Source organism: Adiantum capillus-veneris, chromosome 10 (genome assembly GCF_014529385.1).
Source record: "Adiantum capillus-veneris isolate H3 chromosome 10, ASM1452938v2, whole genome shotgun sequence".
Taxonomy (NCBI): domain Eukaryota; kingdom Viridiplantae; phylum Streptophyta; class Polypodiopsida; order Polypodiales; family Pteridaceae; genus Adiantum; species Adiantum capillus-veneris.
The window spans coordinates 134,712,416-134,827,589 of NC_140940.1; the positions used below are offsets into that span (position 1 = coordinate 134,712,416).

At 41.6% G+C, this 115,174-nt stretch overlaps 1 protein-coding gene and 1 long non-coding RNA gene across 2 annotated transcripts; both read right to left on the bottom strand.

Annotated features, from left to right (window-relative positions):
* Positions 1 to 24,399: 24,399 nt before the first annotated feature.
* Positions 24,400 to 26,544, bottom strand: LOC147449703 (uncharacterized). Its single transcript, XR_015189555.1, has 2 exons — positions 24,862 to 26,544; positions 24,400 to 24,786 (listed from the first exon to the last, which is right to left on the bottom strand). It is a non-coding gene; the product is annotated as an uncharacterized LOC147449703 (long non-coding RNA).
* Positions 26,545 to 27,432: 888 nt separating this feature from the next.
* On the bottom strand, positions 27,433 to 98,655 carry LOC147449704 (uncharacterized). Its single transcript, XM_086521621.1, is given in 9 exon segments — positions 27,433 to 27,519; positions 27,572 to 27,624; positions 27,711 to 28,099; positions 28,155 to 28,295; positions 28,393 to 28,452; positions 93,112 to 93,236; positions 95,049 to 95,175; positions 95,259 to 95,339; positions 98,537 to 98,655. Coding segments are annotated over 9 exon segments (1,182 nt in total).
* Positions 98,656 to 115,174: the final 16,519 nt, after the last annotated feature.

A 115,174-nucleotide genomic window follows, 5' to 3' on the forward strand; every position in this document is an offset into this window, starting at 1 on the left:
AGATATTAAAGTCTATTAATTGAAAGCAAATATGTGCAAGCAAGCAACTCAGCAATTGGTAATCTACCATATCGGTCTCAATCACAAATGAGCTGTGAGTCATAAGAGAACATAAAACTACCAAAAAACTACACAAAAATCTACCATAAAATGGTAACAACAAGATCATAAACAAGAAAAATCCTCAAGAGTACATAAGAGTGCCAAAAAAACGCACCAAATAGCCATTAGCATGCTCAAGTTGTTAGAAACTGGATTTCCTTTGACTCAAGGCATTAAGAGCGCATAGAATGGTTCAGATTTTCCAAAAACTAGCATAAATTGGATAAAGCATTAAAATCTACTTATATCCAATGCAAAACTGTCATCAAGAGAAGAGTGCATCAAATCTTAAAATGATGCTTGCATAACCATATGTAGATGAAGCAACCTTATGCAACTCAACATCAATATCTCAAAACCAAAATCAAGAGATCGAAGATCACATCAAAACCATAAAATTGGCCCAAATTCAATGAGCCGTAGATGCCTCAAATTACTGCATAAGAGTGTGTAAGATGATGTCAGGCTACACTTGGCATTAATAGAGCCACAAGTTTTTGACACTATAATCAATGCACGAGAGGGAATAACATCCCTTACATAAAGCTATGCACTTTTTATGAGTGGAAAAATTAAATCCAAAGGGAGTGCTTAAGAGCTCATTTGAAAGCTATTGCAATGGGCTATGGTTTGATGTGTGTGTAGACGCTAAAGTTCATGCACAATATGCAAGCATTAAAATGTAATCAAGCAATTCCAATTTTGTTTTAGCACACGACCCAATGCTCAATTCAATTATTGGGTAAGAGTAGTGGTCGTAGAGACATGCCAAAGACTAATGCTAAAGATAATTTGAATTGAGTAGCAATTAGCTTAAACTCTAAAGATTTATGAACTAAAATAGTGCTTCAAGAGAGCACAAAGTCTAGCATAGGGATCTAGCCAATGTAGTTAGGATATACTAATTATGTGTTAGCTATGGTGATCAGTATGTTTAGTTCTTAGGTTAATCCACCATGGATGCAATCCTCATTAGTGTCCATAGTTGCCAACAATTGGTCTTAGAGCCATACATTGATTAGCATGTCCTTATCTGCTTAGTACCTATGCTAGGAAATTAGGGCGTGTCATTACGATCCTAATGTTCATCAATAAGCTCTTTTAGTATGTCGCCAAATTTTATTTTTGGTCTACAAAAATGATTTTCTTTCTTTAAAATTGGTCACTCTAGTGAAAGAAAATAAAAAACTGTGAAAGGGCAGTAAAAAGAATGTGTTTATGTAAAAATAGACCTTTGATCGTACTAGAAACGACAAGATGAACAACTATCATGCTCATTGTTTTTTTATTTGAGGACAACAAAAGGGATTTTCTTTTCATTTTTATGTGAGATGGTGTTGGAGAGAGCAAGGGTACTTCTGTCTTCCTAGCTCTTGAAGCTCCATGCAATCCTCAATCTAAGAAAATTCTCTATGCTCTTCTCAAGGCTCATCATCCTCTCTCTCTCTCTCTCTCTCTCTCTCTCTCTCTCTCTCTCTCTCTCTCTCTCTCTCTCCACACACACACACACACACACACACACACGAGTCTCCATGCCTAGTTATACTAAATATGCTAATTAACAAGAGAACACGCGATAACTTCTTAATGTTTATGTATTTCTCTTTTCCAACCTGAGTTCTTATCGAATATTCATAGATATTATCATCCACGAGGTGTTAAGGCCTTGAGATTGAGTCCTATAAGTTAATCCCAAATAAAGTCTATTTACAAGATGATGTTGAATTCTAGAGTCTCCATCTCTCTAATGCGATTAGCAATAAGTGTGATTAGCATTGTAAGTAAATAAATGTTCTTTGAATAAAGAGAATTATTAATGCAAATCCTTATAAAGGGGGTCGGTTCCAAAAAGTTTAGCCCTTAATTGATGTCAAATTCTCTCTCTCGAATTGTGTTTCAATTCATGTGTGTATGTGATTCCATTTTTTTCTATTATATTACCGATACTTTGACATTGGGATTAAGAAAAATTGAGGTTATTCTTTCTTTTTGAAGAATGGACGATTCTTGGATTGAGCATGAATGGTTGGGCTTGTTAATTAGCCATCATAAAAGAGAAAAGGATCTATTAACTTGTACATTGTGGATGCTAAAGCATCCCGTGAGTTGTAGTCTTAATAGTGGACCCTACGGAGCTATCGTAGGTTCTATCGCTATTGAGTTATTAGGAAGTCTAGAAGGATTTCACTCACAAAAAAAGGGCAATGTGATGAGCTACCTCTCTATTCTGATTAATCAAAGAGTTTAAACCAAGGGTGTGTGAAATTCATAAGAGAATTCTCCTTGATTTTCAAGGAAAAAATAGCTAGAAAATTTACACTAATTAATCACTCTTTACAAATGAATTCTTGATTCACAAAGCACCATCACCATGGGTGAAATTCCACATGTAGAAGTGTTAGAAATTTATTTCACTAGTCTTGACTTTAAATAACAATGCTACTTTTAATGAAGTATAGGCACTTGAGTATTTTGCTCATAGGTTGCAAGAAGCTATGTCTAATCCTAATTTGGTGCAAACATAGCTTCAACCGTATAATTTGATTGCTATCACTTCCAAAGAAAATTTTCCTACAAAGTCTTTCAAAGAGACTTCCAAAGGAGGAACTTCTACTGAGGAAAAGCAACATTCAACTGAAAGAAGAGAAAGCATCCCTCAAAGTGACACAGAGAGAAGGAAGAAGACCAAGGTTACATGAGAGAAATCTCATGTAAACAATATGAATACTCATGTGTGTCATATGAAGAAGATGTTCAGCCAAGGAGATGCCATCCTAGAAGATCACCTTCTCCTTCCCCTTCTAGCATGAGATCCTTAAGCTCCAACTCCTCTCTTCCTTCAGAGGAGAGTGAAAACAAATCTGAGAAGAAGACAAGAAAGAAAAAATCATCAACCTCTCCTTCATCATCATCAAGCTTGTCTGAATCCGAAAAAAGTTCTTCCAATTCAAATAGTAGCTATTCCAAAAAGTCCCAGCAAAGAGGTCATCTACGTTCTCAGTAGCCCAAAAGAGAGATAGCCACTAGCAAAAGCTCAAGGAAGGAGGCAAAAGCATTATCTTCTTTTGAGAAAACTTTTGGAAATATTAACAAAGTGTTGAGCTTCATCTAACAATTTGATGAATCTATTGGAGATGAGAATTTCTTGGTGTCTTCCAAACTCTAACATGCTACTATGCACTTTCAAAAATTAACGCGCCAATGGTGGAGAGGCTCCAAAAACTTGGAAGACAAGCCAAGTTGCTATCATGAAGCAATTCCTATCAGGTGGGGCTTTGGATCAAGTCCTAACAACAAGGAGAAGTCCGTTGAAGCATTTGTAGATTTTTTCTTCGATGAGCAAATAAGAACTACCACACCAATATTCATTTGAACTTTTGGATGATGATTGGGATAGGAAACATCCACAGGACACGATCTATCTTTTGCAAAAGAAGTCCATAATTTGCAAGTACATTGAAAGCTCTCAAAATTTTGTAGTGTCATTTTACTATTTCAAATGTCATCTTCTTGGTGGCCAGCTTATCCCAATCGACCAAGATATAGAGTTTAACTTTGAGAACAAACCTTTAGCAATGGATATCTACTTTCAAGAGAGCCTGCTTACTAGAAAATTATTTTGTTCGATCAATGGCAAAGAAGAAACCTGCATGAATGTGGTGAATGATGAACGATGGTGGGTAAAACATCTTTGAGGATTCACGAGTGATCATATGCGAGTACCATTTTTACATTAATGATGATCTCTCCCACAATGCATAGTTTGTGCATCAATGTTTTCAGCAACATGATCTTTTTCTTTGTGAGCATCACATCTCATATTTGTATCGCTATATCTGGCCGGATGGTTGTGGTGCATGATTCAAAAGTTCACGTCAATTCTTTTGGTTGTACATATGGCACCATAGCAGTAGCAAAACTTGCATTTGGAGCTTCTTTGAGTTGGGGCATACAAAGGGAGAGCACGATAGTGTAGGCACTTGTGTGAAGCACGCTTGGAAGTGTCCTGTCCAACACCCAAATCATCCATAAGGCGTCTAAGCCATACACACTCAACAACTTGCGTGTCACAACTGGAAGTGGCCACAATAGATTGCTTCTTTCTCAACCATGATATATATGAATTTTTGAGCATGAAACAAAGATCACTCATGGACACTCATGTCTCATAACAACAAGCCCAGTCTGAGTCCAAAAAAGCATGTAAATCTGGCAACAATGATCCCCCCTTGGGATAAAACAAGCCAAGATGTAAAGTGCCACTCAAGTAGCAACAAATCCTCTTGATAGCTTGCCAATGTTTAGACCTTGGGCTATGCATAAATTTGATGACCTGGGAGACTGCAAATTGAATATCTGGCCTCATATTGCATACATAAATAAGGTATCTAGCAATAATTTGGTAAAGAGTGACATCGCTAGGATCACTAGCATTATGAAGAATTAATTTCAAACATGTTTCCCTGAGAGTAACAATAGGTTTGCAATCCTTAAGTCCAAAATTACATAGCAATGTCTCTATGTAGCTTGATTGGCACAAGGCAATACCACCATCACACTAGTTAAATTGTATGCTCAAGTAATACTGCAAAATTCCCAAATCTTCACCTTGAAAGTAGCATTCAGATCAGCCTTAATTTAGCAATATGTGTCTCATTCTGACCAGTCATCAAAAAATCATCCACATATAGAACAACAATGAGAATTACATCACCCTCATGCTTTACATACAAAGTGCTTTGTGTTGGACTATTACAAAAACTTCGTTTAACCAAATGAGTGTTAGTTTTCTCATACCAAGCATGAGGAGAATACTTCAACCCATACAAAGCTTTCTTACATTTGCACAATTTATCCTCTTGTTCTTTTTTGACAAAACCACGAGGCTACATTACATACACTTCCTCAAATATGTCACCATTCAAGAAAGCAGTAACAATGTTTGATTGATGTACATCCCATCCAAAATGAGCTCCCAATGCACATAGAAAATGCACAGTAGTCATTTGACAAGTGTGAACAAAAGTCTCTTAATAAACTATGCCTTCTGTTGTGCATAGACTTTTGCAATAAGTCGAACCTTCTAGCGATAAATCTCACCATCCGGCTTATGCTTCAACTTGTAAACCCACTTCATACCAATGGCCTTTCTACCAGGAGTAAAATCATATGAAGTCCTTGTGTCATTTTCTATAAGTGCATCAGATTCTGATTGCATGGCAGTCATCTAATTTTTTTATTTTTGTGCTTCATCAAAAGACAGAGGCTCCTCTACATCACATAAACTAGAAATAGCCAAAGCATAACAATCCGATGCATAAAATGCATGGCGAGAACCTAAATAGTACGACTAGACAAAGGTGCATCCAATTTACTGTCACACAAAGTATGCACCATGCACTTTGGCATACCTCTAGCCTGCTCATTCTCAGCCCTTTCCACATTAACTACATCATGTTCATCTGCATAAAAAATAGGCTAATCCATAGCATTTTCAGTAACCCCCATAGGTTGTATAATTGCCTCATTGGAATTTACATTTAAGTTTCCACCACTGAAAAGAGGCAACAAACTTTCATAAATTTCCTATGAGCTTACATTATTGTCTCTAGTACATGTCAACAAAGGCAGAATAGAATCTTCCACAAACACATCTCGTGAAACCAAGATACACTTTGTTTGTGGATGGTAAAACCTATAACCTTTGCTTTCAGTATTGTAACCAACAAAAATGCATTTGATAGCCTTGTCATCCAATTTTCTACGCTTCGTTTGTGGCACCAAAGCATAAGCCAAACGACCAAAAATGCGCATGTGATCTATAGATGGCTTCTTATCATGCCATGCTTCATAAGGAGTGGTAGATTGAAAAGCTCTTATAGGACACTTGTTATGTACATAAGTAGCACACAGATGGCCTCGAGCCGAAATGAATGTGGCAAAGCTTGAGTCTTGACCATACATCATGCCATCTCCGTAAGCGACCTATTTTTCGTTAGTATATTTAGAGAGATTTTCAGCCATAGCCAGAAATTGCTTGAAGCACATAAACACTTTGGACTTAGATTTAAGCGGATACACCCATGCCTGTCTGGAGTAATCATCAATGAAAGTCATAAGTACAGGTAATTGCCTAAGAACGGAGTTTGCATAGGCCCACAAACATCACTATGAACAACATGCGACCTGCATGTATCCCTTACTTAACCCTCCTTCAGACACTTCGAACGTTGAATCTTACCCAAAGTACAACCTTCACAAACATGCTTCACAGGTGCTTCAAGAGGTGGCAAAGAAGCAACCATATCAAATTTTTGCAAATGCAGCAAACTGGTGAAATTCAGATGCCCAAAACGTGCATGCCAAAGTTTTGCATCTAAAATAGCCTTTGAATCAACAACTGCATTTACAAAATTATACCCACACTTGTTATACAAAGTGAGCTTATAGAACCCACGACACAAAATACTAGATGCAACAATTTCATCACCAAAACTGTGATCATGAACTGTACATTTGTCGTCCACAAATTTCACAACAAGACCAAGTCTAGCAAGTGTAGATACATACAAAAGGTTTTTCTTGATCCCAGGTACATAAAGTGTATCAACAAGTGTGAAAGAACTTCCATTTATAGAAGTTAACACAATCTTTCCAACTCTCTTGACCAGATAAGAGGCATTGTTAGCACAAGTGACCAAATTACCATGAGGAACAGCCTTGAGAGAGGTAAACAAGTAATGATGAGAGGTGATGTTCTTTGTAGCACCACTATCACCTATGCATCTCTAACATCCCAACGAGATTTCTTAGTCGTAGGAAAAATAGCTCTGGCAGTAGCAACCCTGCCACCAAAACCTGCAACATCCTCAACATTGCTTATATCCTCAGAACCAAGACGTACATCAATTCCTTGCACAAAATTCCAAATACCCTTTGACACAAGAACATGTTGCATCATGTAAGCCCACATTGGGTAATTGTCCCCATCCAATTGATCCTCAACATCAAACATCTTGAACACATCTGTGTTGTTGTCAGACATGACAGGTGCCTTCTGAAAAGAAGAGAAACAAAGCAAGACTAACATGTGCTATATCGCACAACCTAAAGAACATTGTAAGGGAATTGTTATGCAGAAAATGGAACTGACAAAAATTCTATAGAAAAGAACAAAATTGCCTACATAGTATTGGCTAAAAGCATGCATTGGTGGTACAAAAAAGGACCTTTTTTGTTTCTATTTAGTTGGTACTTCTACACATGTCTAGGTTGTTTTGGAAGGAACCTTTTTTTTCCTCTAAATTTAATCACTCTAGAAGGGAATTTATTAAAAATTGAAACACCACTCCTTTGAAATAAAATGTGGGTGGGGAAATCATGGATGGGAGTTGCACGTTTGAATTTATTAAAAATTGAAACACCACTCCTTTGAAATAAAATGTGGGTGGGGAAATCATGGATGGGAGTTGCACGTTTGAATTCGTGTGACTCAGTCTATCACTGTCTGTCCCGCATCAATGAAGTAACACCTGGTATTGTCAAGCAGTGGCTTCACACCTCTCTCACAGATAGCACCTCTTTCAAGCCTTTTTGATCAAAGTCTTTTCACCTCTCTCACAAGCAAAACCTTCTTATTCTGGTGTGCAACTAGCGAGGTCTCAAGATGTGCACCATTGCGACTATGAGGACGACTGCGAGGAATTATACTTCCAAGGCATCACAAGACAAGGGGAAGACACCTAGGAACATGGATACAAGGTCCCCCCTTATAGGTAGCATCAACACTCGAAACATGAGAGTTAGCAAACGGAGCTTCTCTTTGGAGAAATCAGCTAAGTCTGGAGTGGTTTTTGGCGAGGATGAGACTCGATCTTCTACAAAATCAAGAGGTTGGTATTTCTCCTTTGCATGTGTACATTGTATTGTTGTGTCATTGGATTTGAATTTCTTTCATGAAAGGTAGCTATTGTCATTTGAAGGTTTTAATGTTTGAGACCTATCTTTTTCCTTCTTAAATTACATGCATGCGAATGTCTGTCTAATGGTATCTTGAGAGCTCTGCATTTTCTTTTGCATTGCATGCATGCAAGTATATGTGCTATGAGCGGAACACAAATTTAAATCTTTGTAGGGTAGTGAAGGTTAACATATAAAATTAGGCACTTCACGATACCAAATTTGGTAATTTACAGTACCAGTTCAGAATCTTTGCATTGAGTTTTACATTACTGAAATGTTGCCAAAATAAAGGCATATAGGAAACATGCCTAGGTATTTGGTTTGGTAGAATGAGGGCATGTCTAATAAGCTTTGTGTTTCCACATTGCAGAAAAAAACAAAATGGAGGAATACCCTCTTCTGACCAAGTTTTTCTGTAAAGCCGAAGAGCTTCATGAGGAGTATGGTATGAGCATGGAGGGTCTGCTTCCAAAGGATTTTACGAAAGAAGACCTCGCTGATGATGGATGACTATCTTCAAACAACACTACTAGAAGAATGAAAATATTTACTTGAATCATGTGCAACCAAGTCTGGTTGACGATTGCAGGCTCCTGTTCCACAAGGTATACCAACCCCCTCCATCTTGTGGGGAGATTTCAAAGTTTGCGCACTGATTTGCTTTTGAGAAATGCCATGCAACAACAAAGGACCATGTGCACCATAAGGTTGCATGGGCGAGGTTTGGAGAGAGTGTACTCAATATGTGTGCCAGCCGTCCAGAAGGGTTGGAGCGGAAGGTTGGAACTTGGCGAAGGGAAAACAGTGCCTCCCACGAAGGCCACCTATCATCTATTAAGAAGCCTCGCCTTACGCAAAGTAGTAGTAATATTTGTACAGAGGTAGACCCCCCACAATGTCACGTGTGGACACCTAACTATGTTACAGACCTGGAAAGTATTGTTGAGAGAGTTCCTCAGACATGTGCTGATGCATCCAATAGGCTGAAAGATTTGAGAGCAACTCTGCAACAGAATAAGGAAACTTTGTTGAGAGTAGAGGATTCCAATGCTATTGCAAAGCGAATAGAAGATGACATAGAGCACTATGAAGTGCAGCTTGCAAAACTAAAGCATGAAAACCCTTGCAATGATGAAGACATCAAAGAGGTGGAGGTTGATTTGGGAGCCAGTCGATGCATGCTTTGCCGACTTGGAAACATTGAGGACATGAAGAATCTTGAGAAGGAGGTTGATCTACAACAAATCTTGACATCCATGCCTTGAGAAAGCGGTTTTGGTATTTTTGGCAACTTTTGGCAGTGTTAATGACTTCTATTTGTTGCTACCTTAGTAGTTCTAATACATTTGGTGGTTTATGATAGTTTTTGGTACTTCTGTTAATTTTTGTAGTAGTGGTAGATTTTGGTAGGTTTGGCAATTACCAAATATGATACTATAGAACCATCTTTGGTAGTCTACCAAGCATTAAAAATCTAGAGTACCAAAATGTCTTGTTGGATAACCAAAATGATTCATTTCTACCTTCTTTGGTACAATATAGAACCAATACACAACAATACACAACGAAGTGGGTTCTTCTAAGAGCCTTTTGGTACTATACAACCATTGCCCCATGAAACCTAATAGCATTTAAGAGCTAGACACCACTAAAAACAGTCAAATTTGAGACTTTTGGTATTGCTAGCAACAATTGGCATTTAATAACACTACAAGAGGTTGTGTGCTCTTGTGACGCTGTTAGCGACGGAAATACACTAGGTTTTTATAACCCCCGGCGTCGCTAAAACCGTCGCTATGAGCGTCGCTATATGCGTCTCTATATAGCGACCTATATAGCGATGCTCATAGCGACGGTTATAGCGACGTTTACACAGAAGACTATAGCGACGCTCATAGCGACGCTACAGAGCCATAAATAGCGACGCCCGAGAGAATTTTTTTTTGGTGGCAGGGCATTGAATGCCCTGCCACCCATCAACCATATTGTACTTGATTCACTTTTTAAAAAAAGTGCAAGGGTAGATAATAGACCCAAAATAGTCACCCACAAGACGCATTGTTTGCAAAATTGACAATTGTACACATCATAGGCAAAATGAATTGATTGGCAAATGTAATAATGACAATTGTACAACATCATAGGCATAAAGAATTGATTGGCAAAAGGAACTGCGGTGACAAATGTAATAATATACATGGTTCAAAAAGACGTATAAAATCCGTCTCATGATACATAAGCTATGAGAAACCCTAAACTAATGCTATCTAGCTACGGCTAAACTGACGTCGTCTAGTCAGACGTCTCATCGCGTCCAAGCGGCGTATCTGTCGGATTCTGCAAAAAAAGACAATAAGACAGCTTTCAGTAAGTATAAACATATAACGACATTTATAAAACAATACAAAAAATTAAAAAAGAGTAAACCCTAATACTAACCATGCCGCCGCGAGAACTGAGAATGTCCATCAGGGCGTTTAAGCCCTTCCTGCCTGCGTACTCGCGCTCATACGGTGTGGGATCACGTCCTGTCATCGACCACTGTCAAAACATACAAAGATTTCATTATGTTAGAATTAAAAAACTCATAAACCCTAAACTATCGAACATAAAGAGCAATGTGAAAACACTTACAAAATCGGCCTCAAATGATGCCCATCCACCGCTCCCCAAGTGGTGCGAGCTCCCTGCCTCTACTCGCGCTCTGGCTGCATCCTTTTGTTGCTTCCACTTGTCGGGATTCTCGCGCGCTGCTTTCTTCGCATTCTTCCAATCTTCTTTGGCCAGCCAATCTGGCCTGTTCCACCCATTCTTGATTGCTTTTTGCACTTCGGAACGCTTGTGTTTGCAGTATTCGCGCATTCGAATCTTCATCAGGTCTTCATTGAAGCGCTAATCCCGTGTTGGAACGGGAAACTCATCATGAAGTATGTTGATGACTCTGTTTTTTAAATCACTTGGTACTTCACTCCATTTGTTTAGTATGTAGTGTCTAAACAGCTGAGAGCAAAGACCACGCATGCGCGAGATCACCTTCTTGCCGTCATCATCCATGATGATGCCGCCGCTGATGTCGACGGAGTAAGGCAAGCCCTCTGGCCGGTGACGCGTGAACCTGGGTGTCCCGGCAGGGGTCTCTAGCGGCGTGTCGATGGGGGTACGGACGTCAGGTGTCTCCACCGGCGTCTGGGCCCCGAAGCGAGGAGTGTCGAGTGGGGTGGCTCCTGGCGGAGTAGGTAGAGGTGTGTAGCTTCTAGGAACAGTCAGCCGTGCAAAACCTGGCGTAGATGGCGATGCTGTGACTGGTGTGGGGGCGGGCAAAGAAGGGGAGGGTAAAGAGCCTCGTCGAACACGAGGCGGTGTGGAGGCATCGGTGGCGGAATCCCCACAACAACCGCCACCGCCACCACTAGAGCGCCGGTGTCTAGACGAGTGTGAAGCTCGTCTCGTCGACGCCGAAGCTTCGGAGCGCGCCGAATGCTCCGAAAGAGAGGGAGATGCGGATAGAGTAGGAACGCGCGATGATGCGCCAGAGCGATGACGCTCCACGTACCACTGTCTCTGCTGCGGTGACAAAGAAGAAAGAAACTCCTCATCATCCATACCTGCATTAAACACACGAATATTTAAACTTAATATTGAATGAATAGAGTAGACAATGACGCAAAGACCATTAAATACAATGACGTAATGACGCATATAAATACAATGATGCAATGAATTGAGTGATAGAAGAGGCAAGTCGAAAACTCAAAATTTTCAATCAAAAGATGTGAGCGCGAGTAGAAAAGAGCGTTATACACCATGGAAGGTACTTAGAGAGCCAGAGCTTTTACAACACGGAGCAAAATTGTTCAAATACAATATTTGTGGCTTTAAGAGATCTCTCTCTCATCCTCGCATAACTCAGCATAACTTCCTATATCTATATAGAGCTCTCCGTTTAAACACATATCCTCTGTTTCATTTTGTAGCTCCTCTGCATGCACCCCATATAGAGTAGTAGCATCTTGATGCTCGTCTGGCACCACCGCAGCGGCTTCTGATTGAGCATCTTCTCTGATCTCCTCCATTGATGTCGTTGTGATTGGCACATGGTAGCCTTCATACGTCCTTGCACTACGAGGGGCTACCTCTATGACGTACCACCAGTTTGATGTAGACTTTGTAGGATGAAATATTACCTGCCAGAGCCACATAACTTACATGAGAGCTTTCAAGCACATAACTTGTAAAAGGGGGATGTTAACTATTTACATACTTACTGTTCACAATGCTCGGGTAGTACGAAAGTGTCTCTTAGGTCAGTCCATTTCTTAGTAGAATCCACCTCAAGAAAACCAGACTCTCCTCTACGCACAGTAGCGTTGCGACCCTCCATGATTATCTTGAACCATTGCACGTCGAACAAGTCGACAAAAAATCCTCTGTAATCGATCCTCAAAATCTCTTGCAGCGTGCCGAAGTAAGTGAGTTCCGCCACCACAGGATCTGCATCAGAGGAACGTCGTCGACTAGACTGTTCAAATTTTGCCATGATTCCACAATCTTGAGTAAAACGCTTTTTGTCGATTCGTTCCACCCTAAAATGTCGACCTTTACACCATGCTGCTGTGTATGACTTATACTACAACGAACAAAGATTATGAGTGGCCGTTCAAACGTTTATAAATAAAGTCACTTGCTAGTCGTACATTGCAAACTTACCTTGGTCGCGCAACCCCGAGAGTACTCCCACTCTTCTTCAGTCACTTCGTCACCGCATTGTTGTGCGCTTTTCAATTGGTTGTGCAACCATCTTAAGCTCATGAAGGTTGGTAGGCTCTCCAGAACCGTTGGATAGTGCATCGGTGGTCGTCTTCCCCGTCTCCACTCGATTCGTGCCCTTTGTCGCTCTTGCTTTGCATCCTCATATTGTGAAATCCACTTTTGCATCACTGGATTGTGAAGCATGCAAAATCGGTTGATTTTAGCCTCTAGATCTTCCGTCATCTTCTTCTCAACACCGAGATTGCACATGACAATCCCAGATATGCGCTCATCATCTATGGTTCGCCATAGCGTGTCCCGGGATTTATCAAATCCGTCTAGCCACTCTCCAATGTACACTAGGGACTCTGATACCAACCAACCTTCTGCCATGCTACCCTCCGGACGTGCCTTTTGACGCACATATCCCTTAAGCGTTTTCATGAAACGCTCTAAGAAGAACATCCATCTGGAATGAACTGTGCCAGCTATTTCCACCTCATCAACTATGTGAACAAGAAGATGCACCTGAATGGTTAGCATTGTAGTAGGAAAATGTTTCTCAAACATGCACACAAGCTCCGCAGCATTTAGTTTGGCGAATGGTATGGAGTCTACGTTGATCTCCTTTTGTGAGATCCATTGCACCAGCTTTGCAAGTTTGTAGATTGTGTTACGGATGTCGAGAGACAAACATCCCTCAATGGCAACCGGTAAAATAAACTGTAAAGTATGTGCAGCAATGATATTAAAGTCCACATTTTATGCAATGATATTAAAGTCCACTATGAACGTACCTGACACATTTTATGCCAATCGTGTGACTTCAAACCGGTAAGCTTTCCTTCTTTAGTAAAACACGTTCGGAGCGAGTGCATTACGCCAGTGGGGGTCCGCAAAGATCGAATGGTCTCTTTTACTTTGCGTTCTTGGGCTCCTGTGAAAATCCATGGTGCTTTAGGGAGTTTTATCGATCCATCAGACGCTGTTTGCGGCCAATATTGCTCCATACGATCCACATTTCTAAGGTCAACTCTAGCTCCCAAAGTATCTTTCTTGCTGGTCAGATGGTCCCATAGTAGATTACCCACATTCTTGAATATGTGCATTGGATCGAGCAAGTGATTGATCATGAGTCAGGGCCAGTATGGTAACTCGTACCATAGAGATAGTCTCTTCATCCCTGGAGGCAATCCGTCATCGCACATCTCCTTCTGCTCCAACCATGCTTGTGCAGACATCCTTGGTGGCTCTCTTCCCAAAAAGCCGTCGCGTAACACATGATTCTCTGGAAGATATTCTTGATGACCTTCGTAGATTTGCTTCTTCAGTGAGGGTGCCCTACGTGCATTCAGTCTAGGTCCACATGTGACACATGCTCTGTATCCGCTTGTTTGAAGCCCTGCATATATACACATGATAATAGATCAACTATGGGAAAAAACAAGATTTACAATGTCTGAGTGAGGAGTGTCAATAGATCACCTGAGCATTCTGTTAGCTCGGGATAGTCATGCATGGTCCACATTAGAATGCCTCTGATCAAAGCATTCCGTCGTCCTGTGTGTCGGCTCATATCCACCACCTCTATGCCAATCCACAATTGTTGTAACTCTTCCAATAGTGGACGAAGATACACATCCATATTCCCCACTTTATATCGCCCTGGCACAATCAAGCTTAGCCATAGGTGCCCCTTCTTTGTAGTCAACCACGGGGGAATGTTGTAGTTGACGATGACAACGGGCCATACACTGTAAGATGTTGATCTTTGACCAAATGGATTTACGCCATCCATAGCCAGGCCTAAGCGCAAATTTCGAGCTTCCCTGGCAAAATCCGACCATGTTCCATCTATATGTTTCCACGCTACGCAATCTGCAGGAATTCGTAGCACACCATCCGAAGATTTATTCTCCTCATGCCATGATGCTAGGGCGGCCATGGACTTACATTCAAAGAAATGCTTGATGCGAGGAAGCAGAGGGAAATGTCGCAAAACCTTTTGTGGAATTTTTGTCCCGTGGAGATCTACTCGATATCTTTCGGAATCACATTTCGGACACTTCTCCATGTCTATATATTCCCCTCTGAAAAGAATGCAGTCATTAGGACAAGCGTGGATAGAATTGTAATCCATCCCCAAGTTTCGCAAAATCTTTCTTGCTTCATCTCGAGAATCTGGCATCACATTGTCAGCTGGTAGTATGTGCTCTTTCAGCAATCTACACAACATAAAAATATGATACAGTCGTGTAAAAATCTATCAGATCATTATACATTTAGAGTTTTATTAAAGTAAACTAATTGTAATAGATCACCTGAAAAGCGTTGTGACGCTAGTGTCACTCCATCCAAACTTTGCCTGCATGTTGAGAAGAACCAGGAGTGCTTTCAATCTAGACATACGTGCTCCATTATACAATGGTGTATCGGCTTCACTTTTCATATCATCATAGATAAGCCTTTCTGAATCCATGATCGTCTCGATCATTTCATTAATCTCGGGCTCAAACATTGCCTCGTTGGGAATGTGCTCTGCATGATCATCCCCCGAGCTGTCAGAGGCTACATCTTGTGGCCTCACATATGCTGCTTGACCAAAGCGCCTACGAACACGTCTATTGGGTTGCAAGATTGCTGCTTGTTGGCCAGCGTCAGAGTCCGACGAGTTATAATTGGCAACAACTCGATCTATAATAGATGGATCGAACTCGCCAAATTCACGAACGTGCTGTAAAGAAACACGTCTTGTCCGTCGCACAGCATGCTTGCATTGATTACAAGGACATAAGACCCTCGTTGAGAGATAGGTGTTTCGGTTGGACGGTCCCACATCCTCGTCGCTACTCATAATGAGGATAAAAAACTTATAACCTGGACAACAAATTTAATATTCTATTGGCATTCTTCGTCTTATCTCTCTCTCTCTCTCTCTCTCTCTCTCTCTCTCTCTCTCTCTCTCTCTCTCTCTCTCTCTCTCTCTCTCTCTCTCTCTCTCTCTCTCTCTCTTTACCTCACATTCTCTAGTCATGTCCAATCCCCGCACACCTCGGTCTAGAGGTGCACGGAGATCAGAACCACCGGGTTATAATCTCGTCTTTATTGGTCAATACTTATATTTGTGGGTACAAGAAATCTACACACCCACGTCTACATGATACTGCATGTAGTGGACAAAACCCCTTTGCCTCTTCTCTAGCTGTAGCACTTCACAGCATCTTAACATCTTTTCACAGTAGATCTTTTCACTGTTCGTCTAACTCTAAACCCTAAACCGTAAGTAATTCTTGCGTGGACTCGATCTAACGTAAATAAGCGTAAATCTAAATAAACGTAAATCTAACTAAAAATAAACCTAAATCTAATTTAACGTAAGTCTACATCTAACCTAATCTTTAACGTCTTTTGGGATAGTTTCCTACGACGTTAAAACTCTCTTCTTCTTGGTGTGTGTGTGTGTGTGTGTGTGTGTGTGTGGGTAAACCTAAATAAACCTAAGTCTAATCTAATATAACATAAATCTAAATCTAACGTAAATTATGTTATATTAAAAACAAAGAACTAAACTAACAGGGATTATAAGAACCTTAAAACTGATTTAACACATAATTTTTCACATAACTCGGCAAGAGTTGGCATTCTCATCACTAAAGATGTGAGAGTTAACTTCCGGCGGTGACGCTGCCTCATCTCCATCCACATCTGACGACAGCAATTGGCCCTTTAGACCGTTCTTGCTCTTGTTACTAACTTTGAAGTTGCTGTTGAATGACTAGAGGTTGTCTAGATGGTCATTGTGTCGGGGATGTAGTGACTCTTGCCGCCCTGAAGATCCACCTTCTTCCCTATCTTCTGAAGACATTTCACCAGTACTTTTGGATCGACGGAGCCCACCATGAGTGAAGGCAGCAATACCCTATATTCCATTGAGGGCTTTCTTCACCCGCTTCATGCAGGCATCGCAGTCTATGGAGACCTAAATCTAATCTAATATAACGTAAATCTAAATCTAGCGTAAATAAACGTAAATCTAGTTAAAAATAAACCTAAATCTAATTTAATGTAAGTCTACATATAACCTAATCTTTAACGTCTTTTAAGATAGTTTCCTACGACGTTATAACTCTCTTCTTCTTGTGTGTGTGCGCGTGTGTGGATGTGTGTGCCAATAAAAAGAGATAAATGGTATAACCTTTCTATCACCCATGCCAAGTATGATAGATTGATTATGCCATTTCCCTCTTGAATAATAGGTCTTGAGTTCAACTCCTCGTCGGCTAGATCTTTAGTTCTTTTCATTTTAATTAGTTTCCTACGACGTTAAATTAGTTTCTCTCTCTTTCTCTCTCAATGTGTGTGCGTTTTTTTGGATCGTATGCATGTTTTCTCTCTCTTTTCCTCTCTCAATGTGTGCGTTTTTTGTTTATGCATGTTCTCTCTCTCTTTTCCTCTCTCAATGCGTGCGTTTTTTGTTTATGCATGCTCTCTCTGTCTTTTTCTCTCTCAATGTGTGTGTGCATTCTTTGTTTATGTATGTGTGTGCGCGTTTTTGTTTTTGTTTGTACTCTCTCTCTCTCTCTCTCTCTCTCTCTCTCTCTCTCTCTCAAAAACACTATGTGTGTGTGTGAGAGAGAAAGAGAGGGAGAGAGAAAGAGGGGAAGGGAACATGAGAATGAGGAGAGGGAAGGAGCATACCTGGCTCTCCTTCCTCTCCTCGTGTGTGTGTGTGTGTGTGTGTGGAGAAGAAAAAGAGAGAGAGAGAGAGAGAGGGAGAGAGAAAGAGGGGAAGGGAACATGAGAATGAGGAGAGGGAAGGAGCATACTTGGCTCTCCTTCCTCTCCTCGTGTGTGTGTGTGTGTGTGTGGAGAAGAAAAAGAGAGAGAGAGAGAGAGAGAGAGAGAGAGAGAGAGTGAGTGAGGGAGAGCGTTACCTGCTCCTTGCTTGAGGGCGCCGAAAAACTCAGATCTGAGATCTGAGTTTTTGGGCGCGCTCGGTTATTTTTTTAGCCCAGCCGGCGTCGCTATGAGCGTCGCAAATTTCTTTGTAAATTTGCGACGCTCATAGCGACGCCGGGAAATTTTTTTTGAGCGTCGCTGTGTGAGCGTCGCTAATATGAATAGCCTCTTGTAGTGTAAGAGGTTAGAATTCGAAAATGTCTTCAAGAATTTGGTGCTATTTTGAAATCTTGAAATGTAGGAGAGTACCAAATTGGGTAGTTCAAAGATGCTTGGGTAATATTCATGAAACCTTTGGTACTATAACATACTATTCCATATTTGGTACTATCTTTAGGCTTTTGGTACTATGTACGACCATTGGCATGCAAAAGAGTACCAAATTAGGTAGTTCATGGGTACATTCATGCAACCTTTGGTACTATAAGAGACTATTTCCATATTTGGTATTGTCTTTTGGCTTTTGGTACTATGAACAACCATTGGCATGCAGGAGAGTATCAAATTGGATATTTCACAGATGCTTGGGTACTATTCATGCAACAACCTTTGGTACTATAACAGAGTATTTCCATATTTGGTATTGTCTTTAGGCTTTTAGTACTATGTACAACCATTGGCATGCAAGAGGAGAGTACCAAATTGGGTAGTTTTTGGTATTGTCTTTAGGCTTTTGGTACTATGCTCAACCATTGGCATGCAGGAGAGTACCATATTTGGTAGTTTACAAGGGCTTGGGTACTATACAAAGACCTTTGGTAATGTGAAGGACCAATGCCATATAACAAAAAATTCAGATTTGGTACTGTCTGTTTGCTTTTTGACTCATAGTAGAACTGCATGCATAAGAGTACTCTTATGGGTACTTTACAAATGCTTTGGTGATAAACAAGAATTCTTTGGTACTATACATGGAGTAGGTTTGGTACTGCACAAAGACTTTGGTATTACAAAATTAGACTTTGGTAAAATAGAGTAAGGCTTTGGTACTCTATACATTGGCTTTGGTGCCTCCTCTAGGGAAGGAAAAGGCACTATACAGAGGCTTTGGTACTCTATAGATAGGCTTTGGATTTACTAGTATACAATTAAACACCAAATTTGGTAATGCATAGGGGCTTTGGTTCTATGCAGGATAGCTTTGGAACTACATAGGAATACATTGGTATTGTATATAGCCTTCGTAAGGTATTGTACACACCCGTTGCCGATAGAAGTTCAAGTTATCACATGAAGCTACTACTTGATATCTAAGCCATGCCTGTCAGCTACCAAAGAAAATCATCCTCTAGAGTGCAAGCACCTTATGCATAGAACCAATGATATATATAGTGCCCATTGATGCAATCATACACAACAAGAACAAGCAAATTAGCTAGCATCAATTATTATCGAGTAAAAGCCATGGTTAACCATGGTTAACTCTTGCAACATCTTCAAGAGCCATCAATAAACATCACTAGAAGCAAACAAGATCTTACCTTTTTTGAAGTAATCCTACAACTCAAGTGCATGCTAACGCCACCTTAATCTTGCAACTCCAGTCCATGCTAATACCACCTTAATGGAAATCCATCTCTGCGATTATGAAGCAAATACTCGACCAATAAGTGGCAACGATATCCTTGACAAAGTATCCAATGTTTTAGCAAAAGTGTAAAAGTGCTTGGGTGGAATGAATTCCACCCTACTAGCATGTCTCACACACAACTCAACAATAAGATATGGATAAATCCTCGACTATCGTGACAGCCTCATTTGGTTTAAGCCCCTACTCTTAAGTACCTTGCACTGTCCAGAACTAGCATTGATACAACAAAGTTGATCGTGTCATACAAAAGATAGGAAGTTGTATCCCCATGACGCCATTACACCAACCCTTAGTGCCTTGTCATCGATTCCAACTCAACAAACAAGGTTTTGGCATGGGGAAAAAGCCTTGCTTCTTTTCAAAGCACCTCATTGTGCAAGTTATACTAATTTCCAAGTTAAAGATTCAAAACTCATTAAATTTTCTAGCCTTGTTTCCCATTTGGTGCCAATTGTCACAAACTTCACAAGGGCTTGGTTCATGGGGTTCTACTAAACACCGAGCAAAGTTATCCGAGCAAACCCAAAAGCGAGCAAACTTATCCGAGTGAGCCATGCACATTGATAGAGAGAGAGAGTTCTTTGCAACCCAAAGAATAACTATCGAGACCATCTTTAGCAAAAGATCATGCTTTGACGTCAAAGTCTCCACTAAAGAGTTTGACATCGTCATTAGGCTCAATCCAGTACTTTAACTTTTTTTTCCCCGAAAACTTGGCAAACATACATATGAGAAATTGGAGAGGTAAATTGACTAAATGTCAAGACTTTTACACTAAATTTAACTAAATTTTGTAGGTTTTCCACCTTCACATCTAAAATTTAGAGATAGATCCAAAATTTGCAGGTAGGATAGATAACACTAAACCTATGTTTTTTCCGAGCACTACAAGTCACCTCAAAAGTGTATCCAAAAAGAGAAATTGCAGAACACACAATGGACCATGCAATATCGTGTTACAAAGAAACTACTTCAGATATCATATATGCTTTTGTTCACTTGTAATGGCCAAAAGAATTACTTATCTGAAGTTCTCTCTCTCTCTCTCTCTCTCTCTCTCTCTCTCTCTCTCTCTCAACTCTCCTCGTCGGATAGATCTTTAAGGTCTCTCAGGATAGTTTCCTACAACGTTAAAACAATCTTGTTCTTCTTCTTCTTCTCTCTCTCTCTCTCTCTCTCTCTCTCTCTCTCTCACTCACACACACACACACACACACACACACACAGAAAAGAGTCACCAAGATAATATATTAGAAGTTGGCAAAGATCACAACAGACAGATAGATCGTCACTTAATACACTTAAGAGACCCCAGTAGAGCTTGATAATAACAAAACTTGTCCTATAGAAAACTCAAAATTTACCATAGAGTAACAGAAGGTCAATAATTAAAAAAACGTTCCATAGCTACAAACGTAGACAATGACAAAAAACGCTCCTAAGCCATCGTCCCCTTTCTAAATCTTTTACACTCCAGTTATAATGGAAAATTTGCTTTGCAGGGTAGGCACATTGCTGCTGGATGTCGCCTTTCTCCTCACCTTGCAGCTCGCATTTTCTCTCTGCTCTATCATGATAGTAGGTCCTTGTGGCTATATCATGATAGTAATCACCAACTATTCTCTTTCAATGGTTGCATCCACAAGGATGAAGTGGCCAACCTTAGTAGTAAATCATAAGGAGATGGTAAATCCTCTCACTGTGAATATTACATAACCTAGCTTATTTCTCTCTCATATTGGTTACAAGGGCACAGTCTCTTCGTGGGCACTCATTGGCTCTTTTATTGTCATCATGATGATAAGCAACAAAGTTCCCCCCCCCCCCCCCCCCCCCCCCCCCACACACACACACACACACACACAGAGAAAGGATATATATGAAATGATATATTAACGTCTTCAAAAGGCCAAAATGACCTATGAGACCATCACATACAAAGTGGTGAATCTAATACAATGTCTGAAGTACAAGTACAAAAAGTATTGAAAGTAAAAATGAAAACTGAAAATGAAGTGTGAAATGTGAAATGTGAAAATGTAGAATGACACTCTGGGTGTCGTGCTAGGATGCCTTTGATCTTCTGCTGGAGTCTCCGTCGATGTAGTGTGCTCCTGTGTCTCGGTCGTGGTCGTCTCGATCTCCCGAGCTCAATCGCCCTGTCAATGAGGATGCCTCTGGTATGAATGCGGGTACAACCCTGTGTCGGTGGTTGGTCTCTTGGCTCCCTCGATCCAAAGAAGTCTGTGATCTGTCTCTGCGACTGTCGTACTCCATGTCTCCCCAACAAACTGTCTGTATGTCGGTGTAGCTCAAGTAGATATAAGCCAAGGCATCTCTGGTCTTGATACCTCATGACTCTATCTAGGGGTCCAAAACCCTCCCTGAATAAGCAATGGAAGCGCCCTCGTATCTCATAATACACAGTGCAGTGACATATGTAGTGCAGCTCTGTCTCTGGCTCTCTACCGCATAGTTGACATATCCTAGACTCTGGTGGTATCCCTCTGAATCTACCCGTCTCAATCTCCAGCTGGTGTGAGGATGTGCGAATCTGACCAATAGCACATCGCAGATCATGAGATAAATGAGTGTCCATGTAGCTCGGACGAGTCACAAACCCATCCCCTGAAAGTTGGAGAAGGTGCTCTTTGTAGAAAGCCATCTTCGTGCCCAACTCCTGTATCGGCTCTACCCATGTCCTCCTGGTGTCCAACTGTATAAGATCCTGTCGAATGAGTCTAGTGATCTACGTCCGTGTGACTGGCAGGGAGGGTGCATCCAGGGAATACTGAAAGGGAGGCAATCTATCCATGTTGAGACCATGCCTCTGAAACCATGAGGTCATCTGTGCATACCAACATGATGCATCTCCCTGCATCGCTAACTGTCTAGAGGACTCAAGAGCCAGTCTAGTATATCTGCCTCTATGTGTATCCCATAGACTGTGCATAAAGGACACTGATCTGGTAAGAGCCTCAATCTCTATAGGAGGGGTGGCTACCTCCACTCGAATAATCGCATGTGGTACAGAGGCCTTGGCTCTAATCATCCGGGATATCATAAATACCAACGGTCTCTCCATGTTCCTCCAACTGTCATGATTCACAGATGGTCCCCAAACTTGGACCCCATAAAGCATAGCTAAAGCAACCAAAGTATCAAAGAGCCATAGTTTTGTTCGTGGTTCTTGAAACTGAACCTGTGAACACATCCTCTCTAGCCCTCCTAATGCCGCATAGGCTCTGGATAGTCTAGTCTCTGTTGCTCTCCTCAGGGTAAACCTCGATCTCGTGAATACCACCCCCAGATATGTATATTCATCTGTGTACTCCACAGTGTCCTGGCTATATACGAGTGTAGGTGCCGATCTCTTGACCCACTGTGGTGTGGTGTTAAACACCATAACCTTGGTTTTACCAAGGTTCACACACAGTCCACTACCCTCTGCAAAGTTGTGCAATGCATCCAAATGTCTTTGCATGCCCTCTGGTGACTCTGACATTAACACAATATCATCAGCATATAATAATAAAGGGATCCATGTCCCTGCCAGCTGAGCGCCTCTGTCACCCTCTCTGTCAATGTAGTCAGAGACCTCATCGACATACATACCAAAAAGTGTAGGGGACAAAGGACACCCCTGTTTCACTCCAATAGTGGAATGAACAATGCCAGAAATCCCCTCAAGAGTGCGTACCTGGCCAGTCACTGAGCCGTATAAAGCCATGATCCCCCATATGATCTCTGTGGGTACTCCCAACTTCAGTAGCCTGTGCATCAATCTGGCCCTTGGTACTGTGTCAAATGCCTTGCGGAAGTCCACAAAGCAACAATACATCCGTCTCCCATGTGCCCGACCCTCCTCAATAATGGCTCTGAGTGTAAGAATATGGTCCAACGTGGAGAAACCCCTCCTGAATCCAGCCTGTCCTGATGCTCGTATGCCCTCATTTTCTGCCCATTTACTCAGTTGCTGTTCAAGAATGGATGCATACAACCGTGCCAATGTGTGCCCTATCATAATAGTACGGTAGTTCCCAACAATGTTGAGGTGTGCCACAAGGAATGTGAGAGAGATGACTAAGCTCCATATGTATAACTTGTCTGCATCAAGGCAAAATAGAAACATAGAAATGCTCTTTATGTTATTCAAACTCTTTCATTAACGCACATTGATCATAGGTGTACTTACATGTGTGGAGTGCCTTGGTGAAAAAAACAAGGTGAGGTATCACGAGGGCCTGCGTCCAAGTCACATTGTACAGCAGTGTGAATTGACCTCAGGCCTCACGACTCACGAGCCGTCATTGGCATGGCGCCGACAGGGCCTACGTCCAAGTTTGTCAATACGTATGTCAAGAGTGGTGGTAAAGTTCTTACTGCTCAGCGTCTTAGACCAACTTCCTTTCTAAAAGACAGTTTCAAGTCATATATATACTAAGTGCAATGGTCAGAGCCAAGCAAATACCATTATTGCCACCATTTTTATAGCAATTTGCAATAGTTATTTTACATTCAGGATGAAACCATGCACTTCCAATTATTGAACATTATACAGTGCTGAGTCGTAGGCAATTTTGTACCAGTCACTTTGGACGTTAACTGGTATACGCTCTATACCAACATAGTCTTCAACCTCAAACAGATTTCTAGGCTTCAAAAGCGCTATCTATTGTCTTTCATATCTTCTGAATAGATAAGGTACACTTCGCTATGAGAGCAAGAAACATCTGTCAACCGACTATTTGACACGAAATCTTTATCCGTTTCATATAACCTTTCCCAAATGTCTAGAGCAATATCTTGAAATTTGGACGGAACGAAAGTTACATAATGAAAGGAAAAATACTACCTATTCACCAACACTATTTGCATTACAATGATACCACGTGATGTCTATCGCAGGAAATAAAACAACATTCACAGGTCATTTATATTAAATTTACAGAAAAAAAGGAACTATAGGCAGTGAATGGTGGACTTCCCGATTTATGAACTTGACTTAAAAGGATACAAAAACCCTGAAACCGACATGAATGAACCATATAATATTTCCGATCGAAACAACAGCATTACACTCGAGAGTGAGGTTCAAAATGTGTTTTACAAAGCAGAGCAAGCTGCTGCATGGACAGACGATTAAACAAGGTGTTGCTTATTTGCTGGGGGTGAAGTTGGTGGCGTAGGGCCAGGCGTTATTGACGGTGGGGTCAGCCTAGTGGTCGGACAAGTTCTCAATGGGGCCCTTGCCAGTGACAATGGCCTGGACGAAGAAACTGAACATGGAGAACATGGCCAGTTTGTCGTTCTTGAACTCCTTCACCTTCAACTCGGCCAAAGCCTCTGGGTCGTCAGCCAAGCCGAGGGGGTCGAAGGAGCCACCGGGGTAGATGGGGTCCTCAACCTCACGAAGGGGTCCACTTGCAGCCATCCACACAACATCAGAGTACAGCTACGAATCAATATACAGGTTCATACAACATCAACGGACATACCTGCAACACGGTACCCCTCAACAGCACCCCTAGGCAAAATGCTCTGCGCGTGGACAAAGTCAAGGCCTCCATCAGAGCGAAGATCTGAGAGCCAGCCTTGAACCACACAGCCTCAAAATAAACCCACACAGCCTTGGACAACACGACCTTTGGGCTGCAGACGAGTAGTTTGGACTCTGAACGCACGAGTCATGACGACTCGATCACGAGGCTAGTCTAGCCTGCCTACCAGCCTGAAATGAGCTCTCCCCTTTTCTGTCTATCAAACTCCAGAAGGTGGAGTCTTGCGAAATTCTTCTTGGAGCCGTCTCAGGGATGAAGGAGAAGCTTGTAAGCTTGTGTGGCTATGGTGTGGCGAGCACTTGGCAAGTGCAGATCGCATCCATTTTCGCCGCAACATGTTCTTCGGAAGCTCAGTAACTTCTCTTGAGACCTCGCGCTTCTGTTCGTGGGTGAATGCCATTACTCGTGAAAGGACAGGTATACGCAGAGAGGCGCTCTCTCATTGCACAGGTACTCTCTCTCTCTCTCTCTCTCTCTCTCTCTCCTAGTTAAGAGTTAACAACCCATCAAGTATGCTAAGTCCTGAACTGATTAGGTCTTGATTTCAAGACTCGACGGATCTTTAAGTAACATCAGAAAGATGTCACTTACCCCTGCGGCTGATGTGATCACATCTGGAGAGACAGCCTTGCTTCGCACCTACCAAAAATAGCCCAGAGCTCCTTGGCCCTACCCAAGTTGGGCATATCCCACAATCAATGCATTCAAAGAGCCTACATCTCGGACACAAAGCTCCTTGAGTACTTTTTTTGCTTTATGAAGTGCACCACATGTGGCATACATGTCGACCTAGACAGTGCCAAGCACCACGTTTTCTTTCAACAACCACTGAATGACAATACCATCGTGAATTCTTTTTTATTGTAGTAGGTTGCCTCCAGCTGCCCCAGCTAAGACCCCTGCTTTTCGCACTACTTTGGTCGCTTGTTGTTGCTGCATTCACCAATCTTGAGCTTGCAAGCCCTCAACACTCCCACCAACCTTGTACCCCTTCTAGAACACGCTCTACTAATCATTGCATCCATAAAGAACATTCACCTCCCAAGTTCCACCCATGTGGCCTCGAGCCTCCTTTGCATTAGGGTCACAAATAAGCATAATGCAATCCTATTTTCTTACCGGTTGACGTGGACCATTGATCGTCCTAGTCATGTCACATAGTTGACATGGCATCAAAATCTTTGAGAGAGGAAATGCAACGCAACAAAGCTGGCAGCTTTTCCATCGTGGACTCATCACCAGATGAAGGAGAAGCTTGTAAGCTTGTGTGGCTATGGTGTGACGAGCACCTGGCAAGTGCAAATCGCATCCATTTTTGCCGCAACATGTTCTTTGGAAGCTCAGTAACTTCTCTTGAGACCTCGCGCTTCTGTTCGTGGGTGAATGCCATTACTCGTGAAAGGACAGGTATACGCAGAGAGGCGCTCGCTCATTGCACAAGTACTCTCTCTCTCTCTCTCTCTCTCTCTCTCTCTCTCTCTCTCTCTCTCTCTCCTAGTTAAGAGTTAACAACCTATCAAGTATGCAAAGTCCTGAACTGATTAGGTCTTGATTTCAAGACTCGACGAATCTTTACGTAACATCAGAAAGATGTCACTTACCCCTGCGGCTGAAGGCAGCGCAAACTCCTGATTGAACCAATCCAAATACTATTTCTTTCGCAACAACAATCTCAACGACCTTTGATGGCTTCTTCAAGAAATTGAGCTGAAGAATCCAGTTTCCTTTGGGGTTATATGTATCCTCTTCCTGCAAAAAGACCCCAAGCAGACTGAGCACAATGCTAGCATAGTGTTTGGATATACTAAGCTATAGTTGATCTCTCTCTCTCTCTCTCTCTCTCTCTCTCTCTCTCTCTCTCTCTCTCTCTCTCTCTCACAGCATCAACACTTAAATGCCTCAAGAAAATCTGATGTCTCGGTCTCTTAATTTATCACTCAAAGTTTCAATTATACTCCCTACCTGAAGCTGAAAATTGTGAAACTTCTCCTGTGCACTAATCTCTCTCTTCAATAGCTTTCCTGAGGCAGTTGGATGAAGGGTCGTAGGGGTATGAACGCCCACAAACAGTTCATTCCAAGAGACGATTGCAACCATACGTGATTGCATATGGAGATATGCCCTTACTCTCCATCTGCTGAAAACATCCTAGATCTCACCCTGATGCCTTCAAGATGCAAGCATACACCCTCGCTTTGCATCCGTCGAAAACAGCCCAGAGCTTGATGGCCATGCCCAAGATGGCCATATCTCACAATCAATGCATTCACAGAGACGACAAATCAGTAAGAGGACAGTGTCTTGGGTATGCATGCAACAAAGCATGCAACATAAAAGGTGATCAAATGTGAATCCTATGTCTTGGGTACGCATGTGACATTGCATCGGGTACCTCGCAGTCTGGATCAAATAATACGATTGGGTCGATGGCTGGCGAGGAAATGGGGACACAATTTTCTCTTGACATGCTCCCACATAATGTTCACTGTATAACCAACATTAACATACTTACAACGCAAGCCTCACATCACCAATCCAGATTGGCGGGCAAGGCCAGATGCCCAGAGGTCCGACCAAGCTTGACGCAAAAAAAGCCTTTTCAAAAAATTGTGTGCATGTGACAAAAAAGGCAGTAGCTAAACCCTACCTTCCACATCAAGAACCCTGCAGTGGAAGCGGGCTGTCCGAAGAAATGCTGATCTTTGAAGCTTCAGCAGCCTTTACACTACATATCTCACAGTAATAGAGCTCGCTAGGGCTCATCTCTCTCTTCTTCTTCTTCCTACTTTCCTCAAAATGGTGCCCTAGCTCTGCATCACCACCATCGTCATCCTCATTGTTCCACTCCTCATCTTCATATTCGTCCTCTTCTTCCTCTCTAGGCCTCCTTGCAGGCTTCTTCTGCTGATGCGGTTGATGTGCCTGCTGCGGATGAGGTGGGCGCGGGCGCTTCTTCTTGCTCAGCGTGTCTTGAGAGCGGGGTTGTGCATGTCGAGCACGAAGCTCAGAGAGCTTTGCGCCGCCCCATGTTCGGTTACTGTGAGTGCTACGATGAAAGGGGTCGTCACTCTCTTTGCCGTATACCTACCCCTCCTCATACCCAAGTAAGTCTCACACCCAGGATGGGCAGGTAGCAGAGCGCAGAGCCGATGAAGAGTAGGGAGGGTTGTTTTTGCTGCTGTTGCGAGGCCACGACCTGAGCTCTGGTTGGACCTCCTTGATAGCATAACGTGCTGTTGCGAGGCCGTGACTCGAGCTCTGGTTGGACCTCCTCGATAGCATAACGCCATGTGCAGGGGCTCCATCTCCGCTTGGAGGATGATGAAGAAGGGGGGTCAGTAGAAGGCGCCACTGACGTTGCTGCTGCTACACTGCTGGGGTGTGCGCTCGCAGTTGCGGGGCCGTGACCCGAGCTCTGGTTGGACCTCCTCGATAGCATAACGGCATGTGTAGGGGCTCCATCTCCGCTTGGAGGATGATGAAGAAGGGGGGTCAGCAAAAGGCGCCACTGACGTTGCTGTTGCTACACTGCTGGGGTGTGCGCGCGCAACAGAGAGGGACTCTCTCTCTCTCTCTCTCTCTCTCTCTCTCTCTCTCTCTCTTACTGTGTGAGTCGTGACTGCTCTTCAGTGTCACTTGTACACTGTGTCGCATCATGCACATTGGCCTGAGACTTGCCGGATCAACCTTGTGTTGACACGTGTCCGGGGGAGGGGACATAGATGCTTAACGTCGCTTATCGCTTAGCAACACTTTTGTTGCTACTCATACCATTTATCTCCTCAGTGGTTTTTTTAATGAATTGGTATATAGTGATTAACCCCTAACACTTACATTGTGTAACATTTAATAGCCTAAAACTTGTGTGTAGCTGAAATTAGCATGAACATAGTGGGCATTTCATTAGAATAGATTCCTAATGAGATATTACAAGAGTGCTTGGGTGGAGAGAGAGCAACAAAAAACATAACACCTAGTTAGATAGCATGAACAATACTTTCAAAAGAGAGAGAAAGTAAGCTATTGACAACAGTTGAGGACCGGATTTGCATGGAGCCGGTCCCCCCTCCAAAAGGCTTTGTATTATGGTTTCTCCCATCAAGAGAGACATTGTACAATACAATTCTTTGTGTTCCTTCAAGACTAGCTCGTGCAATGAAGATGAAAGCTTCATGCACTAAGCAAAACACTTAGCAAACACAACATCAATTATCCCCGGTCTCAGACCCAAGACCTCACACACCTTCAAAGATGGTGAGAGCTAGCAGGATATGAGAGTAGATTGAGAGGAAGAAGGAGTATTCTTACGAGAAAGATGTACATCTCCTCACATAATCACTCATATTAGCATAGCTTAGCTTAGTAATTAGCATGGTAGAGGAGATGAGCATGCATTGAAGCTTGGCTCTTGGTTGGATTTGCATCACAAAGCCAAGAGTTGTTGGTGTAGGCCTCCCTTCTCACAAGCTTGGAGTAGGTGGTAAGCTTTCCATTAAAGCTTGAGAAGGAGAGAGAGTCTTCTTTACTTCACACATGAGATTGTGTGTGTGTGTGTGTGTGTGTGTGTGTGTGTGTGTGTGTGTGTGTGTGTGTGTGTGTGTGTGTGTGTGTGTGTGATAATGCCTTGCAAAAATCAGCCCCCCCTCTCTCTTGGGCGACCCCTCTTGCTATTTGCTCTTGCTACCCTCTCATTGGACCTCCCTAGGGCTAGCCAATGACAATTAAGCAGCATAAGTGATAGCCTTCTGACATGTGTCCCCCTTTCCCCTTTTGTGAGAGCTTTAGGTAATTTAATAGTTCAACTAAACTCTCATTGGACCCCTTTGCCTCTCGGCCAATAGGAATCAGGCAAGCCATTGGGCTGCTGAATGCTCATTGGACCCCTTGGGAGACTGTCCAATTGTCTTCTAGAGGACTTAATTCTCATTTGTCTTTTGTTAAGTGTTTTTTAAATTAATTAAACTAGATTTACTCTAGCCTAATTCTCATTGGTCCACCTCCACGGCCATCCAATAGGAATTGGGTACACCTTGTGGGCATCTGGGCTAGGGAGCTGACATGTGTCCCTCATTCCCTTTGTGTAAAGGGAGCTTGTGTGTGTGTGTGTGTGTGGCTTTCTCTCTCATCCCCTACAAGCTAGGCTCTCCCCCTCCTATGTAGGGATTTGAAAAGACTTTTGGGACACACACAAAGCATCCAATTCCCCCCATGGTTGACCTTTGGACACAACCTTTGAATTTTGGAACCTTAATTAGCATTTTGGAAGTCTTAATGGGCTGAACCTTAGGGTCTTTTTAGCCCATTGTTGCACATGGCTCTTTTGCAGATGGCCCCCCCTTTGGATCCCTATTTTCCCTCCTTTGGATCCCTACTGTGGCTGGTCTACTAGCTTAACCAATATTCTAGCTTTTTCTCCCCTGACACTTCCCCATATTAAATGATCAGTTTAACATGAGAAAATCATTTAGGAGAATTAGATATTGATTATTATGACATTACCTCTCTCTTGAAATCATAGTCGTCCTCCACTATGGTGTAGAGAAGATAAAGCATATTCATGAGTCCTTTTCTAAGCGGATAGAGGATCCCTATGTTACCCTATGACATCATTCCACAATGGATGACCAATCCATTTGGTGCTTAAGAGCCTGAGGCTTCCGCAAGCATGTCTGCACATTAGTCCTATCAATCTTCCACAGTAGAGTGACAAGCTCTACTTGGTGTTTGGGAAACGTCGTCTCCGCAAACTTGATCTAAGCATGCATACTACTTCATTTTTGTGCACAATAAGAAAAAGAGAGTCTTATAAGACAAAAACTTTGTTCATTTTTAAAATTTTGTACATTTGCTTACTCTTGGGAAGCATTGTAAGCATTGACAAGATTTAGGTTATCCTTTAATTGTATGCGTTGCATCCATCTAGCATCTTCAAAAGGATAATTCTTAAACTTAATAAGATATCGTCGGATAGTCTTACCGCCTCTTAGTACCTTGTCTTCATGTCGGAGAATAGACTCGGGTTGCAGCACCTCCTCTTGGTCCTTGATCTCCGGTGGGTCTTCAATAGTTGGTTCTTGAGGTGGCTCTCCTTTGTAAGGCTTTAATACGCTCACATGGAAAGCATTGTGTATGAGCCAATGATTGGGCAACTTGAGTTAATAGGCCATCTCATTGATTGGCCTAAGAATCTAGAAGGGACCATAGTACCTTTTTGCTAGTTTAGCATAGTACTTTTGGTGTCCCGTAGGATTCTTGCCCGTCGTGTGCCTTAATCGAGCCTTGGGAAACTTTAATAAGACCCAATCATTTTCTTTAAAGGCTTGGGCTCTTATGTGCTTGTCAGCAGCAGCCTTTTGCCTTTGTTGTGAGATAGAGATAGCATCCTTAATCTTTTGAAAAGATTCTTGTAGGTCTCGGCTATACTCATCTGCAGCGAAGATCTTCCCATGTACCTTAAGTAGCAAGGGACTTTTTGATCTTCCCTCAATTACCTCGAAAGGTGCTTTTCCTGTGGAAGTATGTACAGTATTATTGTAAGCATACTCCACTAAGGATAAGTACTTCTCCCATTGGGATCTTTGATCTACTTCCGTTACATAGGCTTTTAATAGATCGAGAATTGTTAGGTTAGCTATTTCACTTTGGCCATCCGTTTGTGGATGATAGGCCGAAGAGAAGTTTAGCCTTGTCCCTAAATTCTAAAGGAGACCCTTCCAGAAATTACTGGTCATTCTAGGATCTCTATTCGACACTATGGACATTGGCAAGCCATGGTATTTGAAAATTTGTCAAATGAAGAGGGTTTCCATTTGATGGGCTTTGATAGTCTTTTTGACAGGTATAAAATGAGCTTGTTTACTAAACCTGTCTACTATCGTCCATATTCCCGTATTCCCATGGATAGACTTAGGCAATCCAAAGATAAAATCCATGGATATGCTCTCCCATGGTGAATTAGGGATTGGCAAGGGTTGAAGCAATCCAAGTTGCTTCTCTCTATCAAATTTTGTCTTTTGGCATACCACACATTTAGAAACATACTCTTGTATGTTCACTTTCATGGTAGGCCAATAGAAATATGTTTCAATTCTCTTTAAGGTAGACTGAATCCCTCTATGCCCCGCATAAGATGGAGCATGAGATTCATACATTACTTTCTCACGTAGTGAGTTAGTAACACATAGTCTATTGCCGTAGAGAAGATAACCATCTTGTAAAGTAAATGGTTCTTGTTTCTTCCCTAATGTAAGGGCTGAAATCACATCTCTAAAATTGGGATCAATAGCATACTCATCTATCATTGAAGATAGGTCATTGTGAGTTTCTATGGAAACCGCATTCACTCTCGGCCGTCTTGAGAGTGCATCAGCTACTTGATTATGCTTGCCAGCAATGTGAGCAATATGAAAATGAAATTGCGAAAGGAAATTTGCCCACCTCATTTGTTTGTCGGAGAGCTTGTTCTGCGTCATGAAGTACTTAAGACTTTGGTGATCCGTTCGTAGAATGAAAGGAGTCCCCAATAAATAGTGCTTCCATGAGTCTAAGGCATGTAGAACTGCAAGGAGTTCCTTTTCATATATGCCTAGTGCTTGCTCAACAGGGTCGAGCCTTCGACTTTCATAGCCTATGGCGTGCCCTTCTTGAATTACCTGGAGGTGTTGCTTGTGTTCGTCTAATGAATTAGAGTAGATGATAATATCATCAAAGAACACTTCAGTGAAGGTTCGATGAGGCTTGAACAGCTTCTCCATCAAGCGGTTGAATGTGGCTGGTGCATTGGTCAAGCCAAAAGGCATGACAATGTATTCGTAAAGACCAAATGTGGTGCGAAATGCGGTCTTTACAATATCTTGATCAACTATCCTTATTTGGTGATAGCCACTTTTTAGGTCAATCCTACTGAAGTAGGTCGATCCTTGTAGCTTATCAAATAGGTCTTCTACTCGTGGAACGGGAAACCTATTCTTGATAGTGATCTTATTTAGTGCTCTATAGTCGACACACATACGATATATGCCGTCTTTCTTTTGCACTAAAAGCACAAGTGAGCAAAATGGAGATGAGCTAGGCCTAACCATGCCCTTCTCAACTAACTCATGCACTTGCCGCATAATCTCCTCTTGTTGAGCTTGAGACACTCTATAAGGAGGTTTGTTAGGCGGTGAACTTCCTGGAAGAAGTTCAATTGCATGGTCATCATTACCTCGTTTAGGAGGTAGCTCACAAGGGATGTCGTCAATAAAAACATCTTGAAACCCCTTTAGAAAATTGGATAACTCTAATTCCTTTTGGTTGCTTTTATTTTCTTTTGCTAAAGCATTAGGTTCATTTTGAGAATCTTTAACAAAAATCATGTACACGGAAATAGAGCTCTTTATTGACTTGTTGAAAGTTGGTGTATGTACAATGGGGATAGTGTTACCCATTTCCTTAGCATCTATATACATGTCTTTTTCACTGAACTTAAAGGAGATTCTCCTTTCAGGGAATTTAACATTGGCAGCCAGGCGATCAGACCATGGTGCCCCTAGGATTACATCCTCATGCTTGAGAGGAGAGATAAAGAAGTCCTCTTTGTCTACATAGCTTTGGACATGAAGCCTCAATTTCCCGATTAAGGGAGTGACTGAAGCTTCTTGCCCCTTGAAAGTATTGTCTGCGGGTAGGATGTTGAGCCAGCAGAGGATCACACCCACATTTTTGCTCACACTCATCATTTTTGTAACCATTGATTGTAATAAATGTCTTTCCGACATTGATTTTGAATTGAGCCATTCATTAAGTAACGGGACTCAATTGAGTTTCCAGCTTGTAATTCCGAAGTAATTTCACTTGCTGATGTAATTAGTTAGAGATGTTCTCACCTCCAAGGCTGAGGTATATAAGCCAAAGTTTTTGTAACCTAAGGGGATTTAGATTATTAATCAAAGTGAGTTTTTGAGCGCCGTGACTATGTATGAGAGAGAGTGAGAGAGAGAGAGAGTCTTATCTACTTGCTACGCGAGCTACGGAGCCGCCATTGGAGAAGCGACACCGCCATTGTGTTAGCAACGGCGAGAGCTATGCACTGATACCAAGAGTGCGCGCTATCGGCTTCTATGTGTGGTAAGTTCCTACGAGCTTCGGTGTGAGTTTTCTTCCAACTCGTGTGTCTGAATAGAGCGTGCAGCATATCTATAGAACCACAACGAGTAGAGCTACGCATTAGTACCATCAGGGTCAAGTTTCAGTCACCTGTATTTTTCGGCCTGTCTTCATACGCGTTTACCGCACGGAGTGATTATAGGTTGATTTTGCAGTTGGTGTTGTTCTTACCTAGTGCATAGACTTCCCCTTGAGTTTGAGATCGATTCAATGATTCTAGATCCTGTTTCATATAGCATTCGTTCGTAGTACGAATTTCAGTCACTTGCGTATTTTAAAACTTAGATTTGATTTCCTAGTAGTGATTGTCATTAGAAGGTCGAGTAGGTGATTTGACACCCACCTAGTTGTTTCCATGCGCCTGCGGGTCAAGCTTCGTCCTCGTCTGACAAATTCTGTTGTTGGTTGAGTTCTCGCTATTTAGCTTCCGCTAGCGGCGTAACCGCCTTAACATTTGGCGCCACTGCCGGGGACGAGAGCCCTAAGTAGGTGACCTTAGACTAATCCTACGAGGTGAGTCGTATAAACTACTTTGTATACTTTAGTTAGAAAAGATCTAGGAGTGGTGGACTCCGAAGATCTCGAGAGATACTAGGAAGTGGGGTATTCTTGGGTCTTCCGTGTTGACAGTATTTTTAGTTTAGCTTAGATTTGTTTGTTGTTTTGTTGGTGTTGAGTAGTTGTTGATAGAAGAAGAATTTGCTAGTCCGTGAGTGACAGTGGATATCTTTAAAATCACAATTACCAAACCCATTTTATGATTTGGAATAGCTTAGGTAGGACTTCATTTGATCCTGATCTAGAGCTAATAATCATTGGAGTATTTGCTTGATATGGTTGATTGCATGTTAGATCACTAAACCGTCGAGTTAGTAGTGAAACTTGCAATAAACAAAAGTCAGAGAAATTTTCTGTGTATCTGGGAGTTGCTGAGCACTTGAGAAAGCTTTAGGAAGGATTCTGTGCCAAAAAACTGGAAATCTGTAACTTTAGACATCATACGCGTATGATGTCTAAATGACCAAACAGAGACCAAAACAGAAATTTTGACTTTACCAGAGTGTTCAAAAGGGGGGTTATACCCTAATTTCAACTTAAAACAAGAGCATTAACACTCAAAGAAACCCGAAAAGACAAGTCGGAGTCCAAGAAACGCAAAGAATAGGAAATTTTGGATTCAGATCTTGTTTTTACATTCAAACCTGACAAAAACACTTGAAACTCAATTATAAACATTGGAGAAGGCTTAAAACCAAAAATAGTCAAAATCTGGGACAAAAGACATCATACGCGTATAATGTCTTTTGGCACATCCACTGCTTATTTTTGATATCTGACCTGACAAGATTGTTACAAGCACTGTTGGAAGCATAAATATCAAGTTTTGACCCAAATTGATGAAAAAGACATCATACGCGTATAATGTCTTTGACCTAATTTTGGACATATTTTGATACTTTGCTAACACAGATCCATTGTAATAGCTGTCTAGAGGTTATATTTCAAGTTTCATCCCATTTGGATCACAATTGACCCAAAAAACAAGTCAAAAGCGGAAAATTGCCAAGAAAAGCCTAAATTAGCCATAACTTGCTCAAACAGAGTTCAAACTAAATTTTGTGAGTGGACAGAGCATAAGGGGGCTACTGAGAGTGAGCATAACCAAAATAGTCTAAATCTGTGAAAAAAGACATCATACGCGTATAATGTCTTTTTCAGCATAACTGCAACAAAATTCTCACTTGATGAAACAGAAGTTGTCCAACTGACAAGATTAAACAATTGACAAAGTATCAATCAGTTTGGATCAATTCTGACCACAAAAACTTGAGGAAAACAAATTGCCGAGACGGAAAAGTTAAAGTCCTTTAGGGGAATTGATGAATTTGAGATCGGGCAGGAACCTCCAGAATAACCAACCAAAACAAGGGGAACCAGCAAGTGTCATATCAACCGAGGGAAGTGTAAACCAAAGTTGGGTGCAACCATTAGAGCCGATCTTTGAAGGAAGTGTCTCTGATACTTCTTCGGAGAGATCTTACGAGATTTTCACCGAACACTTGAACACTTGAACCTGAACAACAGAGAAAATATGGCAGCAGGATCATCAAACCCTTCCGCCACAATGAAGCTATTGTTCATAAAATACCAGTACGACAATGAGCAAGGTGCCAAGATCTACAAGGATGGAATGGACCGCTATTGTGTGAAGATAGAAGATAGACCTAGTGAGTTCAAGGACTTAGTGCCTGTGAGCTATAGCGGAGATAGATATCTAGATGACGAGGGTACCATGTACTTGGTAGTCCTAAACCCTAACATTGTGGACAAGTGGGGATTGATGGGCACCAAAGCCAAAGTAGATGAAGAACTTGAGGAGAAAGCACCAATAATGAACTTCCCTGATGCGAGGTTAAGAAGAGAGAATGAAACTACAAGGATCAACACTGATAACATCTATGTGGGGCTATATAAATATAATAATGGGGAGCAAGATCTCTATTATAGATGTGAAGAACCCTACACTGGAGAGTTGACAGACCAAAAAAGACTTTATGTCTTTACCTACACAGAGGGATCGGAAGTGAAAATTGCCGCTTACGACAAGTATGGGAGGCAATACTCAACAATGGGCAAGAAAGAATTAGAAGGATATACATACTTTGGGGGACCACTACATCAGTATTATGTTACTTCTAGCTCACAAAGACCAGCACCAACAAATGGAGTGCAAAACCTAATGACGATAGGAGGACAAAGAACTCAGGCTGCTGACTCGTTCAGTCAACCTCAGTACTCGAAGCCCGGACCAATGGGATCATTACATTCCAGAGAGTCAATGAATACGAATCGAGGTAGTGCAGTTCCAATCCACACATATACCACTCCAGGTCCAAGGTTCGAAGCGGAACCATCACATTTACCTCCTACTAGTAGATTCAGGGCGGGGGAACCGACAAGGGTAACCCATGAAGTCCATGATGCTAGAGAAAGATTTAGCCGGGACATAGGAGCAATGAGATTGGTAGCAGACCATAGACGTATGAGACCATCTCAAGTAGCGAAGTGTATGCCAAAGAAGTATGGTGGTTCAGGAGATCCGTATGCACATGTGTCACTCTTTAAGCAAGTCTTAAGAGCTGAGCAGATAACAGATTTCCATACACAATACGAGGGATTTGGTCTTACTCTAGAAGGTACGGCATTGACATGGTTTCAACCACTGAACATAGGGGGATTCCATGACATTGACCATTTGCTAAGAGAGTTTGCTGAGGAATTCTCAAAACGAGGGATTAAGCACAATACGGTCTCACAAATATATGCTTTTAAACAAGAGAACACGAAAAAGTGAAGGAAGCTTCACTTCGCTTCAAACAATACATTGAGAGATGTCCAGTACGTGAACGACCACAAGATGACAGGCTATCTATTCTCTTTATTGAGGGATTGAGAAACGACACTCTCAAGAAGGACTTGCACTTGAAAGCTTGTACAAGTTTCGAACAAGTAACGAGAGAAGCATTGTACTTAGTGGATAACTGTACGGTTTATGGAGAGGTGTCAGCGGATACAGATTTTGCATCCAGTAGCTCCTCCTCTGTAGCGAGCGAAACTACCACTAAAAAGAATGTTCAAACAACAACCATGCCAAATGTAGAGCAAATGATAGAAGATGCTCTAAAAAGGATGGCACCATACCAAAAACCATTGCCAAAACCAATGAAATGGTGTGCTATTGAGCAAAAATGGACAAATCATCCAACAGAGGAGTGCTATTACAACAAAGGGTATGTAAGGGAGCGTCAGTATGCACCTCCTGCTCAATTAGCACCACCTCAAGTACATCCAGTACCTCGATACCCAACGGGAAATGTACCAAGACCTATGGGGATCGAAAGACCGCAACCGGTATTGGGACAACAACCACCTTTACCAGGAGCAAGACCAGTAGGCATTAGATATGCACCAACCTTAGAGAATCAGGAAGAACAAGCCCTAGTGCCTGTTCAAGCCTATTATGAAGAATTTGGTGCACACATGTCTCCAACTGTGTATTACCCACCAGAAGAACCCAAACAACCAGAACCATGGGGCATGATTGGGAATGTTGGAATACCAACAATTACAAGTGCTTCTGATGAAGAGAGATACAATTTGGACGCAAGAACATTGATGTTCATAGCTCATGGAGGGTTAACAGGACAAAGACCATCCTATCCACAAAGGAGGAATCAAATGGGACCAAGACCAGCACTACGACCCTGTTACAAGTGTGGAGGTGACCATCTGATGAATGTTTGCCCACATACGGAAATCATTAGAATTAACGCTTATTGCACTGAGTGTGGGGTTACTCACTTCATTGAGGATTGTTCAAAGAATCCAAACAAAGTGCAAAAGACGACATTGAATATGCTAGAAACTATTCCTACCAGCAGTGGGTCTGAAAATGAAACTCTGATACCAACGCAAGTTGTTACTAGAGCTCAAGCTAAGAAAACCACTAGAGAACCTGAGAATGGAAAGTTAGCGACTGAAATGGTTAGTCAAGGACCGCGGAGTCAGAAAAACACATGGAAAGCTAGAAAAGCACGCATGAAGTTGAGAAAAGAACGTGAAGACGCTATTCTAGCTGAGGAACTAAAGCAAACTAAAGATAGATTAGAAAAACTTGAGAGTCAAAACGGGAAACGAGAGATGAGCCCGGAAAGAACGAAACAAAAGAGTATCAAAGAAACAACGAGCTTAAGCTCAGGGGGATCAGTGCTAGTCGACAAAGTACACGAACCATTGGACGCACTGATGAGAGCTTACGAAGCTAGGTTAAAGAACAACCAAACACAAGAACAGAGGTGGATGACATACCCAAACGCGGAATTGGAAAAGCAGAGACTTGAAATGTGCCAGAGAATGATCGAGACTGCACAAGCCTTATTAGAACCACCAAAAGAAACAATGAATTGTGGAACGGAAAACCCAATTCAGCAAGAGACTATTGTTTCACGGGTAGCTGAAAAGACTCCCAGTGCACAAAAGCCTGAAAATACACACAAGGATGACCGCATAGTGTTGAACACAACCGATCAGGAGATAGAGAGTTTTCATCCAGTCATACAGAGGTCTTACGGAAGAGATGAGGATTACAATGAATTTTGGAAACAAGTGAGAGAGGCAAACTTTGCAAACGAGCTAAGTTGCCAAGCTAATCAGACAAATTGGGAAAAGGACATCAGGAATCCTCCCATAGTGGAATTTGAGGCAGGATCTCAAGTGGACTTGGATCTGCAATCTTACTGGGGAGATGGGGGCTCTGTTAGAACAATGGAGAGCAAACCTCACTCACTGAATACCTTACCTTCATACTTAGGAGAGTATGAAGCAAAATCCGAGACTAGAGCACTTCCCTCACGAAGAATCTCATCAGAAAAAGTCATGGACTCGCAAGGATTGATAGAGATCTTGTCAACACCAGTGACATGCACTATCACTCTAGCTGAGCTTTTGAGGCTAAGACCACATATGTGGACCACTGTAGGAAAATGCTTGGAGAAATTTGGGATAAAAGACCCAACATCGAGACTGCAAGAGGGTATACAAGAGCTGAGCAAACCACAAAAGAACGCTAAGCCTGTACCCTTAAACAAGGTCGGAGAGTATTGCGAAGGTGAAGAGGGGAATACAACCTTACCAGTTGAATTCCAAGGAGTAAACACGATGGCAATACTAGACAGCGGAGCTGGGGTAGCCATTGCTACAAAAGAAATCTGGAAAAAATGGGGGAAACCAGCAATAAGGAAGACTAGGTTGAAACTCCAATTAGCAGATGGACACATGGAGAAACCTATGGGGTTATTAGAGAAAGTTGTAGTGACTTCTTGCGGCATTGAATACGAACATACTTTTGCTATTGTCGATTTTGGCAAGGAGAATAACTATGATATCATACTGGGAAGACCATTCATGAGACAGTTGAAAATGGTCCAAGATTGGGCTACGATCACATATACCTGAGAAATATGGAAACCACTACACGTGTGAACCTGAAAGACCATAGCTACAAAGATGTGAACCGAACACCGGTAGAGGAGTTTGATTCAGCTACTTTGGCGGGATCCGAATTTCCAGCTTGGTTAGGTAAGCCCAAGGAGTTATGGATGTGTGGAGCTTCGAAATGTGGAAGTCTGAAACGAGAAGAATGTGTTTTAGAAAGGGCTATCGAAGACGAAACTTATATAGGAGAACCCTTTCCAGAGGACACGCTTGAACCATTAGAATGGACACACATTCTAGCAACCCTAGATGTTTGTGCAATTCCGGATGGTCCCACAACGAAATTTTGCGACAAGGACGGGTACGACGTGGTTCCGTACTTCATGTTGAGAACTGTACTCGAAAAAGAAACTGAAAAGAACGATACACTGGAAAAGGAAGATGAAGAGGAGGTGTTTCACGACATTCCCGATCATCCAGAGTGGGGAAATGAAGCAGACAACGAGTCAACGGACAATTCAAGCGGAAACGAAGAAACTATAACGGATGTCCGATTTTATGATTTTCCGAACCAAACTAAACAACGCCAGAAACGCTATAGAGCAAAGAGAAAAACAAAGGGGGTTAGAACCAATCCGATGCCTAGAATAAGAGGAAAAAATCAATTCCTAATGCTAGTAAAGGCGGAAGATTGTGTTAAGGACAAGATTTCTGGAAGAATGAGAGGCAATGATCAAAAGAGCTTACGAAAAGACAAAAGAGGCTCAAGAAATCAAGTTCAAAGGAATGGAACGAAAACTGAAACAGAAAAATCAGAAAAGAACAAGCGCAACAGAGAACACACGGAGTCCAAGCTAGAACGTAGAAACAAGTACAGAGAGCTCAAGAAAACTCTGAAAGAAGTTTGGACGACAGAAATTGAGAGTGGAGAGGACGAAAACGCCAAAATCAAGGAAAACATGGATGTTCCCTCTCACTATAGGAAATTCACAATAGAGGATAGGAAGGTGGTATTAACCCCACCTATTCGAGAGAGGAAGGAGAACGAATCTTATGACGGACCGGAGGATGCAAAAAAAGTTGATTTAGCAGCTCCAGGTGAGCCACCTAGACCGGTGTACATAGCCACAGATTTGTCTCCAGGCGAGGAAGAGAGACTTTTGAGTCTTCTCAGAGAGTATAGGGATGTGTTTGCATGGTCTTATAAGGACTTAAAGGGAGTTGACCCATCGATATGCCAACACACAATCCCACTGAAACAAGACGCAAAGCCTAGCAGACAGAGACCATACACATATAATGATACTTTTGCTAAGCGAATCAAAGAAGAGATAGATAAGCTAATGGAAGCTGAATTCATATACGAGATTGAACACACCGATTGGGTATCTCCGATTGTGGTAGTACCCAAGAAGAACGGAAAACTCCGAGTGTGTGTCAACTTAAAGAAAGTGAATGCTGCAACAATCAGGGACAATTATCCCCTGCCGATAACTGATCATGTTCTAGAGCGTGTATCAGGGAAAACAACATACTCCTTTCTTGATGGTTTTTCAGGATATAACCAGCTAGCCATAGCACCGGAAGATCAACATAAAACAGCTTTTGCAACGGAGTGGGGAATTTATGCTTATCGGGTTATGCCTTTTGGTCTAACCAATGCTCCCGCAACCTTCCAGAGGCTGATGACGCATGCTTTCAAAGAATACTTAAGGTTGTTTCTAGAAATATACATGGATGACTTATGTGTACATTCTCTTCTGAGAGATGAGCATCTAGAACACCTAAGAAAAGTATTTGAGAAATGTAGGACATATCGCATTTGTCTCAATCCTGAGAAATGTGTGTTTATGGTCCGACAGGGCAGAATTCTGGGACATATTGTCTCACAAAACGGAATATCCACGGATTTAGAGAAGATAAAAGTTATAGTGGATATGCCTAGACCAACCAATGCGAAACAAGTACAGAGCTTTATGGGACATTGCGGATATTATAGACGATTCATTTACATGTACGCTATAATAGGCCAACCACTTTACAGGCTAATAGTGAACTTTGAATGGACAGAGGAGTGTGAGGAATCGTTCAAGAAATTGAAAGAGGCACTCATTACTGCTCCAGTCTTGAAATCACCAGATTGGGAGAAGATATTCCATGTGCATATAGATGCTTCGGCATATGCAATAGGATGCATTCTGGCTCAGCCAGAAGAAGGAAACATGGATTTTCCTATCTGTTACGCCAGTCGACAGCTCAACAATGCAGAGAAGAATTACACCACAACAGAGCGAGAGGGATTAGGAATGATATATGCTGTGAAGAAATTTCGGCATTATCTTCTAGCCAACAAGTTTGTGTTTTTTACGGATCACCAAGCCTTGCTCTACCTAGTGAATAAACCATGCAATACCGGGAGAATAGTGAGATGGTTCATTATCTTACTGGAATTCGACTTCACGGTAGTAGTAAAGAAAGGAAAAACACATCTTAGAGCTGATCATCTTTCGCGATTGACGAATGGAGAAGACCCTATAGGAGTAGATGACGACATGCCAGACGCGTACTTGTTCAACATAGAAATGATACCGAAGTGGTCTCAAAATGTCGTTAACCTATTAACCTATGGAGGAGAGTTCGATAGAAGAGAATACAACCAGAAACATATTGCTATTCAGCAATCCAAGAATCTTCAATTGGTTGCAGGAAGGTTGTATCAATTGGGAAATGATCATGTTTTACGACTATGCATCAATCCTGAGGAATATAATATATATCTGCGCGAAGCACATGTTCAGGAATGTGCATTTCATTGTTCAAGAAGGAACACATATAGGAATTTGTTACAATTGGGAGTCTATTGGCCAGGAATGAAAGAAAGCGTACATGAATATGTCACTGTATGTATTGTATGTTCATCAAAACCGCCAGCAGAGTATTCGACATTATATCAGATAATGATCGCTCCAAATGGAGTCAGTATATTGTTGAATATCTCACAAATAGAACTTTCCCAGAAGGAACGTCAAAAGCTCGTCAGAAATCTGTAGAGACAGAAGCTAGAGATTACGCTTTAATAGGAGATCAACTCTATAAGAGAGGTAAAGACAACCAGCTTAGGATTTGCGCATCAGAGTCTGAGTATGTGATAATCCTAGAGCAAGCTCATGGAGGAGTAGGTGGAGGCCATTTCTCAGGTGATAAGACAGCAAAACTTGTCTTAGCCGCAGGAATATGGTGGCCAACATTACATATGGACGCTGAGGAATACGTTAAACGGTGTGATGACTGTCAGCGGACCAAAGTACCACTTAAAAGAGATGATATGCCGCTTAGACCAATGATGGGGGCAAGAGCTTTTGCAAAATGGGGGATTGATTATGTCGGACCCATTTCACCTCCTGCATATAAGACTCATGCACAATACATCATTGTGGCTACAGACTATCTAACAAAGTGGGTCGAAGCAAAGGCAACTCAAAAAGCAGATGCCAGGACCACGGCACAATTTCTGTATGAATACGTCTTTGTACGATATGGATTGCCAATAGAAATTGTGAGTGATCGAGGCACACATTTTATAAATGAAGTGATAAAGATCCTTCTAGATGAATTCATGGTAATCCATAGGAAATCAGCCCCGTATCATCCACAAGCAAACGGACAAGCTGAAGCAACAAACAAAACCATATGCACGGTCCTTACGAAGATTGTATCTGAGTCGAGAACTGACTGGGACCAGAAGTTGCATTCAACATTATGGGCATATAGGGTAGCATATAAAACATCAATAGGAACGACCCCATATAACATGGTTTTTGGGCTAAATGCTATCTTACCAATAGAATTCTTGATTTCAACCTTAAGGGTGGCTAAGGATCTAGAGTGGACAGGGCACGAGCTTTCTGATAGAATAGATGACCTGGAAAAGCTAGACGAGCTTCGCCTAAAAGCAGTAGCTTCTATCTACGCTCAAAAAAGGCGACAAAAGGAATTTTTTGATAAGCATGTGCGGACTAAAGAGTTTAAGGTTGGGGACTATGTCCTAGTTTACACTCTGAAACAGCATGCTAAGAAGCTTAAAAAGCGAGGGATGGGACCTCTGGTGATTAAAGATCTATCACCAAGTGGAGCCGTCAAGCTTGCTACATTAGACGGAGAAGAAATGCCCAATTGGATTAGTGGATGCAGAGTGAAAAAGTATCTTTTGCCGCTAACCCAAGACATGCTTCTCAAAATACATCAAGAAAAGCTGCGTGTCCAGAAAAAGAAAAAGATTGAGGAGGAAGCGCAAGCCGAGGCGAAGGAAAGAATGGAGAAAAGAAGACTACTGCGTCAGAAACAGCGCAATGAAGGAGCAATACGAATAAACGCAGTCAGTATAACAGAAATGGATAATGACAAAGAAGAACCCATCATTGAATGCAAAGTAGGAACCAACCAAATCAAAGCCAGAGCACTATTGGATTCAGGAGCTCAAGCTAACCTACTTTCACTCAGTTTGTATAGACAATTGACAAATGACACTAAACTACAAACTGCCAAGCAAGAGTTAAAGAGTTACTCTGAGAATTCAATCAAAACTGTCGGATGCACAGTTTTACATATACAGATTAACCATTATGTGTATCCTCATATGTTTTACGTGGTTGAAGACCAAGCTACACAACATCCATTATTGCTAGGACAACCATGGCAGAAGCAATACAATGCAATGATTGACTGGAGTTCTAAATCAGTGCTTATCAAATACGAAGGTGAAAGTCAATCAGTTAAGTTCACCAAAGGATCAGAGCCAACTCCAAAGGAAGAATCCAAGAACAAAGGTAAACAACAACCAGAGAAAAAGAAGAAGCAATGGCAACCAAAAGTTTCTATACAACCGGATTACTCTTCGACGAGGAATTCTCAACAGTGGATAAGGAAGACAAGCAATAATATAACAGCTCAACCTTGGAAAAAAACGGAGTCAAAGTTGGTATGGAGACCAAAAAAGGTTGTGCCAGAGAACACAAAGGTGGAAAACAGAGTCTTCAATACCAGACAACAGAGTGATTCCAGACAATCAAGGACAGTGAAACAGATCTGGATTCCAAAGAAGTTCATGACGGCACAAAGCTATAGCAAGCAAATTTGGATCCCAAAGATTTGTAAACAGGAACTCCCTTCAGTACAATCAACGGAAACTCCTAGGTATTTCAAGGCGAGGAAATCAACACAAAGAACAAAGCAGGTTTGGGTCGCAAAGAGTTTGTGGCAAGCACAAGTGAAGCGGAAGCAGATTTGGATTGTAAAAAGAACAACAAGTAAGAAGAATCCATCTACTGATTCTACTACCGAAGTGCCAAAACCAACCCAAAACCCGACCACCAATCCTTCAATCAAACAAAGAGCAGCTTTATTGGAAAGACTGTTGTATCATCGCTCTACAATTGCATTGGGAACTTATGACCAAAACAACTACAATGCTTCGCCCACAGACACTTCATAGTCGTCCGGGAGGACTCAGACTAGGAGGGGGGGAGGTATACAGGTATACAGGAGTTACAAAGCAGCTACAAGCGCCAAAAACAAAGAAAAACAAAAATTATATTACAAGGGCAGTGTCTTACATGATTTTGCAATTTTTATGTTTGATTGCGGATATTGATAATATTTATGCCCTTATATACCTTGTTTTGCAACAAGAAGAGATCAAATGATGAATTTGGGTCTCTAGACGTGTAAATATCACTAAATAAGAGTGTTTTTGGAGCTAAAAAAGTGGTAATCCAAGTCCAGAAATCACAAATAAGTGTATATTCATATACACAGGGTTACCAGCTATTTATTGTGTATGTTTGGAATTTTTTGGCTTCAATTTGCTATTTTTCTTTATTTTTTATGATTTTCTTAATAAAAGTAAAAGAAAAATAAAAAAGCAGGTGAAATGAGATCGGAAAAAAGAAAAGAATAGACGGTGATGGTCCTAATGACAAGGGCAACCCATGGTAAAAATTGGGTACAATTCTGAAAAAGTTGCGGAAAGCCCGAAATGACAGAATTTTGGCAAAGTGGACAGATTTCTCAAAACAGGTCAAACGGAGTCCAAATTGAGAAATTTCAAATCCTAAAGTGCATTTCACGACGAGATAGGAGCACATGTCAAATTTGGTAACAAGTGATCCGGGAAGTCCGAAGTTAAGTATTTTTCACATCACTTTCAAGCTCATTTCCACTATTACCTTCTTGGAGAGAGCAAAGAGCACACAGGAGCATCCGACCTTCTACCGCCTTCTACGACTGCTACGAGAGCTCAGAGGACACCAGACATGAGAGGTAGACTCGTTGCCATAAGCTTTTGATGCTTATCGTTAACTTTTGTCGCGAAAACTGACCAAAACCAAGAAACAAGAGCAGACGGGGAATGGGGAGGAACGCTAGGTAGGGGCACAACCGCCTAACCAAACCTTGCAAGAACTTAGAGGTGGGTTACCCTAACATAGAAGATGGGTTTCTAACACTCAAAGCTCGAGAAAGAACGACTTGAAAAACCCTAGGTCAACAGAGCCTGCAAGAGGCAAACAGAAAAAAAGTTGTCGAAACGACACAAAACTTCTCAGGAAGCTTAACAACATCGAGGGCAATGCAACCATGGAGTATCTCCGGGTTTGGATCACCAAAAGTAGGTCGGAACAACCGATTCGGCTGCGGACACACAAAGCGTCATTTTGGCATAACGGCTAAAATTGACGACCAAATGACATGAAACTTCACAAGCAGCTTCAAATATACATGGATGACTTATGTTTGCAAGCAAAACCCAAAAGAAAGCTGATTCACTTACCGATGGTGAAAAAGACGCTTTCGGGCAACCAAATGGAGAAAGATGGAGAACGGGGAGCCAAAGTCAAGTTCAACCAAATAGGTGGCTTCACAACATATCCAATGAGCTGGAAATGCAACTCTCGAGAAGAAAAGTTGAAGAAATTCAACTCCAAGGCAAAAAGACGACTTCGGAGACTGAAATGCCTAAAGGGGGCTTTTTAGCTAAACTGATGACTTTTTAAGTTGAAAACTAGTTAGCAGGGCTTAGGGCACTAGCACAAAGCATTCTTTGCACAAAAAGACCAACATTTCAAGAAAAGACATCATACGCGTATGATGTCTCACAGCATGATTTTCACATCCATTTCAACATTTGAGTGCATAGCCTCATTCCACATGTTAATCACATCCTATGAACCAAGTATCATGAGAATTGGAGTTAGAAAACCCAAGGAAAACCAAAAAGACGCAAAGTAGGCCATAAAATTGATTTTTGGTCCTAATTTTGTCAAAATAACTCCAAACTCATTGAAACTTTGTAGGATTGTTGATTAACACATCTACAAGCTATCTGGAACCAAAAAGCACCATTTTGACACAAAAGACATCATACGCGTATGATGTCTATTTGCACTTACAGAGCCAAAATGCTCATTTGTCATCATACATCCATTATATATATCTAATACATGCTACATATGAAGTTTGGAACCATTTGGTCAAGTGGATCACCCCATTAGCCCAATTGAGGGAAAATCCTTCATCCAAAGCCTATTTTTGGCCCAAATCCAACATACTCAAGTCCAAACCAAGATTTGAGTAGATACAGTCCTTCACTAGTACATGGGGAGTCCACAGAACCAATCCCATGAAAAATTGATGAAAAAGACATCATACGCGTATGATGTCTCCAGAGCCATTTTTAGCCCAAAATCTATCCAAAATTCATAAATCCACTGAATAAGCCTATCTAAAGCCAAATCCAAGCTTATAGAGAAATTTGGTCCAAAAATACACTAAAAGACATCATACGCGTATGATGTCTCACTATGTGATTTTGGCACCTCAGGGCTTCAACCACCAAACAGAAGTGATCTACATGCCATTTGAAGTGAACCACCAAGTTTTATCCAATTTGGATCATAAAATCCATTTCCCTTTCAAAATTTTGCCAAGAGCCTGAACTGGACTAAACTGGCCAAAACTTGACCAAATGGGATCCAAACTCAAATCCAAGCATATGATACTCATGTATACACTATCAGCTACAAGCACAACCAATATGAAGTCATTTTGACACAAAAGACATCATACGCGTATGATGTCTCCAGCATGATTTTGAGCCCAGTTTGCATATTTTTTCACCTACCCTGCATCCTTAGGCCCTGAATAGCTCATGTTTCAATTTTCAAGTCATTTGAATAGTTAAAAGCTTCATTTCGGCTTTCAGTACTAAAAAGACGCTAACTTCTGAAATTGGAGTTACAGGATCCATGGATTCCGCCAAGTTATCAGCAACAAAGAGAAAAAGACCGACAATCAAAGATGCTCTTGCAGAAGCAGAACCCTTTGACATTCCAGCAGAAACCCTCAAGCCAACCAAAACTTGGGTGGAGGAAGCAGTACTGGAACAAGAGGGAATAAAGATCTACCAGGGGACTTTCAGAGATCCTCAAGGGCAAGCGGTGGATATACCGATGATCCCACAAGAATTGGTGGATTATAGCAGGTCAGAGAACATCAGCAGGTACCTGGAAAGGGCAGACTTGCACAGTTTCTTCACCTCGAGACCATCAGGTGTGGATACAAGAAGAGTGTACGAGTTGGCAACATCCATTCAGAAGGATGGGAAAGCCACATTGACAGCAATAGATGGAGAGAAAGTAGAGGTACAGATCACTCCACAGCTCATTGCAGATGCATTGAAGCTGAACAACAAAGGGAGCTCTGTCAGGGAAAGAAGGGAGGCTATAGAGGTTTATGGGTCCAAGAAACAGAATGCAACTTATGGAGATATGGCAGACCAAAGAGCGGCAACCCTTTGCCGACTGTACAACCAATTTCTCCATATTTGCAGTAAAAGACCGCAAAAGTATACGACACCGCCCCATGCCATTGCAACTACCATCACATGGGCATTGAAGAGCAATATGCCAAAAGAGGTGAATTACGCTCAACACATCCACGAGCAAGTAATTGCCATGCACAACGAGAAGCCAAAGTATATAGGAGGAGTTGAAGTTCTGACAAGAATAGCTTATGAAGCTATTGGAGCCAGAGATCAATGGCCAAAGGTTCCCTCCCAGAATGAGTGGCTTAGAGAAGCCGATGAGGAGGAAGAACAGCCTGAAGTATCCAAGAGGGCGTCCACAAGAGCACGCAAGAAACTAGAAATAGTTTCAGAACCTGAAGAGAATGTGGATGAGCCGATTATGAAGAAAGCAAAGAAGAAGGTTGCTCCCAAGCAAACCAAAAGTCAGAAAGCGGCAAGAATGGAAAGACTGGTGGAGCAGTTTAGAGCGAAAAGAGCTCTAAAGGGGGACTTTGAAGAAAAGTGGGTGCCAGACCCCACTAAAGTCAGAACTAGCTCAGCCAGGCCACATGTTGATCAATATGATCAATATATTAGAGCTTATGAGGAGTCAGAGGCTATACTGGAGTAGCAACCTGTCGAGCCATACACTGAAGAGGAAGTACAGCTTTTAAAAGCTGAGCTGAAAAAGGACGACAAGGGGAAGAAGAAAGTAGATGAGTCTACTGAACCTCAAGAGAAAGACGGACAAGCAAACAAAGGGAAAGCCAAGATGAATGAGGACAATCAGCCCTCCTTTACTGATGTACCCAGCCCGAAGAAGACGGAAATCATTGTGGAAGAGACCACAGTAGAGATGGACACGGCTGGTATGGAAAAGCCGGAGGCCGGGACCAAGGAAAAGGAGATAGATCCAATTCAGCAAAAGAAAAACGATTATGAGGATCTGGTAGCGATAGGGTACACTGAAGAAGAGGCCCTGAGGCGTTTATGGGATCACCCTACAAAAACAGATGATCGGAGAGGGACAGAGGAAAATAAAAGAGTACAAAAGAAAGTGATGAAAAACTGGACGAGAAGAACGTACTAGAAGAGCCGAAGCCAGTGGAGGTGGTGGCAGAAAAAGCTTTAGAGTTGACAGATGAAGATGAAAAGGACATGCACATGGTGCATGAACTGCTCAGCAAGATCAAAGAAAGATCCAAGGCAAAGGAAGTGGAGATTGAGACAGCCAAACAAAGGGAGACCGAGTTGCAGAGGAAATTAGAGAATGCTATGACTGAATCTGAAATTCATAAAGCATCACTCTACGATGCGGAAAACGAGAGAGATGGCTTGATACTCCAGCTAGCCGAGGCTTCAAGAGAAGTAACAAGTGCACAGGAAGCAAGGGAGCGGATGGAAGACGACTTGGAGGCGGCTAAAGATGAGCTCATTGAGCTAAGGGAAAGAGTCGAGCTCCAAGAAAGAACAATCACTAGACTCAGGACTACCCCTAGAGCTAGCAGAGCAGGAACCGAACAAGAGGGAGCTCTTGTACCAGCTCTGGAAGACCAGGTCCGAAGCTTACAAAGAGAGCTAAGATTAGAGAAAGTGCAAAGGTTGCACATTGCGGAGGGATCATTGGCAGCAGAGGAGAGGCTCACTTTAGAAAATCAAACACTAAGAACAGAGAATGAGACCCTCCGCAAACAGCTCCAAGATCTACAAGAGCAACAAAGAAGAGAGACAGAGACACCACAAGAAGAATCAGGTGGAGCAGCCATAGAGCTACCAGAAACTGGAGAGGCAACCACAATTGAAGATCCAGCCCCAGTTCAAGAGGTGGCCTCAACTTCAGGAATCTCTGAAGAAGAAGAACAAAGGCTCCATGACCAAATAGAAAAGTCAACAGAGGAGAGTGCCAAGGCGGAAATGAAATGGGAGAGGAGACTCCTAATCTCCATTAGACTTCAGGGACTAGACACAAAAGTGCTCCATGAAGAGTGGATGCAACCCAGCCTGCCTTTCCCTTTGATGAAGTTTGAAGTGATAAAAACGAAAAAGAGAATAGAGGAGGAGCAGTATGTCTCTCTTTACGAAGGCGACATCACAAAAGAGGAACAATCAAAGAAGATTGTAGATTCGCAGCCTAGATGGAGGAAAGGTTGGCTGAACAAATACCCAGCCTACCTCATCTACTTGGTGGAGGCACCAAAGGAGATTCGGGAGAATGCAACCTTCTGCCCGGTGCCAAGAGTCAGAAGCTGGAAAGAGCATGGCAGGATTGTAGAAAAGAAGCCAAATTGGCTTAATTACCCCAGGATGCCAGGACCAAAGGCAGGAGAGAGAATAGGTAAAGCCTACATGGTGAAAACCCTAACGGGCACCATCAAGCTCTTTACTGGCTCTCCTGACCTTTCGTGTCAGATGCTCAAGAAAATTTGCAGGACTCTCTTAGCTTGCATTGAAGTGTTCGCGCCAGATAAAGCCACGACCTCGAGTCTACTATCGACGGCCGACACAGTGACTGATATGATGTATGATCTTTCATTGCAGCCTTCTCCAAAAGTGTTGCACCTCCTATACCAGGGATTATGTTTTTGCCTAGCTTCCACATGCAAACATTCGAAGAAGCTTTCTACACCGGCTTTTTCACCCACGAAAGCAAAATATTCGGCCCAACCTTGACCATCGGCAACCTACGATACGAATCACATTTGCAGATGCTCAAGACGACAGGACTTTATTGACCAAGCATAAAGGTCATGTCAGGGACGACATGAACGCGGAGGGGGGGAGTGTTGAGCCAGCAGAGGATCACACCCACATTTTTGCTCACACTCATCATTTTTGTAACCATTGATTGTAATAAATGTCTTTCCGACATTGATTTTGAATTGAGCCATTCATTAAGTAACGGGACTCAATTGAGTTTCCAGCTTGTAATTCCGAAGTAATTTCACTTGCTGATGTAATTAGTTAGAGATGTTCTCACCTCCAAGGCTGAGGTATATAAGCCAAAGTTTTTGTAACCTAAGGGGATTCAGATTATTAATCAAAGTGAGTTTTTGAGCGCCGTGACTATGTCTGAGAGAGAGTGAGAGAGAGAGAGAGAGAGTCTTATCTACTTGCTACACGAGCTACGGAGCCGCCATTGGAGAAGCGACACCGCCATTGTGTTAGCAACGGCGAGAGCTATGCACTGATACCAAGAGTGCGCGCTATCGGCTTCTATGTGTGGTAAGTTCCTACGAGCTTCGGTGTGAGTTTTCTTCCAACTCGTGTGTCGGAATAGAGCGTGCAGCATATCTATAGAACCACAACGAGTAGAGCTACGCATTAGTACCATCGGGGTCAAGTTTCGGTCACCTGTATTTTTCGGCCTGTCTTCATACGCGTTTACCGCACGGAGTGATTATAGGTTGATTTTGTAGTTCAAGTCTTTAGGGTGTTGTTCTTACCTAGTGCATAGACTTCCCCTTGAGTTTGAGATCGATTCAATGATTCTAGATCCTGTTTCGTATAGCATTCGTTCGTAGTACGGATTTCAGTCACTTGCGTATTTTAGAACTTAGATTTGATTTCCTTAGTAGTGATTGTCATTAGAAGGTCGAGTAGGTGATTTGACACCCACCTAGTTGTTTCCATGCGCCTGCGGGTCAAGCTTCGTCCTCGTCTGACAAATTCTGTTGTTGGTTGAGTTCTCGCTATTTAGCTTCCGCTAGCGGCGTAACCGCCTTAACATAGGACATCTCCCATCTCATAGGCTTGTATGCCTAGCTTGGTGGCCAACTCTATAGATATAAAATTGTGAGTAGAACCAGGGTCAAAGAGAATAAAAGCATCATGTTCTCTTACCTTTCCCCAAGCGTGGCATAGAGGAGATCCTTTGTGGTGAATTTGGTGAGTCTCCTCCTCTTGGATTTCAACCAAGGTAGTTCTAGGAGGATCTTGGCGGTTGTTCTTTTGGGGACAAGCGCTGTACGCATGCCCTTGTTCGCCGCACTTGAAACACTGGTTATCCTTGCGATAACGCTCAAGCTCTTCAGGAGAGAGTTTGTTTTTACCTTTGTAAACTCCCTTCTCTTTAGCTTTGTTGGAGTTGCCCTTATGAGACTTTTGGACATCGTCCTTCCCCTTAGGCTCGTTGGAACCCTTGTTTTCTGTGGGCTTATTATTTCTTTTAGCCCCCGTTTGGAAATTGATTCGAGAGGCCACCATAGTATGGTGTATTACCGCCGATATGGTACGTGGCCTTTGGGAGTTGACATACTCCGCCATTTCTTCGGTTAAGCCCGCACAAAATTGTTGCTTTTACTCTCCAAAATCCAACTTTTTGAAGACAATGGCTTTGAGTTGTAGGTCCCAAAACTTGTCTACATATTTGTGGATGGATTCATAGGGAGAGAGCTTTAAGATTCGCCATTCGGTGAGTACTTTGTCTTTGGCACATCGGTGGCCAAAAACTGCTTCATAGTGGAAGCTCTTAAAGCTTTCCATGTTTGTGGAGCTTCACCGTTGGCTCGTAGGCTAGACCACCATTGCCGGGCGGACTTTTGAAAGTTCATAGCTACATGGTGTAGCTTAGAGGACTCCGTGAAGACCTCATCTCCGAACGCCGCATCAAATTGTTGGATAAAGGCCAAGACTGCGTCCGTAGCACCAAAGGTGCCATCATAGGTAAGGAAAGAGATGCTCTTCCCTCCCTCTTTGAACTTCTTGAGCTTGGACGACCTCTTCCACGCGGCATAGGATTTCCTATGGCCTCTTCTTTTCGATGGTTCAAAGGTTGCACCATCACTTTCTTCAGAAGGTGAAGAATTTGAGGAAGGTGGAGAAGAGGATGACCTCTTTCTCGTCTTTTTCTTGTCTTGATCTTCGTCGTCTTCACCATCACTTTCATAAGAGGAAGAGGATGAAGAAGATGGAGAAGAGGGTGTCCTCTTTCTTGCCTTTTTCTTCTCTTGCTTTTTATCATCCCTCTTTGAATTATGGTGTGGAGAAGGGTGCGATGGTCTTCTCCGCTTTGGTGGTGATGGAGAGCGTTTAGCCCGCCGTCTTCGTGGAGCCATCTCCGCCGAGGTGGCGGGAGACTCACTTCTTTCTCGTTCCTTCGGTGGAGGCTCTTGAGTTCTCCTTTGGGAAGGAGATGCATCATCAAGAAGTAAATTCTTCAGCCCTTCGTATGGATTCTCTTCTTCTTCCCGAATCGGAGAGAGACCTCTTTTGGGAGTCTCACAAGGAGGCTTCCTAGGTGTTCTCTCGTCATGGTAATGAGCTTGGAGAATCCCATGAGCACGGAGTTGCCGTTGCACTTCACTTTGGAGATATGGATTGCCCATGGCTTGTTGAAGCCTAGAAACAAGATAGTTAACAAGCATCGGAGCATCATTAGTAGCTTGCTCATTAGCAAATCAAAGTTATCAACTTTAATTTCACTCTCTTTACTATTGTCAGCCATTCTAACAACTTTTAGGTGTAAACTTTTTAGGTGTACTTTGGCACTTCAAGCCCTAGTTGCTACTCCTCTTTACCCCTTTAGAAAAAGCACTCAAGCTACTGTACCCGTGGCTCGAATACCATTAATTGCAAGGAATAGAAGAGAGGGTTGTTCAACACCAAAAAAACACCGGCTCCTGTCAAGCTTCTAATAGCTCAATAGTGGTTAAGCCGTAGGCAAGCCCCGTAGGACTCCACTCTTAAGACCATAGCTCTCGACGGTGATGCCCTGTTAACTGCACGAAGGCAGGCGCACTGCAAGACTGAAAAATCCCTATTCTACTTACTCACAGGCAATTAATAATACCAACCATTTATAGCTAGCTTGAGGACCTCCCTTCTTGAGCAAGAAAAGAGAAACCTTGTGCTCTGATACCAATGTAACATTTAATAGCCTAAAACTTGTGTGTAGCGGAAATGAGCATGAACATAGTGGGCATTTCATTAGAATAGATTCCTAATGAGATATTACAAGAGTGCTTGGGTGGAGAGAGAGCAACAAAAAACATAACACCTAGTTAGATAGCATGAACAATACTTTCAAAAGAGAGAGAAAGTAAGCTATTGACAACAGTTGAGGACCGGATTTGCATGGAGCCGGTCCTCCCTCCAAAAGGCTTTGTATTATGGTTTCTCCCATCAAGAGAGACATTGTACAATACAATTCTTTGTGTTCCTTCAAGACTAGCTTGTGCAATGAAGATGAAAGCTTCATGCACTAAGCAAAACACTTAGCAAACACAACATCAATTATCCCCGGTCTCAGACCCAAGACCTCACACACCTTCAAAGATGGTGAGAGCTAGCAGGGTATGAGAGTAGATTGAGAGGAAGAAGGAGTATTCTTACGAGAAAGATGTACATCTCCTCACATAATCACTCATATTAGCATAGCTTAGCTTAGTAATTAGCATGGTAGAGGAGATGAGCATGCATTGAAGCTTGGCTCTTGGTTGGATTTGCATCACAAAGCCAAGAGTTGTTGGTGTAGGCCTCCCTTCTCACAAGCTTGGAGTAGGTGGTAAGCTTTCCATTAAAGCTTGAGAAGGAGAGAGAGTCTTCTTTACTTCACACATGAGATTGTGTGAGTGTGTGTGTGTGTGTGATAATGCCTTGCAAAAATCAGGCCCCCCTCTCTCTTGGGCGACCCCTCTTGCTATTTGCTCTTGCTACCCTCTCATTGGACCTCCCTAGGGCTAGCCAATGACAATTAAGCAGCATAAGTGATAGCCTTCTGACATGTGTCCCCCTTTCCCCTTTTGTGAGAGCTTTAGGTAATTTAATAATTAACTAAACTCTCATTGGACCCCTTTGCCTCCTGGTCAATAGGAATCAGGCAAGCCATTGGGCTGTTGAATGCTCATTGGACCCCTTGGGAGACTATCCAATAGTCTTCTAGAGGACTTAATTCTCATTGGTCTTTTATTAAGTGTTTTTTAAATTAATTAAACTAGATTTACTCTAGCCTAATTCTCATTGGTCCACCTCCAGGGCCATCCAATAGGAATTGGGTACACCTTGTGGACATCTGGGCTAGGGAGCTGACATGTGTCCCTCATTCCCTATGTGTAAAGGGAGCTTGTGTGTGTGTGTGTGTGTGTGTGGCTTTCTCTCTCATCCCCTACAAGCTAGGCTCTCCCCCTCCTATGTAGGGATTTGAAAAGACTTTTGGGACACACACAAAGCATCCAATTTCCCCCATGGTTGGCCTTTGGACACAACCTTTGAATTTTGGAACGTTAGCATTTTGGAAGTCTTAATGGGCTGAACCTTAGGGTCTTTTTAGCCCATTGTTGCACATGGCTCTTTTGCAAATGGCCCCCCCTTTGGATCCCTATTTTCCCTCCTTTGGATCCCTACTGTGGTGGCCGATCTGCTAGCTTAACCAATATTCTAGCTTTTTCTCCCCTGGCACCTTCCCATATTAAATGATCAGTTTAACATGAGAAAATCATTTAGGAGAATTAGATATTGATTATTATGACACATTGTGTAGGAGACTTGTTCAACAAGACGCTTACCTATCAACGAGTGCTAGCTCACCGAGTGCTAGCTCAGTTAGAGAAAGAGCCTCTTGTGTCTAATGTCTTGGGTTGAAACCTCCTTGATAACTCGTGTGACATGAAGCCCTTAGGGGCTGTTTTCATGGTCCATATGATGGATTGGCCACCCTTAACCGACTGGGATGCTCCACCTCATGGAGTCGGGTGTGTGAGTTGTAATTTCAAATTCCTACTCTCTCAAAAAAAAAAAAAACAAGACGGTTACCTATATTAACATGCACACCAATGCATGTTATGCACTCGGTTGCGATATCTCATCACCCTTTGAGAGCATTTGAATACCTAGAACACACACACACACACACACAAAGAAGGGAGGAGGTGAGCCAAAGAGGTTTAACGTGCACTCAAGTAAAAAGAAGAATAAGAAGAGAATTTTTAATGTCATAGGAACAATCCAAAGAGACCTCTATTTCACGAGTTTAATACTCAAGACCTAATACTCCAAATATATCATAAAGCGACCTTTATTCTCTAACTAAATACATTTCAAATTCTTTCTAGGTAGTCATCTATTTCTCTTTCTCTCTAAAAGAAAATCTCTTCTCCATGATGAGCAATTCTCCACGATGTGTATGGAGTTAAAATACGAGCAATGACTACGAATCATTCTTGAGTTCAAAAGTCCTAAAAATGAAAATTTTATGTAAGTTTATCTTTTTATTACTTAACTTGGATGAGTATAAAGTGGCCTTGGATACATCTATCGAAAACCTATAGAGGGATATTTCAAAGACTACTCAAAATCTATTTCACTTGCCTTTGACAAAATATTGTAGTTGATTTTCCTCTAGACAAATTAGTTCTTTGACATGGAAATGGAATAAACCTTTACTAATGGATTTATCTTCATAATGTTTATTATCAGCTCTATTGACTTAAAAGTTGAAAAAAGAATTTGATGTTTAAATCTTTTGAGAATTGTAAGCAAATATTACCTGAAGGTCTGGTTTTGCCACAAAGCGGCTCATTTTAATCGGGCTGCCTTAAGTATACTTTGATATTGGTCCCATCAATGTCATGCTCACAATAGACACAATAGAGCCAATAAAGACAACTTAGAGCTATGCTCTAAATTTTTTTCTTTCATGCCTTAAAAAGATGGCCTTCATTTTCTATACTAGATAAAGGGGGAGGGAATTCCGGCCCCCTCCCTCGGCCATGTGGCGCAAGCTCATGCAACCGGCCAATGTCCTCTGTAGCTCACGAGGAATTAAAAAAATTTGTAGCTTTTCATAAGAAAGGTGATTGTCTACCATAGAGGATGCTAAAACTAAAATTTGAGTTCGTTATGTAGGCTTTGGAGATGAATTGCTTCATTATTTTTAGCCTTTTTTGCGAGGTAATTTGCGACAAATTACATGCTAAGCACTCAAAAACCGATCTCAATTGTCAAACAACAACCTATCTATACTAATAGATAAAGGGGGTGGGAATTCCGGCTCCCTCCCCTGCCACGTGGTTGAACCTGCTCGCTCCGGCCCATTCAGGCAGTGTGCCCTGCGCAAATAGTGAAACAGCGAGAGAGAGAGAGAGAGAGAGAGAGAGAGAGAGAGGGGGGGGGGGGGAGGCATGCCGCCAGCATTACAAAGTGCAATGAATTCAGAGAGTGGGTCGTGACCTCGAGATTGGGGGTGGAGCAGTGGCCATGCGAATTTGTGAAGCGGCATCCTGTGCAAGGGCGATGCCACACACACACACACACACACACACAGAGATTGATTTTTGTGTCCTTGCTCGGAGGTGATGGCTAGACCAGACAACAACTGGAATTGTCGTGGACGGGACCTACGCAGAGTTTCTCTCTCTCTCTCTCTCTCTCTCTCTCTCTCTCTATCTCTCTCTATCTCTGTGTGTGTGTGTGTGTGTGTGTGTGTGTGTGTGTGTGTGTGTGTGTGTGTGTGTGTGTGTGTCAACCTGCAGAGCGGAGGTGGCTTGGAGATACGTCCTACAGAAGACGCAGGTCGTTGCAGGCGTGGAGCTCGCAACTGGGTTTAAATATCTCCAGAAATACAAAAAAAAAAGTAGCTTTCCATAAAGATGCTAAAACTAGAATTTTCATTGGTTATGTAGGCTTTGGAGATGAATTGCTGCATTATTTTTAGACATGCTAAGCACTGAAAAACGGATCTTAGAAAAACGAATAAAGATTAGAAAATCTTGAACAATCCCAGCAAAATAAATACAAGGGTATTTTCAGGAATTTTGAAATTTAAGGGGTATTTTGGGAATTTCCACAAATTAGAGGGGTACCTTGATAATTTGCCCGAGAAAATAATGGACTCTTATTACTGAGAAGCTATTATTACAATATGGACAAAGGAATTCATGATGATATGGTTCACCAAGGGTTATTGAAAGAAAACGGTGTGCTTGGCATTGCCTTGGTCGACATGCATGATTAGGAAGCTCTGGGCTATTTTTAGCATATGCGAAGAGATGGCATCTCTCCAAATGCAATACGCGATGGTATGGTTAGTCAAGGGGTTGATGAAAGAAAACTTTGTGATTGGCTCTTCCTTGCTGGACATGTATGCCATACGTGGTTCTTGAGGAGCTTCCTGTCCTAGATGTTGGGGGCCGGGAGGGGGGGGGGGTGGAGAGAGAGAGAGAGAGAGAGCCCTAGGTTGTTTTTTTGTTGTGATGGGGCCTCACAAGAGTGCATTGATCGCAAGATATGTCCAATAGTAGGGCCAGGAAGCTTTGGGCTATTTTGAGCAGATGCAAAGTGAGGGCACCTCTCAAAATGAAATGATGTGGGCAAAAGATGATGCTAGTAGTCTTGCATTATTGAAGGAAAATGCTCTACCTTGCTGGATATGTATACCATATGTGGTGCACTTTATTAAGCACAAAAAATGCTTGAGTAGCTTCCTGTTCGAGATGTCGGGGAGGGGGGGCGCGGCGGGGAGAGGGGGGTGGGAGAGAGAGAGAGAGAGAGCTCTGGGCTGTTTTTTGTTGCGATGGGGCCTCGCAAGAGTGCATTGATCGCAAGATATGTCCAATAGCAGGGTCAGGAAGCTTTGGGCTATTTTGAGCAAATGCAAAGTAAGGACACCTCTCGAAATGAAATGATGTGGGCAAAAGATGATGCTGGTAGTCTTGCATTGTTGAAGGAAAATGCTATGCCTTGCTGGATATGTATGCCATATGTGGTGCACTTTATTAAGCACAAAAGATGCTTGAGGAGTTTCCTGTCCGAGATGTCGCGGGGGGAGAGAGAGAGAGAGAGAGAGAGAGAGAGAGAGAGAGAGAGAGAGAGAGCTTTGGGCTATTTTTTGTTGCGATGGGGCCTCGCAAGAGTGCATTGATCGCAAGATATGTCCAATAGCAAGGTCAGAAAGCTTTGGGCTATTTTGAGCATATGCGAAGAGATGGCATCTCTTCAAATGCAATACGCGATGATATGGTTAGTTAAGGGGTTGATGAAAGAAAACGCTGTGATTGGCTCTTCCTTGCTGGACATGTATGCCATATGTGGTGCACTTCATTAAGCACAAAAATGCTTGAGGAGCTTCCACACACACACACACACACACACACACACACACACACACACACACACAGAGGAATCCCTGGGTTGTTTTTTGTTGCGATGGGGCCTCACAAGAGTGCATTGATCGCAAGATATGTCCAATAGCAGGGTCAGGAAGCTTTGGGCTATTTTAAGCAGATGCAAAGTGAGGGCACCTCTCGAAATGAAATGATGTGGGCAAAAGATGATGCTGGTAGTCTTGCATTGTTAAAGGAAAATGCTCTGCCTTGCTGGATATGTATGCCATATGTGGTGCACTTTATTAAGCACAAAAATGCTTGAGCAGCTTCCTATCCGAGATGTCGGGGAGGGGAGGGGGGGGGGGGGGGGGGGGTGCAGAGAGAGAGAGAGAAAGAGAGAGAGAGAGAGAGAGAGAGAGAGAGAGAGAGAGAGAGAGAGAGAGAGAGAGAGAGAGAGAGAGAGAGAGAGAGGGAGGGAGGAAGCTCTGGGCTGCTTTTTGTTGCGATGGGGCCTCGCAAGAGTGCATTGATCACAAGATATGTCCAATAGCAGGGTCAGGAAGCTTTGGGCTATTTTGAGCAGATGCAAAGTAAGGGCACCTCTCGAAATGAAATGATGTGGGCAAAAGATGATGCTAGTAGTCTTGCATTGTTGAAGGAAAATGCTCTGCCTTGCTGGATATGTATGCCATATGTGGTGCACTTTATTAAGCACAAAAAATGCTTGAGGAGTTTCCTGTCCGAGATGTTGGGGAGAGAGAGAGAGAGAGAGAGAGAGAGAGAGAGAGAGAGAGGAAGCTCTGGGCTATTTTTTGTTGCAATGGGGCCTCGCAAGAGTGCATTGATCGCAAGATATGTCCAATAGCAGGGTCAGGAAGCTTTGGGCTATTTTGAGCAGATGCAAAGTGAGGGCACATCTCGAAATGAAATGATGTGGGCAAGAGACGATGCTGGTAATCTTGCATTGTTAAAGGAAAATGTCATGCTTGGAACTGCCTCGGTGATCCATATCATCGTGAATTCCTTTGCCTAGAGGCAGATGCAAAGTAAGGGCACCTCTCGAAATGAAATGATGTGGGCAAAAGATGATGCTAATAGTCTTGCATTGTTGATAGAAAATGCTATGCCTTGCTGGATATGTATGCCATATGTGGTGCACTTTATTAAGCACAAAAAATGCTTGAGGAGTTTCCTGTCCGAGATGTCGGGGGGGGGGGGGGGGGAGAGAGAGAGAGAGAGAGAGAGAGAGAGCTCTGGGCTATTTTTTGTTGTAATGGGGCCTCGCAAGAGTGCATTGATCGCAAGATATGTCCAATAGCTGGGTCAGGAAGCTTTGGGCTATTTTTAGCGGATGCAAAGTGAGGGCACATCTTGAAATGCGCAAAAGATGATGCTGGTAGTCTTGCATTGTTGAAGGAAAATGTCATGCTTGGAACTGCCTCGGTGATCCATATCATCGTGAATTCCTTTGTTTACGAGTCCTTTTTATGGATTTTCAAAGAGGAAGTATTGAAAAATAGAACAAAATTTTACTATCTTTACATTTTTTTCCTAAATTCATTTTCACAACCATTCATGTCTCCTTTTTATGGATTTTCCAAGAGTAAGTATTGAAAAATAGAGCAAAATTTTACTATTTTTACACTATTTTTCTCAAAATCTAAGCGAGATTTTTCGTTTTCCTCTTCTTCTGAGAAAGAATTCAAATTTCAAAGCGATGCAATTGTGAGCTACATATTTCCCGAATACTGGTGAGCAGTTTTTGGCAACCAAGCAAAGCCATAGGGCTTCATGCAACTGAGGGGCTGACTGAGGAACAATGTAGACACACACACACACACACACACACACACACACACACACACAGATGCTAAGTAAGAGCAGGGGGTTTAACGATAAGAAGGGACATGCTGCCGCCGAAGGTGGCGCTGTTTTACTAGTGCTAATAATTATTCTAAAGCAAGCCACAAGTATCTTGGACACATGTGCAAAAGATTCAGTAAAGTTCCTATGGTTTTGTGATTCTAGCTAAACCGCTTCCGCAACAATCTCGTACCGCCCCGCTGACAAGTAAATAATGGCATTGATCCTTTGAGAGCAGCATGTCTTAGCAACACAAAACGTCGAGCATGATAAACTCAATATTGTGGTATTTTCTGGTTTAGAGAGAAGCTAGAAGCAAAGCGCAACTCAGTTTCCTTGGTTTCCAGTATGCGTGAAACCGAAAGAAGCTCTAAGACTTTCCAAGCTCCAAAGCTAGCCTATTTATGCTTAGAATTTGGTTGACTTACATATTGATTGATTTGGTGAGGCTTTTGTGGTACCTCTCTTTGATGCGTGATTTCGCTCGGATTTTGGCTCGCTCAAAAAATCTTGCTCTGTCTTTGGGATTCCTCGGTTCATGCCGGCACCCACTGAAAAACCGTTTATATACACTTGCAAAGTGCCCTCAAGTTTGGATGTTGTATAACACATCTCAAACTTGGGAAGCTACTATGTCATATCAAGTTTGGATGTTGTATAACACATCTCAAACTTGGGAAGCTACTATGTCATATGCATAAAACCAAAGCCTTGCTTCACATACACATCTAGGTTTGAAGCCTTTTGAGGCTTCTTCAAGCATGCATGGCATATGCATGATAAGAATTGCAAGGGTCAAGCTATAATAGCCATACTACATTGGACTTGTCTTTGTTTCATTGCTCACCCAATCACAAACTGCAAAGGTTTTGCCAATCTTTAATGCTGTAGTTTGTCAACACAAGCCTTGCTCGTGAGTATCCTTGTATGGAGCCTTTCTCCTTAGTCCAACATGATCACATGTATTTGAACAGAGGTAAAGAAACATGACCAAGCCTTGAAAATGTGGAAAACATCTCGTAGAGATAGCCGTGCTATTTTTGTCAAGCTCGTGTCGTGTCTCTGCAAAACAAAAATTGAGTTGAAATAAATAAATAGACCAAGTAGCCCTTGACCTTGTGTAGTCCATAATTTGTTACTATGTATGGCCTTCGTTGGACAGTGCCTTGATGACCTTGGTCATACTTAAGCCCGTATGTAAGCTCTCAATTAGAGGCACCATAGCCGAGATTAACATGATGACACGCTCAATAACGATCGCATCAAAAAATAACATGGAAAAACCTCTTCATAGCATTGTGTAAAATAAACTCATAGATGGATTAAGAAAAACCCACGTAAATCACAAAATTGCAAACCTTATAACCATTCCATTGTTGGTGTACTCAACAAAATTCCTTTCATGTTTTTGTAGTTTTGATTCCCATGTTGCACCTTGTGTGACGATACAAAAATTGTCTCAAATTGTGAAGCCACATAACACTTACCCATTAACAAGTTTCATCAACAAAAACTTCCTAGGGTCTCTTGCATTGGCAAGTGCATAGTGCGGCCAAAATGAAAAACCGTGTAAACTTGGGAAATTAAGCGTTGGCTCATTTTTTTTTCGAACATGTGTTCAAACACTTACATGACCATGCATGACAAGCTTCCCTTGCCAAGAACCTTGCATGGCCTCGTTGATCAGACAACAAGTGGTTGCTTTGCCATGCATAAATTTTAAATGAGAGAAAATTTATCTTGCTTCAAATCCTGGATTTTGGAGGTCGTAGAATTTTGAGCTTTTCAAGACCTTGTTTGCGGATAATTTTTCACAACGCTTATGGTGAGTGGTTTTGCACCATTGCGATGCTTTCTTATGCGCATGCATCAAGGTGACCCCTTGGGGTGGCCTTTGGGCACACTTTGGGTGCCCAACTATGAAAGCAAGTCTTCCAAGCACAGTGCTGGCACAGAGTAGCATGAGTAGAAAGAAAAACAGCTTAGTCATAACGCTATTTTGCGTGAGAAAAAGCACAACTGAACCAAAAAATGTGTAGAAGGCTAGGTCGCTCCCCTTTGGAACTAGTGAGGCAGTCCGGGGCGGGCAACAAGAGAGGCGACCTCTAAATACCCCTCAAGGATCCCGTGCTGCTTAATTGGGGCTGGAGCAACTACAAGCACAACAAAACAGCAAACCCACAGCCAAACCCAAACAAGATAGGGACACCACCTAGTTATGGTATGCGAACTAGGACGCAAGAGAGATTTTGGTACAACCAAGAAGATGCACCACAAAAAACACACACAAACAACCTCACACCAAGACACACACAAAATGGACTAGGGAGAGCTAGAGCAAAGGGAAGAGAGAGAGGAATGGATCTTGCGTAATACCTTATTTGTGACTTGCAAATGGAGATGGTTCGTTATGTTGCTATCGTAGAGCTTGTACAAAAACTCACTCAATGCTTAGTGATTGCTAAACATTGCCAAAACACACACACTGTCTTAGGGTGTGGGAGACCTCTCACCACAATACCCTCTTACAATGGACACAAAATTGGCAATGAAAAAACACACTAAAACACTTTCTAAAATCAAGATCAACCGATAGAAACTCAAAATACACAAGTCACCTTGAATTCACCAAACCGTATTGCACAAATGGAAGAACGAAGATTTGAACGTCGAATCACGCCTTTGATGCACCAAACCTCAATTTATTGATGATGAAGGAGCATATACAATAGTGGTTTTGAGATTTGTGGAACTCACGCTCTCTCACTTGCAACGTGTAGCTTGAAGGCTTCTCTCACACCAAGAGTGAAGCTCACAAGTGGTTGCTACACCTAAGTCTCTCCTCACGCATAGAGTGTTGGGGTGCTATGTGAGATGTTGGAGGTTGTTTTACAAGAAGGAGAGGGGCCTATTTATAGGTTGGAGACCCCTCATTAAGATTATTGGGTATCCTAATTTACAAGCTAACAAATCAGGATTATGATTTTTTTGAGTATCAAAACATTGCGGGCCTTCTTTGTCTGCTTGAGTCATGGGTGTGGGCTCAAAAGAGCATTATTGATGGTAGATAAGGTGAAAGTAAAGTTTTAAGTAAGGAGAGAGAGAGAGAGAGAGTTACTATACACATGTCTTGAGGTGAGGTGTCTTTTATGGTTAGGTCAATGGCTATTTTGTGTTAGTATGTTAGTGGTTAGTGTTAGTAATCACTAGAAAGTTAATGTTACATTTACAATGGGTAGAATGAGGTGGATGGTTGAATGAAGTGAGCAAATCCTTGTGATGGTGAAGCTTGAAGAAGTTTTGGACTTACTTGTGTAGGTTCTCAAAATGACTATCGATCTTCTTCTTCGTCTTCCCTTCTTTACGCCACCGCCGCCAAGGTTGATTATCGTGATGAAAATGGTAATTCCGTTGATGAGATCTCTTGATTTGCAGAGGTTAAGCATGGTACACATGCTGAATTTATGTATATATATAAGGAGTAAGATGGGATTGTACTTTGGAGATAATAGAGAGAGGCATAGAGATGGTGTATGTACATGGAGAGCTCATATGAGAGCTATGGGAGTAAGTGGGGAGGTTAATGGTGAAGAAGATGAGAGAAACCATTGAAGGTGCAGGTTTGAGTGAGGGATTGAGAGGAATGTGTGTGTGTAGAAGTGTGGAAAGAGGTGAGAGAAGACTATGGGCTACTTGTGAGAAAAGGGGACAGACTGGGGTCCACTAAAAAAATCATGAAAAAATTTGGGTGATTATTAAGAGCATGGGCTACATTTTCTCTTTTGACCACCGCTCCAAATTCGGAGTGGAGATGGGTGCCAAAATTCTCACCAAAAAGCCTGTTTTTATGCTTGCAAAGTCTTTTAGTGGCCCCCTCCTTTGTTGAATTTGTACAATGCATCCAAGAGTGAGCCCCTCCTTTGTCATATCATAATACAAAGCATCCAAGTTGCCCTTGACCCATGCATGGAGGAGGATTATTGGTGAATAAAGAAATATATACATGGTGGGACTAGTGTATGGACTATTCATGGACTTTAGCTCAATGAGCACATGGTGTTAGAATAATGAGTAAAAATAATAATAAAAATATGAAGGAATTATGGATATGGAAAGATATTGGAATCATATGATATGGTCCCTCTTTGTATTATTTTGGGTGAAATAGGAAAAGGTATGCAAGTAAATAATATAATAAACGTGACCAATGAGTAGAAATCAATTTTTTGTTTTCACGAGGGTGAGGGTGAAAATGTAGGGGTGATTCGTATAAAAGAAAAATATGAGGTTAGAGTATGTAAACATTGGCAAAATATACTTATGGTCTAAGAGGATGAAAGAAGGCATACGCAGGTTTAATAAAACACACACCTAAGTAGAAATATTTAAATAAAATACCAAAATAATTATAAAAAATCCCTATATTTAGGCCATATATACAATGAAATATTTACACACAAAGAGGCCATAATATACTTTTATTTTTTTTATTTTTTTGACTCAACTAGCCCAATGACTAGCTAGCTGAGGATTTTAAGAAGATATGGGAAAAGCCCCCTAACTCACACACGCCTATGTACAGTGAAATGGTAGGGATAGCCACAGTGTTTGGGTGGTTTTGGTAGGGTGAGGTAACTCACTATGGCAATTACGGAGAGCCGAAAAACGACTATCACTAGCAACACTGACATTGGCCGATCTCACTCCATCTTCCATGCACGATTGTGCTCATGTGCCACTCCATCGCTTATCAACTCCATAGCATCGTGTGTGTGTGTGTGTGTGTGTGTGTGTGTGTGTGTGTGTGTGTAGATGTTCTATCATAATTAATAAGACATAATTGAACTTTTCCATTCAAAAGACAGCTAGCTCCAGAGTATGGAAAATAATAAGTACAAAACAACTCAGTCGTAGAATTATCTTTGTACAATGTTTGTATGAATGAAGCTTCATTCCAGTATACAGATATCAGAAGTACTTCCCTTGCACTAGGTGTATGTGTAATCCTGTATTGGACAACTACTAAAAGCCAAAAAAAACTTCCAAGATAAGATAGAGTCCTTACCTGCATCCATCCAAATAAGACAACAGATATGTTGGCCTTGGATGTGTTTTACAGGTATCGATGGACTATACCAGTTGTTTTCCATGTCCATCTTTGAACATTTTTTAAACATTCTAGCTTAGTCCAAAGTAATTATAATCATTTTATATATAACTTTTTATTAAGCTAAAAGTTTTTTTTATTTTTTTCTTAGCATAGAGGGTCATACCCTCTACTACTACTTCAAATGGTAAGTTACCCAGCATAAAGCAACTTTGAGTAAACTAATGGAGCTCTCTCTGTAAAAACATGCTATAAACGAGTATAAATTTCGAGCTGATATAGTTTTTTTTTAAATAATCCAATTTTTCCTACTTTCTTCAAGTTACAGACTCCCATCAAGTGGTGAATGCACATAAAGTTTTGCATTTTTCCGGCTTTATCAAAACTAGGTGTCAATATGTAACTAAAACAAGCGCCATAGGGTTGCCCATACTAGTGTGTACGGTACAAATGGAATGTCAAAATACACCAAGCCAAAGGTTTTTACGCCAGTAAAATTACAACGACAGTACCAACCATAGAAGATAATAGTTATCCAGGGAACACCTTCATCCCAAAGCATCTTACTGTAATGATACCGATACATCCATATGCCAGAACAGGCCCTTCTAGGGTGTACCCAAAGCTCAAAATGTGGGATACTTACCTTCTTGGTGGCCAAACTTTTATCAAGCCAGTGAACCAGTTATCGTGGATTTTAACAAAATAGCTTTAAGTCAAAGCGGTGTCAGCCAGAACATTTAAGTACCACCTTGCCAGAACATCTTTGTTTGAGTGCACCCTTAATTGGGCGCTAACCAATTGAAACCAGTAATCATCGGGTCAAACCCACCTTTTTTTATAGATTTTTGCCGTACAGTCTGCATACAAACATACATTGCATGGTCCAGCCAGGTGGTAATACCCCAATAAGAAAATGAACAATTATCTCAGCGCAGCCAGACAATTAGTAAGTTAAGACCAAAGAGTCAATCATTAACCAAATGATGTTATGCATAGCCAGTAAGAAACGAGGCTAAAGCAGTTTACCCTTTTGTGGTGTTACCAATGTCGTCCCATACCATGGTATTTTACCAATCAACCATCTCGTAGCCTGTTTTGCTAGCCGTGTCAAAACGACCCATCTACTGAGCAATATCAAGTATGTAGCAGATATCTTCCCTAATTTAAGATGTTACCAAGCAATGTTATGTGACTAAAACCAATAATCATCGGGTTCAACCCTTCCCCTTATTTTCAAAAACCTATATCGTATAGTCCGTAAGAAAGATACATACAGCATGGTCCAACGAGTTGGTAGTACCCCACTATCAGTAGACAGTTTTCTTAGTGCGGCAAAAAAAAAAACAGTAAGTTAAGCTCAGAAAATTAACTATATGATGCCAAGTATAGCCAGTAAAAAGCGGGGCTATAATATTTTAATAATACTTCTTAGTGGTGTTACCAAAGCCATGCCATTCCACATATGGTATCAACTCATAGCATGCCTTGTCAAGAAGAGCTAAATTAACCAGAGTAATACTAATCTCAAAAAAATTGTAACGCAATCAGTGAGACCAAAAAATGGTAACCAACCTGTGTCGCAACAGTTGCAAGCTCCATTGAAGGTGTAGTAAAAACTTTTTTAATAAACACTCCTCACACTTTACCCAAGCAGAAATCACACAAAGCTAAATGAGGGGCAGAGTGCGCCCTCACCTCTTTAAATAGGGGAAGGAGGAAAGCCGCCATCCTTGAGTATGTGTAGCATGTAAGTAGCACTGAGTGAAGCGTGCCCCTCCTGGGGATTCGATCAAGCACGGTCGCCTGTGATGCGGCAGATACCACCATAGCGCCTTCATGGCAGGGTTTAGAGAGGGTAGAAAAAACCACTTACTGTGCAAGCTAAGGTCTTTTATTTATTATACTTATAAGGATAGTATCCCACGGTGGATATCAATAGGATAAGCTAGTTCAACAGTTTTGCTATTTGTGTTATACAATTATAAAGGTAAATACCACTGTGTGTGTGTGTGTGCGTGTCTGTGCGCGCACATGCACGCGCGTGCGCTTGCGTTTGCGTGTGTGTGTGTGTGTGTGTGTGTGTGTGTGTGTGTGTGTGTGTGTGTGCGCGCGCGCGCGCGCGATCGCCCTGTCCCAAGCACCAAACACAATGAGTCGATAGTAGGCCCATTGTGAATGGACCTACTACCTTATTAAAGAAATGAGAACTCTAGGGTTAAAGTAACCCAGGCGTCATGTTGGGTAAGAGATTGTAGAATTTTATTGATTATTTCATTTCTATTAAAGCCATTAAGGCAGTACTTTTTTATTAGTACCTTAATATCCTCCCAGGCAAGGAGGTAATTGGAGGAAGAGTAGATAATCAAGTAAAGTAAGTTGATACAAGTGCTAAGAGAAGCTTTGTGAGACCTATTACTATTCCTCTTAATGAACTCAAAAGTTGGCAATTTAAGAATATCTCTTTTCCATACAAATTTTCGGTCATATCCTCCTACACAAGGTATATGAAGGGAAATAGAAAAGTTAAGGAATTGTACTGAAGTGCAAAAAAACTCCAATAGGTGTTACAAACTCCTCTAAAGAAGTTGGCTCAATTTTTAGGCAGTTAGGGTATATACGGAAAATTTCATCTAAGAAGGCCTTATTGTTGATGCTTAATAAGTCATCCATATATCTCTAAGTGTGTCCAAACAGCAAAAGTTTGTTGTTTTCACGTTCCATGGCTCTGAGAAACCATTTGTATTTGAAGAAGGCAAGGTATATATTACACATAAGTGGAGAGCAGGAGAACCCCATGGGGATGCCTAGGCTTTGGTTAAGACATTGTCCTCCAGAGAGGATAGTACAGTTATCAAGCAACCATGATATGTATAGACATAGCTTCTCTTCATTGAAGTGTAAGGGGTGTGATGATATGTCTTTTTAATCCATTTAGGTTTTTTGGAAAGGGATATGTAGAAAAGACTCTTCTTTCTAGCATTGGAAAAGGCAATTTTAATAACCTTTGCTAGTACATTTTTAAGGCCCAGATCACCCTTTAAGGGAATGTTTTCATAACATTGAGTAATATCTGCTGAAAAAACATGGAAGATTTGTTTAGGGAGGTTAAGAGAAACTTCAATAGAGTTTTTTGTTATCCAGAAGGGGTTGTATTGTATTTGTAAAAAGTCGTGGCAGATCTTTTGTTAAGAGGCACAAATAAGTTCGAACTCAACTAATATTAGGTCAAGACATAGAGTGATATCCTTGGTGATATCAGTAAAGATACCATTATAAGCATCAGATATCCATCTAAATTTATGTTTATGTATTTTATAAGTGGGAAACAGTACTGGTAGTTTAGTGTCCTGTAGAATATAGCCTAAATTTTCTAAGTGTCTCAAGATGTTATTGGTAACTTTTTGTAGGGATGTGTTAATCTTAGTGAATTCTTTCCCAGAAACCCGAACCTAAGCAACTTTCCAAGCTAGGTTTTTGCATATAAGAGTGGGAAAATTAGAGCTTTTATCCAGACCGCCGACTATGAACCAATTCTTAGCCAATTATTTAAAATCATGAGCAAGTTGTGGTGTTAACCAGGAGTTATCAATAGATAACCATTTTCTAGGTATTTGTGAGATTTTTTGAAAAAAAACATTCTTCCATAACTTTCGTTAAGTCCAAACTGTCTTCTCCAGTTGGAGAGCACGGAAAAGGTCAGTTAAGCAGCTAAGTAAAGCTGATAGAGCGAGGTATGGGTTTTTGGGAAAGTTAGGTATGTGATTGAGCCCATTGGCCAAGATTGTTCGTATTTTGATGTTTTCAATGATGCTAAGATCACAAGTACAAACATGCATACCATATGTATCAAAGTTTTTGCAAAATGTGATAAACTGACTGCATGTACATTCGGGAATCGATTCGTGCCAAAGAAAACCATTACTGTAGAATAAGTTTTTAATGGGTTGTTGATACATCCAACCAATAAGCACATTATCTAGTAATTTATGACTGCCAAAAAGTAGGTCAAAGCACTCACAAAAAAGTGCTTTAGGTTGTATCCAGTCGAGAAGTATAGTATGGAAGAGACAGTGTACGTAGATAAAGTCTTGGTTTGGATATTTTTTGTTGAGGAACCTTCTTCCACAAGGGCTCGCAGCAACCTGCATTTTCATCAAGGATTACATTTCAAGAAAATTCTTGATAGGGGAGTTTCTGCCTCTTCCCCTAGTGTAGCTACAAGATTTCCCTTGATTAGAGGAAGAGCTAGGTGTTAAAAAAGAAGTAAAAGAGTTGCGAGTAGTAAGAGAATTGGGTCCTTTCAGAGAGGGGGGAATCATCATCATCAATACAAGGCTTGAGTAAGCTAGTGATGATCTTTACACCTTTGTAATTAGCATAAGTGGTTAGATAGATATCGGGTTCATCAGATTTAAGTTCCTTCAAGATATCCATCATTAGTCCACGAAAGATGTTAAAGGCAATCTGAGCAATTACTATCTATTTTGCTTGGCTTCCCAGCCCAACCAAGAGAAAATAAGAGAGAGGTGAAAATCCACGCGTTTTTCAAGGAAGAGTAGGTCAAGATGGTTGAGAATATACCAAATGGCATGATCAAACCACATGATGCTAGATTTGCAAGAGGCTTTAGGGTCAAGAAATTTGCAAGCACATTTAACATAGGGCCAAAAAACATTCCAAATGGATTCTATGTAGAGATCTGGGTTGCTTTTGTCAAAGTCCATGTTACCCTTTGTACGAATGTAGAGGCCAGTATTGGAAGGGCATTTAGAATGGTCAATGAGATTGAGGTTGAAGGGGGCTTTTATGAGTTCCCCTTTGTCCAAGATTTGTCCACCTTTCAGGATCTTGAGCATGCAATCTTCTAGAGTAGAGGCCGGGAGATTAGCAAGGTACACCCATGTTTCACTCAAAATTGGTGCTAAAAAAGCTTTGTTAGGTAAGACCCAAAGCTGATGGTCTACCCCAAAAGACTCGATTTCAAATTGCCTAACCGGTAAGAAAGGAAATACTTTAGAGATTTTTGGTACCATCTCCAAGAGGTTAGAATCATTGAGGGAGCAAAGATAACTCTGAAATTCTTTGACGGCTTCTAGAGTTGCACTATCCCTACAAAAGATACCGCTAGTTTGAGGGATAGTAGGGGTAGCCGGGGTACTAATAAAAGATGGATTGAGGCCACATAGTTTCTTCAAGAAGTTAGACAGATTAGCCCTAGAAGAAGAGAATAGCTCTTGTTGGTATTGTAAAGAGAGTATGGGAAGCTGGGCTATGTACTGGGAAATTAAATTCACACCTTCTTTGGAATCCTTGTCTAAGGTAGCCAAAACTTTGACCCAATCATTAAAAGATAACATGTGTAAGATAGACATCTTTTTGTCTGAGGTAAGAGCTGAGTCATATATTAGTTGAGATGCATGCAAGCTGCTAATACATCTAGGACAAGAGTTGTAGCCACAAAGAGGGGTTCAAATGTCAATTTCAATCCTTGCAAGAGAGCAAGGGTCTGCAATATATCAAAAAATTTAGTGAGGTTATGACTAGTTTTTGTAGTAAGACAATCCTGGGCCTTCCTAGAAAAGAAAGGTTGGTTTCTAATTGCCAGGGTATTTTTTGGTTTATGGTCTTTGAGGTACAACTTAATCTGCTCAAGAATCTTTGTATGATTGTCAGGATTGTGTTTTACACTCATGCGAGCTGTCATTCTAAAATGTTTGTGGTCCTGAAAGAAAATCTATAAACATAAATAGGATTAGTTACTATAGATTGGGCCTGCAAACCTTAAACCGGCAAAGTCAAAGACTATAATGGCCGTGACCAAGAGACCCAAAATATAGTCTATGAAGGACCACCTAACACCAATCAACCAATCAAGGGATTACATACTGTGGGTCCATCTTAGAAACAAGTTTCGAATTATTTTCCAAATCTAGCATCCCAGTTTCTTCATAAACATGAAAAAACCTTATGTTTAGGATGTGTGTATAGCTCCTTTTATCATAATTAATAAGACATAATTGAACTTTTACATTCAAAAGACAACTGGCTCCAGAGTAAGGGAAATGATAATTACAAAACAACTCAGTCTTATAATTATCTTTGTATAATGTTTGTATGAATGAAGCTCATTCCAGTATACATATATCAGAAGTACTTCCCTTGTAGTAGGTGTATGTGTAATCATGTGTTGGACAACTGGTAAAAGCCAAAAAAACCTTCCAAGATAAGATAGAGTCCTTACCTGCATCCATCCAAACAAGACAACAGATACGTTAGCCTTGGATGTGTTTTACAGGTATCAATGGACTATTCCAGTTGTTATCCATGTCCATCTTTGAACATTTTTTAAAACATTCTAGCTTAGTCCAAAGTAATTATAATCCTTTTATATATAATTTTTTATTAACTCAAAAGTTTTTTGTATTTTTGTCTTAGCATAGAGGGTCATACCCCCTATTACTACTTCAAATGGTAAGTTACGCAGCATAAAGCAACTTTGAGTAAGTTAATGGAGCTCTCTCTGTAAAAACATGCTATAAATGAGTATAAATTCCGAACTCATATAGTTTTTTTTTAAAATAATCCGATTTTTCCTACTTTCTTCAAGTTAAAACTCCCATCTAGTGGTGAATGCACATAAAGTTTTGCATTTTTTCAGCTTTATCAAAACCAAGTGTCACTATGTAACTAAAACAAGTGCCATAGGGTTTCCCATACTAGTGTGTACAGTACAAACAGAATCTCAAAGTACACCAAGCCAAAGGTGTTTACGCCAGTAATTACAGCGACAATACCAACCATAGAAGATAATAGTTATCCATGGAACACCTTACTCCCAAAGCATCTGTAATGATACCGATACATCCATATGCTAGAACAGGCCCTTCCTGGGTGTACCCAAAGCTCAAAATGCAGGATACTTACCTTCTTGGTGGCCAAAATTTTATCAAGCCAGTGAACTAGTTATCACGGATTTTAACAAAATAGCTTCAAGTCAAAGCGGTATCAGCCAGAACATTTAAGTACCACTTTGCCAAAACATCTTTGTTTGAGTGTACCCTTAATTAGGCGCTAACCAACTGAAACCAGTAATCATCGGGTCAAACCCACCTTTTTTACAGATTTTTGCCGTACAATCTGCATACAAACATACACTACATGGTCTAACCAGGTGGTAATACCCCAATAAGAAAATGAACAATTTTCTCAGCGTAGCCAGACAATTAGTAAGTTAAGACCAAAGAGTCAATCATTAACCAAATGATGCTATGCATAGCCAGTAAAAAAACGAGGCTAAATCAATTTACCAATACCCTTTTGTGGTGTTACCAATGTTGTCCCATACCATGGTATTTTACCAATCAACCATCTCGTAGCCTGTTCTGTTAAGCCGAGTCAAAACCACCCGTCTACTGAGCAATATCAAGTATGTAGCAGATATCTTCCCTAATTTAAGTTGTTTCCAAGCAATGTTATGTGACTAAAACCAGTAATCATCGGGTTAAACCCTTCCCCTTTTTTTCAAAACCCTGTATTGTATAGTGCGTAAGAAAGATACATACAACATGGTCTAGCCAATTGGTAGTACCCCACTATCAAGAAGACAGTTTTCTCAGTGCGGCAAAAAAAACAACAAGTTAATCTCATAATATTAAGTATATGATGCCAAGTATAGCCAGTAAAAGGCGGGGCTGTAATATTTTAGAAATACTTCTTAGTGGTGTTACCAAAGCCATGTCATCGTACACATGGTATCAACTCACAGCATGCCTTGTCAAGCCGAGCTAAACTAACCATACACAGAGTAATACTAGTCTCAAAAAAATTGTAACGCAATCAATGAGAGCAAATAAAGGTAACCAACCTATGTCACAGCAGTTGCAAGCTTCATTGAAGGTGTAGTAAAATATTTTTAATAAACACTCCTCACACTTACGCAAGCAGAACTCACACAAAGCTAAGTGAGGGGTAGAGTGTGCCCTCGCCACTTTAAATAGGGGAAGGAGGAAAGCCACCATCCTTGAGTATGTGTAGCATGTATGTAGCACTGAGTGAAGCGTTCCCCTCCTAGGGATTTGATCAAGCACGGCCGCCTATGATGCGGCAGATACCACCATAGCGCCTTCACGGTAGGGTTTAGAGAGGGTAGTAAAAACCACTTACTATGCAAGCTGAGGGCTTTTATTTATTATACTTATAAGGATAGTATCCCACGGTTGATATCAATAGGATAAGCTAGTTCAGCAATTTTGCTATTTGTGCTATTGAATTATAAAGGTAAATACCACTGTGTGTGTGTGTGTGTGTGTGTGTGTGTGTGTGTGTGTGTGTGAGAGAGAGAGAGAGAGAGAGAGAGAGAGTTTCTTATATACATAGGGTAAAATAGCATACGTGACTTCCTTAGAAACTCAAGACCCATAGACCACAACTTCCATTTCAAGTAGACATATCTTTTAATTCATTCACACTAAAAGATACATCTATCTAATGTGCAGGCCAGATCTTAGCTGCTTTGGGGTCCTGCTAGAGAAAAGGGAAAGTTGAGATCATTGCCAATTGTCCAAATGGCACGTGGGGAAGCCTTAAGGCAACTCAAAAATATGTCATTGTGACATATCAGCACGTTAGTCGCATTACTTGCAATTTTCCGAATGGTGCACGGGAAAATTTATGGAAACTCAAAGATGCTACATCGCACATGTAACCACATCCTGCACGTTACTAGAATAACACATGGGAATTTATCAAATATCCATCCATTAACAAGTAGACATATCTATTTAGTCATTCATACTAAAAAAATACATCTTTCTAATGTGCATGCCAGTTCTTAGTTAATCTGGGGTCCTGCTACTAGAGAAAATGGAAAAGTGACACAATGTCCTTCCTTTAGAAAAGCCACATAGAGAGCACCCTTATCTACATGCACAGTAAGAAAACAATCAAGAGATTAGTTTTCAAACAACACTACAGGTAACTAGGGTGACTCTAGTTGTCATCCATGTCACCCTAAGCTATACTAAAAGAGGAGAATGTTGTAAAAGATGGAAGAAACTAGCAAAGATGACTCAATTAATCCTTCTGAGATAGGTTAAGCATAAACTAATTGTACTAGTACCTCAGATGGTCCAGTTGCTTTGTTCCATGCCAAGGTAGAGTGGTTTGAAACTTCAAACTTCCAACTTCAGTGTTGGTATAACCTACTTACCCACTCACTAAGAGAAGAAGGAGGTGTAAAGCTAAGGATTAATTCTTACTTGATACTCTACTTAGCAATGCTCTACTAGAGAGGAAGCCTTTGCTAACCTCTCAAATTAAGCAGTTGTTGTAGGAAATATTGAAACCGAAGCTGAGTGAGCTCAAAACAATGAGCTAACCTTTAAGTACTGCTTCTCTTGTTCAAGGTATCCTACTCTATTCTTCATCAAGAGGTGCCCTGGATAAGGTGTGTGCACCAAGTTACGAGGGTAATTTGAGGTGTCAATCAGTGATTCAAAAGATATTATAACTACGCCATTTGGCATGTCTTAACTGCCTAGGTCACCCCTCCCGCAAATGTAATCTTTCTTCAAGTCAGCCCTAGGTAAAGGCCCTTGGGTTATTATATCTCAAGTCCCAAAGTCAAAGTACAATAAGGCCTCATTAACTTATACAAATATTCTAGTTTCACCGACTAGCATAACAAACTAGACTAACTATTAGTTCTAACTTCAATTTTTGGGCCATGTGCCCAAATAAAAGTGTATTTCTTCAGGAGAAACTAGATTTAAGCTATAAAGAGCATTGGGTGTCTATCACCGTGAATGAGTAGAGAGAGAGAGAGAGAGAGAGAGAGAGAGAGAGAGAGAGAGAGAGAGAGAGAAATAGTTGCATCTTTCCCAATTGTCCGAATGGCACGCAGGGAAGTCCTAAAGAAAAGCAAAAGTACGCCATCGTGCCATATAGCCACATCCTAAAAGATTATGAAGGATATGATGGGGAGAGAGAGAGAGAGAGAGAGAGAGAGAGAGAGAGAGAGAGAGAGAGAGAGAGAGAGAGAACATGCATGTAAAGCTCATGCATCACCAAGATCCTCTACACACTTTCTCCTTCCCCCCCTTCCCATTGAGCTCTGATACCAATGTAAGACTAGACGGACTATTGCATGCCATTCTCCACTCTACCTCTATCCTTATTCTATCAGTGAGGAAATTCCTAAACTTGCATGTATAGCTTAGGGCCCCTGGTCCTACCCTTGCCTTGACATGTCCTCTCCAACAAAGAGTCTCTCATTGACATAATGATAATGCACCTCAATTTGCTTTATGCCAGCATATAACACGCAACTGCCAAAGCAGTCTGACTGCTAGTGTCGATTGTGGTGGCATCCAACACCCAAGCCAGCCAAAAGGTGTCTGAGTCAAACGCACACAACCTTATCTATGAAAATTTCCAGGTACTCAGCCTCACAAGTTGAAGTGGCCATTATAGGATGCTTCTTGCTCAATTGAGATATGCATGAGTTGTTGAGAAGGAAACAAAAAAACCACTAGCAGACACTTGCATGTCATAGCAACTACCCCAATCCAAGTCTCAAAGCATGTAAATCTAGTATTAATAGTGCAAAATGTATAGTGCCACTCTCGTAGCAAAATGTTCACTTAAGTGCCTTCCACTGTATGTACCTTGGGCTATGCATAAATCTGCTCCCTCGTGAGACTGCATATTGAACATCGGACCTTGTAATCCATACATATATCAAGCAACCAACAACTTGTTGATAGAGAGTGACATCACAATAGTCCCCAACATCATGTAGACTAAGCTTCAAACGTGTCTTCATCGGAGTAGGAATAGGAATAGACTTGCAATCCTCAAGGTTGAATCTTCTTCTTGAGCAAAAGCAATACCTTCATCAACCTGCTTAAATTGTATATCCAATAATGATGCAAAAGATTCAAATCTTACATTTCAAAAAAGGTATTCAAATCAGCCTTAAAAATCAACAATATGTCCTTCATTTGGTCCAGTAATATCATCTCATCAACATAGAGCATAATGATTAAAAAAATAGAAATCCACACCCTTACAATACAACGTGCTCTTATTTGGACTATTCTAAATACATCTGTAGCCAAGTAAGCATGAATCTTTTCATACTAAACATGTGGAGCTTGCTTCAAACCATACAACGTCTTCTTAAGCTTAAACACCTTGTTTTCATACCTGTTTGAACAAAGCCACGAGGCTATGATACATACACTTCCTCGTGAAAATCACCATTAAAAAATGTAGTCTGTATGTCCATCTGATGTACATTCCAACCTTGATGAGCTGGAAATGCACAAATGCTATTAATGGTAGTCATACAACAAGTGGGATCAAAAGTTTCATAAAAATCAATGCCCTTCTCTTAATCATACCCTTTTGCCACCATAAGTCTAGCCTTATAGCGATCAACACTACCATCATGGTTATGCTTCAACTTGAAAACCCACTTAGTACCAATGTTGTTTTTTCTTGCGAGGCAAGCCACACAAACACCATGTACCATTCCTCACAATAGCATCATACTCAAATTGCATTGCAACAAACCACTCTTCTGAATTTGTGCTTTATTGAATGATAAAGGCTCTTCCTCATCATACATACTAGACACAACCATAATATAACGATCTAATTCCTAAGAGGCATGTTGAAAACTTGAGCGAGTACAAACGAGTACAATTAGATAAAGGTGCAATCAATTTTTTTAACACGTAAGGTTTTTGCACCAACCATCTTGGCATGCTTGTAGCCTACTCATTTTTAGCCCTATCCTCATGAATTACGTCTCGTAAATCTGCATCAAAAAATGACTAATGTGTTACTTCGTTTGAAACTTGCATAGCTACACATGTGCCTCATTATGATCTACATTTGTACCCCCACAGTGCCTCATGAGAACCTGCATTTGTACCCCCACCATTGCACGGAGGCAACAAAGTATCATATATATTTTGTGAGCTCATGTTTGTCTCAAAACATGCTAAGAAGGGTTGAACCACACCTCCCACAAAAAAAGCATGGCGGTGGGAGTAGAAGAGCAAGGTATGCTACAAAAAATATGGCATACCTTTCTCTTTTCTTTTTTGAAATTTGCAAGGTAGTATGTGCGGTAATATATGCGATGATATTTAATTTACAAAAAAGATCATTCCCACTCTCCTCTCTCCTCTTTGGCCACCTCATTTTGCTCTCTCTCTCTCTCTCTCTCTTGTGCGATTATACACAAAAAAGACACACACACACACACACATTGCAGATCTACACATATATAATTAGATCTACATACACACAATGAACACAACCACATATGCACAAAAAATTTAAAGATTTTTTTTAAAAAAATTATTGTTAAATCAAGAAAATTAACTAAAATATGAAAGATTTCAATGATTTTTTGTTAATTATTTGTAGTTATTTTGAATATCAATGTAACCTAAAAGCCTTAATTTAAATTTAAATTATACTTTTTCTATTTGCGACTTTATTTCCGCATATATTATCGCTATATGGCTTTTAACAAAATAAAGATACTCATTTGGGCCGCCCAATTTTGAGTGGCCCAAATGAGCATCTTTATTTTTGACCTCTATAAAACATATCAAGTATCAATTGCATTTTGAAAAGTGTACAAAATAATAATAATAATAATAAACTTTGAAATTACAAGACACACCTTACCTTTTTAAATTGAAGCAGAAAAGAACAATACTTTTAAAAAATTACAAATAAAGCCAACGCTACCCTGAGATGAACACCATCGTGCGTTACAAGAAGACATTTGTGGACGACCACCTGTGGACGAGGCTTGGGCAAAGCAAGAGTTGAATGGAATGGTGTGGGGCCTTACAATGCAAGGAGGGTGGATGGAAGGGGAGGTGGGTCAGTAAGAAGGGAGGCTCTGGACGTATGGAGTCCCTCCTTGACTCCCCCCCCCGGTGTGATCTGTTGTGAAAGACCATAGGCCGCAAGTTGTTATTATGGAGTGTAGCAGCCAAACAGTCCATGTGTTGAACGAAGATACTCCTCTTGTAAACATAGTGCATAATGCATGTCCAAATCTACCACTGGCAAAGGAACTTGAGTAAATGGATCGGCACCTCCAAAGTCGTAAGAGGGCCATACCTACAAATAACAGAAAGAAATATACACTCTTGCTCACAAAAAACTAGCTACAAATAAAACTATATCCTTTGCTTGAATTGACGACCTCAAGACTCGGGTCCATTGGAGGCAATGTCCACCCTAGATAGGGGTCCATCTGGGACGTGAACCAACCAAAGGGGACAATTTGTGAGTATCAAGGAGGGTATGAAGGTGCATTAAGAGCATCAACAAGGGATTCAAGGGTGATTCAATTTTGGGAATTTTTGAATTAGAGGGTTGCGGTTCAAAGGGCATACTGGAGCAGGCATATGCAATTGGATTGTAAAAGAGATATCAAAATCAAAAATTGAAACACCTGTTAGTTGACAACATCTCTTATGCCTTGATTATGTGTTTCTTATTGCTTTAGCAATTAATAGTGTTCTACTTTGCAATCATTCCTCTCGAACTCTCTCTAAACATTATTCCAACTCATATTAAACCTAAATTAATCTTATAGGCACTCATTTATCTTAGTTTGAACATCTGCTAAGATCCTGACTATAGCCAAAAGCCTAGCACTTGCCCGATCGGCCCTAGAGAACCGTGCTCTTTGACAATGTTTCCGACAATGTTATATAGGGGGTTTCTCAATAGTGCACCCCCTGAGCAGAAGGTGAAGACACTGGGGGAGAGTACCATGGATCAGCTATAGATATGGCCAATCTAAACCCTTCATTAGTCAAATTATGTGGACCAAATTACAGGCCCAATAGTTTTGTAGTGAAAGTTGGGAAAACACATGGTTGCAAGAAACTCTGAATTTCCCTTGCTAGTTGTTTTTTGCATCTAAGTACTTCTCTTTGGATTTTCTCAATTTTATCAAACCAAGAAATATGTTATATGTAAACGTTACCTACAGTGTAAAATTTCCTTTTGTATCAATGAGTAAGCTTGTGTATGAGTGTCTAAGTGTTACATTATTGTGTGCAAGTGGACATGTGCTAGTGATATGGGTGCCTTCACATTTGTATGTTGTAGTTGATTGCTCTGTAGAGGGTGTAATGATTTGGTGTGGATGTCTCCAAACCACTTATGTAGATATTGGTATGATTTACTTAATAGAACGTATTGGATAACCAGGGAGGAATTACTAATGTGTTTGCATCGACCACCACCATTGAAGAAAACAAAAAGGGTGCATCAATAGCCAATAGCCCTCTCAGTAGAAGAAATCGTCTTTGATTGCATCTCGATTGCATGCCATCACCCTTGTCAATTGATGAGCCCGACTTAAATTAGACTCCTCCTCCCCTAGAGAGGGATGCAAGGGTATTGATCCTTGACCTCAATGGAGTGCTAGTGGCACATTTTAAGGCAGGTGAGGAGACTCCACAGCATGCAAAGGGGATGAAGGTCAGTGGGTTTTTGTCCATCATGGAGCCCTTTTGGTACTGTGGTGCGTGGAAAATTCCACGGTGTATATATGGAGTTGTGCACAGCAATCCAATGTATCCAACCTAGTAGGTAGAGAATTTCTCGACTGCTCCCAAATATTTTCTAGGTGGATTTTATCTTAGTCCCACTATAGAAGGCAAGAAGATGATGCAATCATTCCTAGAACCAACATTCCCATTCTTTATAAGCACCTTCTTATTTTTGGGGTAAAGAAAAGATGTAAAATGCTCAAAACACTTTAATTACTGGTTATAATGCATACAAGTGCTTTTATAATCCTCACCATTGCTATTTGATTTTGTTGAAGCTTCCAAGGGAGCCAAGGGTTGAGTTTGATGTATTCCTCACTAATAAAATTCCAAAATGGCTTTGGCTATGATTGCTTGCACGTTGTAATTATTGGTTATAATGCATACAAGTGCTTTTATAATCCTTGGCATGCTATTTGATTTGTTGAAGCTTGCAAGGGAGCCAAGGGTTGAGTTTGATGTATTCCTCACTAATAAAATTGCAAAGTGGCTTTGGCTATGATTGATGTTGGACCGATTGTTGTTGTTGTTGGTGGAATGGCCATGGGAAAAATTTTGGGCATTAACTTTTCCCTTTGCATCACTTTTGTCTTTATTTTCCATGGGTTTGACATTCCGTCTAACCCCTTGTTGGAAATTGATGCGGGAAGCAACCATGGTATGGTGGATTACTTCGCTGATAGAGTCAGGCCGTTGAGAGTTGACATACTTGTTACCATATACATGCGGTAGTGATGTGTGTGAACACACTAGGACCGCCGGGGCATTTTTTCCCTCTTTAGGAGGTTTTTTCCCCCGAGCATTGTATATACGCCCATCACTCTAAGGCTATCTATCTTTCCATTGCACACTAAGTAACACACTCTCTATTGTGTGCCTTGAGCTTCTTTCTTCTTCTGCAAACTGTGTGCGTTTCTCTGCAACCCTAATTCCAACAATTGGTATCAAAGCAGGTTGCGTCCTCCCGGGCTTAGTCGCCAGCAGCTCCAGTACAGGCAACTCACTTTCTCCGATTCCAGTGAGCTTTGGCGAGCGTTCGCAGGTCGACAAATATTTCGGATAAGCTCGTAGAGCTTAGTCTACTCAGATTTTGATTCGGGCTCATTTCCGCCTCCGTTTCCACTACAAGCAGGTCTGCACAGGCAATTTCGTCATTTTGTGCAAAATTTTTGTCAGTGCTGTTTTCTACATAACAGGTGCCTTACAGTCTTCTACGGTTTGTGCTAGATAGCACGTCTTGTTCCCGCTCCATTTCTACTATTTTCGAGCAGTTTTCACATCAGGTGCAGCATTTACCATGGCTGACAACAACAACACAGATGTGTTCAAGATGTTTGCTGCTGAGGATAGGTTAGATGGGGATAATTACCCTATGTGGGCTTATATGATGCAACACATTCTTGTATCAAAGGGCGTCTGGAATATTGTGTAGGGCATTGATGTACGTCCTAGTTCTGAGGATGTAGGCGATGTTGAGGATGTTGCAGGTCTTGCTGCAAGGATTGCTGCTGTTAGAGTTGTTTTGCCTACAGCATAACAAGCTCGTTGGGATGTTAAGGATACACAGGCTCATGCATTGATTGTGTTGTCTATAAAGCGCACCATTGTTCCTCACATCCGTTCAACAAAATCTGCAAAACAGGCTTGGGATATTTTGGTTGGTCTTTATGCAAGTCGCAGTGAGGCTAAAATTGCTTTGCTGCGTAAAGAGCTGGAGTCGAAGATTATGCATGAGAAAGATGATATGGACACTTTCCTTGCTAGTGTCAAGGATATCAATGAGCAGCTTATTTCTGCAGGTGAAGTCATTTCCGATAGCTCCCTTGTGCAGACTGTTCTTGATGCCTTACCAGATTCTTACTAGACTTTTGCTATTTCTTGGAGACTTATGACCCAAGGAAATCCAGAAGTTGTCAAGTTTGATGCATTATGCACATTTGTTGTTGCAAGAGTCACTTTCCAAAAAAAACAGGACTAGACAACGTGCAGTTGAACAGGCGTTTATTACTTCTCAAAGAAAGGGTGGTAACATCAATGCAGCCACTTCTTATGGTTCTGCTGCGAGTGGCAAAACTTATGTTCCTAATGCTTCTGCTGGCAGCAATTCGTCTGGAAATTATGGTGATAAGGGAAAAAAGAAGATGCGTTGCCATTATTGTAAAGCTAATGATCACTTGATCAAGTCGTGCCTAAGTTGAAGGCCAAAGAGGCTAAGAAGAAAGAGTTTGTGGTTCCACTGCAAATGCTGGTTCCACTACAAATGCAGCCATTGTTGAGTCTTCTGTGAAAGGAGACTGTGTTGCTGATGTTGATATAGAATGGGCTTTTAGTGCAGAGTGCACTTACAATCCTGTTGTACATGATGCATGCTTGTCATTTGCTGCAGATTCACATGTGTGGTATTTCAACAGCGGTGCTACGAAGCACATTACATCACATCGTGAATTCTTTACCTCTCTCGAGTCTGTCCCTCATGGGAATTCGTGCCTCTTATCCAGTTTAGGGAGTTGGAAAGATTGTGCTTACTGCTGCAAATGACAGTTCCTTCACACTTGTTGATGCACTTTATGTACCTGGGATCAAGAAGAATCTCTTGTCTATATCCGCACTTGCTAGACTTGGACTTGTAGTCAAATTTGTGGATGAGAGATGTACAGTTCATGATCTCAGTTTTGGTGATGAAATTGTTGCATCTAGCCTTTTGTGCCGAGGGCTGTATAAGCTCACTTTGTATGACAAGTGTGGACACAATTTTGCAAATGCTGTTGTAGATTCAAGGGCTATTTCAAATGCAAAACTTTGGCATGCACGTTTTGGTCATCTGAATTTTGTGCCGAGGGCTGTATAAGGTCACTTTGTATGACAAGTGTGGACACAATTTTGCAAATGCTGTTGTAGATTCAAGGGCTATTTCAAATGCAAAACTTTGGCATGCACGTTTTGGTCATCTGAATTTTGCCAGTTTGCTGTGTTTGCAGAAATCTGATATGGTTGCTTCTTTGCCGCCTCTTGAAGCACCTGTCAAACATGTTTGTGAAGGCTGTATTTTGAGTATGATGCAGCGTTCTAAGTTTCCAGCGGATGGTTCAGTTTGGTCCACATGCAGGTTGCAGCTTGTACATAGTGATGTTTGTGGGCCCATGCAAACTCCATCCTTCGGAAATTACCTGTACTTCGTGACTTTCATTGATGATTACTCCAGGCATGCATGGGTATTTCCCCTTAAAGCAAAGTCCAAAGTTTTTATGTGCTTCAAACAATTTCTCGCTATGGCTGAAAATGTCTCGAAATGTCCTATGGGCACCCTCCGTTCTGATCGAGGGGGGGAGTATATGTCTCATGAATTTAATGCATTTCTGGCTAGTCGTGGGATAAAACACCAATGTACAGTGCCTTATACACCTCAGCAAAATGGTGTTGCTGAGAGGAAAAACAGGTCACCTACGGAAATGGCACGATGTATGGTGAAAAGTCAAGCTTTGCCGCATTCTTTTTGGCTTGAGGCCATCATGTGTGCCACTTATGTACTAAACAGGTGTCCTACAAAAGCTTTGCAGTCTATTACTCCATATGAAGCATGGCATGGTAGAAAGCCTTCTATTGAGCACATGCGTGTTTTTGGTTGTTTGGCATATGCTTTGGTGCCACAAACACAGCGCAGAAAATTGGATGATAAGGCTGTCAAATGCATTTCTGTTGGTTATACTGTTGAAAGCAAAGGTTACAGGTTATATCATTTGCAAAAAAAGTGTATTTTGGTTTCACAGGATGTAGTGTTTGTGGAAGATTCTGTTCAGCCCTTGCTGTCATGTACTAGAGACAGTAATGTAAGCTAACAAGACATTTATGACACTTTGTTGCCTCTTTTCAGTGGTGGAAATACGAATGTAAGTTCCAATGAGGCAAATGTACAGCCTATGGGGGTTTCTAAAAATGTTATAGATCAGCCTACTACTGATGCAAATGTACATGATGTACTTGATGAGGAAAGGGCTAAAAATGAGCGGGCTAGAGGTATGCCAAAATGGCTGGTGCACACTTTGCATGACAGTAAGTTGGATGCACCTTTGTCTAGCTGTACTCGTTCAGGCTCTCGCCATGCATCTTATGCATCAGATTGTTATGCTTTGGCTATGTCTAGCTTACGTGATGTTGAGGAGCCTCTGTCTTTTGATGAAGCACAAAATTCAAAAAATTGGATGGCTGCCATGCAATCAGAATATGATGCACTTATAGAGAATGACACATGGACTTTATGTGATTTGCCTCCTGGCAAAAAGGCCATTGGTACAAAGTAGGTTTACAAGTTGAAATGCAGGCCAAATGGTGAGATTGATCGCCATAAGGCTCGACTTGTTGCAAAGGGTTATGCACAGCAAAAAGGCATAGATTATGAAGAGACTTTTTCTCCCACTTGTCATATGACTACTGTGCGTTTTCTATGTGCATTGGCAGCTCATTTTGGTTGGGATGTACATCAATCAGACATTGTTACTGCTTTTATTTGAGGACGTTTATGTAACACAGCCAATGTGCAAATGTAAGAAGGCTTTGTATGGGTTGAAGCAATCTCCTCGTGTTTGGTATGAGAAAGCTGACACTCATTTGGTAAAACGAGGCTTTCGTAACAGTCCAACAGAAAGCACATTGTATGTTAAGCGTGAGGGTGATGTACTTCTCATTGTGGTTCTTTATGTTGATGATTTGCTGATCACTGGACCAAATGAGAGACATATTGCTGAATTTAAGGCTGATTTGAATGCTACTTTCAAGATGAAAGATTTGGGGATGTTGCATCATTACTTGGGTATACAGTTTAAGCAGTGTGATGGTGGTATTGCCTTGTGTCAAAAAAGTTACATAGAGACATTGCTATGTAAGTTTGGACTTGAGGATTGCAACTATTGCCACTCCCATGGAAACAGTTTTGAAGTTGAGTCTACATGATGCTGGCGATCCTACTGATGTCACTCTTTATCAAACTGTTGTTGGATGGATGCCTCATTTATGTATGCAACACGAGGCCGGATATTCAGTTTGCAGTCTCACAGGTCAGCAGATTTATGCATAGCCCAGGGTCTAAGCATTGGCAGGATGTCAGGAGGATTTTCCGCTACCTTAGTGGCACTTTACATCTTAGCTTGTTTTATCCTAAGGGGGGATCATTGCCACCAGACTTACATGCTTTTTCGAACTCAGATTGGGCTGGTTGTTTTGACACGCTAGTGTCCACAAGTGGTTTTTGTTTCATGCTTGGCAGTTCATGTATATCATGGTTGAGCAAGAAGCAACCTACTGTGGCCACTTTGAGTTGTGAGGCTGAGTACAGGGAAGTCTTCACAGCTATGGTTGACTGTGTATGTCTCAGATGCCTTATGGCTGATATGGGTGTTGGACAGGACACTGCCAACACTATCTACACTGACAGTCAGAGTTCATTGGCAGTTGCGAGGAACCACTGAGGTGCATTACCACTATGTCAAGGAGAGGCTCTCAGCAGGAGAGATCAGCTTGGCTTATGTGCTGCTTATGTGCCAGCACATGACAACCTTGCAGATCTTTTCACAAAGGCATTGTCTCGTGAGAAGCTTGAAGCTTTCTGCAAAGCTTTGGGCTTACTCTCCTTTGTGGAATGATCATGTCCTCAGGGCATGGAACTTCCCTTTACTCATGTGCCAGCTCTCGTTCACCGCATCACTCCAGGGAGGATATGTTACCATATACATGTGGTAGTGATGTGTGTGAACACACTAGGACCGCCGAGGCATTTTTTCCCTCTTTAGGAGGTTTTTCCCCCGAGCATTGTATATACACCCATCACTATAGGGCTATTTATCTTTCCATTGCACAATAAGTAACACACTCTCTATTGTGTGCCTTGAGCTTCCTTCGTCTTCTCCAAGGTGTGTGCGTTTCTCTGCAACCCTAATTCCAACAATACTCGGCCATCTCTTCCAGGTAATCCCGCACGTTGTTTTTGCTCAGCAAAGTCTATCTTTTGAAAGATAGTAGCCTTGAGATGTAAATCCCAAAACTTGTCCACATATTTGTGGATAGACTCATGAGAGAGAAGCCTTAAACTCCGCATTCAGTGAGCACTTTGTCCTTTGCATCACTTGCAAGGAATTGCTTCATGATGGAAACTCATTTCCATGTCTTTGGGGCTTTGCCATTGCCTTGAAGGCTAGCCCACCATTGACGAGCCGCTTTTTGGAAGTGCATAGCTACATGGCGTAGCTTGGAGGACTCCATGAAGCCCTCATCTCCAAAGGCCACATCAAATTTTTGGATGAAGGCCAATACTTTGTTGGTAGCACCAAAGGTGCCATCATAGGTGAGAAAAGAGATACTCTTTCCTCCCTCTTTGAGCTTCTTGAGCTTTTGTGACCTTCGCCATGCAGGGTAAGATTTGCGATGTCCTCCCCTCTTATATTCTCTAGGAGAATAGCCATAGCTTTCATCGGTAGAGGAGGAAGGTGAAGAAAAAGGATAAGAGGGTGACCTCTTTCTTGCCCTTTTCTTCCTTGGTTTCCTCTCTTCCCTTTTGGAGTGACGCGGAGAAGGACTATGGGTTAACCGTTTCCTCTTGGGAGGAGTTGGTGATCGTTTAGTCCTTCTTCTTTGTGGAGCCACATCTTCGGAGGAATTTAGGGATTCATTGCTTTCTTGATCTTTGGATTCCTCCTCTTGTATGGGAGTCTTGTTTTGTGGGTCTCTTCAAGAGGCCTCGTAAGCTCTCTCTCCTCTTGGAGAGGAAATGAAATCTCATAAGCACGAAGTTCTTGAGTAGCTTCGGCTTGCAAAGTGGGGTTGCCCATAGCTTGTTGCAACCTACTGATGACAAGATAATTAACAAACATGGGGGCATCATCATTGGCACCTTCATGTGCAAAATCAAAGTTATCAATGTTCATTCTCCTCTCTTGGTTATTGTCAGCCATGCTAATTTAACTTATGTGTTTACTTAGTGTATGCTTTGGCAATTCAAAAACTTAGTTGCTACTCCTCTTAGCCTTTGAAAATAGGCACTTAAGTATCTACACCCACGGCTCGAATTGGTTAATTATAGAGAGTAGTGGAGTCAGTCTAACATAGCAAAGTTGTCGAGGGATAGCTCCTTTCGGACTTCTTATGGGCTCAATAATGGTAAAGCCGTAGGCCAGTCTAAAAAGACTCCATTATTAAGACCAAAGCTCCCAAGGTGTGCACCATATCCCACATAGTGGGCTCAACAAAACCGATCATAGATCCCAGACCCACTTACCCTAATATAATTAACAAAAGGGAAAATTACCAAAATACCCCTCTAATTTGTGGAAATTCCCAAAATACCCCTCAAATTTCAAAAATTCCCAAAGTACCCCATAATTTGTCATAAATTCCCAAAATGCCCCTCAAATTTTCCAAAATTCCCAAAATACCCCTGGTTGTGAGAGTAAATTTCTTGAAAAACAAAAAAACTTGTAGCTTTTCATAAGAAGAGTGATTGTCTACCATACAGGATGCTAAAACTAAATTTTGAGCTGGTTATGTAGGCTTTGGAGATGAATTCCTTCATTATTTTTAGACATGATTGCCTTTTTTTGGGAGGTAATTTGCAAAAAATTACATGCTAAGCACTCAAAAACCGATCTCAATTGTCAAACAAGAATAAAGATTAGAAAATATTGAAGATCCAACAAAAATAGATACAAGGGTATTTTGGGAATTTTTGAAATTTGAGGGGTATATTGGGAATTTCCACAAATTAGAGGGGTATTTTGGTAATTTTCCCTTAACAAAAACAACCATTAATAGGCTACTTAAGGACCTCTCTTCTTAAGCAAGAAAAGAGAAACCAAATGCTCTGATACCAATGTAATGGAAATTGCCTATGAACTTTGAGAGTAGAGGAATTAGGAAATTAGGTGAAGCACTTCTGAGAGATTCTTTGTGAGTATAGCGGTTGAACTTAATTGATGGTAGCAACATAAACATGGTACTTAGTTAACTTGGCATGAACAATACTTTTGCAAGAGAGAGAGTTTAGAGAACATGACAATAGTTGAGGACCGGATTCATATGGAGCCGGTCCCCCCTCCAATAGGCATTTGTATTATAGTTTCTCCCATCAAGAGAGACTTGGTACAATACAATCTTTGTGTTCCTTGTAACCTAGGTGATGCAATGAAGATGGAAAGCTTCATGCATCACAAGCATAACATAAACTTGAAGAAAGCATTAACTATCCCAAGCCTCAGTCCCAAGGCCTCAAACACCTTCGAAGGTGGAGAGAGCTAGCGGGGAATGAGGATAGGGAAGAGGAAGAAGAAACATTCCATAGGAGAAAGAAATAGTTCCTCACTTATCATTACTCTTCTTGCTAGCATACATAATAACATACTAATGAAGATGGAGAAGATGGCAAGCTTAAGCATTGAAGCATGACCCTTGGTTGGATTTGCATTCCATAGCCAAGAGTGTTGGTGTAGGCTTTCACTCTCACAAGGTTAGAGAAGGAGATGGTGTTCCTCAACTTTCACCAAGTGAGAATGTCTTTGCAAATGAGTGTGTGTGTGTGTGTGGAGTATATCCCCCTAGCACCCCCCCTCCTTGCTTTGGGCGAGAGGTGACCTTTCTGCATGTTGCAAGCTCATTGGACCCCTCTCCCCCTAGCCAATCACATGCAGCATGCAGTCAAGTACATGGGTAGTCTTTTGACAAGTGTCCTCCTTAACCTTTAGAGAGAGAGAGAGCTTGAAAATATATAGATATTTGTTAGATGGAAGTAGAAGCTCATTGGACTCCTCTTTAGCCCAACCAATAGCATTCAAGCACACCATGTGAATAAGCTTAGTGAGAGTCTGACATGTGTCCCATGTGCTCTTTTCGAATTCCCCTAAATTTGAGATTTTTATGCATAGGAAGTTTCTTAAGCAACTTCCTCATTAAGTGTGTAGGTTCTCTTTTTGACTCAAGCATCTTAACCCCCATGCATAGGAAGCTTCTCAAGCAACTTCCTCATTAAATGTGGCAAGTACCTCAAGTACCTTAGTCATCAAGCATGACAAGCACCTTAGGTGGACTTCCCACCTCAAGTACAGCCCTAGCTTGCTTAAGTTTAGGTCCGATTCCCACCTCAAGCACAGCCCTAGCTTGCTTAAGTTTAGGTCGGGTTCCCACCTCAAGAACAACCCTAACTTGCTTAAGGTTCCCACCTCAAGCACAACCCTAGCTTGCTTAAGTTTAGGTCGGGTTCCCACCTCAAGCTCAGCCCTAGTTTGCTTAAGGTCAAAGGACTTTTAACACTAACCATTGGAGGTCTTTAATGAAGCTAACCCTAAGGTCTTTTAAGATTCATTAGTTAACCTTGCTCTTTGACAGACCATCTCTCATTTGGGCCCCTTTACCATTGGCCCCGTGTCGAGATAGTTCCGTAAGCACATGTCTATATTCTAACCCTTGTTCCCGTTTATTATGAGAAAATCATTTGGGTTGGTTAGATATTAGATATTTAATGACACTGATGTATTCTTTATCATTATTCTCTACGTTGATGACATGTTTCTTGCTAGACCAAATGAACAATATATTGCTACTTCTAAGGCTGATTTGATTGTCTCTTTTGAAATGTCAAACTTGAGGATTTTGCATCATTATTTGGGCATATGAATAAAGTAAGTTGATGTAGGTATGTATGATGAGGCAAACAACCATTCTTAACACAGTATAGCATGTTGTGTTGCATCCAAAACACTACACCCAAAGATCCATGGAATGACAACAATCTACAATTCAAATCTAGACCACATTTGGCTCAAGGTTCTCTCAAGGACTTACCAAGGGAGTCCAAATGTGGGGGGATATTTCTAGGCGAGAAATTTTTGGTGAGCGCTTTTTAGGAATCACGCGAGCAAATTCTAGAAAAGATTCTCTACCTCCCTCCCTCTCTCTCTCTCTCTCTCTCTCTCTTCTATTGTTTCTCCTTCACGCTCCTTCGCATCAAATCTTTTAGTGTCTTGCAACCTATCTCTCTCTCATTCAGTTTTTTGTCTTGTCCTCTCCCCCTCCTTCTCTCTCTCATCTCTCATTCTTGTTTCTCAAGCACCTTAACATCCAATCTTTTAATGTTTAGGGCCAAAGACTCTATCTCAAAGCGTGAAGCGTGAAAGCGAGCGCCTCTTACTGATCGCCCGAGTAGGAGGATTATGACTTGCGGATAAAGTGTTACCGAGGGGGAGCGCATGCCCCCTTTGCAATGACTTGGAGGGCGGGAAATCAATTGAGCATATTCTGATGAACTGCCCGGCCCTGACCCACGCTTAAGTTGATTGTCTCGGTGGGTTGTTGTGTACCATTCAAGACCTTCAGGACCCGACGGGTGTCGCTCTCACTGACAGTGAAGTTACCATTATCCTCCTTGGTGGGGAGGCTCGTGGATTTAGGTTGCCCTTCTTGGTTAACCGGCATCCGTATTCGAGGGGAGCGGCTGCAGGGAACCACCTTCACACACCTTGGAGAGAGAGAGAGAGAGAGAGAGAGAGAGAGAGAGAGAGAGAGAGAGAGAGAGAGAGAGAGAGTATGAATCAAAGAGGATAGAGATAGGCACTAAGATAATAGGGCGGTTTAGACATAGACAAAGATGTGCCACCTTTCAAATTGTTTCAAAAACAACGGAGACTAGGGTACTTGAAAGATGACATCCTTTAATCATAGAAACATTACATTTTATTGCACTTGCATTACATAGACCACTTTAGAATCACCAAAAGCGTTCATCCTCTAGAAGCCCCGGGATTTGCAATTGTGCTCCCCTCAAGTGGCAAAAGAAGATTCACCACATTCCCTAGCTGCTCCTTCATTTGCTCCTCATCCTCCTATGTGATGAGTCCAACCTTCTTTCAGCAAGAGAAAGAAAATTGTCCCTTCTTGTTCAAGCTTAGCAAGGTGCACATATTGAGGTCTGTGCGGCAATGATAAAGGTGATGCACATTGATCGTTGCCTTGAGAGTCTCTTAAACCATTCAGCTCCATACAATGCCTCTCCATTGGAAATGGCTTCCATGGCATCCCACGCAGACTTGATTCTATTCTCAAGATCGTCAGCCATCGTGCAAAGAAAGAGAAGTGCACTAATGTAGCTAGTGGATGGTTTCACAAAAATATTACAAGCCCAATCAATTTATATCAATTGTGGGAATATTAAATTATTTCTATTTTTGCTATTCACGATGTGACACATAAACAACCACCTTCCAATTTTAACAATTATTGAAAAAATTGCAAAACAATGCACCAAAATGTGGCTATCATAAGATCAAATTAGAACTTGGTAGTATTGTCCACTTTGTGATCTGACATACAAGAAATTGGAAACGGCCAATGCTATGCATTCATGCCTGGATAGATCCTACCTCGGCCCACAGTGCCCTAAATATATTAGCATCTGCCAGAACTGGATGATGGATAAACATGTTCTCATTTTGGCTTAACCCTAATATACACACAAAAATAAAATACAATTGTTTACATGCAAGATATGATTTTTGCTTTGTCATCCGTTCCATGAAGTCTGGACATGTGCACAATGGTTGGTTGCAGATACAAACATTGTACAACCTGACATGACAATCTTCACTTTGGATCTCTACTTTGAAGACCTCACGAACACCATCTTCCCTACATATCTCTTCTATTACCTTTGCTCTCAGCACTAGTACTAGAGTGATCTTGCGAGCAGCATCCTTGAAAATGGAAGACCAATACCATACACGCACACCATCTCGCATCGTGGCTCGTGCACTGCCTTGAGGAGAGGATGTATCTTTTGACTTGAAAGGAGTATTGGTTTGGTTTTGTGTAGGAGAAACTAGTGGTACAGGAGAGCATCCTTCTTTCTTGAACTCCACTTGATACCCCGCTTCATGCAATATTTGCACCTCATCCTTAGTTAGGTTGGTGCACACATGCACGGGCCAAATGTTTGGTGGATGTTGAGGCTGCGGCTCAATGTTCTGGTCTACTATGTGGCAATGCAAGACATGATCCGGACAAAACCAAAACCACTGACGCACCACACCTTTGGGATGCTTTCGATATCCTTCAAAAGATGGGACCGGTATACCAAGGCTTGAACCTGCAATACTGCCCCCACACCTTTGTCCTCCTCTTGGCGTGCCACTACATGCGACTCTACTCCCTTGTGGAGTTCGTCGTGTGGCCCACATTGCCTCATTCACCTTGCATTCCACTACATACTGCCCTCCTGAAGCTGTACTTTTTTTGGGGGTTTGTGATGTCCCTTCTTGTGCAAAGTTGATCTTACGGGATCTTCCACACTTCTTGCGATCTTTGGTGACCGAGTTGTACTCAGGCCTATGCAATGCATCATCATCCACATTGATAACCTCATTTGGCTTGTGTTTTCGCCTTGATGTCTCCTTATCTCCTGTCAATGGAGTCGAATGTTTATACATTGGAGTGCCCTTGGTAGCCTCGTTCACTGCTCTTATTACTTGACTGGGACATTTTTCATGGCTCTCCGCAAGCTTCTATATCGATGGACCCTTCCCAATTTGTTTTCCATGGCTGTATGGAATGGCCTTTGTACTCTATAAGATGGAATTTGCTAGTTCAGTTGTACATGCATCATATAATGAAATGCGTTTATGAAAACCCTCCCCTACTAGCCAGCTGCCATGCTTGCTCTCGGTGAGGTTTGTGCGTAGAGTGTTTGGTCCATCATAGCTTCTTTCTACGCACATCATAATGCCACCCCAATGTGCAATACAAATTTCCCGCCAGCTAAGCCATGAATCCATGTATGGAATGTTACAATCTATGCAATGACCGTTACGCCACCATTGGCGTATCAAACGAACCTCTATTGTTGCAACCTCTTTTGTTGGTGCTTGCCTCCACTTCTCACACATTTCTTTGTGTATGTGTGGAGAAGCTTGCGCCACATACTTTATTGTATGTTGATTCAATCTTTGCTTCCAATGGAAAAGACAAGAACGCTCTCGACTACTCATTGTATTATTCTTGTCGCCACCATTGAAAACAATTCGGATTGCATTCCAATTTGCTTGAGCTTCGTCCGTCATGAAGCCAAAAAAGTTAGCTCTTTCACACCCACATGACATCCTTACATCATTGAGGCACTCCCAAAACACACATTGCAATTCCGTGTCCTCCTCTTTCATTTCACAAGTTGCAATAATCTGAAGGTGCTGCATGCTGTAAACAAATTGTTAAGAGGGAAATTCAAAGTCAAACCACATTGAAGTCAAGGTGCACCGTGTACCTTGGATCATAGACATGACATGCCATAGTCTCCCAATCGTTCACGCGTCTAGTGTGATCAAAGTGGATCCACGCACGTCAAAGACATGTCATAGTCACCCAATCGTTCACGCGTCTAGTGTGATCAAAGTTGATCCACGCACGTCGAAGATCACCATCCTTGTCTTGTCTCGTTTGGTTCACCAAGTCCACACCGGATGCTAGGCCAACTGTGGACATTTTGAAGACATAACATTTATCTCCCTCCTTACTTGACCAAGAAACCTATTTCCATGGAAAAATTCATATGTGCAGTCTCGCTTGAGCTTAAGGAGTGCGTCAATGCGAAAAGATTCTTTGTCACCACCTCTCCATAAACTAGACACTGATCTTTGAAACCTGTCAAAGTTCATAGTGTTTAGAGAAAAAATAATTTAGCATAGAGTTCTGCATTGAAATAAGAATTTGAGAAATTTACATACCAATTATCTTCCACCAATGGTCCCAACTCCTTAGCAATTGCAAATAGCTCTTGCTCACCTAAACTTCCCTTGTCATTGTTGCTGCGAAGAAGTGTTGTACTTATAATTTCTTTTGCAAAACACATTTGAACCTTCCTAGCTCCTGCATGTGGATCTACTGTCACAATCCTTTGCACCATCACCTTGGTGCTATCCGTTAGCTTTTTGGATGTACCGTTGCACACATCGTGTCTATGTGTGCCACGATGAATCATGACTCTGGTTGCCATCTCATCTGATGGCATGACATAATATACTACACACTCACATGTTGCAATGCAAAAATCAATTGCCTTACAAAAGTGGCATGTAAGGCTCTTATCTCCAATCTTACAATATTGTCCGAGTGTAGGTGCCTTTTGTATGTACCCATTGAAATAGCTTGTATTGGGAATATGATAATTAATCAAATGGGCATATTGTTCATTCATGAACTTTAGAGATCCTAGGAAATGACTAAGACACACCACACCTGGGAAAACTATATTGGATGTTTGAGGCTTCGACCACAGATGAGGATCATACTTATGCTCCATTGCATCCATATGGTGCAACCTCCCCATGGTGGGTGGAAATTCTAAAAAAAGATCACCATTGTAAGCTCTTGGAATCTTTGTAACCTGGTCCACTCGTTGTATTTGCATAAAGAGCTTTGTCAATGTACCCGTCTTTTCGGCATGTAAATTTTTTTACCTTGTACTCCTCTTGAAGCTATTTGGGAGCAAAACTTGAGGCGGGGTACAAAGATCTAGTTTTTTTTTGAGAGAAGTGCATCTTTGGGGGACTATCCACAATGGAAATGGGAGTCATGTTAGGTGAGCGTGTAGAGTGTACAACATGAGATACGTTGACTTTGTATTTACGTGAAAGTTGTTCATTCAGTACATAGGTGATTTCACCTAAATTGTTGAGCATCCTTTCAAGAGGCAAAGTCATCTCAATATCACCAACTTCGATCACCTGCATTTAAAGTTGTAAATTGCATTGGATAAATTATTTCTAAAAGAAATGATTCTGATATTATAAATTTAGCATTGTAAAAAGGATAAGAAAGTTCTTTATTAAGAAACAATAAAGAACAAGCCATAAGAATAAGCTAAACAAACACATTAAGCATAAGACCTTATTATAGTAACTAACAAATTGTTTATACACTCACATGTAATAATACAACCGTTATAATTTTAGATTTAATAATATTCTAATATTTCAACAAGTGTATTTTAAAATTTGTGTTTAAAACAAATCCAAAAATTTGTTCAAAATATATGCATATTTACTCTCCCTAAACTCCTCCAAATGCGTGTACCCCTCATATAACCCCCCCCCCCCCCCCGCCTGACCCTCAATCTCGTGTACCCCTCCATCCTCCTCACACGTGTCCCCTCCCCCACTCAAGCTCGCTTCTCAAGTGCCCCTCGCCCTCATGCATGTGCCCCTCCCCCCCCCCCCCCCTCAAGCTCATGTACTCTCCTCCTCACGTGTGTGCTCTCCCACACACCATGCATTGTGGTAGCCGACGGTACATGCGGCTACCACGATGGCATGCCCAAAGGAAACATGGCACGCCACGTGTATTGCCGCTTGGCGACAGTATATGTGGCATGCCACGTGTACCTAAAAGGTATGCCACAGTGGTAGCTGCACCGCCACGTGGACAACATAGCTAACATGTGGCATGACACGTGTATTGATGCTTGACGACGGTATACGTGGTGCCTGCTATTACCGACGCTTGACGCACCACGTGTACCGCCATCAAACGTCGATACACGTGTCATGCCATGTGTCAGCTACGTTGTCCACGTGGTGGCACAGCTATCACTGTGGCACGCCACGTGTACCATCGATTGCGCACGATACACGTGGCATACCACGTGGCCACAAGGACAGCTTGCGTGGTGGTCCCAGGGCAACGTGGTATGCCATGGGCCACCCTAGTGGCTAGGCCACTAGCGTGGACCTTGGTTTATGCGCAAGCGAGGAAAGCACGTGTACACTGGGACACACATTGTTCAAAGCGCGTGTCCCCCCATGCCCCCATGCCCCTCCCACTCACACACCCGCACGTGCACATGCGTAGACACACCTGCGCACGCGAACGCACACAGACACAACACATGCACATAAGCATACACACACACACACACACACACACATCTGTATATGTGTACACACACACTGTACACACAAACGCACTCGCACGCTTACCCACACACACATACCTACGTACACACACACACACACACACACACACACAACACATGCGTGCGCACACAAAACACACACACACACACACACAAAACACACACACATGACACACACACAGATAATTACAAATTAAAAAAACAAAAAACAAAAAATTTATTTTGTTTTTGCAAGTTATATAAAGTTCATTCTCTATTGGGCTAATCTCTCTTTCTGTATCTCAAACTCAAGTCTCTCTCAAGCTTTCACTGGGTCTTTCTCTCAAGCTCTCAACTTTCCATTTCTCTTTCTCCTTCAAGCTCTCAATTTCCCACAAGCCATTCAAGTGCTTAGCAAAAGCTATTCCTAATGTGGTGTGCAATGACAAGTAAGCCATGCTATTTTGCCTTCCTAGTTATGTCCACAATTTTTTGCTAACAAATATTTGTGCAGGTCTCTCCATTCAGTACGTAGATTCTTGGGCTCTCTATTAGAGATGGGGCAAATGAAACCCAATTTAGCATTGGGTGGCATACATTTGATGTACATGGAGACTTCATGTTCCTCAAAAATTGGAGGTATAAGAAATCTAAAGATTTTGTTTGGTTTGTAGGTGGCTACTAGGTACCTTCACAAACATGGGAGATGCTGTGTTCGATTGTTTTGCAAGAGTGGGGAAATTGGCAGCACAATGTTTATAGCTACGTAGGCATTGCATCAATTGTGAGAAGGATTGGTCAGTTTTCAATGCATGTCTAGGTCCGGCTCAACGCCTACCTTCTGATATAGGCTCGACATTGATGTTTGGAAGGGTAGCAGAGCTCATGTGTTTGAGCATCCGGAGCAGGTGATAGAGCAGATTCATCCATTGGAGCCACCTTTGCTACTAAGCAGTCAAGGAGGTACGACAGCAACTCCACGTACAACTTTCACATCCTCAGTCCTAGCTTGCATGGCCTTCATATGGAGCTTCCCCCAGTGCATTCAGTGCCTCCACATTTGAGCCCCCCACCCCCCTTTGGAGTTGGTCCAGTGCCCTGCACATTACCTACAAGCCTCCCCACATATGGTTCGTACCCTTTGCCATTCGAAGGAGTTCCTCCATCATTTGTGCACCCACCACTACTTCTAGGACCGTCTCTAGCCCATATGCTGGGTATTCCTCAGCCATAGATAATTTGTTTGCACGGCCCCCATTGGCACAACCTTTGTTTCCTCCGAGAGTATATGGCCGTCCACCGCCCTTCTTTCATCCACCTCACTCATGATGTATTCCCCCCCCCCCCCCCCATATGTATTTACTTTTGATGCAATGGTACATTTAGATTTGGGGTATGCTATATCAATATACCATAATTGTGTGTAATACATTGCTCTTTTTTCTTATCATTAGTGTATTGAATGCATCCACGATGTTAAATCATGTTTTGGTTTGAATGTAAGTATGCCCTAAATGTGCAATCTTCAATGTTACATTTTAGTTGAAAGGGAGTGAGAGACACGTAGCGAATGGTTCAGGACTCTATTATAATAGAGAGAGAGAGAGAGAGAGAGAGAGAAGCCAAAAAATAGAAAGGGGAATCTTTTGGGAGAGGTAGATAAAGAATCTTTTAGGAATCTGCTCGCTCGATTACTTAAAAACGCTCACCAAAAATTGCTCGCCCAAAAATTACGTCCCCAAATGTGGAGCAATGTATTCCTTTTTGTCAAATCACCCCTTAGCACATGTCTTCCTCCCAAAATCAATTGAAAGACATGCTCCACCGTGTCGTAGCATACTCTTCAAAAGAGACTTCTTTGAGCCCCATAACATGCCCCCCCCCCCCCCCCCCTCCTCTCCTCAAAGTGCTTTGTATCGCTTGGCTATCACACAAATTATGTATCACCATCCTTTTAGGGACATTCCTCGAGCTCATTGCATCTCATCATGCTATGTTCAATTCTCTTGAGTTTGTTCCTGATGAGAATCTTGTGACATGTACTAGAAATCGAGGTAAAGCACATGGAGCATCAAACCTAGACTTGGCTACTTAAAACCCACTTCTTCTAGCATGAGGAATTTGATGTAGCTATCACAACAAGTCCATAGTGGTTCATTGAGCATATGACTTCAAATGTTTTGACTATGTGCTTGAGGAGGATGACTTTGACGCTTACTAGTGTTTTATGGGAGTTCAGGTTTTTAGTGTTTCCGTGAACTGCAGGGCCTAGTGAGTAACTTTCCATATTACACACTTTGTATACATTCAAGCAACAATTTTAAAAAGTGCAATTTTAATTTTGCTTTAGCTTCTTTCCTTTATGTTCAATACGTTGTGGTTTTTAAGTTTTCATGTTCTTATATAAAATGAAATGTGCTCAATCTTTTGTTTTTTAAATTTCAACTCTAAAATAGTAGCATAGCCCCTAGATTTGCAAGTATGAGTGTGATACTTAATGCAATTATAAAACTACCCCTAAAGGACTCTTTGTTACCATATCATAGTAGTGATGTGTGTCGCACTTAGGACTGCAGAGACATTTTTTTCCCATGGTTTGTATATATGTCCAATACTCTAGGACAAACCTTATCTTTATTGGCACACTTAGTAATGAGTCAGTAATACTACTTCATGTGTTGTGTGCTCTTGAGATTCTCCGCCACTTTCTCCATCTTCGCATGCATTCTTGTGGCTACATTTCCAACAATTGACATTAGAGCGGGCTTTGATATATCTAGGTTAGTGTTTTCAAAACCCTTTTGGCTCATGTTCTCTAATCGAGGTGATTTTGATGAGCATTACTAGGGTGATGTAACCTTCGGGCCAAAATCGTGACAATATTCCGATTATGGACACTCTCAAGAGAAGTGAATACATCATGATGAGACAGAATGTGCTTCATTGAATCACTGTCAAAGTACCACCTATGGTCCACAAAATTTTCAATGAGGCATCATGAATAGATGGGTCATATAGGCACTTTGCACTAAAGCCCATTGTGCATCTTACAAAGTGTTTGTCAAATTATAAGCATCTACAATGGGTGCATTTGCCTCTTTTTTTCAAGCCTATTTAACCTTAAGCTTATGGCATTGCCTGATGAGATAATTATTTGCCCTATAATAATGACATTTCAACTCCTTCTTACCTTTATCACTGGACTTCTTGGACCTATTTCTGTTTGAAGAAGAAGCAGTTGTGGGGGCAAACCTTCTACCTACATAAGCATTGTAAGTGGCAATATCAACATTCTTATTTTGTTGTGCAACCATGAATTCATGTTCAATCATATGTTTCTTAGCCCTATTTTTTATTGATTAGGCATCTTGTAGCAATACAAAGACAAGACCATCAAACTTTACATCATTTGTTGTACTCTCTGTCACAAGCCTGAAGGTGGAGGCAAAAGTGTGATAAGAATCCAGCAAATCATGAAGAACTCTCTACACAAGGTTGTCGTCAGGAATGGTCTCACCAATGGCAATTAAATTCTCATTGAGATCTTTTTATCCTTGCAAGAAATACATCCATATCATCCTGCTTGTGCATAACCTTGGACTCTAACTCTTTCCGCAAGTAAGTAATTTTTGCTAAATTTGAACATGCATACAAAAAAGCTAGTCTATCCCATGCATGTTTTGATGTTTGTGTGGGAAAAAAAAAATCGGTCACTTGCATGTGTTTCGTTGCTTGGCTTATGCTTTGGTGCTTGAGAAACACCACAAAACATTGGGTGACAAGGTTTTGACGTTTTTCCTTTTTGCTGTAGTTTAGAAATCAAAGGCTATAGGTTGTATCCTTCACAAACAAAGCGTATCTTGATTTACCCCCCCCCCCCCCCCCCCCTCTCTCTCCCCTTCACACATACACACACACACATGCACATGCACAACCAACATTTGGTGGAGCGCTCCATCACTCGACGATTGGGGAGGAGAGGGTGGGAGGGCTCTACATAAGAGGACTGTAAGAAGACTCGACCGTTAGAGGAACACAAGAGGTAAGCTTCTACATAACCTCCTCCCCTCATTGTCTTAGACACATGCACATTAGAAAAGTTAGATTCAAAGATTTTGTATACCTCTTGCATGTTTGGTATAGGTGTTTGCTTGCTTGCTTGGTTGACCTCACTTTGCTTGTTTGATTGTTTGTAAAGAGAGATTAACATAAATTTAATAATTAATGTTAAATTAATGTTTAAGTAGAGTGAGAAAATATTACACATTAAACATCACACCTACACATTAAACTTCTTGTATGTTTAATGTTAAATTAGAGTGAATTTTGAAGGAGAAGTCATGCACATACACTGACTCCAAGAGCACAAGAGTAGGATCTCTGCACACCTGAAATTTCCCTAGAGAACACACTATAGGCTCTCTCTCTCTCTCTCTCTCTCTCTCTCTCTCTCTCTCTCTCTCTCTCTCTCTCTCACACACACACACACACACCGTGGTCTCCATCTCGCTGAGATGAGGGGCTTTGTAAATATCGTTTTGAATCAAGTTTGCCTGCACATTCCAAAGGGTCTTCATCTCTCTCTCTCTCTCTCTCTCTCTCTCTCTCTCTCTCTCTCTCTCTCTCTCTCTCTCTCTCTCGCTCTCTCTCTCTCTCTCTCTCTCTCCGATGGTGCACTGTGTTGTTGTCATTCGAATCGCTGTTGTTCGTGCCCTAGCCGCTCAAAACTAGGTGGTGCCCCCTGTTTACTCCCCGTGATGAGTTCTACACGCACGGGCCTGGCGTAGAGGCCACTGGGGTCCGTTTTGCGCTTGCACTTGTCAATAGTTTTGACTTTTTTCTAACCAAAGCACTTGAACTCATTGGACTAAGACTTCTTACATCAAGTTTTGTTCATGGACAATCCAGGTAAAGAGCACTGGCAAGCTATGAAGTGAATACTTAGGTATCTAAAAGAGACAACAATAAATGCTTTGTATTTTGGAGGCACTGATATTGCAAGGGTATGCTGATGCAGATATGGTAGATGACAAAGATAAAGGAGCACTACTGGCTATGCATTCACAGTTGGAGGCACAACAATAAGTTGGGATTCAAAGCTGCAGAAAGTAGTCTCACTTCTACCACCGAAGGAGAATATGTAGCAATGACAAAGGCAAGCAAAGAGATTTTGTGGCTTCACGGATTCTTGGAGAAGCTTGTACACAAGCAAGACATTCGTGTCTTGTATAATGACAGTCAAAGCGCCATTCATCTTGTAAAGAATTCAACCTTTCACTCAAGGACAAAGCACATTCAGGTGAGATATCACTTCATACGTACTCTTTTGGAAGAGAGATGGCTAAAGCTAGGAAAGGTGCACACTAGTGAAAATCCTGCAAACATGTTTACAAAGGTGGTCAACAAAGAGAAGCTGAGCTTTTACTCATCTTCAATCGGCATTCAAGGATAAGAAGCCCAAATGGAAAGTAGTCACAGGTTTGGTGTGGAGGTCAGTCTCCAAGTGGGATATTGTTAAGTATCGAGCCTGATTTATCCCTTATAATTTTTTTTTAAAAAAAACATACATTTGTAAGGCTCCCGTTATGAGGAAAAGCCATCATGCGAGAAGAAAAATTACTCGCCAAAAAGTCGGTCGCTAGAATATTCCTTTTTGCCGAAATATTATGGCCGGACGACGGTTGAAAAGTGGTCGGGAAAATGGTTGGTGGCCGATTTCAAGGCGGAATTGTCTTCTCAATGGCGGTGGTGCAGCCAAAGTGTGTCGACTCTAGAAGATGGCATAGGCAAATGTGTGCAGGCAAACAGAAGCATGGCAAAGGACGGGAGCAGCTAGGAGGATCATGGGATGGCAAGTAGCAGCAGAGGTGTATGCATGATGCGGACTCCCCTGATAGTGATCTCTCAGTGCTCTTTTATAGGTGTAGGCTGCTTAGTTTAGTATAAACTAATTAGATTTAGGGCCCTAAGGCGAAGAGACAAAGCAGGCAGTCGGCGGGTCCCAGATGGTTGACTAGTGCTTTGTTTTGGGAAAAATAAGAAAATGATATTCTCCTAGGTGGGCCTTGGTGACCATCACCTAGAGAGAGGTGGAATATACAAATGGTTTTTTACAAAGTTTGGCTTTGGAAAACGGAAAATGAATTACCCTACGGATGTTTACTGAGGAAATGCGTCGTGGATGAGATGTCGACAAATCGCAGGCTTTACTGCTACGTTGGTGTAGCGCGCTCGTCAATTTTGGTGCCGGCTAGGACATGCCTTCGGCATCTTTCTTTGAATTGTTGCCACCATCGTGTTTTTTTGGTGTCGTTTATCGATGCGTCAATGTCCATTTTTGTTGCTTCTTTTCCTTCTTGTGCGTCCGTGTGTATGCGTTGTTGGTGCGTATGTGATTGTGTGCTTGTGCTTATGAGTGTAGGTTGTGTGTGTGTGTGTGTGTGTGTGTGTGTGTGTGTGTGTGTGTGTGTGTGTGTGTGTGTGTGTGTGTGTGGAAAGAGAGAGAGAGGGCTGAATTTACTCCTTGCCGACACAGAACGAGAGAGAGAGGGTTGAACGAGGGAGAGATGGAGAGAGAGCTAGAGATGGTGAGGTGTGTGTGTGTGTGTGTGTGTGGAAAGAGAGAGAGAGAGAGAGAGAGAGAGAGAGAGAGAGAGAGAGAGAAATTAAGAGAGTTGAGTGTGTGTGTGTGTGTGTGTGTGTGTGTCTGTGTGTATATGTGAGTGTGTGTGTGTGTGTGTGTGTGTGTGTGGGGGGGGGGGGGGGGGGGGGGGGGGGGGGGGGGGGTGCCAAGATTCAAGGAGAGAGGGAGGGTGGTGCCAAGGGTGGCGGCCCCTCTATGAGCACAAGGACAAGGAGGGGGGGGTGGCGGCGGAAGCCTGCAACAAGAAAAAAAATGTTTTTTTTAATTCATATTAAGCTCCCCTCTTGGGGTTAGTTCCCACGGCCAAGGTTTTTGAAAGCCCTCCCCTTCTGGCTAGAGGCATTCATGCCTCTAGCTCTGCTTCTGATTTTCTAGCAGCAGAGTTGGAGGGTTCTCCCCCCTTAGGAATATCTATCATGAAGTCCGAATCAAACCTTAAGAAGTACCTTTTGAGCCTCCATCCATTGACTCTGGTCTTGTGAATTCGACCATCTGCCTCCACATCAATTTGTAGCTACCATTGGCGTATCACCTTTTGACAATGAATGGATCTTTCCATCTCGGCTGAAACTTCTTATCTTTCCTAGTGTCAAATCTGTTGTCGTATCTCAATACTAACATGCCTTTCTTCAGACCCTTTCCCTTAAGCCCTTGATTGAATGTGAGTCGGCATCGTTTGGCTTGCATCATATAGTAGTTGATCGCATCTTCCCTATCGATCTGAAGCCTTTTTAGATCCAAGATGTGGTTGCAGAGATATGGGCATTTGGGTGCTGTAACTGGCTAGCCATGACTCACAAGTTGGCTATTTGCACCTCGATGGGTAGAATGGCCTCTTTTCCATATACCAAATGGAAAGGGGTGAAACCTAGTGATGTTCGGAATGTCGTGCGGTAGGCCCAAAGGGCGGCCATGAGATGCTTATCCCAATCACTTGTGTGGTTATTCACCTGCTTTATGATGATCTTATAGATCATGCCGTTTACCTTTTTCACTAGACCATTGCACTGTGGATAGTACGGAGTTGAGTGTCGGCGTGTGATGCCTAGCTTTTTCATCAGTTCTCCCACCAATTCGCCTCTGAAACATGGCCCTCTATCAGATATTATCTCCATAGGTGTGCCAAAGCGACAACAGATGTGCTCAAATATGAACTTCACCACTTCTTGGGATGTAATGTGTGTGGTGGCTGCTGCTTCGTCCCATCGGGTCATGTAGTCTACACCAACTAGAATGTACAGTTTACCCGACAAAGCCCTTGGTAAAAGAACAATCGCATCTATTCCCCACCTCTGAAATGGGCCATATGAGATGATAGGAGTTTGTGGCTCATAGGTTAGTGTTCGATCATCACTGGATACTTGACAAGCTTTGCATGTTTTACACCAATTATTCACATCCCTGTTCAGACTAGGCCAAGAGAATCTTGCCTGTAGAATCTTCCTACTAGTAATATCTAGAGAAAAGCGGCCACCGCAAACACAATCATGGCAACTTGAGATCACCTCCGTGATTTCACTGGAGATTGGCACTTGCCTGAGAATCTGGTCTTTGCCCTTGTAGTACAAGGTGTTGTTTATAAGGCGGTATCTTGTTGCCTTTCGGACAAGCCATTGTTTTTGGCCCTTGGTATACCCTTCAAGATATTCTCCAGTATCTAAGAAGATGATGATATTAGGCATAGCATCGCTACCTTGAAAGAGGGGTAGCTTCAGTTTGATTGCTTCTATGGGAACATCTTGTATTCTTTCCTTGGCTAGAGCATCTGCTTATTGATTTTCTGTCCAAGGGACATGAAATAGTTGCACCACTTCAAACTTTCTAAAAAGATCCTTAACTTGGTGTAATTGTCCAAGCAAAACCTGATTTTTACAAAACCAAGTGCCATTTATCTGCTTTATTTAGAGCATGGCATCGCCAAACACATTTAGGCATTGAACCCCTTGTAAAACACATTGTTCTAATCCAAGAATTAGGGCCACATACTCTGCTTTGTTGTTGGAGTGGGAGTGTAGTAGCTGCCCAATAGAGAAGACCTTTTCCTTTTGCTCATTGAAAATGACGATGCCACTTCCAGCCTGGTCCACTGTCCTTTTGTAAGCTCCATCAAAGAAAAGAGAGTGAGCTCCTTCTAGCTTAGGAACTTCTTCCATTGGTGTCAATCCTTTGCCTTCTCTGTTGACCTTTAGCTTCTTCTCATAGTGACAATGAGTAAGAATACCTGCTAGACTAGCTCTATTGGAGTTTTCCACTTGCATAGTGTAATTGAACTCTTGTAATCTCATGAGCCACTTAGAGATTCTAGATGAGACATCCATGTGTTGCATCACATACGAAAGACTTCTTCCATTGTTAGAATTACAAATGGTCTAGGAAATACAAAAGAGCGGAACTTTGTAGTGGCAAACATTAATGCAAGCACCATGTGCTCTACCGTGGTGAATCCTTTTTCTGATGGGGTCATGACACGACTAGAGAAGTATATAGGATGCATGAAAGAGGTTTGGAGGTCCTTCTGCATTAGTACAGTCCCAAGTGTATCACTTCCTACACTGGGGTTAACATAAAAGGGCTCGTCCCATCTAGGGGATGCAATGCTGGGAAGTGAAGCCAGGATCTGTTTCACTTCGCTAAACTGTTGCTCATTTTCTTCACTCCATAGGAAGACATCTCTATGGGTGACTTGTTGTAAAGGGAGAACCACTTGAGAGAGAAAGTGAATGAACCTGCTCAAATACCTTACCTTCTGAAGGAAAGAGACCAATTGCTTAGCTGTTGTGGGTGATGACAAAGATACTAAAGCTTGAACCTTTCTTGGGTTAGGCCTAGATCCTTTGGCTGAAATTACATGTCCGATAAGAGTGGCCTTGCTTTCCCCAATGTGACACTTATCAATGTTAAGCTGCCCACCCAAGGTTTGCAGCCTAGCTAGGCCATCATAGACCTTGCTCAAATGGAGGGAGCGAGATTTGTAGATGCAAAAACCATCTATGAAAACCCGTATTGACTTAACAAAGTATGGCTAGAAGACAAAAGTTTCATAGCGTTGGAATGTGGCCGGAGCATTGGTGAGGCCAAATGGCATCACTCTAAGCAGAACATCCCCATGGTTTTATGAAGGTTGTCTTTTTCTGGTCTTCTTCTACAATGCTAATTTGGAAGTAGCCATCACATATTGTGTACCGCTCATGACTTGCTACCTCGTTGAGAATCTCGTCTTGGAATGCGAGGGGGAAATGATCCCTCTTTGTTGCTGCATTGAGAGGTTTGTAGTCTACACAAACTCTTCACTTACTGTTCTTCTTTAAGGTGATCACTATTGGAGAGACCCACTCTGAGTCTTCGACGGGGTAAATGAAACCTGCCTGTAGCAAATTCGTTACCTCTTTGAGCAATGTTTCTTGCTGAACTACCCAGAGCCTTCTGAGCTTTTGCACTACAGGCTTACTTCCTTCCTTGAGTCTTATGCGGTGTTGCACCACTGTGATGCATGTGATCTTGTCATAACCATCAATGAAAAGTGTGGTAAAGTTACCCAGCATTGAGATGTACTCTTCTCTCTCTTCAATAAACTCATTGGAGAGCATCCGGTGTAACTTACTTGTATCCACCAAGGGTTGCGTACCTAATGGTCCCTCTTGGTTCTTCAGTGGTGCTTCAGACTACATCTCTTTGGATCTCTGAGGATGACTCCCATCACTTTGATGCTACTGTCGCTCTCTTCAGTTGTTGTCATGTCTTCTTCCGAGGTGGTCAAAGAGTCACTGGTAAATTCATCTTCCGATGCCTCCAAGATCATGCTACATTGTTTACCAGTCTTCATGTCATAGAATATGGGATTTTCCTTAGCATCCTTCATCTGGATCATTCCGTACTCCATCCCTACTTAGCCTCCATAGCCATGAGCCATGGCCTTTTGAGAATATGTGTATTTCTTTTTTTAAAAACTACCCCACCATTGGATAGAGTGAGAGCCTGAGAGGATAAAGAGAGAGAGATAGAGAGAAAAAGAGATATAAACCTTCATTTTGGGTTTATGTTGCTGTTTATAAGATATATCCTACTACTAAATAAGAAGTATTGTATTCTGCCAAAATTTTGGCAGAGTTTCGTTTGTAAGTAGACTCATTTTTCAAAAAATAAGCTTGCCCTCCTTGATTAGGAGCCTCACATGAGGTTTTTGTTTTTGATAATAATCCAGAATTACTTGACAAAGTACTTACACATTTTTAATGACCCGGTTATGTTAGACTTTTAACATTGAGAGCGGATTTTTGAGATGGGGCTCAACTCAAGGCTCCCACCAGACAACCACTCCGTGAGACCCTACACACGCATATTTCTTAGGGGCACCACCCTCTTTTATGGAGAAAGAAGGAAACCAAAACAAACCATATACAACACACACACACACACTCACTCACACCTTCCTTATGTGCTTCAACACAAAATGCCCTTCAACCATTCAACACACACTCCTTAAGCAATCCCTTTGAATCCCTTTGAACACTGCACAAACTCACATGCAAAGATTGACCTTCACCATATTAGTGCTCATATACTTCTAAGAAAAGCAAGCACAAAACCTCAAAACTCAAAACACCATAATGCACAAATACTTGACAACTCCTTTCCTTTCCCAAAAGAAGAGACTACTTACACACATAAGGCGGCATGCATAGAGAGCTCTTCTCCATCTATGCAGCCCCAAGACTTACTTACACACAACATAAGGAGAGAAGCCAAGCAAATAGACACCATGGTGCACAAATAACTTTCTCAACAAACAAGCAACCCAGTGAGCACAAAATATGAGAAGCTGCCAAGATATGCTTACCAATTTTACATGCGTTTAGAGCAAAAGTGTGACAACGACACCCCAATTGCAACAATTTGTTGATCAAACCATGAGATAGATCATTGAACTTGATATCCTTGCTCTCATATCGAATCTACAATCCTTATTTAGGGATGAGTATGGTAAGAGAAATGTTTGCAAGAGAATGGTAGCAATAGCATATTGATGCTCTCTCTATGGTGCCGCTTATGATAGCGAGCTTAGGAAATGGATAGGGAGACAAGAGGAGAGAGAGATTAGGGCTTCCCTAACCTTAGAGGAGCTTATTTGCAGCAATGGATTAGGTGTGTGTAATTTTGTGCTTGCCAAAGGGCCTTTTTATAGTTGTACAAGACCTTGGGTTAAGTTAAACTTGACTAAGGTAGGTAATTAACCATAGTTAGGTTCCCTTTTGACCATTCCTTCAATTATGCAAATAAGGGACTTATTTTTTCATTAAAAATAGCCTTTTAAGTCGTGGAGGCTTCATAAGGGTTGATAATGTATGTGGGCCCCACCATGATGTCCCTCCAGTGGCTCCTACAGAGTGTCCCTATCCTGTTTGTTGTGTCTCTGGAAGCATCTTGAGCCGACCCCTCCACATGCAAGTGGTTTTTAACTCCCCATTGGTATTTTAGAATTTTGGAGAAGTCAAGAAAACTTTTCACCTTTGTGGTTTACCTGATTGTAACTTTGACATGTAGTAACAGTGTCCGCAGCACCTTGTTTTCACCATAACTTTCAGCCTGTAACTCAGAATTGGGTGCTGTAAAAGGCAAAGTTGACCTTCTCAAAGTGTTTAAGCTGATTTTGGAGTGTTCCTCAAGTATACCCACGAACCCACGAGCTAAGGCGTTCAAGATGCATCCAAAACACCTTTTGAACCAAGTCTCCTTGTAGGGGGCCCTTTAGCATGCATCCAAGGTGTAGCATGCTTTTTTCAAAAGAGAATCCATCTTAAACAAATGAGGTAGGCTCCAATAAATTTTGATTTATTGGGGATATACATTATATTTAAGATTTGTTGACCAACACAAGTAAATGATCCAAGAGTTGGGTCACCTAGTGATGGGGAAGGGAAGGCCTACAAGGTTAACTCTACCCTTGAGAGAAGATGGGTAAGATAAGTGCCCATAAATTATTTATTTATAAATTATGGGATGTAGATAGCTATTTAAATTAGTAAAGGTAATTAGTTAAAAGAATATGCAGTAAAAAAACTAGGAGAGTAGAATTAAGTTTACTATTTACATTTAGCATGAAGAGAGAAATATGATGTAAATGCATAAAGCTCTAAGAAGGGTAAGGTGTTTGTATGGAAAAAGGCTATTACGGAAAGAGAGAATGAACATTAGGTTAAAACTTTGATTAAAAATATATACACTTGAGTAGAAATGTAGTTCAAATGCAAGGTTACCATTTAACGCTACTCAACATCAAGAAACTTCTTTTCTATTTTGTCAAAATTTTGGCAGAGTTCTGTTTACAATTAGACCTATTTTTCAAAATAGACATGCCCTCCTCTCTGAGGAGCCTCACATGAGGAAAAAAACATTTTGAAACACTTTCCCAAAGGTTTTATCAATAAGCATAAAACCAACTTTCTTTCCAAGTAATTTGATCAAACCTTGAAGTATAAGACCATCCCTTTTTTCCTTTACCAATACCAATTACACAAGTTACTTTGCTTTATAAACTTAGTGTTTCTTTAAAAGAAAACCCATAAGATATTATTCTAACTTTCGGCTAGACATTCTCTCAGTAGACTGGAAGTCTACCTGAAAGCCCAAGGTTGTCATCTGCACAATATGCGTTGGCACTGCACCTTGTCGGTTACCTTGATGTATGGCTGCCAAAAAACATTCAATATGCCATTCCATGAGAGGATGTTCACCATTGTTTTCCTTTCAAGCAAACACTGTTCTCTTTTATGCATAAAAACATTTCATTAAGCTACATGTTGTGTATATCCAATCATTTAGAGTTTGTTCATCGTATTACATCTCGGTTTAGGTTATGTAAACCCTTATATACTAGAAAACCAACTTTTTTTTCATGCTATTATGAATACCCAACAAGAAACAACCTTGTATAACATGCTTATGCAAACCAAAGAACATACAATCTCTCCCCATGTATATGGATCAACAACACTGAAAACACAATCAAGAATGCTTCTTACAGTGTTTTAGACTCATTATCTTGGTCTAGTTTATGCAAACCATTGTATATATATACTAAAACAGCAGTGTTTTTTCCTGTTATTATGAATAACTAATCAAGAAACAATTTTGTATACCATGCTTATGCAAACCACAGAAACTACAATCTCAATGTATATGGATCAACAATACTAAAAAACAGCCAAGAATGCTATTTACCGTGTAGCCAATGTCGTGTTCGCCTTGATAATTCTTGATCGCTTGTGTGCTGGGGTAGCCTGCTCTAGAGATTTTCTGACTCTGTGTGTGTGTGTGTGTGTGTGTGTGTGTGTGTGTGTGTGTGTGTGTGTGTGTGTAGCTTGTGTATGAACGACCTAGGCCGTACTTCCCTCCAGTGTACGTGTGTGTGTATGACACTAGATGTCACTGTGCGAATTTGTTAATCAGGAACACAACCGATCAGCACTTATCGCAAATGTGTGTGTGTGTGTATGAGAAAAACGGATTCGTGTGTTGTTTCGCTACTGCAGGTTCTCCTCATTTTATACACTCAGCCCAGTGCGGCGTCTTTACTCCCACCATGTGTATAAGCCATCTGTTCAATCTATTTTAAGCTTTGCCCAAATCGGTGTAGCTACCGAGTTTTAAAGAATTGGTCTATTTTAAGCCTTGCCCAAATCGGTGTAGCTACCGAGTTTTAAAGATTTAGGTTAAATTACATGAGAGAGAGAGAGAGAGAGAGAGAGAGAGAGAGAGAGAGAGAGAGAGAGAAAGAAAGATAGACAGACATTAAAGAGGGTGGCAATCTTATCATTCAAGATCGTTAACATCTAGAATTGTTTTACCAGTTGCTTGCAAAGGATCTCCTAGATAGAGAGCTAGAATCTAGGGAAAAGGCGAGAGCGAGAAAAAACTTGTTACTAAACCCATTGTACTATATAAAGAGAGAGAGAGAGAGAGAGAGAGAGAGAGAGAGAGAGAGAGAGAGAGAGAGTTTGGGCTATAGAAAAATATGTGGGTAAAAACCGATGGTGTTGCTTTCAAAGCTAACTTTCAGGATTCAGAGAGATAGAGATAGATAGATAGAGAGAGAGAGAGAGAGAGAGAGAGAGAGAGAGAGAGAGAGAGAGATTTGTCAAGACCACTTGATTTTTTGTCAGTAATTTACAAATACTTGTGTATTTTTGGGCATTCTTGCTCAACAAGGGTTACAACATCCGGGATGGTGGGGTTTTTTTTTTTTAATTGGTGTTGCTCTTATTGCTAACATCCGGGATTGAGAGAGAGAGAGAGAGAGAGAGAGAGAGAGAGAGAGAGAGAGGCCCACCCCCAACCCTAGGAGTATGCCCACTTGGAGGGGGATAGCCCACCATGCCTGAGCAACCCATAGTACTCAACAATTGAGATGTGAGTATCAAATACAAGAGACCAACTTATTGCCCTAAAGAGTATTCTAGTGATCCAAAATGGGTCTCTATCACAAATTAAATCTAGCAAAGCAAATGAGAATTAGCACCCTTCCTATGATGGATGTGAGTAGGTACGATATGTTACCTACGCACCTTTCTTTATTTATTTTCAGCATGTAATTGGGGTAGAACCACGGCAACCTAGCTTCATCATGTGCCTAGAGATTATGTGCCCAATTTGGATGAGCAGAGGGACGCTTGTGTGTGTACAGAAAGAAGCATGGTATAATAAAGCCTTATTTGCCACAGAGACCAAAAAAAAAACCCTTGTGCGGATTACAATGTATTACAAGCATTCCCTTCACTTGTAAGGCAGGTTATAAGTCAGTAAATCATCATATAGTGCCAAATGGATCCACTATTGACTGTCATGAATATGAGTCATATGAAAAATGAGTAGCTATGGAATCCTCGACACTACTTCACGTTTGGTTAATATTCCTTATCAAGGGTATTGTGTTTTATCGAAAAGGTTAATAATGCAGATCTCGTTTGTGTGTGTGTGTGTGTGTGTGTGTGTGTGTGTGTGTGTGTGTGTGTGTGTGTGTGTGTGAGAGAGAGAGAGAGAGAGAGAGAGAGAGAGAGAGAACATTTTTGGATTTTATCCTTGGAATTTCCTCAAGATGCTCAAAATGAGCTTATCCCAAGAGTAGTAGAAAGGTTAATACGATTGGGCTATGGACCATGAGCATGTCTAAAGGCCATACAAGCCAGAAGGCTAGAAATTGGAACAAGGCAAGAGGGAAAAATTGCCATGGCCACTTGCAATGGGAAATAAGGACTCCATCTCTCTCCAAAAGATCAGCACCTTAAAACCATTCGACAAGTATAACCATCAATGATAACTACTAACCAAATAAGCCCACCGAGCCACGCATCTCAAGCACATTGACCTTTTGGTTTTAGTGTAATACCAAGAGCACTAAAGCGCTTCTTAGCAAACTCATTAGAATAAGATGAAAGCTTCAGTCAAAAAGGATCTTTCCACACGAATATGGAGTCTCAGGAATAAACCCATATTGTACCAGCATGAAAATTCACTCATTTTCCCACTTTAAGCTTGGTAGCACTTTAGTTGAAGAGATCCGTTAGAGCTTTGACAGACTCAAAAGAGTTACATTTCACTTGACCTAAGTTCGCAATCAAAATGAATCCCTCAAGTAGAACAAGGTGAAGGATCACGATGGTCTGCTATTGAAGTGATATTAGCTTTGGAAATTGATGGATCCTCTTATGTTAGACGAGTAATGGCGAACCATAGTGTGAATTGGAAGAGCATAGAGAAGTTTCAACATTGAACAATGAACACAAGGTGGAACAACATAACATGTAAAGAGTTAGAAAAAAGTGTTGAGCAATCGATCACTTGCCGGGCAATGATACAATTCTTTTCTCAAAGTATCAATCTATAGGTAAGTAATGAGGATCACTCCTTTTAGAATCGGCATACTACAGTGTCAATTGTGCAAATAGGCAATGCAGCCATTTCGACTTCTTGTCTCATTGCCCTCACTTGCAAACCTTTTGGCTTCAAGACTTCCAACACTTCTTATTGCAGAAGGTCCTTGGAGAGCCCCTAATGCAAAGGTGTTTCACCTCAATTAAAACTGAGCCTTTAAAAATTACAACAGCTAAATTCTTTTCTTTCTTAGCACATCAGTTCGTTGAAATTATCCCTTTGTCGTTTCTCCACATGGAATGCTCTAAAAAGAGTTTAGAAATCGCAATAGCTAAATTGGCCTTTGCAGAAAGGCTCAATGAAGCAAGAACAAGAAGCATCTTAGAGGCATGCATCATGAACTCAACAAACAAACAAACAAGAGATTCTCATAAGCAATCAAGCAGTGCTGAAAGAAAATGTTCGCGAATCACGGAACATTGCAGGCAAACACAGGATCTGTTGAAAGAAGAAAGTAGTGCTTTGTGGCATGCACAAACAAACTCATGAAGAAATTCTCAATACGGGCTATCATAATTGAAGGACACCATTCTTGGCAATGCTCTCGTTGACATGTATGCCAAAGTTCTTGAGAGCATTCTCACTACCTTTCTCTCTTGGTAAACCTATCCCCTAACTTGCCAAGGAACTACACCTTCACGTAACTATTGATGCCACAAATACAACATGGTGCTAATCCAGAAGGTCGAAAGTGGTTGGCAATGAGCAGATAGACATGAATTGATATCGAGATGAGCTTTAGCACTTTGGGCAACCATGAGCACTCTACTGTCAGTTGAGGCTTGGAATTAGGGAGCTGGTTGACAATACCATGCATCCGCAAAACCCTGCAAAAAAACCTGAGGGTTGGACATGTGACATTGGTCGTCAATGCCGCTTAGTTGCATGGAACTCCTGATGTCTCTCCAGGCCAAATTCACATGCACTAGAGGAGGCAAGACCCAGGAAAGAAAATTTTATTCCTACGTGAAATTCCTTTTTTCTTTACGTAGTTGCTCATTGGGAAATGGGGAAAGGATAGATAAAATTTAGGTGATAAAACATGGCAAATGGGCAAGGAGCGGGACAATACTTTAGATGATCATGGTTAACAGGATAAAAGTTTTTTCTAAAAGTATAAGAAAAAGACTCGGGCTTTTACTTCACCCATTGTCATCAAAATAATGCAAATGGAGAGAGAG